Genomic DNA, 139,998 nt, shown 5'->3' with positions numbered 1-139,998 from the left:
GTATGTAATGGAGCGACTTCAACTTTCACTTAGTTTGGAAACAGGCGAGTTAAATTCACAGTTGAAGACTTGTACTCACTTTGGGTTGAAAACAGGAAAGAACGTGAAGTTTCTTCTTTGTCTTAAAAGGTTTCACAACAAAACAACTGACTTCTCACGCGCGGGGGACGCCCCGGCGTCATTAAACAAGCGCACCCAGTGCAGAGAAGCACTAGAGCGGAGGGGGGGGAGGGGAGGCTTTTCTGAGTCTGAACTGGGTGCGCTTGTTTAATGCCGCCGGCGCGTCCCCCACGCGTCACGGTAAGTGGACTTGGTATTTTTTATTATTAAAACGGCAACATTTTAATTCGAACAGATAATTAATTACGATGATCCGATGTAGAAGGCTCAGAGGTCGATGTGGGGTCGGCCCATCACGATGGTCGATGCCATCGTCCATCGTGCCAACCCTACGGCCAACACATTGACGTCATTTGACGCTCGCACCCCTCGCTCCTCCCCCGCGCCTGGCGCAGCACGGCAAGCATGGAACAAGCTTTATATAGCGCCCAATGTCTTCACTGAACACTGATGGACATTGGTTAGAAACCAGAGATCAATCACTAACATCAGCGTTTGTAATGATGTGTTCAGAAAAAGCAGACGCGGGTGTCTCTGAGCTCGTCGTCTCAGTATTTGGTGAGTGGAGGTCTGGATCACTGTGTTCACATCTGGGACCTGAAGACCAAGAGACTGCACCGCTCTCTCAAGGTAAGACCTCACACAGCACTACGGCATAGCATAGTACAGCACCACGGTTACATGTCTTCCATAATCTGTATTAGAACCCTTATTAAAATACTTAGAAAGTACTTTATAAAATGTCTGCAAAAATTGAATAGAACATTTTTTTTTTGTAATTTTGACAGAATAAAAACTTTTAATACATTTTTAATAATTACTATTAACACATTCACTGCCAGACGTTTAGTTTTTTTTACTGTAGTTAGCTTCTGCCAGAGGGGTTTTTTGAGGATTCTGGCTCATCTTTCAAGACCCGAGGATTCTTTTCTGCTAAGATTTTGTGAACACACAATATCTCAAAAGAACTAATAGAATGTGTGCTTTCTCTGTCTAAAAGAGTTAGTTTGTAGAGTTAGTAGTTATGTAAGCATTAGCAGTTGAATACAGCATGGTTTCAGCGTCAGAAAAATTATTCAGAGATAAACGGCTTTTTGTGAAATTCGATAGAACAGTCACTTTAACCATTCATTTTTGGCATCAGTAAGAGTCAGACATCTAAACAATAGTTTTGAACAGTAATTTCCTCCATAACAGCAGGAAACCCCCCTCTGCTTCCAACTCCTCCCTCCGTGTGTGTTCTCCTCCTGCCTCCCTGGCTCTCCAGCGGGCGTGTCACAACGAAGTTGCTGCTGCCTGGCTGCTGCCTGTTTGCGCGGCCGCTGTTTGAGGAAGTCTGGGTGGACTCGCTCGTTTCGTGGAGTTTTGGTTGAGAGCTTTGATGCGATTCTGGTCATATTTATGCTGCGTGTTTCAAAGTGTGTTCCACCTGTAATCTATTATGCAAATTTGCAATCCCGCATCGCCAGCAATCAGCGCGAAAACGAAAGCGTTTTCCCCCATCCATTTTCATGAGAATGGCTGCTGGATGGACAGTGGACACTATTACATTTTTGCTGTGAAGTGCTTGCCTTCCTCTAGTCAGGAGAGCACTGTCGCCACTTAGTGGCTCGGTGGAATGGGTTGTAAACGTTCGGTGGCTCCAATAATTATATAAGAGATGTAAAAGGGTTAGATGCACATCCCACGGTCAAAAAAAAAAATTCATTTTTTTGACGTATTAATACGTCATTGGCAGTCAACCGTTGGATTATTTTTGACGTATTAATACGTCATTGGCAGTGAACGTGTTAATAAAAACTGATTTGTTGTTAATTGCTCTGAATAAGATTGTCAGCTAAATGCCTTCCTTGACTGTCTATCTCTAGCCACTTTCACACACAGATCGCGCAATATTGCAGTTCAGAAGGCCCGCAACGCCAGCAGCCTTGCCACAGAAATTGCTTTCACACAAGATCAAGCAGCCCAGCCATATTTCCACCTCGGAGTGCGTTTTCAGATAGCATCCAGACATCCACCCCTCCCGGATTGAAACGAGGCTGAACGATGGGCGCTGAGTTTCATTATTATAATTAATCAAAGTCCGACAAATTAAAATGATGCTGGTCACCAACCAAACCAACCAGAACATCGCCATGTAGCCTAGCAGCAGCTCTCAACAGCTGCTCGTTAAGACATTAAAGAGAAAAGATGACAGTCGACAGCTCACCCAAATATGCCGACAATGCAGAAACTGGTAATCATTTAAAGTGTTCTCCAAGACAAGGTAGGCTACTGAAAAATCTTCATATTCCACCTGCATCATTATGAGAGGACGTACTGTGTGCAGATGCATGAATATATTCTGGGGAGTTGAAGATAATTTTGCAGCTGTGCATAAAGCAGGCTGCAGATGCATTTCTCTGTGCGCACCTATTGCGAGAGAGATTATTATAATAACCGAGGAGTCTTATTTAACGCACAACAGGCGACAGACTGCACATATGCTTTGCTTATCTTACTTCTGATAGTAGGCTGTTCCGTGTCGCGGCTCCTACGCTTTTAGGTGGAGGTGGAGTGGAGGGTGATACGGCGCTATGACACTACCTCCACTGGCGGAACGAAAGGCGTAACACAATTATTCACCACCCCGCTTTAACCACTTTCATATCGGAGGCCGCGGATCACATATTCCGTAAGATTTACAAGGCCGGTGTGAATGCGGCTTCTGTCTCCCTCTCTCTCTCGCTCTTCTCTCTCTTTATCAGGACCATAAAGAGGAAGTGACCTGTGTGTCGTTTAATGCCAATGACAACTTCATAGCATCAGGTTCTACCAGTGGAGATCTGGTTCTCCACAGTCTGACCACCAACCTGTCCACCAAGGCTTTCGGCCACGGCAGCAACCAGGTCAGACTGTACACTGTCACAACTGTTTATTATATACCATAAAACTCCAATCAAAAGCCCAGTCCCATACAAGCCACTTTTACACAGAGATCAGGCAATATTGCCGTTACGAAGGCCTGCAAATGAGTCAGCGTTGCCTTTTTAGTTTTTACACACCCTCGTGTTGGTAGGCAGGGAATCTAACGCTACACTACCCGGATGCCCCGCAGAGCACTTCAGTTGATTTGCCACTTTCCGGGCTCATTGGCTCACCCCTTTTTAGACAGACATTGATTCAGAGCTGTTGCTACCTCCACTGGCGGAAAACAAAAGGCTAAATTGATTGATTGATTGTATTTTATTTTTATTTTTAAAAGAACACATGAAACAGAGGACATGTATCTCAGAAATGCCATCAAGGATAAGTTTTGATCACAAGTGGTTTTCTTCAAGTGGTTTGCTGTTTACCTTTTGGCTGTCAATTTCTATTCCATAACAATTATCGTCAGGGATTTTACCACAGTTTATCTTCTTATCCCTAATTACAGCTGCTGTAGTGATTGGTTGGAGGTTATTTCCATGTGGACTTATGGCTAACACCTTCTGTGTCCCTTCAGCCCATCCATGACCTGAGGCTGTCCATGCTGAAGCGCTCCCTGCTGGGCAGCGTGTCGGACAGCGGCACGGTGGTCCTGTGGGACTCCAACAAGCAGAAGGAGCTGCACATGTTTGAGGGGGCCCACAAGGCCCCGGGCTCCGGCCTGGCCTTCTCCCCCACCAGCGAACTGCTGCTGGTCAGCGTCGGCCTGGACAAGAAGATACTCTGCTATGACACTTCCAGCAGGATGTAAGACTGAACTGTGCCCTTCACACTATCTTAAGCCCCTGGCACACCAATTAAACATTCTACAACAAACACAGACAAACACAGATGTTTGTTTGGTGTGCCATGACTGTCTGTCCTTGTTTGGAGATGTTTGTTCAGATTCCACATGCTCAATCCTCCAGTTGTTGGAGAATGTTTGATTGGTGTGATATGGGCTTTAACAGGGCTTAAAATTCACTTTGCAAACGGGGGGATTCCCCCCTTATGTTCTTCATAGGGGGGGTTATAGACTTTGGGGGGAATTGTTTCACCCAATACTTCTATATATCCGACAATATGCTATATGCTTCTCCTGTCCGATAAGCGATAATAATTTCACATTTTTGTATTTAAAAAAGGAAGTTCTTAACCTGTAGCTTATGCACATCTGAGTCTAAATTGCTATGGCTTTTTGTCATTGTGTTTTATCTGCAGACTAAGCAGTCATAAGCCGTTTTCACACATGCATACAGGAAAATTGCCTGTAAATCAATATTGGCCATTTCCCTTCACACCTGAGCGCTCACATGTGTGAATATAGCAGCAAAATTGCCTGTATTTGAGGGGGGGGGGGTACCACCGCAGAGCGGGTGGGGAGTGACGTGTGCACTTGGATGGGGAATCCTCCTTATTTTGGGGGTCGGCAAAACTCCGATGGTGAAATAAGTTTGCTTGTCACACAATAAATCACACTCGTTTGACTTAAGAGGGCATGTATGTTGTATCCTTCACATTCGCTAACCAGTCTTTTAACTGAAATCTTTGAAGAAGTAGGGATCCCTGTCTGAGAGAAATAGCCTGGCTGGTTCGATGTTTATCCGTTCACCTGCGTCGCGTTGAAGCACTTTTTACAGACTGGCTTCGTTTGATGTGTCCAGGGGGCTTGCCTTCGCTGTCAGCAACGTAAGCAAAATACTTCCACATTTCGGTTCGTGCATTTGCTTTCTCAACAAGCGTTGGGCGGCTTGCAAGACTCAAGCCGCTGCCATTTTCGTTGTCTGTGTCCCTGTCGGGCTGGACTGAAGGACTCAGGCCAGAGTGCGAGCAGAGAGGGGATGGGGGGGGGAGCACGCCCACACATGAAGCAGCCATACCGCTCTCATGACAACCTAGGAACTGGTGAAATGTCCACGATGACGGGGTCACGCTTATACCGGAAAACAACTTTCACACATGAAGGCATTAGACCGCTTTCCGGTCATTTACCGGTAAAAAGCGCATGTGAAAACGGCTATAGGCTTTCGGTTCTATCAAAGTTAATCAAATTTAATGTTAAGCGTCGTTGAGCATTAGGAAAAGCGCTATATAAATCCGATTATTATTATTATTATTATTATTATTATTATTATTATTATTATTATTATTATTAAAGCCTTTATTTTTTTGTATTGAGTGATACACTACTAAGACACTCATCTCATTATATCACGAGTGTTGTTTGTTTTGTGTTCACAATAGTGATGTCAGTTAGATTTGGTTACATCTGCCTTTCTTACTGTCACGTTACTGGCAAAGCTGTTCGAATTTAACATTGGGGAGAGTTCTTTTGAAGTGAATGGGCAGGCATGGGAAGTCTGTCCCACTATAAACCATTAGGCTATCTGTCTGTGTGTTTCCACCTGATTAAAGAAAAGACATTATGTCATGTTGACTAATGTTTTTATGCATTGCATAAAATATTACATGTTTTCTTTAATCAGGTGGAAGCATTTTTCAATCAAAGGTGAAACGACACAGATATTATGGTTTATATAGGGACTTACCCCACAAGCAATTTAACGTTAGCTCCGGTTAGTCACTGTAACATTAGCCGGCTGTTTTTGGAGCCACCGACCGACACAAAACGTGGACGTTTCATTTCGGGTAAAACATGAGGGGTTTTTGGAAATAGCGTGATCCTCCCATCTGCTACCTCCTGCGGGTGAAGCTCCCCGGCACTGTCAGGTGAAAAGAAGTGGGTGTCGGAGGAAGCATGGTGCTAGTCTACGGCTCTCTTCAGATGGGCAGAGGGTGGAGCAGCGACCGGGACAGCAGGGGGAAATTGGCCAAGTACAATTAAGGAGAAAATGGGGCGGGAATCATTAGAAAAAAAGCTGCTGGCCATGGATGACGGTAGAGGAAACTGGTACTGACGGGAAGCCGTTTTGACACTTGAGGGAACCGGGCATTTTCTATGGTGTCGCTGGAGGAGGCGAACGTTAGCGGCTACGTTATCCGTGTTTCATTTGATTTTGGTGCAGACCCTATGTTGTTGACTGGATGTGATTTTGGTGCAGGCTTAGGCCAGGGTATTTGATATAATACATGCTGACAGCATCCTTCTATCTGAACGTTATCCTTCACATCAACAAAAACTCTGTGAACTCAAAGTGGCTCTGCAAAAACATCAAAGCTTAATTATGTGTGTCTCGGACCTGAAGCACATCATTCTCCACACTTTTTTTCTTTCTATTATTATTCAAGACCTGGACATGAACAAATTAATCTTTACTACTTTTCCAGAACTTCCTGACCTGCATTAGGAACCCTGTTACATTGTGTTATTGCCATCTACAGTTATGTGTGTATGTGTGTGTGTGTGTGTGCGCGTGCGTAGCATCCTGCAAAACATCCGGGTGGACTGCCCTCTGACTTCGGTGGACTTCAGTCCGGAGGGGACCAGTCTGGTGGTTGGATCGACCCAGGGGAAGATTTACCACTATGACCTGAGGAACTCCAAGGCCCCCACCAGGGTCACTATGGCACACAAAACCTCTGTCACCTGCCTGCGCTTCCAGAGCAGCACCCACAGACACAGCAAGGTACCGACACACACAACTAGGTATCAACTAGGGTTGGGGCAATGGACGATGAATCACTAAATGTATATGGGGTGTCCCAAACGAAAGAAGATGAAACATGAATTGTCCAGTCCAAAACCCATTATCAGTGGTGAGAAGAATGTTGACAAATTCAATGTTATTGCAAAGAAAAGTCACTTGAGGAAAAGTGCTGCTCTATAATGCGAATATTAATATATTTATGATACATTTCATATATGGAAACAGATTCAATTGAATGGGGTTGAAATTGAACACCTTTATTAAAATATTTACATCTGCCTGCCTGCCTGCGGCCTCTCTATCTACCTGGTGTGGATCTACGGCAATTTCGGGATTTTTCGGTGCTATTACGGCCCATATACATTTTTGGGACCCTGTGTTACTGACCTAAGGGCATGTCGCCCTGTAAAGGATGTACTGGCCACCTTCAAAAAATTGCAATACTGGAAACTACCATCTTTTGTTTGAAAGACACTGGGATTATTTCTACACAGCCTCAGAGCCAAATTAGCTTGAGCTCTCTTTCCAATGGATTCACAGAAGCTACGACGCCGAATGCTAACTTAGCGTTAGCTGCTCCCTCATCGGGTAATGTTCCTACAAGCTCCACCATACCAGCGCCACCTCCAGACAATGCTAACGAAGTTAGGCGGCCCTCCGAAGCTGCGATAGCCTGCACTACTTCGGGTAAACAAACTGACACTGTCCGCTGGAATGTTAAGCCGAAAAGGAGATCCATCTCCCACAGAATATTGATCCCCGATGCCTCAGAGAGTGCCTATTATCGCCCGGAAATTAGCTAGCTACTGTCACAAGCTCTGAACAGCCGTGGACTACAGTGAGGGGAGGAAACAGGGGAACCAAGAGATTTTCCCCTCAACCACTGATGTCTCTACAGCTGGTAAACAGATTTCAACCGCTATTGGGTGTGCCTGTATTACCGAGTGCCGACACGGATGCTGGCCCGACCCATCGACGCTCTGAGAACCGGGATAGGCTCAAAGCCAGACCTCTTACGGATGCTTGGAGGCTAACAAGAGCTAGCAGGCCGCAGCCTCCAATAACATCCTTGCTGATTGGAGACTCGGATGTCAAATACATTGGCAATAAAAACAACACCGCTACTGTCTGTTTCCCTAATGAGTTGATCCGCGACTTAACAAGGAACATTCCTGAAATCTTGTCTACTCATAGCTCGGTAAACAAGATTACCCTACATGTCGGAGCCAATGACATTCCAAAAGAACAATCTGAAACATTAAAATGTGACTTCCTGGATCTACTGAAGCTCCTGGCCACACTGGATATTGAGGCATTTATTAGTGGCCCCCTGCCGACAAATGGATATAAAATCAACAAGTTCACCAGGTCCACGAGGCCATACAGCTTCCAGACGACACGTCTCTTCAACAACAGCTGCCACAACTCGAGGCCAACTGACTAGACGCAACATCCATCTCTGCTTCCTCAACTGATTCCCCTCCCGTCTTCGGGGCCTCTACACCCATCCCCCACCACCTTCAACAGCCATCGGAGACGCCTCCCTCCCAGGATGAAACGATGGATGAAAATGCCCCTTCCTCCACCTCTCTGCTCTCCCCACCTCCCTCCCCCATTCCATTCTCTAGCAGGATGAACGAATTGATAAGCGCTGGACTGTCAATGATCCCCCAGTCCCCCTGTCCATCTAGACCAGGGGTGGGCAACTATTTTTCATGGGGGGCCACATGAGAACCCAGATTGATGCCGGGGGCCGAACAAATATTGTCATGCCGTAACCCATGCATGGGCAACTTTGATGATAGAGAGGGCCACAAAAAAAATTCCTCGCTACCAGATTTTGCTGAGGGCTGAACGGCGCCAGCGTGAAAAATTTGGGGCATTTGAAGCCAGGTTTAGAGGAATAACTCATTTTAAATTAACAATTGTGATGTCATTATTCAGTCTTAACCACCAATATTTGATCCTTTTCCTCACTCACTCCTATGTCACCACCTGCTCTCCCTGCAGGGCTTGAAATTAACTTTTTTCACCACCTGCCAATATGGCTGCTAGATTTTAAAGTTACCAGCCAATTAGAATTTCCAGTAGCCGAAATGTTTTTCTTGAAATAAACCAGAATATGAGTGGGTTAATTTAAGCATAAGTATCAGTAAGTGGCCCGGGATTCTCAAAGCCTGTGTTGAGGGTCACACAAGAACAAAAATGCACTCTTGAAGCTAAATAAATCCAAAACCAACAAGTTAATTATTTAAATTTCTACTTCAATGTAGAACAGTCATTTCTTACACATGAGATTACTTTTAGCCTTTTAGTCATAAATATTCCATATTCCAGACTGAAATGCTATAACAGAAGAGTATTGCCCAGAATGACATGAACATTTGGACACTTATTCAGCGGGTATATTGCATGTTGCGTTCAAGTGCACTGTAAAAAAAAAAAAAAAAAAAAAAAATTTTTTTTTTTTTTTTTTTTTTGCAATTCCATCGCGGGCCACACAGGGGGCGCCGGCGGGCCGCATACGGCCCGCGGGCCGTATGTTGCCCATGTATGATCTAGACCCTAAGCCCCCTCGTTCTAGCCTCCCGCCTCCAAACCTGCCCTCTCGACAGTCCCCTCCCTCACATCCCCACCTGCCCTCTCCCATACTGCCATGTCCCCCCCCCCCCATCCCCTCCGTGGTCCAAGTCTGCTCTCAGCCGGTCCACAAGCGTCGACCAGCCCCCGACCACCCCGGCCTGTTCCGTTAGGAACAAGGTCCCACAGCAGTCTAGCATTGAGACTGTCTACGGCGTAAATACTGACTTCCATTCGATTCCTGTCTTGATTTCATACAGACATAATACATTACATTACATTACGTCATTTGGCAGACGCTTTTATCCAAAGCGACTTACAGTAACACATTTTTGTCAGCAATAGAGCAATCAACTATGGAGCACAGTCTATGACAACTACAACTTCTGAAGGAACAGTGGTACAAGTTTAGGTTAGTGGTACAAGTTTAGGTTAGTAATTTTTTTTTTTTTTTTTTTAATAAAGAAAGAGAGAGAACGAAGTTAGATCAAGAAGGGCCCAGATGGAGCCTGAAAAGGTGTCTTTAGTCTTTTCCGAAAGATCGGCAGTGATTCAGCCGTCCTGACCGAAGGTGGAAGCTCGTTCCACCATTGAGGTGCCAGGGACGAGAAGAGTCGAGATCGGGATGAGCGACTTTTGAGCCCCCGTAGCGAAGGAGGGGCGAGGCGACCTGCACTGGTGGAGGAGCGAAGGGAGCGCTGAGAGGTTTGGAACCTGACCATAGATTGCAGGTACAGGGGAGCTGACTGGTGTGCAGCCCTGTAGGCCAGTACCAGTGACTTGAATTTGATGCGGGCCGAGATGGGAAGCCAGTGGAGCTCCTGGAAGAGGGGAGTGACGTGAGAGAATTTGGGTTGGTTGAATACCAGACGGGCTGCAGCGTTCTGAATGAGCTGAAGCGGTCGGATGTCGGTGGCAGGTAGGCCGGCCAGGGGCACGTTGCAGTAGTCCAGGCGGGAGGTGACAAGAGACTGGACCAGGAGTTGAGTCGCTTCTCTTGTGAGAAAGGGATGGATTTTGCGGGTGTTGTTTTCCTGGGAGGAAGAGTAGCTCTGTCTTACCAAGGTTGAGCTTGAGGTGGTGGGCAGACATCCAGTCGCCAATGTCTTTGAGGCATGCAGAGATGAGAGCCTCGATTTGAGTGTCGGAGGGGGGGAAGGAAAGGAAAAGCTGGGTGTCATCAGCATAGCAGTGATAAAAAAAGCCATGAGAAGAGATCACATAGGCAAGATATCTGATATAGAGAAGGAAAAGTAAGGGGCCCAGGACTGAGCCCTGGGGGACACCGGTGGTAAGAGGACAGGATCTGGAGAGGGACCCTCTCCATGAGACCTGGTATGAGCGGTTCGAGAGGTAGGAAGCAAACCAGGAGAGTGCAGAACCTGAAATGCCGAGGTCAGACAGAGTGGAAAGAAGGATTTGGTGGTTGACTGTATCGAAGGCAGCAGACAGGTCAAGGAGGACAAGAACAGAGGAGAGGGATGAGGCCTTAGCAGTGTGAAGGGCCTCTGTGACAGCAAGAAGAGCTGTCTCAGTGGAGTGAGAAGCCTTGAAACCGGACTGCAGAGGATCCAGGAGGTCATTTTGGGAGAGATAGAGAGAAAGTTGTTCGGACGCTGCTCGTTCGAGGGTTTTGGAAAGGAATGAGAGAAGAGAGACAGGTCTGTAGTTGTGAATAGCAGTAGGGTCAAGGGAGGGTTTCCAAAGCAGAGGCTTGACTCTTGCAGTCTTTAGAGCAGGTGGAACAAGACCAGAGGACAGAGAGGAGTTAATGAAGGTAGTGAGGAAGGGAGATATGTTAGGTGAGATGGTTTGGAGGAGAGAGGAAGGGATAGGATCAAGGGGGCAGTAAGTGGCTCGGTTCGAGCTGATGAGTTTAAGCACTTCATCGGGAGAGAGGGGAGAGAAGGAAGGAAATCCAGGGACAGGGGGCCGATGAGCAGGATTGGAGTCGGGAGTGTTAGTGAGGGTGCCTGGAGGATGGAAGGAGCAGCTGATGTCATCCACCTTTTTAGTAAAGAAGGTTACAAAATCATCAGCAGAGAGGGAGGAGGGAGGGTTGAGGAGCGGGGAGAAGGTGGAGAACAGTTTACTGGGGTTGGATGCAGAGGACTGGATTTCAGAGATGAAGAAGGAGGTTTTTGCTTTGGAGACAGCAAAGGTGAAGTTGGAGTGGATAAGGTGGTAGGAAGAGAGATCTTCAGGGAGATGTGATTTTCTCCATTTTCTCTCAGCTACTTTCCCCTCAACACAATCTGTCTCTAAATCAGACTTAATCTCCATTCCCCTTGTAAAGCAAACGATACAAGTTCCAGGCTCTAAAAATATTAAAGCCCTTAATACTCCTTAATGTTAGATCGCTGTCAAATAAATCTCTCCTCATCAGTGATCTGATTACCAGTTATAATCTGGATTGAATGTTCCTCACCGAAACCTGGCTCGATATGAACAACAGAGTGGCTGTTCTGCCCGAATCAGCACCGCCTAATTATAGCTTCATTGACACTCCCAGAGCTGATAAGGGGGGGGGGGGGGGGGGGGTGAGTAGCGATTGTCTTTTCTGATATGTTTCAATGTAAGCAGGTAACATTTGGAGACTTCTCATCGTTCGAATACCTTGCTGCTATTCTGAAATGCTCAACCACTGTTTTATCAGAAAACAGTGGTTGAGCATTTCAGAATAGCAGCAAGGTATTCGAACGATGAGAAGTCTCCAAATGTTACCTGCTTACATTGAAACATATCAGAAAAGACAATCTACTGAATATCTATAGACCACCAAAATACTCAGCCAGCTTTCTCGTTGAATTTGCTGATCTACTCTCCTTAATTTTCATGGAACATGACTAGAGATGCACCGATTGCCATTTTCTTGGCCGATTCTGATTTCCGATCTTTGAATAGTCTGACTTGCCGATACCGATTTTGGCCGATTCCGATTTTCTTTCTAAGAACAATAATTGACGGGTTATTTTTTTATAGAAAATTAAGATTCATGTCACATTTCTTATCATTTGCATGAGGTAGGACGATCTCACTCAAAAAGATCTCAAAATAAAAGTTTTCCAGGTTACTGGACAGAGCTTTTCTTTTTTGTGGAAATACAATGAATATAAAACAACCAGTATATCCCACAGCTATCATGCATTTACTTTTGCAAAAGAAAAAAGGTGCAACAGAACAGGGGCTCCAGATGGAAAGTAGCCTATGGCTAAATCTGTTACAAAGCATCTCTTCCCCTATGGGGTTTAATGTTTTTTTGTATATGTCCGTGCCAAATAAACTAATAAAATAAACGTCAAAATGTTATCCATGGACAAGGAGTTTATAGCCTATAGGTCTGGAGCCCAGAGACCTTCGAAGCCATGCCCACTCTACAGTTGTGGATTTGGCTGTAGATGAGGAAATTAGTTTGAGTTGAGTTTACACACAGAGTCCGTTTCTTTTAATCCGCCATCCGGAAAAAAAAATCATCACGCACAGTAAACCTTGCACACTGGTCCGATGCGTTTTATTATTATGTTCGTCATTCTATTCGCAATACGAAACAAATAGTCCTCCTCTCCTGTATCCATGTTACAATGTGACTGACAGATAGCAGCAGCAGCTGATCTGCAGCAGGCAGCGGTGATGTGGACTGCAGCTGGTCGGGGAATGTAACATGGACACAGGGCTCGATAGTAGCCTACCTTCACTTCGCCAAGCACGCTGTGTTGCGCTGTGGCCGGGGAGAGAGAGGGGCCGGTGAGGTGAAGCGAGCCGCTCAGACTGGAGTGGACTCCAGCCGAGCGGGACTCGGCAACGTACCCTGCCCCGACGCGGCTTATTTTCAACTTGCATGTGTGACAAACTGTACAATTTCCACAATGAGGAGGACATGCTGGCGTGTGTTTCCTTTTGGCTGCTTGGGGTGCGCGCACGTCACGTGAATACATGCATCGTGCAGCTGCAGGTAATTGACCAAACAAAAAAAGGGGAAAGCCGACCGGCGCACAGAATCGGCTATGTGGATCATCCTCTGCATTTGACCCATCCTCTACTAGGAACCTTCCTAGAACTAGGAGCAGTGGGCAGCTGCAGTGCAGCGCCCAGGGACCAACTCCAGTTCTTTTGCCACTGCCTTGCTCAGGGGCACTGACAGGAGTATTAACCCTAACATACATGTCTTTAATGGTGGGAGGAAACCGGAGCACCCGGAGAAAACCCACACGAACACGGGGAGAACATGCATACTCCACACAGAAAGGACCTGGGACGGACCGGGGTTCGAACCCGGGACCTTCTTGCTGTGAGGCAACGGTGCTAACCACTGAGCCACCGTGCCGTCCCTGGCACAAGGGTTACTACTGTAGCATTATATAGGAATTAAAAGCTCCTGCCACTGCCAATAACAACATTCATTTAGAGCAGTGGTACTCAACCTTGCCCTACTCAGGAGCCACACTAACAAAAAAGCTTTGCAAGAGCCACAGTCCAAAGAAAAGTCAATTTCCTCCCATTATGTTATTAGATTTGTATTTATTTATATTAAAGGAGGACTTACCCCCTAGATATGTATTAGAACAGTGATTTGAAAATACCTATGGAAAAAACCAAGAAATGACATATGCTCTTGTCTATACTGGACTCTTTGGCTGTGTTCAAGTCAAGATTCTTTTTCGGAAATCGACGCCATTACAGTTTGCCTACTGCCTCAAAAATAATTTATTTGAGAGGGGCAATATCTTTATAAATATCAACAACTAGCCAACGCTGTTGGTCTGTATGGAAACAGAAAATCTGAAAATGGTTGAAAGTTATATCAATTTGGTAATTCAGTGGCGAACTAGAAATTTAATTATTTTTCTGCATGTATCTCTATGGCAGCGTCTCAAACTACGTTACGAGAGCAAAGTGACATGGGCTCGTTAACAGCAGCACACCCACAATAGGACAAACCTCTCGCTCTGGGGTAACACAATGCGAGATTTCTCCACGTAATTCCCTCGTCTAACTAGAGATAAACCGCGCAATGAAATCCGTTTTTAATTTGCGTTTTGGGGCTTTTCGTGATTCTTGTTGAAAGTTACAACACCTCTGATTTTTCCTCTCAGGGCGCAGGCAGAACAGGACAGAGCTCTTCTCCTCGGAGCACACACACACACAGACAGAGCCAGTTGCTCTGCTCTGCTGACTTTCATTTCCTGAGAAGTTGGCGTTGCTTGTACACAGTGATGATATTATATTAGCCGATATGTTTAGAGAAGCTTTGTCACGTTGTCACGTCGTAGTATAGCGTTATACCTTACATTCCCGCTAAACTGCGACGAGATTTGTTTGCTGAAATGTCAGACTGTTGAAAGCCCCCGCCTCTCACTGCTGCTGTGTGCTGCTGCTGCTGCGGGTGCATGAGCGAGCAGACTCTCCCGTTTGACTGGCCGAGAGAAAGTGCTTCCAAGTCGGACTGATAGCCGCGGAAATGTCAGACTGTGCACAGAGAGCCCAGCTGCTGCTGCGCGCGCATGAGGTTTTACAGTACGACTCTCTCCCGCCTGCCTGGGCTGGAGACAGTGCTTACAACTCGGACTGATAATATAAACATCATCATTCGAGCTTATCCAGGTAATATATTAATAAAGTAGTGACACATTCAGCGGGAAACTAACTATAATTAAGACATGTGCCAACTTTGACGACGTTTGGTTCAGTATTTTAAGAGCAAACTTCAATAGGAATAGGCTTGGAGTTCTGAGGAGCCGAAAGGGTACAGGGGGGGTAGGGGAGTAATTATCTTGAAATCCCATAGTCTTTGGGTCACCGTGACGTCACGACGTGTCAAATATCCCATTCATTTGAGAAAAACAAAAAAAGCAGTGTTCGACCCTAAGAGGGCGCTTATGCCAGGTATGCTGCTGAAAAATGATACAAATGGTAAAATGGCAACAGTTTGGTGTCAAATGTGGAAATTTTGACCAGAATTCTTCACACATCACCCCCAAAGTCATATATATTGGTTAAAAGCTGAAAAAAAGTGTTTTGGAGGTAAGTCCTCCTTTAAGTAGGACTTAAAAGAGCCACAACTACCCATGCTCTAGAGCCTCGGTTTGAGATTTAGAGCATTGGTTCCCAAACTTACAGGTTTTTCTACAATTGTTCACTTCTAAATTCATAATTGAACACAATCCAATTAAATGACAATGCCATCTACTGTAGACATAATAGGTCACACACTTACCGTAATTTAGGTTAGACTACCCCTACCTTTTGCTCTCTCTCTCTCTTTCACACACAAACACACACACTCTCTCTCTCTCTCTCTGTCCACACAAACACACTCTCTCTCTCTCCCCAGTCTGGTAAACTGAGTTCCTCCAAGGTTCCCAGCAGTAAGGGAGCCTCCACCAAGCTGTCCAGTGGCCAGACAGGCCCCGCCCTCCAAAGACAGACATCGGGTACAGGTCAGTCTGTCCCTGTGGAAAGCAGACATTATTACATTACATTACATTACATTACATTACTTTCAACAATAATATATCAAGATGGTGGATGGTGTGTGTCGAGGCTCGGCAGCTCCTGGGTTTGGTCGCCGATCTCAATTAAAACCTATGGTTTATGAGCCTGTTGATGGCCAATCTATCGTTGAGGATGCGTTTCTTAAAGGCAAATTCCTGTTTTTTAGACCCCGGACCTTATTTCCAGCTTAAAATATGATGTTTTACTCACCCAGAGAACTTTGGTTTCATTCTGATCGCCAAAAAAGATATTCAGGTCCGAGGAGAGTCCTGGAACTGGCCAAAACGGGCGAACGGTGCATACTTATTTCACACTGCAAATAAGTAAGTATTTTCTGCAACGTAGCGGTTCATATCCTCATAATATCCCGCCCATAAACGTCAACGTGAATCCGTCTAGTCTCCTCCATGCTCTTTAAAGTCCCTGGATCCAAACATAAATATGTGTTTTGAGTTTGTCACAGCCCAGGAGAATTTGTTATTAACCACCCAGTCAAATTTGAATGAAATTGAATGTCGCCGAGTATATAAAATGAATAGTTGCAATCTCTATGTTCTCAATGTGATTCAAGGCTCTACTCTCTGTGTGAGATTCTGTGGGCAGGATGCCGTGTGTGTGTTAGGGGTGTCACCGTCTACATGGGTAACCGGTAGGGGTGGGGGAAAAAATCGATTCACCTAAGTATTGCGATTTTTAATGTCACGATTTTTTGAATCGATCTTTTATTCCAGAATCGATAATCGCTGGGTGCTTGCAGTCAGGCCACTCACTGAACAGCAGGCCAGGCGCCGCCTACTGGTTTACTAGTGGTTTTATTACTTTATTAGTTAGTCTGAAGTGATAATTACACTTCAGGGTTAAAGTGGGTGCATCTCATTGTAAAATGAGAGCCCAAATTGGGCTTCAAACGGCCCAAATTTCATGCGCGTCGGCCCATATCGGCCTGGCCTGCTTGGTATCTAATGCCCGGCCTGAATTCTGATCCCAGTCCGCCCCTGTTTTTAACTATATCGCCCAGCCCTACTCATGATATATAATATACAGTCTCTAGTGTATGATTCAACTTTTCCCATGTTCTAATCTAGTGTAAAAAAGAAAAGAAAAGAAAAAATAAACAAAAATCTCAATAAATCGTAATATCGAATCGCAATAATCGTAGAATCGCAATACTTAAGAATCGCAATATAAATCGAATCGGCACCCAAGAATCGTGATAGTATCGAATCGGGAGATAAGTGAATCGCCACAGCCCTAGTAACCGGATATTAAGGCATATCAAAAATAAACTGTTTAGAGGTGATAATGCAACCTAATAGGTCACAAACCGTTAAAAGACGACACATTAATGCAGGCACCAGCACGCATGCGTGTTGCCAAAGTCGTGATTTCTTTCCTACTTTGTGTGAAGCAATGTTAAACACATAAATCCTTAAAAGCATCAGAGGTTGATGTCAGCCAGTCCCAGTTTAAGTCGGTCAGTATAATTTCACTATACTGTAGTTGTGCCAGCAACTGTGTCAATGAGGGGAGTGCTTCAGCAACAGCTGAAGGAGGTCTATAGCACCCGACAACAGTGATACAGAACCCTTTAGACAGGAACTCAAACTGCTTACTAATGGATTTAGATAGCAGGACACTTACAGGGAATTTGGTTTTAACAATAATGGCAACGCCTCCCCCCCTTTTTGGGAGGTCCGTTCTATAAACATTATAACCATCAATAGAAATCGCTTTATCCGAAATTGATTTACTAAGCCAGGTTTCACATAAGACAATGACATCGGCATTAGTTGAGTTGGCCCAGATACGCAGCATATCAATCTTGGGGAGTACACTGCGAATATTCAGATGAATAATACCCAGCCCAGCCCTGCATTTAAAATCAGCGGGAGTATTACAGATTGCAGTGCTGGGGCCAGGATTTGGTTGTACATTTCCTGAAATCAGTAACAAAAGAAACAACAAATATCTTTGTCTTGTAACATTGTGCACAAAACACAGCGCACGGAGCGTTTTTTTTGTGCTCCGTTTTGTTTTCCCCTGCAGTCGCGTGCAGATCGTGCAGATCAGAACACAACGACCACAAGGACGGTAGCCAGCTAGTTTTGTCTGTTTGATGTTGTTCACTGTAAACATGAAAGCCAGATTATTGCCAATTCTGGCAGCAGCGGGAGGAGAAAAGGTAAGACAAGTGGAAAAGACGAGCAGCGTGCTTTTCCTCTAATGTTCAACTCTTTTCAGCTTAAAAACGCCCATAGCGCTCCTCCAAAAACAAAAGACGCTACCAGCGCTAAACGCCAGGTGCGTTCATTAAAAGAGGAGCATGTTTAGCGCGTCCTTACATAGAGAATGAATTGCAGAAAGATGCTGGCAGCTCCAAAAGCGCTTTGGGTGTGAATGTCCCCTTAAAGTGCTAAACGAGTGTGGTGAAAACATCCCCCGATTCAAGATTTTTATTGTCACTCCGTGGTACAAGTACCGTAAATTCCGGACTATAAGGCGCACCGGAGTATAAGCCGCAGCAGCAAAATTGCCTGTTTGTTACATAATAAGCCGCACCGGACTATAAGCCGCGGGTGTTTTAATGTTTTTTTTTTTTTTTTAATTGTGTTTTAATGTTTAATTACCATATGTAAGGGTTCGTGCACAGAGGGGATTGTCGGGAAAGAGATGGCTGTTTGAGGAAGCTCCCATTTATTAACATTTCAACAAAACAACATAACACAACACCACCTGTGTTTTTTTTTTACAGTGCACACAGTGTCCGCGGTGTGGTGAAAAGAGGGCAAGAGAGGAAATTAAAACAGAAGTGGATTTATAGTTAGAGTGCTAAAGAAGAGAGAATTCCGTTTTTTTTTTTTTTTTTTGCTGAAAAAATCCATAGATAAGCCGCACCGTTATATAAGCCGCAGGGGCCAAAAAACGGGGGAAAAGCCGCGGCTTATAGTCCGGAATTTACGGTACACACGTGTGAAATTCTTATGCTGTGGGCTCCGTTACAGACAAGGTGCAGGAGGTAAAATAGGTGCAAAATCACAGCTAACACAATCACAACAACAATAGTGTAACATAGTTAACTAGGGCAAACAATGTAAACAGTGTATGGCAATAGAATAATAAGGTATTAAAATAAGGTATTGAAATAGAATAATAAGGTATTAAAATAGAATAAGATGGAATAGATATAAAAGTGTCCAGATGTGCAAAGATGTGCACATCTGCACCAGATGTGCAAATTCGTCACTACCTGAATGAGCTGCTGCCTCCTGCCTGTGACGTTTAACAGCGTGGATGTCTCACACTTGCTCTCTAAAATGGAGCACCTGCACAGTGAGGTTGGTGCGCTAATAACGCATTGAAGACAACTTACAGATAAGTTGGTCAACAAACATGCGCACATTCACGTGTGCGCACACACGCACACTTTGAGAAACCTCTTGAAATGAAGAGAGAATTTCCTCATTGGTGAGACTTTGGCACGCTATGGAGAGAGTGGCTCGAACCGCACGCACACAGTTTGTCAGAGGGGAGAGGGCGGTGGAGGAGAAGCGGCCGAGCTGCGTATGCGAGCTGCAGGGCCGGCTCAACGAGCTGCAGGGAGGGCAGCGGCCAAGCTAGCGAGCCCGCACAGCTGCCAAGCTAGCGAGCCCGCACAGCTGCCAAGCTAGCGAGCCCGCACAGCAGCCAAGCTAGCGAGCCCGCACAGCAGCCAAGCTAGCGAGCCCGCACAGCAGCCAAGCTAGCGAGCCCGCACAGCGGCCGAGGCTAGGAATCTATGCCTAGTTTAAAATAGTAGATTTCTTTCTCCCTGGTTTCTCCTGACAGCCTGAGCTCACCTCAACAGGCAGCCAGACTGGCTCCCCCCAGGGGAGGCGCACCTCACACTTTCGAAACCGCTGCTTTAGGGCATGCTGCACCCCTATTTATACTGCCCCCTTGTGGCCGAAGTTGAAAAAAGCTAGCCTTCCCAAACTTCACGTTGCTTATAATGACTGCATATGGATATTGTTGAAAAAACCCAGGTAGAGTAGTGCTAGTGACATGTTTTGTAATGCAGGAGTCGACACTTTTAAGGCGCTCTTTTTGATGTACAAGTTTATTTGTCGACTGAATGTTTCTCAGAATGCAATTATCATAATGCTGACTAATCCTGATTTTTGTGCTGTGAGAATTCTGGTATAAGTGCATTTTATAGTTTTTACTGTGCTTTTGAGTGTTTTCTTTTGTTATGTGTTTGTCTATTTTCTATGGACTATGTTGATTGATTTATAGACTGTCCGCCAATACAAGTTGATTGATTACATTACATTGACCTTACATTATATTACATCCTATTACATCTTAGTCATATTTGTATCTTTGTCCAGAGCGATTGCTGATGAAGACCACAGTAAAATAATCTTCAATTCCTGAATGACCAACAGTACAAGAAACCAGTAGTAACAGCAGGCAGACCATACAGCTGGCTAGTCAGTCAGGTGGTACTGTGGTTCAGCAGGCGAGTTTGTCCACTGACCACGGTGTCGTGTGCCCAGCAGGGGGTGCTGCAGTGGAGGTGCTGAGCAGGGAGGCTGAAGGCCAGCAGGGGGAAGGACAGCCTCCTGTTGTGGACAAGTTCAGCAGCGTTGGAAGAAACAGCCTGGACTTCTTCTCTCCTGCCAGAGAAGGTCACACCTCTGATCTGAGGTTACAGTTTGATGATAGTTGAGTTGGATTATTGCTGCTGTACCAGCTCTGATGTTGATGTCTTGTCTCCATAGTGACCAGTGTGGAGATGTTGTCCAGAAATGAGGAGGGTCAGACTCAGCAGACTCAGCAGGTCATCGGTCGGGCCAGTCTGGACATCTTCTCCCCGCTCCGAGACGGTCAGACTCCCTTCACTCTACTGGTTCTACTGGTTGACCAAAGCCTTGTTGGTTTAGCTGCAGGCCTAGCCTAAACATGTTTTAATCTGTATAAAAGATGGACGTCATGACAGCTCCTCAAAAGTGAAGACAAAACATCTCGATCGCCCCCCTGGTGGCTGGCTGTAGTATAGGTCATAAATCCCACCCCTTCCATGTTCCAAACTTTAAAAAAAAGAAAAAGGACACGTCAAATACATTTTTCCCAAAGATGGGGTCTATCATTTTAGGTAGTTATTATCATGATGATGTATGTTCAAATGCTTGTTTGATACTGTAAGATTATTTTTTACTTACCGTAGCTATTTAGCGATATAAAGGGGTTATGACATCATGATTGACAACTGTGACAGCCGCTCTCAAGCCTCCGACAGACAGCGGGACGTCTGAGGGGGTATGTGTGTCCCGCGGGCCATCATCCCGCCGGCCAACTCTAATGTGCAGCCTCCAAATGATGTCACACAAGCAAGATGGCCGCTCACGGAAACGAGATATTTTGCCTTCACTTTTGCATAGCGGTAGGAAGTGGGGACGCCTTTAGTCAATGGTTTTAATCCAGTGGTTTCTGTTGATTATTGAAGGCCTGGTTGCTAGTTAGATTCCCAGCTTTGTCACCATGTCACTGTTGTGATGGAGAGGGGACTCTGTTTCAGACTCTTATTCAGGTGCCCCCCCTCACCGTAAGACACCCCTGGGAACGCCCCTGGGAACCTCCCGGTGCTACAGCCCCCTGTCCATCTTCCAGACCCCCCCACCCATCCAAGAGGAGGAGCCAGTTCCCTCTGCAGCAAGCGAACAATGTGACTCCAGAAAGGTCCTGACCTCAGGCTCTGTTTAAAAGTTCAAATACCTCTGTATCACATACCACCCACATAGCAGAACACAACACAACACAATGTAAAGGAATGTGACTTCACAGCTGCCTGTCATTCATCAAATAATTTCTTGTTTTTGTTTTGATTTACAGTTCGACAAGGCCAGCGCTTCCAGCCTAGATAGGGAGGGTCAGACCACGCCCCCCACGTCCCAACAGACCAATCACAGCCAGCCAAACTTTCCCTTCTTCACCCCAGAGCCCAGCCTCAGAAGAACCAATGGCATTCAAGCTCAGGTTGGCTCACCTGTTCACGGAGCGCCGACTACCAGCACAGCAGGTACAGCAAGGCACTAATGCTGCTCCTCTCACTCTAACTACTCTTGGGGTGCGTTCAGGCGACGCCTTTTGAACATGTTTAAAAAAGCCTGCTGTGTATGTGTACTGAAGTGCTTTTTTATGGCAAGGATTAGATTCACATGAACAAGCTAGCTTAATTTAGCTAACATTAGCCTAGCTTGCAGACAGTGTTCAGTTACACTGTTTCGATATGCTAGCTCATCATTCAAATCATGAAACACCAGGCTTTTACATTCAGGTTGTGATTGTGAATGTAAAAGCCTGGTGCGGTTTCCACTAGGGGTGCACCGATCACGTTTACCGATCACGTTTTTTGCCACCGATTGCCAATCGCCTATGGAAAATATCTGCCCAACCGATCATCCACCGATCACCGATCACCGATATATAAACTCCTCAAAAAAAGTTTGGAAACGTTATTTCTGTCGATTATTTCTCCCCTTTAATAATACCAATTGGCATTGTATTTTATATCGTTGGAAAGCCTGATTAGTGATAGGGCTTTTTTTTTTATATATATAAAAAAAATTGAATATAAAATTGAATATAAAAAAATATCGGCAATCAGCCGAAATATCGGCAATCAGCCGATCGCATATTTGAGGTCAAAATCGGCCGATACAGATTGCTTGCCGATCGATCGGTGCACCCCTAGTTTCCACTGATGCCCTCGGCAAGCTGTTTTTGAAGCTCTGCGACAAACCCCCCGATCAGAGGCAAGTCATTGGCTCTTTCACACCGGCCTTGAAAGCCGAAAAATGCACGGAAAATAGGATTAGCGCCTCCGATGTGAAAGTCGTGAACGTGCTTTGGTGGACAATTGTTTTACGCCTTTTGTCCCGCGACGGGAGGTAGTAACAGCGCCGGGTTACCTGGCAACCCGCCTCCACTTGAAAGGTTGTTGCAGCGAGCCGGAAAAGGTGCGAATGGTCTGCTCATTCATAAAAAAAATTACAGGGGAAATCACCTCATGTATCAAGAAAGTGCACGAGTGAAAGTAAAAAAAGTAGTCTATACAATCATGACTGCAGGGACGCCAGGAGGAATGCTCCGTGCGGTTAGGCTTTATGCTCAAACGATGTTGACATTAGTAGGTAGGCTACAATTAACGGATATAATAATAAGCTTCAGAGGGCTATAGCTGTCTGTGGCGAGTTGGTCTGAGGTTATTCCCTCTCGAAATCAGCTCTGTGCATTCCCTTACAAAAACTACTAACGTGCATTTATAGCCTATACTATTCCCCCGACGAACGTTATGCAGACTGCAGCTGTTTGATATGCGGGCGGTCGTGTATCGTTCCAATTTTAGTAGGACACCATATCGATCTGCCCGCCCACCATGCGAGTGCACTATCCTCCCTGCTCAGCGGACTAGGAGGGAAGTCTTGTTGAATGAATTCGTTCATCATACAGTAGCCTAGGCTACACTAACCTATGAAAATATACATTTGGGCTAGGAGGAGCAGGAAATCCCTCCGCTCGCCTTTCAATCCGGGAGCAGGGGATTTCACCTGAAAGTACACAGCAGCACGGTAATGTGGCCGTGCTGCTTGGCTCTGTGTGAAAGCAATTTCTGTGGCGAGGCGGCTGGCTTTACGGGACTCCTAAATGGCAATTTTTGCGCGATCTGTGTGTGAAAGAGCCTATTGTATCGGTGCTTGCAAATCAGCGCTCGCTTGGTAAGTGTGAACTGTTCACACACGCAAGCAGCATTAGCGCCCCCCACACTCACTGCTCAAACTACCCAGACCTTCAGATTACTTATTTTTATTTTAATGAGGCATTACAGGTGGTATTTATGTAAAATATTGAGTGACAGCTTGGAATAGATATAAAATTGAAGTTTCTACATTTCACTCTGTGTGTGTGTGTGTGTGTGTGTGTGTGTGTGTGTGTGTGTGTGTGTGTGTGTGTGTGTGTGTGTGTGTGTGTGTGTGTGTGTGTCAGGGGTTCTGTTAGCTGGTAATTGCCGGCTTTTGTTGCCGTGGGCCGGCAAATTAAAAGGTCGCCGGCTCAAGTAGCTGGTTGGACATGTGAAAATAAATAAATTACTTATACAAAATAGCCTAATATTGTGTGACCTATAATGATGTTGCCATAAGCTACAACTTAAATATAGACTTAAATATATTATATAATCTTGCCCGGCTGTTATGGGAGTCAAGTCAAGTTTATTTGTATAGCCCTAATTCACAAGCATGTCCCAGAGGGCTTCACAGAAAATATGTCTAGCTAATTCTAGCTAACACAACAGTAGCAAATTACAGAATAAAGATAACACATTGAACAATTTATAAAGAAATATAGAAAATATAGAAATATAGGATAGAGCAGAGGAGAGAGAAGGGAGGAGAGCAGGGGGAATGTGAGAGAGTGATGGGGTGGGGAGGGAATGGGAAATGTTGGAGAGTATAGGAGGTGGGGAAGGAGCAGGGGAAAGAGGAGAGAGCAGGAGAGGAGAGGGAGAGCGGGGGGATGTGGGGGAGAAGAGAGCAGGGAGAGGGAGGAGGTGGGGAGAGAATGGGAAATGTGGGGGAGGAGAGAACAGAGAAGGAGAGGTGGGGAAAGTAGCAGGGGAAGGGGGAAAGAAAGATAATGGGTGCCATGCTTTAAAATGGAATGGATGCCATGCTTTAGAAAAGTGGAGGGGGGGGTTCGGGAACGGGAGGAGGTGGGGAGGTGGGGAGGGAGAGCAGGGGGAGTATGAGAGACTATATGGAGAGAACAGGGAAAGGAGGCCTAGCTGATACAACAGTAACAAATTACAGTAGTAATAATAACACATCGAACAATCATATGATAGAGAAATATAGACACACATTTTACAAACGGACATATGTCGATTTCTTTGCAACCAAACTATGCTTAACTTAATTTGCTGCAAGCCTTAGTAGTGGATCCCTTTGCCAAATAAACACATGTTCACATACAGTATAGAGCTTATGGGTGCCTCGCTTTAGGGTAGAATGGGTGCCATGCTTTAAAATAGTGGCGGAATAGTGGGAGGGGATAGAATGGGTGCCATGCTTTGGAGTAGAATGGGTACTATGCTTTAGAATAGATAGATAGATAGATAGATAGATAGATAGATAGATAGATAGATAGATAGATAGATAGATAGATAGATAGACAGAGTACTTTATTCATCCCCGTAGGGAAATTCTGGCATTACAGCAGCAGTAGCATCAATGACAGCAACAACTAATTAACACATTGAGTGCCAGCGACGCCATATGGCGTCAAGAGAAATTTACCGTAGGCTGCCAGCGACGCCAAATGGCGTCAATAACTCCAAATTCATATTTTGACGGGGGAATGTCGATCTAAGCCTCTTACATCGCCTCTTACAATATGGGAGCTATTGAATGTGTCTAACCTATTTTACAGAACCCTTAGGTGGCGACAGTGCCCTCCCGATTAGACAACGGCCAGGAGAAAAGAGAGAAGAAGTCATGAGGAAACGGAAATCGCCATTGATATGCTTGAAGCATAACGTCGTTAGCTGTGCCTGTGAACAGCAGTCATCTGCTGCCACAATTGAGCCCCATCCGTGTCCGCTGCGATAGTCCATCCATATGATTTAGTTGCCGATACGGCGACACCAGCGTCTTTATGAAAAGTTAAATTATTCTCAGCTGGGAGCCGAGGACACGCTGTAAAAAAGCGGGGGGTGCAGGCAGCGGACTTTTCAGTGCAGAGCAAACCGCAGCAGAGCAGAGACACTCGACTCCTCCCACCACGGAGGAGGAGGAGGAGGGGGGTGGGGCACGCAGGGCACTAACAGCATACAACCATTGACAGTACACACACACACAGGCAGCAGCAGGCTCGCATTTTGTTCAACTCAAAGCAGAATTCATTCTGTCGCCTTTCTAACATAAAGATGTGATTATCTCAGAAACTAATTTCAGCATGCTCTTTTCGGTCGAAAACACTCTTTTTCAGAGGGGTGTATTTCCAAAATGGAACGGTTTATAAACACAGTTTTTTTTTTTTTATGAAACAGAAGGGTTCAAAGTTTCATTGGTTGTCCATATAAGAGGAACACAAAAAATGATATGGCTATATTAAAATGCATTGCAGCCTATGTGGCACAGTACAGCACCTTTTGCCCAAGGGCCGTGGCACTCAAAGTGTTAATAGGGCTGTCAGCGTTAACGCGTTAATCGTGCGTTAATGCGGGCCGCCCATAACGTGTTTTTTTTTTTTAATCGCATGCCGCTATTTTGTCCCTTCGTCGCACCCGTACTTGTAGTCAAGCCGTTCGCAGCCGTTTCCTGTCTCCTGCCTGTGGAGGCATGGAAGACTTAAAGACAGCAATGCGCTTCTAAATGGCTCGTTTTACTTTAAATTACACCCAAATGGCACAGTGGACAAGTCAAGAGCAGTAGTTTGCACCTTGTGTAAAACGGAATTAAAATATCACCGAAGTACATCGAGTTTGAGCTATCACCTAAAAGCTAAGCATACCAGAGCAGCTAGCGGCCAGCTAGCAGCCAGCTAGCTAGCGCAAGACTCATTCATCACTCATTCTTCCTTCAGAGTCTCGGATGCGCGGGTCCTCTAACCACTGGGAGGTCGGCTCCAATGGCTTCACGCGATATACACGTTATCAATACACAGTTTCCAATACCGAGCCATTATTCACATGGAATTGCCAAAGTTTTTAGCTCAGATACAGCCTTCTTCGGCTGTGTCATTTTGGGTTTCGACTGCTCCACAGCACCGCCGCCGGAAGTATCGTTTCTGGAGCGTTCTGGAGTGTTTACAATTATTGTGCATTTATTTTCTATTCAAGATGCATTTTGTAGACATTTTGTGACCTCCTGTCTACATTGCACTTCTATTGAATTGAAAATAAATCTAAAATTCAAGATCACAAAGTACATTTATTTGCATTCATTTGATTCCCAATCACGACAGGGTAAGAATTATTAATATCTAATTAAAAATGCTTTGCAATGCAAAATAATGGCATTTTAAACATGCGATACAAAGATGCGATTAATCGCGATTAACTATAGTTAATCGCACGTTTAATCGCGACTAAGAAAATTAATCGTTTGACAGCCCTACTAATTAAACAATAAAAAGTTACACAAATTCCCGTAGGTAAGGTGCAGAGCAAAAACAGCAGTATCAACATATTGCTAGAAAGAAGCAAGAAACAATACAATACGTAAAATATGCAATATACAATATATACAACTTTACTTGCACCGCCGTTACATCTTTCGTTTCCCGGAAACTAAGTATATTAAATAATACTATTATTTCTATGACTAAAGCTGTACACTGTTTGATTATTTATATTATAATTGCAATGACTATGCCGTACCCTGTATGGCGTATTATATTACATGGTAATATAGCTATGACTATACATTGTGAGTGTGCAATGTGCAACGTGGGCATGAGTGTGCACTGTGCATGTGCAGTATGGATTCAACATTCAGGAGGGTCATTATAGGAGGGTGGGAGGGGAGAGGAGGGCCCTCCTCTCTCGGCATGTCCAGGAGTTATTGTATATTGTTATTGCGGTGGGCACGGGTGGGGGAAGGGGGAAAGAGGAGAGAGCAGGAGAGGGGAGGAGGGAGGGAGAGCGGGGGGATGTGGGGGAGGAGAGAGCAGGGAGAGGGAGGAGGTGGGGAGAGAATGGGAAATGTGGGGGAGGAGCGAACGGAGAAGGAGAGGTGGGAGGGTGCAGGGGAGGGAGAGCAGGGGGAATGTGAGAGAGGAGAGAGCAGGAAGTGGCAGGGAATGGGGAAAATTGGGGAGGAGAGGAGGAAGGGAAGGAGCAGGGGAGGGGAGAAAGAGGAGAGAGCAGGAGAAGGGAGGGGGAGAGCGGTGGGATGTGGGGGAGGAAAGAGCATGGAAAGAGAGGAGGTGGGGAGGGAATGGGAAATGTGGGAGAGGAGAGAACAGGAAGGGGGAAGTGGGGAAGGAGCAGGGGAAAGAGAAAGAGAGGGGGGGGAGAAGATCAGACAAACTGACTACTCTAGACATTAACCAGAACTAACTAGGACACAGGGGATCTAGCTAATCTACAGCCTAGTCTGGCCTGTCCTATTCTGCTCTAGTCTAGTCAGAGTGTTTGCTGAAAAAGGTAAAATCCTGCACCTGCAGCATCCCGCGGCTGACAGCGCTTTGGCCTGACACAAGAGACCAAAATGTTAATGCAGACATCCCTCGGCCAGTTCTTTTTATGTAACGATGGTCCAGAACAAGATCCATGAGAAGCCGCCACAGCGAGGAAAAGTTGGGTTGATAAGAATCGCAAGTTGGCTTCAGCTTTGCACATCCAGCGGAGGCGGAGCGCTTATTGGTGAAGAAACTGCTGCGGGTGTATTGTGAGAAAAGCAGCGACAGAGAGGTCCTCTGACAGGTTGTAAAGCTTATTATTATGTCTGTTAATTTAGCCACTAATGTCAACATTGTTTCAGCATAAATAACCTACTAGAACCTCAGGTCATTTGCCATTTAAGGAGGAGTATTTAGGGGGGCACGGTGGTGCAGTGGTAAGCGCTGTCGCCTCACAGCTAGAAGGTCCTGGGTTCGATTCCCACCTGGGACGCTGTGAGCGCTGAAGGAGTGCGTGCCCGCCGCCCGGGTGGGGTCGTCAAAAGGGCCTTTCTGTGTGGAGTTTGCATGTTCTCCCCGTGCCCCCTGGGGGCTTCCTTCATATAGGAACCCCACACCAAAACATGCAATATCCTGGTCGCTGATGTGGTGCCTCCTCTGGTCGTTAGGGGCACCTGTTCGGAGGGAGGGGAACTCGTTGGAATAGCGTGATCCTCCCACGTGCTATGTCCTACTGGTGAAGCTTCCCCTGTCAGGTGAAAAGAAGCGGCTGGCTACTGCCCATGTCTCGGAGGAAGCATGGAGCCAGTTTCGGCTCTCCCCAGATCAGCAGAGGGTGGAGCAGCAACCAGGATAAATAAATAAAAAGCACTAACGGGGGATACAAATGGGACAAAAAATCGGGGGGGGGAGGGTGAGTATTTAATGAGCAGCTTTCATTTATTTGTCTGAACACTTTATGGAGCATCATCACAAAGCTCACAACACGCAACAAGGGATTTCGTTCTCAGATGTAGGCTACAGGTAACAGGCTAATATTCTTACCTTTGCCCTTCAGTTTAAAGTAAAGCAAATATTCTCATGTTGTGAAGTAGGCTATAAGTCTGTTCTGAAAGCGAGTTGGATGCCCGCGTGTCAACCAGCTGCAGTCTGCTTTTAATAACCTTGTCACCGCTTCAGAAAATATAGGCTACTTTTAAAAGTTTGACTGACTGCACGTCTCATCTCTGACCTGTCGCAGGTAGGGAACTGGTTCTTAATTTAGATTATTTTTCAAGTTATTTGATTTCACGTTCTTGGATGCAAAGCGACATTTAATGTAGGCCCGCCAGTGTCTTTCTTTAGGCTTAATTAAATGGGAATATATGACAAACTCAGTTCACAAAGTTTGTGAAGTTCATTCACTATAATAATAAAGTAGGCTACATGTGTTGGACGATTGGATAATAGCTTTTGTTTTTTGTGTTTTATTGTTTAATCTTAACAGGCCTGCAAACCCGAACCGAATTAATTAATTAAATAAGGAGCGGTGTGCGGCTCGCTCCCTTTGCACTCGCAAGCGCAGACCACAGTCAGTGAATAGTTAGATAATTTTGAAATAAATGCCAACAAAAATGATTTAAAATAAAGATTTTGTTTGCTAAAAATATACAATAATATGTTATGTATTTAGGGAATGATTACATCCCTTTTTTCAATACATTTTGACTGGGCCGGTAAATATTCTATAAGGCCAGAATTCTGGAATGATGCCGGCTCCATTGGCAGTTTAGAAAAAAGCCTAACGGAATCCCTGGTGTGTGTGTGTGTGCATGTACAGTGTGTGTGCATGTACAGTATGTGTGCGCGCGGTGTGTGTATGTGTGCGTGCGTGGTATGTGTGATGCACCTGTGTTGAACCGATGAGCACACAGCTCGATGTGTTTCTCATCATCCTCTGAGCTGTGCAGTCAGGCGCTGCCGCTCCCCACCAACTGCAGCGCCTCGCTCTCACAGAGTCCCGTGGCTCACGCAGGCGGAGCAAGTCGGACAACTTTTTTAACCATCATGCAACAGGGCAAGCAAGGCGCTGGTCATCTCAAATGAGCCTAATAATTACTACAACACAGTGACAGACACACACGGCCACACATACACACACTCGCACGAGTCCCCCTGTGACCGAGTGACAGACGTACAAGCCAAATACACCCCTTGCTCCTACACTACTGTGACTAAAAATCAAGCATTTGTATTGTATCATTTCAGAGAACAGTCCCACAGTTGTTCCTTTTTCAAACTTGGGGTGCTGTAAAAACACATTGCTAACACATTGCAAAAAAGTGAGCCCACGCCTCATCGCATTAGCAGAGGAGAGGAGTGCCTGAACAAGTGAAAAAGGTGTCGTCTTAACACAGCCAGAGTCACCAAGTCCTCCATCTTTATGTCAGGTTACAGTTTGGGGAAACCTGACCTCGCAGCAGTTAGTGATGCAGAGGTTGGGTTGGTTTTCTGTAACTAAGTAGTACTGTGGTCACAGGGTTTGTTGTCTGGTGAGTAGGGTTAGTCGTTCTGGTTTTCTGTAACTAAGTAGTACTCTAAGTAGCTCTATAAATTAAATGTATTATTATTATTATTATTATTACTGTGGTCGCACACAGTGTTTGTGGTCTGGTCAGTAGGGTTAGTCATTCTGGTTTTCTGTAACTAAGTAGTACTGTGGTCACAGGGTTTGTGGTCTGGTGAACTGAGTAGGGTTAGTCATTCTGGTTTTCTGTAACTAAGTAGTACTCTTAACTAAGTAGCTCTATAAATTAAATGTATTATTATTATTATTATTACTGTGGTCACAGGGTTTGTGGTCTGGTCAGTAGGGTTAGTCATTCTGGTTACTGGGCTGAACTGTGTGTGCAGGTCTGGCGGCGGCCATGTCCTCCTCCCTCTCCCAGAACATCGTGGAGGTGGTGGGACCTCCTCTCGACCCCCTCCAGATCCACTTCATCCAGAACATGATCCACGAAACCCTGGAGGACTTCAGGTAGATCCCTGACCACTCATTATCTCACCAGTTTGGGAGTGAGGCTAAAATACACAGTGATAAATGTGAGAAGCTCCACATGCAGGCGAGTGTGAACCTCCTGGTTTCAACCTGATGTTCTTGTCTCCTGCTTAGGGACGCCTGTCACCGAGACATCGTCAACCTGCAGGTGGAGATGATCCGACAGTTTTACATCCAGCTGGTATGAACCAACACATCTGATTAGGAGGGCTGGTGATAATTCAGTGGACTCATATTGTGATGATCTGAAGATATTTTAATATCGTGACACATTTCTGCTGTCTAAATTGATGAGCAAATTTTATTTAAAAACTCGTAGGAATATTATTAATGTTTCTGTTTTGTTTGATATTACACCTAACATTACCATTCGGTTCAATGAAATGAACATTCATTTGATTATTTAATGTGATTTTTCATACATGAGCCAAGTTCACCTCTGTAGTCTGGCTTTAACTTGTCTCACTCACCTTTTCCTTCTAACGCCTGTTGTTAATTGTCCACTTCTTTCATCATTAATTGTGTTGCCTTTTAGTTCCTGTAACAACTTGGTAACTGTTTTGAAAAGTACAAAACAAAACATGACCATAACAGTAACCATTAGGTCATCTCCTCCTATCCTGCCCAGAAACTCTGAACACCTCAAGCATTTTATTGTAGGCGTTTAAAGTGTTACTTATGACAAACAGCCGATATTTGTGTTCAGGGTTCCTACACAGGTCTGAAAAGTGTTGAAAAGTATTCAAACTGAATTTGATAATTTCTTGACATTCGTTAATCAAAGCAGTGGATGTGTAGTCGGGACCCTCCGTCCCGAAACCCTCTTACCAATTCTGTAAGCGCCCTCATCCAATACCTTGTCTTGGGAGTCATTGACTACGTTTACATGCACACAATATTCCACTATTAATCGGAAAATGACAATATTCTGAATATGATAAGGGTCATGTAAACAGCATATTCCAGTTGCATTTTCCCAATTTATCATTTTCCGATTAAGACGTGGGTTATTCCAGTATTATTCGGGTTTTAGGAGGATTCTTTGATCATGTATACAGCGCATTCGGAATATGCGTCTCAATCAGGGTTTTTACTGCAGTTTGTGACGCCTGTTTGCGGTCAGTTGATATGTGCTAGAAAGCACTGGAAGAGGCGATATAATCATATAATCCATCATCTCTGGCATGCGAAAAGAAAAGCCCATATTTCTTAAACATCGATTTAAAGTGAGATATTTAAAGAGAGAGTGGTGCCCACGGAAGTCCAAAATGCTTGCGAGCCTGCGAGGTAATAACGTGGGCTACTAGCCTACTTTTTATGAAAGACTTGGATGTGCAAATATCGCAACGCCAAAATTTTCAGCAGCAAGCTCCTGAAATGGACCAAGTGATGCTGGTAAGAATAGCGCTGCTCTGTTCTCAACAGAAAAACTCGTCCTACCTGCATCTCTCTCTCTCTCCCCATCTCTCACGTGTCGGGGAGGGCCAGCTACGGCTGCATGCAAACGAGAATATTCATTTAGTCAGATTATTGTCCTTTTCCGAATATGGGCAAAAACCGGAATATTGTGTGCATGTAAATGTAGTCAATGGCGTCTCTGTCTATGCAAGACCGCTGTGTTTGAAACAGCTGGAGGCCTAACTTACTCTATGGATTTTTAAAGTCAATAACATTACTTTACTTTATATGTTCTGTATTCATGTAATACATATACAACTGTCAATTAGATGGTAATCTGCATGTTTGTTATAATGACCATCCGCTACCTTATAGTGATCAATTTGACCAGTCCCAAGGTGAACACTATAAGGAGTGCACTGTATGTGGTAATCTGGTAAGCCTTACTTGTTCTACAACACTGTATTGTCTGCTAGAAGTGCTAACATGATGTTAACCAGTTGGTTGGTTAACGATTAGTGCAGCTTGTAAGCTAGCAGCAGGTGATGTTATCCGCTTTTATTTCTCCTCACAAAAAGAGCTCCAGCCAGCGCTTTCTCCACAGCGAAAAGATGCTGACAAATGCTATGTGGACACACAGCCTTAGCATCAGGACCAGCCAGCTAACATGAAACGGTTAGCAGCATTGGATGATGTGCAACGTTTTGTTTTTCAGAATGAGATCCATGGTCTGATAGAGAAATACTCTGTGAACGAGTCTCTGGCGGAGGAATTGGAGAAGCTGAGGGAGGAGAACCGCAGGCTGAAGACCAACTACTGACCAGCCAAGTCTAGACCCAGTCCAGACCGACTACTACCTGGAGCCTTAAACTGGGTTAGGGTTTGACTGTACCAGGACGGAATAAAAACTGTTAAATTTTTTTTTATAAATAAAATAAACAAGCAAGCATCGTAGATAGATTGCTGTGAGTGATGTTTTTTGTTTTTCATTTTTGTAAAGAACACAAACAAAACAAAACAGACAGGCTCAGACACAAGAAAACAAAGCAAACATTCAACATTAGAGTGGTGGATCCATGTTTTTTTGGGGGGTGGGTGGGGTGAGGGCTGGGGGCTTTATGTAACAATATTTTCTTTATTATTATTTTCTCTGTTATTATTACTGCTATTACTAGTATTGTTGTATCGATCAATCCATATATCGTACACTGACGTTTTTTTTGTGTGTTTTTCAGTTGTCGTCGTTATTGTTGTTTTGTTTTTGTCCCCCTATCCATCACATGGTGTTGATGTTTGTCTTTTGTTCGTTATAGAAAAGAGATGGTGTCTGATGTAATACTGTAACCGTATTTGTAATAATACTGTAATGTACAGATATTCGCCATTCTCATTAAAAAATGTAAAAAATAAAAACATTACAGTGGTGCTACCAGCCACGTAAGGTGCTGATGAGATCTCATGCGAGGGCTCTATAGGAAACCAGTTGGCGAGTCACCCGTCACCCCTAACCTCATCGAGGTGGGCTAAAAACGGGTCCCATATATTTTGAAATTTTCTAAGTGAGTTGGTTCTCAGGAACCTGAGTCTCTCCATCCGTGTAACAGATCATGTCCGTCAACCGCAATTGGAAAGAGGGTGAAGAGGGGGACTTCCATTCCTTAAGAATTAGTTTTTTGGCAACAGTTGTCCCCAGTGTCAGAGATTGTTGCACAGCTGTAGTGAAGTTCAGAGAGGACTCCGAGCAGCCAAAGATGGCGAGTTCTGCCTCTGGCTGAAGGGTTATTTCATAGGCCTTAGAGTACCAGTCAAATATTTTGGCCCAGAATCCTCCCAGTGAAGGACAGAACCAGAAGGCATGAGACAGAGTGCCGTCTGATACCTGACATCTATCACATATAGGGCTTTCACACCGGCAGGGCTCCGTGCCGGTTCCGGTTCCAGAACCCTAATCTGAACTGGCCGGCGCGTTCAGACCGAAAAAATAATTGGTTCTCAGCGGAACCAAAAAATAGTTGGTTTTCCTTGGGAACCGTGACATCATCAGTGGGCGTGTCTCATTCTAGGCTGTGAAAACGAGCAGGAAGGAGAAGAAGGCAGTGACAACATGGAGAAAAATAATTTGCAGTGGTCTCCTGAGGAAACCAAATGTTTAGTGGCGATTTGAGCATCTACCGAATCTCAAGAAAAGCTAGAAAGCAGTACAAGAAAGAGCAAGTCATATGCCGAACTTGCAGAAGAGAGGGCCAAGGCTGGGTTCACTCGAACGCCAGACCAAATAATAAACTTAAAAAAATAAACTGAAGGAGGACTACCGAATAATGTCCTCCCACTTTGGTTCTGCTTAAACTGGTGTGAACACGGGCTGGTTCGCCAGAAAGCACCAAGGTTCTGAGACTCCAGAACGGAGCCAGAACCAGAACCGTGTCTGTCTGAAAGCACTAATAGTGGAGAGACAGAGGCAGGGCCGGTTCCAGAACAAGATGACTAGGGGTGCATCCTAGATAGGAAGGGGTGCAGATGCCCGGCCAAAGGCCGGGCCCACTCGGGTGTGCCCGGCCGAAAAATTTGACATGTTATTTTACTAAAAATAATGCATTTGACCATCATTTCAAGTAGAATGATACCACCCAAGCAAGAATATTTCAAGTGTTTCAAGTGCTTTACTGAAATATTTGGACCATATAATGATAATACAATTATCTCAACCTCAAAAGGTTACATATAGGTGCCAAAAAGCCATAAAATCACATCAAAGAACAAAGAAAAACAACAACTATAATTCAAGTTTAAACAGTAAGTGTGCAGCTGTAGCATTTATTTAAAAAATTTTTTTTTTTTTTTTTTTTTTTTTTCAACTGAGCATGCAGACAATTAAAATAAGGGTGCAATGCATGCTTTTGCACCCCCGTAGAACCGGGCCTGGACAGAGGGGTAGATCTTGTGCAACTTTTGCTTCGAATAGTGAAGACGATGGGTGACTTTAAATTGGATCCGCTGGTGTCTACTATTAACTAGGGGTGTCACGATACACTCAGTTCACGATACGATACGTATCACGATACTGGGTTCACGATAACGATACGATACGATTTTAACAATATTTTTTTTAACTTGAATAATGACAATATATGACTGGAAAAGTAGTATTTTATTTGAAATGCACAAATACAAAACATGCTGTTGTGGGAAATTGTTATTACAATAACAACTAGAAAAACATGAGATTGGAGATAAGGCTTATCTTGAAATAGAATGAGTTACACCGTCACTTAGATTTACTTTGAACTAAAAGGTTTCTCAGCAGTATAAATTCTCATTATGCATCTTCAGTTTTTCTTCAAACTCAAACAACAAGACTTTTCTTAGTCTATTTTTTATGCATCTTCAGTTTTTCCTGTCAAGTAAACAGTTTTGCCAGAAACTCAATTGAATGGTTTCTCTCCTGTATAACTTCTCATGTGTCTCTTCAGAGACTTGTTCAACTGAACTACTTTCCACACATTGAACTTCAACAAACAAAGACGTTTCTTTGTCTATTTTTGGGAAAAAAAAAAAAAAATGCGATATGAGATTTCATCTCAACGATACATATCGTGACGTTTTACTATCGCGAAATTTCGTGGGACGATATATTGTGACACCCCTACTATTAACTGAGCAGAGCTGCACCACAGACAAACTCCTATCCCATACAATATCAGATAACTCAATGCCAAGTTCCCCCTGCCATGCTTCTCTAATCCTCTCAGTAGAGGCCGTGATGCAGTTGTCAAACAAACATACAAACCTAGAAATTAGATGCTTGGAATGAGGAGGGCTCAGCAGAACATCGAAGAAAGCATGTTAATCTAGGAGTGTTTCAAAGGTATTGATCTTGGATCGAACATGATCCCTGATTTGCAAGTATCTGAGCCAGTGTGTGCCAGGCAATTCAAACTTCCTTTTCAGCTGATCAAAGGATGCAAATTGGCCATCTATATATAGGTCTTTGATGGAAACCAGCCCCTTCTCACTCCAAACATGGACGGTTCTGTCTAACCGTGTAGGCAAAAAGAGTAATCAAGACAAATCGGTGTATGGACAGACAAATCTGGTAGACTCAAAACACTCCTAATTTGATTTAGAATTCTGACTGAATTTTTTTACAACAAAACTTGAATTTTGTGAGGTCCGAGGTGTCTAGCTTAGAAAATAACATGGCTGGCAAAGAGGAGTTGGCAATAGAGCTGCAGGGACGTGCAGAGAACATTAGAGGGGCAGGGGCTCAAATTCATAAAAGGGCACTTGAGGCAATTTGAAGGCCAATTTAGGGGTATAACTCATTTTAAATATTCCGATTTTAACCAGATTTAGAGGAATATCTCATTTTACTTTTACTTTGACAAACATACATACCTGATTCACGTTGACTGACTGATATATCTGTCAGACTGTGTGTGCCTGTGCTGCTGCTGTCCATCTGCATGGTTGCTCTGGCTGAGTGGAGTGCGCACTGCTGGAGTGGGTGGGGACGGGCCACGTGCGTTTTTGGGTTGGTGCCTTCAGGGGCGGTTTAGAAAAACACTGCTCCATGCAGAGGCCTATTACAAATGGTGCATTCAAGGCCAAGAGAGCTCGGAAAAGGCATTTCTCTTTGAATGCTGCCTTCAGTGATGGCATGGAAAGGGCAATTTCCATACAAAGCATCATTAGAAATGCATTCATGGTCAGGAAAGGGCACTTTTTATTTTATTTTTTCATGTGTCTGAGCTGTTTGTTTTGTTCATGTGTTGTTGGAATGAAAATGAAAAATGTATTATAAAAAAAAAAAAATCACTTTTTACAGACTGAAAAAAAGGCAGGGGCTCAAGCCCCCTTTCATGTCTATGTGTGCACGTGCCTGGAGAGCTGCAGGAATGAGAACGGAAAACATCGATGCTAACACTCCCGGTTCTTAACTGTTTTCGCCTATGGGATTTTTGAATGGGTTTTTGGCACGATGCTTCAAATGAGGTCTGTGGTTAACGCAAGCTTATTCAAACGCGAACCAGTGTTCAGCAGGATAATCTTCACACATGAGGACCACTTTTATGAGTTTTGAAGCTTTTACGTGCCATTAAAAGGGCGGCTAGCTAGCAAACGGCTAAATGAGACTACACTGTTGAGTCGACGGGGATATTATACATCAAAGGACGAACACGGAAATTCTCTTTCCCTCACCTGGTTCAGCCCGGGGTAATCAGTGCACAGCAGCGCACACATCAACAACACTCCAGGTTAAGTGGTGTAACGTGACGTGGAAGCCTATGCGACACTGTGTAGTTCTGGATTAGTTTAGTTAGTTTTTACTTCTAGGGCTCGCATTTACGCTTCAAAACTCATGAAAGTGGTCCTCATGTGTGAAGATTATCCTGCTGAACACTGGTTCGCGTTTGATTATGCTTGCATTGCCCAGAGACCTTATTTGAAGCATCGCGCCCATTCAAAAATCCCATAGGCAGAAACAGTGAAGAACCATGAAGTCAGGGACTTCCGCGTTCCGAATATAAAAATATGTCATCCCTGCGGCTCTCTATAGAACTAGCCTCCATCTTCAGCCACAGGGGGGCCCCAAGAGCTAAATTATCAGGAGTTCCTTGCTGCCAGAACATCAGAGCCCTGACATTGGCGGCCCAGTAGTAGTGTCTAAACACTGGTAAGGCCAGCCCTCCTTCAGATTTGGGCTTTTGCAAGTGAATTTTAGAAATTCTATGGTTCTTATAATTCCAATTATAGGCTACAACAGGTAGTTCCGGCCGAGCAATTTGATTGGACAAGAGGGATCCTACCAGTGGCGATATTTCACGATAACCCACTGGCGCTTCACTGTGTGTAGATCACTCCGCTTCACAGCTGCTGTAATCAACAAAACGCTTCACAGCTGTAGAGTAGACAGTAGTAAAGTAGACAGCCTGCAGTTAATTAGGCTGATTAGGCTACATTTTCGGCAAAGCAGAAAGCTGAGGGGACTATTTTTGTTGGCGAAGGAATAAATAGAGAAATCATATTTTCTCAGCTTTTTGTAATTTTTTTAATCAGCTTTGTTTAATAGAACTGTTGTATAAAAGCAATATCACACTTGAGGTCGTGCTGTTGTCAGGGCCGCGGGAAGTAGACCCCCCCCCCCCCGTTGTCGGCATACAAACTAATACGCGTCTCAATACCTCCGACTTTCAGGCCTGCAAGACCTGGGTGACCGCGTATTTTTAAGGCAAGGGGCTCGAGTGCGATGGCAAAGAGGGCAACCCTGCTGGACCGAACGAAGTAATGGAAACCTGGTCGAATTGTCACCATTGGTTATAACTGAACACGTTGGACTAGCAGCTTTACCCAGGAAATGAATGAATTGACAAACCCAAGTCTGTGCAGTGACTCAAACATATAAGGCCACTCAACCTGATCGAACGCCTTCTGTGCATCGAGTGATAGAATTGCTGCTCCGCTAGTCTTACTGTGATCTGCGTATATGGTGTTGAGGAGATGTCTGACATTGAAGAAAGATAATCTATTTGGGATGAACCCTGTCTGGTCAGGATGAATGATGGATGACAAATGTTTATTTAGATGGGTAGCCAGCGTTTTAGTGATTACCTTTCTGTCAAAATTATGGAGCGCTATGGGTCTGTAGCTGTAGTCTACTTCCTCCTTCCCCTTTTTTAAGATAAGGGAGATGTTCGCTTCATAAAGTGTTTTAGGCAAGACTGTCCTTCCTGGAGCTAGACGTCATTCTGAGGAGGAGTGGGGTGAGAATATTACAGAATTTCTTGTAAAACTCAGCACCGAATCCATCCGGCCCAGCAGCTTTGCCTGATGGAAACGATTTAATGGCTTTAAAGGTTATTTCTTCCAATGTAAAATCAGAGTCTGAGTCCTCTCTGGCAGTGTCACTAAGTCTGGGTATTTCAAGAGGGTCAAAAAAGTCTTCCAAATCAGATTGGGCGGCCTCACACTTAGATGAATAGAGTTCACTGTAAAACTCCCTAAAACGCTCGTTTATCTCCTTAGGGTCAGTCAGCAGAGTGCCTGTCTTCGATTTGATGGAAAGGATTGACTTAGAGGCATGGGCGCCCTTAAGCTTGCTGAGTGATGTTGAGGCTTGCATTTTGTAGCTGGAGACCGGATGCCTCTGAATTTTTATACCAACAGATAAGGTAACAAAATGTCTCTATAAATGGAGATATAACATTTTCACCATTGATTGACAGTCAGCTGACAAGTGTAGCCTACCTAGGTAAGATGGAGGACGGTTGGTCCCACAGTCTCTGACAAAAGGGGCACTTGGACATCAAGGATCAAAGGGGCAGGTGCTTGAGCCCTCTCCGCCCCCCCTCTGCACATGCCTGATGTGCAATATTTAAAAAAGAAGGTGAAGTTACCAATCTGGGAACCCAGAGTCTAGTCGGACTAATAAGATTATTATTAGTTGTCGGACTGATAGACTCTGGCTGCCCAGATCGGCCCAATACCATGAGGACCCACTCAATTCACCACTGAGCCACTAACCCTAACCCTGTAAGATGATTTTCAATGTCATGTTTCATTTAAAAATGGAGAAGATCAAGTTCACTTTGAGAGGAAAAACTGAAAGGTTCTGGAAAACATCGTCTCCTTTTCTTACCCACTTTGAGTTTAAAGGTGTATATAGAGGTGAGAGGGTTGACTTTCTGAGTAGACTGAGTTGGTGAGGATTTTAGCACATGATTTCTTCTTCTTCCTTTTCTTTTTCCACTCTGGCATTAGTGGTATTATGAGTGTATTCTTATTCTTACTTGGGTTGGGTAATGGTAACCCTATTTTCAGAATTCAGTTGATCCTTTACTAATGTGTCTCATTTGGAATGTTTATTTTATTTGAATTTATTTATTTCTGCTTTTTCTTTAGTTTTTATATGAGGATCCTGAGGGTCATGTGTGTGAGGGGGGTGGGGTGGGTTAGTTATCTTGTCATGAATCCAATTGTTACTGTCAAGTGTCTATGTGAAAAATGACAAACATATATATATATATTTTTTTTCTGAAGGATCATTTAACTAAATATTTTAAGTGAATAGAGCTCAACAGTCATGTGACGTTTCTTGCCCCAGAGATGGATCTGATGGCATCTAAAACATCTGAAGCCCGAGTTTAATGTTTCAGAAAAGACTGAAAATACATACAGCTCATATCTAAAGACAACAAGTCATAAGTCTGGAGTTTTTAGTCAGACTATAAGATTTTGCCAAGAGCACACTAGAAGACTCTGATTTTTTTTTTTTTAAGTCTGACACCCTCATTTTTAACAGAACCGCACTATAAATGATCTCAAGGCACAGTGCAGTTCACATGTGTATCTGGTCAATCTTTTGTTATTTCCCATGAACAAAAGTGATTTTATTTTGAAAAGACAGTATGCATAGGGATGCAACTTGACGGGTGCAGTTGCAGTAACAGTAACGTCAACAGAACAAGGAGCATGAACGGGGAGAGTATGGGGAGTTTAGCTCCACTCGAGAGCTCAACATGGTACAACTGCACTTATTTGTGTGCTTTTTTGCTGCGTGTCATTGTCCACATCATTGAACTACACTATTTGATTCTGATCACAAACACATTTTATTTTATCGGAACGTCAAATATATATATATAAGAAAGCACAACAATATCACCACTGCCATATAATCTCCCGATATAAAATGTTAACTTTTCAAAAATGCAATTATGTACTCCAATATCCGTATGGTTTTTAAGATAATATATAATGCTGCTCCCCCACCCCTAAAGACCTTTGTACAACTCTGCTCTGAGACCAGCAGCAGAACTACAAGGTCAAACTCAAGGGGGTAGTGTAGAGTTCCAAAAAGAGGCTCTGCCTTTGCTCAATCCTGCTTCTCATTTAAAGCTATACAGGACTGGAACAAACTCCCCACTGACCTGAAAGTCTGTACAGATTTTAATACTTTCTCCTGTGAAGTTAAGAAATGGATTATAAATAACCAACAATGCCCACATTAGTCTGCTTTATTACTAAGTTGTCTTTCAGAACTGCATAATGTGATATTTATACCTTGTGTAGTGTATATAAATTGTGATTATGTGTGTATGATTTGTAGTGATATGTATAATCTGTATAACGAAGATGTGTTGATATCTGTTATGTACCGTGTAATATAATATATTGTATTGTTGTTTGTGCTGGCAACCCTGCCCTGGGACTGCAGATGGAAAATAGCAATTTGCTATAATCTGGTGCAAAGCATCTTTTCTCTCTGAGATCAATGTTATCTTTTGCACATGGTCCCTGACAAATAAACTTAATAAACTAAACTCAAGAAGAGAACACTGAGTTCAGACGCTGCGACTGAGTTTGATCACCACCTCACACCAAACCAATCGAGGTGACGGGAGCGCGCCACAACTCCAGCAAAACGCAGGATTTTATTCCGACATTGGCAATTTGTCTGCGACTGAAACTGCTTGAAAAGTCTTTTGGTGGAAGAGCGGCATAAAAAACTCATCAAGCAGACTCCGTTATCTTTCCTGCATAAGCAGTTTGCTGTGTCAGTGTAAAGACTGCAATTCATGTTCACCCAAAGAACAGTGCACTTAGTACATTCCTGTAAGCAATCTTCAGACAATCACGATCACAAACTTAATTTTTTCTTAATTTTTGGAAATAAAAACCATAACCCACAATGTTGTCTGATTGTTGTGTGTGTGCAGGGGTGGGGTTGATGGTTTGATCCCACTGATAGATGCATGTGGATGAGACAGTAGGACTCTTGTTTGGTGTCCTTCAAATGCTACCTTTTCATTCTAACCCAGAGGTTTTCAAAGTGGGAGGCGGGCCTCCGCAGGGGGGCTAAAAGCAGTTTCAGGGGAGGCTCATTGAATGGAAGTGAAACGTTAAGTTATTAAAAGGAGATCACACAGAATAGCCTAAATGTGTGTGATTTGGTTAAAGAGATATTTCAGAGATATAGTAGTTTTGGTGAATTTGAAAGTTTTACAAATAAATGCTTTCAGACAGACCTTTTCCATGCATTTGGTGTAGGCTGAATATGTCAAACAACAATATCAGGCCATCTTGGCTCAATTGTTGAGTGTCTATGGCAGTGATACTCAACTTGTGGCCCGTGGGCCGCAAGTTGGAGTTGCAAAAGTTTGGAATTGCAAAACAATATATATTTTATATATATATTTTTTTTTACAGTGCACCTGAACGCAACATGCAAGATACCCGCTGAATAAGTGTCCAAATGTCTATGTCATTCTGGCCAATACTCCACTTCGGTTATAGCATTTCAGTCTGGAATATGGAATATCTTTCAATAATCTATGATTTAGCTGCTAAATTATCAAATACCGCCGTCTGCTTGCTACCCAGGCACTGACTTAACCTAACTAACTATCCGGTGTGCACAACATTGTCAGACTAAACTTCGGCTGACACCCCAAAAACCTACAATCTGCTACAGAAAAAAGTATATTGATTGTTTATTAACTGGCCCCTGGCCTTCATTCATTTCACAAAAGTGGCCCCCGGGCAAAGCAAGTTGAGTATCCCTGGTCTATGGGATCAAATATCAATCAGAGGCATCCACGAATTGGCCAAGGGGGGGGCGCCTTTTTCAAAGCTTTGTCTGGAGGAGCCCCACAGTCTCAGATGTTCTATCCCATTAGCAAATGAATGCAAGTCATTTGACAGCACAAATAGAGAACATGCCATATATATTGTTGAAAAATATAAAAGTAAAATTTATTTACCAAATAAATAAAATACCTCTTAGTAGCAAGAAAGCAAAAGTATGTTCACAGTAAAAATGAAAAAGTAAAACAGCTGTGTTCTGCTCTCATGGGATTCGTTCGGCCTGCAGAGTTCTGGAGTTCTGGATGGAAATCTGAAAAACAAATGAGAAGAATAATAAACCAGCACAGAAACAATAGGTCTTCAGCCCCTTCGGGGTTTGAACCCCTAATCCTGCTGATTGCCAGATAAATAGTTCGCACTCGGTCAGGGTTTTCACACTAAATCAAACATCAAACTCAAGGACTTTTCAATGATTTAAAGGGATAGTTCGGATTATTTGAAGTTGGGTTGTATGAGGTAGTTATCGATAATCAGTGCAGATGGCAGTCAGCACGCCCGCAGTTTGGAGAAGCAGATTGCAGCCGCAGCACAGAAACACCAATGTACTGCTGTGAATAGTACCAGCAGCAAAACGCATTTTAGCCACCTTAAAGTCGAACTGAACCCGTTCGTCACGTGCATATGAGTCCGTTTCAGACTGAAAACATAGTTTGTCTAAGATGACAGGTTGAGAGGCGGGTCATAGTATCATGTCGATGATTTTATTTGACAATTCTGGGGACTGGATTGGGCTTTGGCCATTAATACCATGTGCGGCATGCCCAGGAACGTGCTGTTAATACGTGCAGAGTAATACCATGTGCGGCATGCCCAGGAACGTGCTGTTAATACGTGCAGAGTAATACCATGTGCGGCATGCCCAGGAACGTGCTGTTAATACGTGCAGAGTAATACCATGTGTGGCATGTCCAGGAACGTGCTGTTAATACGTGCAGAGTAATACCATGTGCGGCATGCCCAGGAACGTGCTGTTAAGTCATTGAGTGCCAGCCACTTTTGGAAAACGGATGCTCCCAGTGCCAGAGCTTCAGAGCGTTTTCAGTGATTTCTCAAGGCCCACAGAATATTGTGTGATATTACTATGTAAAGACCGAACACGCCCAAAGAACGATGAGACTCTCTTCTATCATCAGCAAAAAAAAGTTTATTGATATCATTTTCCGTTCTTTAGTTATGAGCCGGAGAATATAGGTTGATTTCAGCAAAAAGAGACGTTTCAAATTAGAAGCTGAGATAATTAGCCTTTTGTGAAATGAAGCATTTCAAGCACATGACTGACTCTGAAGCTAATATTTTCTGATGTAGTCACACCTCAAAAATAATTTCCTTCAATAAAACAGTGAAAACAAAGGAATTTTGTTTGGCAAAATAATATTTTTTAGCTGCAACCAGCAGCGCTGGCCCCTGCGTGCGCTGCTGGTTGCAGCTTCTTGCTGGTCTTGATTTACTGCTGGTGGGCATCAGATATTCTAGCTTGCGTTTGCCAATCCTGTCCTGCTGTCTGGGTCTGTCTGGGTCGGTGTTGTATGCTGCCCTGCGTGCCCCACCCCGCTCAACTGCAAACCCCACCTCCGTGGGAGTGTCTCTGGTGGCTCTCTGCTGCGTTTGCTCTGTACTGAAAAGTGCGCTACATCCAGCTTTTTTACAGCGTTCCGCGTGTATTTGTCACCGGCTCCCATGCTTCCAGTTGAGAATAATAACAACTCCACAACTAATCATGCGGATGGGCTATCGCAGCGGAGACGGAGGGGCTCAATTGTGGCAGCAGATTGGCTGCTGCAGGCACAGCTAACGTTATGCTTCATGCATATCGATGCATACGGATGCGATTTCCGTTTCCCCATGACTTCTTCTCTGTTTTTTCCTCGCCTTTCTGTAATCTGGAGAGCACTGTCGCCACCTAATGGGTCTGTAAAATAGCTTTTACACATTCAACATCCACCATACTTTCACAGGAGATGGATCAGGCTTTAATCCACGTCCCACCGTCAAAAAACGCAATTGACGACTTTAGTCGTCATTGGCACTGAACGTTACTATTTGAATTGACGACTATAGTCGTCATTGGCACTCAATGAGTTAATACGTGCAGAGTAATACCATGTGCGGCATGCCCAGGAACGTGCTGTTAATACGTGCAGAGTAATACCATGTGCGGCATGCCCAGGAACGTGCTGTTAATACGTGCAGAGTAATACCATGTGCGGCATGCCCAGGAACGTGCTGTTAATACGTGCAGAGTAATACCATGTGCGGCATGCCCAGGAACGTGCTGTTAATACGTGCAGAGTAATACCATGTGCGGCATGCCCAGGAACGTGCTGTTAATACGTGCAGAGTAATACCATGTGCGGCATGCCCAGGAACGTGCTGTTAACTCATTGAGTGCCAGCCACTTTTGGAGAACGGACGCTCCCAGTGCCAGCGTTTCAGAGCGTTTTCAGTGATTTCTCGAGGCCCACAGAATATTCTGTGATATTACTATGTAAACACCGAACACGCACAAAGAACGAGCTGACTCTATTGTATCATCAGCAAAAAAAAGTTTATTGATACCATTTTCCGTTCTTTAGTTATGAGCTGGAGAAGATAGGTTGTTTTGAGCAAATACAGGCGTTTCAAATTAGAAGCTGAGTTATTCCGCCTTTTGTGAAATGAAGCATTTCAAGCACATTCACTGACTCTGAAGATAATATTTTCTGATGTAGTGACGTGGTGTAGTTGTGTGGTGCCCTGCGTGCCCCACCCCCCTCTCCGCCCCTCAGCTGCAAACTCCTCCCCACACTAACACACAGCCTAACACGCACCCAGTCTATTTTCGGAGTGCTCCGTTTTTGTGCGCCGGCTCCCAGCGCGACACGGAAAAGCCAAACCGGACTGCTGAGAATGGTTTGGCCCTTCGGCGTCGGGTGCTGCTTTTCTGGCGGCTAATCGTGTGGAGAAACTATGCAGACAGACAGACAGAGGCAGAGGGGCTCAGTTGTGGGCGCGGATTGACTGCTGTTTGCAGCCAACGTCAGCTCCAGACAGAGCAATCTATATGGCTCTGGCTGCAGCATGAGCGGTTTCTCTTTCATCACGGGGCTTTTTCCTGCTGTTTTCCGGACCTTTCTCTAATCTGGAGAGCACTGTCGCCACCTAATGAGTCCGTAAAATAGGTTATACACCTTCAATAGCTACAATATTTGTACAGGAGATGCCTGAGGCTTTGATCCACGTCCCACCGTCAAAAAACGCAATTGACGAACATACTCGTCCTTGGCACTCTACGTTAGTATCTGAATTGACGAACATACTCGTCCTTGGCACTCAATGAGTTAATACGTGCAGAGTAATACCATGTGCGGCATGCTCAGGAACGTGCTGTTAATACGTGCAGAGTAATACCATGTGCGGCATCTCCAGGAACGTGCTGTTAATACGTGCAGAGTAATACCATGTGCGGCATGCCCAGGAACGTGCTGTTAATATGTGCAGAGTAATACCATGTGTGGCATGCCCAGGAACGTGCTGTTAATACGTGCAGAGTAATACCATGTGCGGCATGCCCAGGAACATGCTGTTAATATGTGCAGAGTAATACCATGTGCGGCATGCCCAGAAACGTGCGGTTAATACGTGCAGTCATACCATGTGCGGCATGCCCAGGAACGTGCTGTTAATACGTGCAGAGTAATACCATGTGCGGCATGCCCAGGAACGTGCTGTTAATACGTGCAGAGTAATACCATGTGCGGCATGCCCAGGAACGTGCTGTTAATACGTGCAGAGTAATACCATGTGCGGCATGCCCAGGAACGTGCTGTTAATACGTGCAGAGTAATACCATGTGCGGCATGCCCAGGAACGTGCTGTTAATACGTGCAGAGTAATACCATGTGCGGCATCCCCAGGAACGTGCTGTTAATACATGCAGAGTAATACCATGTGCGGCATGCCCAGGAACGTGCTGTTAATACGTGCAGAGTAATACCATGTGCGGCATGCCCAGGAACGTGCTGTTAACTCATTGAGTGCCAGCCACTTTTGGAGAACGGACGCTCCCAGTGCCAGAGTTTCAGAGCGTTTTCAGTGATTTCTCGAGGCCCACAGAATATTCTGTGATATTACTATGTAAACACCGAACACGCACAAAGAACGAGCTGACTCTATTGTATCATCAGCAAAAAAAAGTTTATTGATACCATTTTCCGTTCTTTAGTTATGAGCCGGAGAAGATAGGTTGTTTTGAGCAAATACAGGCGTTTCAAATTAGAAGCTGAATTATTCCGCCTTTTGTGAAATGAAGCATTTCAAGCACATTCACTGACTCTGAAGATAATATTTTCTGATGTAGTGACGTGGTGTAGTTGTGTGGTGCCCTGCGTGCCCCACCCCCCTCTCCCCCACTCAGCTGCAAACTCCTCCCCACACTAACACACAGCCTAACACGCACCCAGTCTATTTTCAAAGTGCTCCGTTTTTGTGCGCCGGCTCCCAGCGCGACACGGAAAAGCCAAACCGGACTGCTGACAATGGTTTGGCCCTTCGGCGTCGGGTGCTGCTTTTCTGGCGGCTAATCGTGTGGAGAAACTATGCAGACAGACAGGCAGAGGCAGAGGGGCTCAGTTGTGGGCGCGGATTGACTGCTGTTCGCAGCCAACGTCAGCTCCAGACAGAGCAATCTATATGGCTCTGGCTGCAGCATGAGCGGTTTCTCTTTCATCACGGGGCTTTTTCCTGCTGTTTTCCGGACCTTTCTCTAATCTGGAGAGCACTGTCGCCACCTAATGAGTCCGTAAAATAGGTTATACACCTTCAATAGCTACAATATTTGTACAGGAGATGCCTGAGGCTTTGATCCACGTCCCACCGTCAAAAAACGCAATTGACGAACATACTCGTCCTTGGCACTCTACGTTAGTATCTGAATTGACGAACATACTCGTCCTTGGCACTCAATGAGTTAATACGTGCAGAGTAATACCATGTGCGGCATGCCCAGGAATGTGCTGTTAATACGTGCAGAGTAATACCATGTGCGGCATGTCCAGGAACGTGCTGTTAATACGTGCAGAGTAATACCATGTGCGGCATGCCCAGGAACGTGCTGTTAATATGTGCAGAGTAATACCATGTGTGGCATGCCCAGGAACGTGCTGTTAATACGTGCCGAGTAATACCATGTGCGGCATGCCCAGGAACATGCTGTTAATATGTGCAGAGTAATACCATGTGCGGCATGCCCAGAAACGTGCTGTTAATACGTGCAGTCATACCATGTGCGGCATGCCCAGGAACGTGCTGTTAATATGTGCAGAGTAATACCATGTGCGGCATGCCCAGGAACGTGCTGTTAATATGTGCAGAGTAATACCATGTGCGGCATGCCCAGGAACGTGCTGTTAATATGTGCAGAGTAATACCATGTGCGGCATGCCCAGGAACGTGCTGTTAATACGTGCAGAGTAATACCATGTGCGGCATGCCCAGGAACGTGCTGTTAATACATGCAGAGTAATACCATGTGCGGCATGCCCAGGAACGTGCTGTTAATACGTGGAGAGTAATACCATGTGCGGCATGCCCAGGAACGTGCTGTTAATACGTGCAGAGTAATACCATGTGTGGCATACGTGCAGAGTAATACCATGTGAGGCATGCCCAGGAACGTGCTGTTAATACGTGCAGTCATACCATGTGCGGCATGCCCAGGAACGTGCTGTTAATACGTGCAGAGTAATACCATGTGCGGCATGCCCAGGAACGTGCTGTTAATACGTGCAGAGTAATACCATGTGTGGCATGCCCAGGAACATGCTGTTAATACGTGCAGAGTAATACCATGTGTGGCATGCCCAGGAACGTGCTGTTAATACGTGCAGAGTAATACCATGTGCGGCATGCCCAGGAACGTGCTGTTAATACGTGCAGAGTAATACCATGTGCGGCATGCCCAGGAACATGCTGTTAATACGTGCACAGTAATACCATGTGCGGCATGCCCAGGAATATAGAAGTTCTACAGTTGAGAAGAAGATGTAGTGCCAAAGGAAAGGACAGTTTGGTGGAAAGTTAAAGCAGTGAAAATGTTAATATATTGTTGTGTTATATATTGTTAATATAGTGTAGACTTAAACTGATATTGATTGGTTTAGGTGGGCCTTCTTTTAGGTGGCTAAAATACGTTTTGCTGCTCCCCTCACAGCAACACTGCTCTGCTTCTGTGCCACGGCTCGCTCTACTGTCTACTCCAACTTGGGAGCACCGATCACAATCTAGTGTAAAAAGTGACTCTCCATAAGTACTTCATACATGCACCAAATTATTGTGTTTGCTTTGACTCTGAATGGCTTCTGAATCCACCTGCCCAGGGACTCCAGATGGAAAGTAGCCTATGGCTAAATCTGTTACAATGCATCTCTTCCCCTATGGGGATTAATGTATTTTGTATATGTTCCCTGACAAATAAACTAAACTACAAGTTAACCCCACGTCAAGTCATCCTAACTATCCCTTTAAAGCAGTGGTTCTCAAACTTGCTTTCCCTGATTTCTGAATCCAAGTACCCCCTTTACCCGCCTACAACATGTTGCTTAGAAAACTGCAAGAGAAAACTATATATGATGCAATGAATGAATGATAACGTACCTTTTGAAGAAAGAAAGAGAGAAAGACAGAAAGAGTTGCAATTAGTGCCTCCTTAAAGCAGCTACGAGCAACTTTTTTATTGTTTTTTATTGTTATTAAACAGTATAATTATAATATTGATGCATCACATATTACCTATAATAGTAGCTGAGACCAAAGCCGTGTGAATTGGAGTTTGCTCTCTTGGTGCTTATAGAGTCTCTGTCTGCTTCATCAATGTTACACCCGGACCGTCTACAACCCGAAGTGAAACGAAACGGTTTACGGCAGCTCCCTGCTTCCGCCGGCTCTGCCTAGCAACGCACCATAAACAAGCGAACGCCAGCTAGCTACAACCAGGGGCTAGCTACTCTCGCGAACACCTCTCGTTGTTATATTCTAACAGTTTGTTTGGAAGTTATTTTGTGGTTATGGCCGAACTGCGAGATCATGATTACGTCGCCAGTGCAAATTACGTGGCCGGTGCAAAGAAAAAAAGGAAGATTATTCCCCGTACCGACCAATTATTAGATACTATAGATTATCACACTGCTGCTATTATTAGGGATGTTCGATATTGGCTTTTTTACCGATATCCGATATCCGATAATGTCCAACTCTTAATTTCCGATACCGATATCAACCGATATCAACCGATACCGATATAAGCGGGCTTTTTTTCCACCAAAATTTCACTTAACAAGTTACATAATGTAGCTTAATGTAGCTGAAGAGTTTAATATATAATATGCATGTTGTGTTAAAGTTGTAAGTGTCAGAGAAGCGAGCTTGTGACCAGAAGGTCGTCGGTTCAATCCCTGGGACCGGCAGGATAAATCTGGGTGGGGAAAGTGAAAAGGCAGCGCTTGCCCCTCCCTCATTACCACCACTGAGGTGCCCTTGAGCAAGGCCCTTAACCCCAACCGCTCCAGTGGAGCTGCTCAGTGGCCAACAGATCAGACTGTGGTTGTACTGGTCAGCTTCCAGGTATGAATGTGTGTGTGAATGTGAACAGGGCACTCCTGAAAAAGAGAGCATTGCTCTCAGTGAGACTCCCCCTGTATTAAAAAATATATATATATATCGGCATGAAAACCGATACCGATATTTTCCGATATCGATTTTTTTATGCTAATATCGGCCGATAATATCGGTAGGCCGATAATATCGGACATCCCTAGCTATTATCATGAACTATATTATTATATTATTACCATACCTCAAACTATTAAATAATTATTAAATAATTATGTATGCCATACTATAATTATTATACTATTGCCATTTATCACAGACTTTATTATTACTATATACTATTTATCATACTGCTGCTACTATTAATAGTCTGTGTCTATATACTGTGGCGCCTGGTGAATTGCTTTGGTGAATTGTTATTTAATTGGTGATTGTGATTGTATTGTATTGTACTGAATGGTTGCACGATGGGGAGCCTGGAATTTCGTTGTGTAAATTCTTATGCAATGACAAATAAACTACTACTACTACTACTACTACTACTACAACAAAGAGAACGCAAGAGGACGCATGATAAATCACGCGATAAAACACGCATCAACATAGGTCGCGCATTCAGCAGATGGGAGAGAATTTCAGGATATGAAGGGTTTCAAAACAGACGGTGAAGTGGCTGTTTTCCTCCTAGACAGGTATGTGATATGTATATTTTATTTCTGAAATACTGTAGAGGACGTGATTTTGCTATTTACGTTGTATGCTACCATGCGTCGGCTAACTGGAGCTCATTGTTACTGTATTTCAGCTATCGACCAATGCAATCAACACCATGTGTGTATGCTTTTGTTATAAATGAAGCCTACTGTATGTTCCATTGTATGCCTGGTAGATAGCACCACAGCATGATGGATGCAAAAGGCTAACGTGATGTAACGTTACCTGGGAGTTATACAGTTATGTCACGGTGTAGGCTGCATTTACTGTAATACAGATTTGGTTGATAACGCTACTTTTTCGTTTGCCATTTCAACCGTGCCAAAATACGTTACATGTTGCTGTTGGTAATCAATGAGTCTAGTGGTATATAACGTAACGTTACACGGTTGGGGAAGCCATTTACCCGCAGAAATATTTAGCCTACAGTTGATCTGAAATTGGAAGAAACTCTCAGCCTCTTCACAAAGAGCTTGGTAAACCTAGTTTACCCTCTTGTATCAACGTTTTTGAAGATACAATGGTGATGATAACGTTAGCTTTCTCGACAATATTACTATTACCGAGTGCCCTAAAGAGTTTCACTTGGTGCTAACGTTTGGCTATTACAGTAACTATGAACGCGACTGTAACAAAGTTTACTAGTTTTTCCAAATACTTTTCAATATCCTCGTCTGACATAATATATTACGTAGCCAAAAAATAGGTAGATTACCTCGTCGCTCTGCATCCTGAGAAACAGCAGGGTTTGGAAAAAATGAAAAATAAACTTGGAGCGTCTTTCATTCATTCACTGGTCAAAGGAGAGAATAAATGGAGGCGTGGAGTGTTGTGATGTTGTCGGGAGCCGGGCAGCCAGCAGTTTTACGACAGTAAACAGTACCACTTTTGTTCAGAGAGGGGCGCCAAAAACAACCCAATGAAACAGTGAAAAGTTGCTCGTAGCTGCTTTAACGTTTTATCAATTTTCATGATTTATTCTTCCATTTTCCATTTTCTCTCAAGTATCCCCTGTAGTAGCTCCACATACCCCTAGGGGTAGGCATACCCCAGTTTGGGAATCTCTGCTTTAAAGGATTTATACATGTTAATTCATGTTAATTCCCATATATTCCCATGGAAAGTTTCCCCCTTTGGATATTCCCGGAATTTTGCAACACTAGTAGCTCCTTCAAATACCTTTACAGGCCTCGATCTTTCTGCAAATTAGAAGTGAGCAGGGAAAACGCAAACACACCAACTAAGAGACACCACTTGCCTGTTTTTCCTCAGGAGACAACACGCCCTCTACTGCCACCACTTGGTACTGTTTGTGCTTCAAGTTGCCGGGGAACTTTCTGATGTGGCGGGTGTCCCCGCTAAGCAGCTTCCTGGCCTCCGGTGGTGAGCAGCCAGGATCCAGGATCAGAAGACACAGGCTCCCGTTCCTCTTCTGCTCCACCCCCACTATGGAGCGGCTATGACCTGGAGGCATGGAGAGGCACATGTTACTATGGAGCGGCTATGATCTGGAGGCATGGAGAGGCACATGTTACTATGGAGCGGCTATGATCTGGAGGCATGGAGAGGCACATGTTACTATGGAGCGGCTATGACCTGGAGGCATGGAGAGGCACATGTTACTATGGAGCGGCTATGATCTGGAGGCATGGAGAGGCACATGTTACTATGGAGCGGCTATGATCTGGAGGCATGGAGAGGCACATGTTACTATGGAGCGGCTATGACCTGGAGGCATGGAGAGGCACATGTTACTATGGAGCGGCTATGATCTGGAGGCATGGAGAGGCACATGTTACTATGGAGCGGCTATGATCTGGAGGCATGGAGAGGCACATGTTACAGTGACATGACAATCCTGTTTCTCAGTCTCACTGTATTTCTTAAAGGGCAACTTTGGCGATTTTCAACCAGCAAGTCATATATTCAAATGAACGGTTCGCTTCCTTCCAGCTTGCCTGGACTGAGAGCTCCCATTACTTCCTGGAAAGAAGTACTGCAAATGAAGGTAGATAGAGCAATAATGTTAGTGATAATGATAGTAATAGTGACAGTAGTAGTGACAACATGGCAAAACTTCTCCAAATGACATCATTGTGACATCATATGGACCAGGAAGTTCCCTGAATGAACGGGGAGCAATCGGTCCAGGCAAGATGGAGGGAAGTTGAACATTGTTCGTTTGCATACTTCTGATCTTGTAATGATACAAAGCTGGTTGGAAATCGGCCCTTTAACAAAGAGCATGTTAATGTAAAGGCACCAGAAAGTCTTTGAGAAACTGTCCCAACTTCAACTTCAACTTTATTGATATCCCGAAGGAAATGTGGTTTGCAGCAGGCATGTGGACATATAGTACAAAAACGTCAACATCAGCAGACATCGGGTGACACAGAGACACACACTCCAGGAGTGATCGAGTTCAAGTAAAAAATGAGGGCGAATCAAGATGAAATCCTATTAGATATCCAATCTACTTCCTAGTGTAATATTTCAATGAAAGCTGTGATTGGCTAACAGTATGCATAGATAATGAGCTGGCCAGCATGGCCAAGCAAGGAATCCAACCATGTCAACATATCTTGTGGGTCCCTTGACCTCTGGATGACCTCTGGATGACACAGTAGGGTTAGAGCCAAAGAACTTTTATGGAAAGAACTGACAGCTCCATATTGCCCCATTGCAACATCAGCGCCCAGCAGCCTCCGCCATTTTTTATTTTTGGAAGCGTGACAGCGCCAAAAGAACCTCGCACAGGCTCGCAGTGGTCAGCTGCGGTAGCGCGGGCCCCTATAATCAGCCTCTCTAAACAGTAACTCAATGGGAGAACACTCTAAATTTCGTGGATACACATCTTTTCTGGGCGTACTGCAAATCTTGATTGAAGTGGTGTAGTGCAGGGATGTAAAACAACAACCATATTGTGGAAACTAAGCAAAATTTTTCGTTTTCTTTGTTTAGTTTTTTCAAGATAAATAGCTAATGCGGCTGTCGTCCACTCCGTCAGAAGTGCGTTGCCGTGGTTTTAACCTCGGGTCCTTTGCATTTACTATTTATCTTGAAAAAACTAAAAGAAAAAAAAGAAAAGTTTTGCTTAGTTTCCACAATATGGTTGTTGTTTTACATCCCTGCACTACACCACTTCAATCAAGATTTACAGTACGCCCAGAAAAGATGTGAATCCACGAAATTTAGAGTGTTCTCCCGTTGAGTTACTGTTTAGAAAGGCTGATTATAGGGGCCCGCGCTACCGCAGCTGACCACTGCGAGGCGCATTCTGTTTCCAAAAATGGCCGGAGTGTCCTCTCCTTCCTTCCATGCTCTTTGTTAGAGCTACACACCTTGAGTTGCATTCACTTTGTCAGAAAGGTGTCTTTCCCTTTAAATGTTGATGGATTTTTTTTTTAATAAACTCTAAATCTAACTAATAAAATTACTGTTAAACAGATAAGAGTAGTGTTTTTAAGTTATTTTAGATTTCTATATATATACTGTATATATATGTCTATAAAATATAATACATTTTAATGTAATGTAATTCCACATAACATCAACATTAGGGGTGTCACGATACACTCAGTTCACGATACGATACGTATCACGATACTGGGTTCACGATAACGATACGATATTATATGATTTTAACAATATTTTTTTAAACTTGAATAATGACAATATATGACTGGAAAAGTAGTATTTTATTTGAAATGCACAAATACAAAACATGCTGTTGTGGGAAATTGTTATTACAATAACAACTAGAAAAAACATGAGATTGGAGATAAGGCTTATCTTGAAACTCAATTGAATGGTTTCTCTCCTGTATAACTTCTCATGAACTACTTTCCACACATTGAACTTCAACAAACAAAGACGTTTAGTCTATTTAAAAAAAAAAAAAAAAAAAAAAAAATCGCGATATGAGATTTCATCTCAACGATACATATCGTGACGTTTTACTATCGCGAAATTTTGTGGGACGATATATTGTGACACCCCTAATCAACATTAATTTTTGGCCCTTTATAGGAAAGAATTTGGGTACCTCTGGCATACAGCAGCATATGGTACATTTCTGTGTTTGACATCTCAACATGACATCAGAGATGAAGCAACACAAGACATTTCTGTGTTTGACATCTCAACATGACATCAGAGATGAAGCAATACAAGACGCATGTACCTTGATGTTGCAGGTACAGCGGGGGCTGGGAGGTCTGGATCACCCTGGGGGGCAGTCTGGTGCTCGTGGAAGCCTGGGAGAAGTACTGCTTCACCCACTCAAACAGCCTGGGATGGGTGTCTCCGGGGCCCGTGGGCCGGTGGAAGTCTCTGATGCGGGCCCTGTGAACACACGCCAATTCATTTCAGGCCTCTAGCTGGAGGATGCTCTTACCCAGTCTGGTCTGAGAGACATGAACCAAACTCACAACTAGGGTTTGACTAGGGCTGCTCCATTATGGCAAAAATCAGAATCACAGTTATTTTTGACTGATATTTACATCCTGACTATTTAACGCGATTATCATTGACACTCTTTGACTTTGGCAACATCATGCATTTATTGAACTTACAAAAACGTGTCTTTTTAATACTAGAATTCTTCGAACTTTCAATATAATTGAAAAACAAAGAAACAAATGGAAACTAGAACGACCGCACGGCAGATATGCCTCCACCAACAAGTGAGCAGTCGAAATCCATGTCTGTCCAGACTTTGACGTTTGAGCCAAATGTGAAGAAATTCCGTCAAGGTGTTACTGAGATATGGCGTTACCGAGCTTGAAAATGGCATTCGTGAGGTCACAATGACCTTGACCTTTGACCACCAAAATGTAATTAGTTCATGCTTGAGTCCAAGTCAACGTTTGAGCCAAATTGGAAGAAATTACGTCAAGGCGTTCCTGAGTTATCGCGTTAAAGAGCTTGGAATTGGGGTTCGTGAGGTCACAGTGACCTTGAACTTTGACTTTTAACCACCAAAATCTAATCAGTTCATCCTTGAGTCCCAGTGGAGGTTTGAGGCAAATGTGAAGAAATTCCGTCAAGGTGTTTCTGAGATATCACGTTAACAAGCTTGACCTTTGATCACCAACATCTAATCAGTTCATCTGTGCATCGACGTTTGAGCCAAATTGATATCGTGTTAACGGACAACCCAAATCCATAATGCCTCTGCCTGGCTATCGCCGGCGGAGGCATAAAAAGTAAAAAGAGATAAATAAATAAATAAATACGATAACTAGAATAAATAATATATAAAAAACAATTGTTTTTACTATAATAAACTGTAAACACTTCTTTGGCCACAGTGGTGATTATTCAGGTACAAGAGAGGCTAAAGTTTCACAAATACATGCCTTTGCTATAAAGTGCATAAGTCACGCCCTCTTCAGGGTTCTGCATGAGACCCAAGGGATCTCATCCCCCATTCACTTTTCCAGAGGTTTTGTAAAATCCTTATAAAAAGTGTTTTACTTGGTCAAACCAAGCGATTCAGCTATATTCAGAATCAGGAGGGACCCCAGAACATTTCACCCTGACCAAAACTTTCGAAGAAAGACAATTCTTTAGATTTTTCCCCAACAGTCTTTTTCTTAGTTTCTGTAGGGATCGTTAAGGAGATTTGTCCGTCACCCGAGCTGTTTGCATCGCTGAGCATAATCGGAGTATTGGGTTGTATTAAATGTGGCGATTACGGTCGATCAAGTTGGCAGAAGGCAGGACACAGGAAGCAAATGCGGACTAATTGATGTCAATGTTACATATTGGTCCTTTAATTTAGGTTAAATTATTTCCTGATTTTGTCAGGAATCAGATATCGCCTGCCTCTTGTCTTTCAATGCCTTAATGAAGCATTCTCTACCTCTACCTGGACGAGCTGAGACTGTCTGAGACTATTGGCACCTGATTCCCAGAGAGGTGAGGAGGACGTAGATCTCTGTAGCTCCGATCCAGGCTCGTGTTCCCTGCAGGCGGCGGCTGAAGTGGGAGGCACCTTGTGGATCCAGGCCTTCCTTCCAAGCCCCCTCAATCATGCTCTGCACCCGCGGGATACTGGGAACTGCTGCCCCCTCTGGAGGACAATGAGAAAGCAAGCAACAAGCGCAAACCTTTCAGATCATGGCACCACTCACCACAGCCCCTTTTCCATGTAAAAACAGGGTGTAAATGAAATCTTTCAAGTCAACTTGGCATCTCAGGGCTTCTGGAGACGTGGATTATGCAAGGTGAGGAATATGGAGATTTTTTTTTTTTTTACATTTGACAGATGGTCACCATCCACTTTAATTGTTTGGAATTCTGTAACAGTGTTTTCCTGTGAAACTCCACAAATGTTTTGTGGACTAAAAACCTTTACCCATCCTTCCATTGGCATGAGGGTGGCTAGAAAAATGATTATGAATCAAATTAATTTTGGGGTGAACTGTTACTTTAACACAGTGGTTGGTGGCTTCAGTACCCCATTTCTCAGATTTATAATAGAATATAACATAAAAAAAATAAAAAAATAAATGGAGTGGAAAAAGTTGCAATTAGTGCCTCCTCCTGAGCAGATTTATTTTCACGATTCTTACATTTTTCCATTTTCCCGTTTGTCTCAACTACCTGTAGTACCTCCACATACCCCTAGGCCTAGGGGTACACGTACCCCAGTTTGGGAACCACTGCAATCAGAAAATGTAGAAGATGACTTGGACTTGGACTCGACCGTTCATGCATTTGCACTCAGAAGTTAACTTGGAGACAAGGACTCAGACTTGTTCATTGATAAAGAAAGACAGGTTTTATTTCGTTGAAGCTCGGCTCCCACCTATTGCCATCTCTGCGTGGTACACGCTATCGAATGCTCTTACCTTTTATTACTTTAAAAGTGTCCTTTCCAACCATCCATTAGACCGTTGACAGGATGCAGACTGGACCCTTGGAAAATCCGGGGCGATCCTGACGGTCTCATGGTCTCCGATCCAATAGCAGGAGTAGAGGCGGGCACAAGCCCTCACGCCTGGAATTGGACCGGGAAAACACCACTCTTACCTGCATTCGGCCAAGGACAGACGTGTGAATTATTGCTCCAGATTAGCGTTAGCTTGCCCGACCACTTTCACTTCAACTGCTCCCCGTACATCGGCGTAGCGGACGGGAACCTCGGTCGTTGATTTTCCGGTCTGGAAGGTTACCTTCGCCTGGGCGGTGAAAGTTGAGGCGACAAAGCTAAGTGTTTTTTTTTCACGTGTCGGCGGCTTTTAAGAACAAGCCGGTCCGAGTGTCGTTGTATGCTTGCTAATTGAATTGCTCTGTCTAAGCTAACCTCACGTAGAGATAACTCTCCGCTACTAGCGTCACGTGTTTCGTAGCTTAGTCTCGTTCTTGTGTTGGTTACAGGTATTAGTCGGCACCACTGCCGACTAGCTTGCTAGAGTTAAGACCCGCTAAAATAGCCTGCCGCCTACGCGCGCTCGGTCTGCCACGTTCAGTGGTTTGTGTTAACTCGCTTGCTTCAGTGTTACCCACAAGGCGAAAAAGAAGAGGATACATTAACGTTAACGTTGTTCGCCTGTCACTACCGCGTGTTCTAACAGGATGGCTAGTGTTAACAAGGCGAAGCGCTGTGCGGACAAGTGTGGCGCGTGGCTATCAGCCAAGGACTCGCACACGCTGTGTGTTGAATGCCTGGGACAGGCCCACGCAGATAGCTGCCTCGGAGATCCGGAGTTTTGCCTCGCCTGTACTGAGATGCCTCGTAGCACTCAAAAATACAGGGCAGACTTCTTCAGAGGCCACGCTGGCGGCGTTGCTGCTGCAGCTGAGCCCAGCCAGAGTCAGACTACCTCTGGGCCTGCTACCTCCGACACCCCGCTGCCTCTTGGACAGCAGCAGGTTGACAACTCTAGGGAGGGCTCCCAGCACAGCTCCCAGGAGAGCTCCCCACGTGCTTCTCGTTTGGGTTCACAGCACGGCCACAAGGAGGGTTCCCAGCAGTGCTCCCAGGTGAGCTCCCCACGTGCGTCTCGTTGGGGTTCACAGCATGGCCACAAGGAGGGTTCCCAGCAGCGCTGCCCGCTGAAGCGCCCACGGCAAGATGCGCGGGGTTCCCGGTCGGGTTCGCAGCACAGCTACCAAAGAAAAAAGGTAGGTTCCCAACAGTGCTCCCCGCCGAAGCGCCCGCGGCATGACGCGCGAATTTCCCAACGCGGTTCTCGGTCGGGTTCACAGCACAGCTGCCAGGTAGGTTCCCAGCGTGACTTCCCGCCGGGATCACGGCAGTGCGAGCAGTATACCCGGCACAGTTTCCCAGCGGGTTCACAGCACAAGACGGGTTCCCAGCGCGGTCCCCACCTGCGTTCCCCACATGGTTCCCGCTGTTCCCTGCCCCCCTCCCCCAGGTCGGGTGAAGGTGCGGCTAACTCCCGTGTCTCGGAATGGGCTCGCCTTTCCGCCAAGATGGCCGGAGGCGGGGGACCCTGGGATGACTTCCTCGAGATCCACCCAAAACGGGATGATGAGGCCTCCCTGCTGGCCGGCCCGGGTAACCCAGAAAGGGCTCACCCCGGGGGGCTCCCCCCTCCTGACGACATCTCCTCTGAGATCTACCAGAGGGAGTTCAGGGAGGTCGTGGCCAGGGCTGTTTCCGCCCTCGACTGGGACTGGCCTACGCCCCCTACCGTCGAGAAGGACATGTTCACCGCCTCCCACTTCCGTGCCGTTGAGACGCCGCTACGGGGCAGCCTGCCCTTCTGCCCCGACGTGCAGCGTAGGGTTCAGCGATCCTGGACCAAAGCCTACTCCTCTGAGGCCCCCATCCGACGCTTTAAGTGCTGGTCTAGCGTCGTGGAAGGGGCCCAATCAGGCTATGAACATCCCCCCCCACTGGAGAAGGCGGTGGCGGACCACCTGCTCCCAGGCCAGAAGAAGGAAGGGAAGCCCTTGCTCCCCTCCCCAGCCTGCAGGGAGACTGCTTCGCTCCTGGAAAAGTCCTATCTGGCGGCAGGCCAGGCGGCCTCCATGGCCAACACCATGGCCTTCCTGCTGAAGTATCATTGCTTCCTGGTAGACCAGGTCCAAGCAGCCCCCGAGCCTGAAATGTTCACTGAGCTACGCCGGGTCTCCGACTACGTCTTCAAGATGCTGGAGTGTGTGTCGGAGGACTCAGGGAGGGTCATGGGATCTTCGGTGGCCGCCTTGCGTCACCTCTGGCTGCAGCTCACCAGCCTGCGTGGCCATGAGAGGACGGACCTCCTCAACGCGCCCGTTTGCCCTACCGGGCTCTTCGGTTCAATGGCGGACCTCGCCAGCAGGGCCCAGAGGCGGCATGAGGACACGGAGGCGGTCGGCAGAGTCCTGCCGCGCAAGACCGGGGCGACCCATCACACAGCGAGGCCACCCCCTGCCCGAGGTCGTTCGACGACGACCCGCGGCAGCCCTGCACGCCATCCACGGGACAGGCAACCCCAGGGGTGGTCCGGTCCCCCAGCCAACGCAGACAGGAACAGCTCGAATGCCCCAAGGAACGCGGGGCCAACACCTCCCCAGCCAGCCTGGACTGGCGCGGGTCGAGGAAGCCGTGCCCGCCGCAGCAGGGGCTCCCGCCGTAACCCTGACAAGTCGGCCACCGCGACCGGGCCCCGAGGCCCGGCGCGTACCTAGCGGTCCCCCGGGGGGGGGAGGGGCAGCCTCCACGCTGCCAGGACCTGGCGTCCCACAGTGTTGTCGAGCGCCGAAGAGAGCCTTGCTCAGTACGTGTCCCTTGCCAGCGAAAGCTGCGAGGTGCTCAGAGGGCACCTCACCATCTGCAGGCCCCCCTGCTATTCCCCCCCCACAGCTGTCGTCGCACCAGCCGGGCAACGACCTCCTGCGGCCTCCGGGATGCAGCCCCCCCGGGCTGGTCGTGCTGGGGCCGCACACCACGGGCGACGACTCGCCGCGGCCTCCGGGACGCAGCTCCTATGGGCTGGTCCTGCCGGGGCTGCACGCCATGCTGCCATGGCCTCCGGGACGCACCCCCCCTGGGGACGTCCTGCTGGGGCCGTGTGCCGTGGCGCCTCAGGATCATGTGCCAAGGGTAACCCCGACACAGGGCACCAGACCTGCCCTGGCAAACAGCCTCCCCCTGTGGAAGAGGCTGTGCAGACCCACACCGTGGGTGCTGCGAACGCTGGAGAAGGGCTACGCGCTGCAGTTCGCGGCCCCCCCGCCGGCTTTCACGGGCATCCCTGTCTCAGACCTGGCGGATGCGGACTCCATGGCTGTCCTCGGCGAGGAAGTCTCCTCGCTTCTGGCAAAGGGCGCGATACGGCCCGTGCCGGACAAGGACAGGCAGTCCGGGTTCTACCACAGGTACTTCCTGGTGCCCAAGAAGGACGGGTCCTTACGGCCCATCCTCGACCTCAGGCGGCTAAACCCCCTGCTCAGGAAGCTTCCCTTCCACATGTTGACGCTCCCCACACTGTTCAGAGCGATCAGACCCGGGGACTTCTTCACGTCAGTCGACCTAAAGGACGCCTTCTTCCACGTTTCCATCGTGGAAAGGCACAGGAGGTACCTCCGGTTCTCCTTTCAGGGAGTCTCCTACGAGTACTGCGTACTCCCCTTCGGCCTGTCTCTAATGGCCCAATTCCACAGCAGCTAGTAGCGCGGTCCCGCTCCGCTCGACTCGACTTTTGGTCTCATCCCACCATCAAAAACCGGCCCAGCTCGGTTTGTTTTGTGGCCGAGTCGTGCTACTTTTGGTCCCTGCCTCGTCGGGGTACTTCGGGCTGGCGAGTAGGTCCCAAATGGTGACGTAAAACTCTGATGGCTACTGATTGGTCAGAGAGAATCGTGTTTACTCTGTCTACTGACTGTCAATGCCATGCTGGCGGCTGCATACCAGTTTAGTGGTCTTACCTTATCTTCTGTTATGTATATTTCCATCAGTATTTTGTGTCGCTGCCTTCACCTCCGGTGAAATAAAATCGTGGCGGGTGTTCAATTGTCTGAGAAAAAAGTCCGCTGCTCGCTCAGGGAGCTCTGTAGCTGAGTGGAGGCTGCAGCGCTCCGCTAGGCCGCAGCGGGTGTTTGGAAGCCCCGGTCTTGCCTGGTGAGAGGCTGCGGGGTAGAGGCTTCACTCTGTTGCGCCTCTCCCGTCCCCGCACAGCGCAGCATGCCTGTGATATCATTCTCTTGGCCGATTGTCACATTTGCCCATGTACACTGTAGGTCATTTAGAGGCACCAGTATTTCATAAACAGTTTAAAAGCTCTGTGGATGGATTTAATTGTAACGTTATGTTATAGCCGAAGGACAGATATGCGGTCGCTATTTTTAGACGACCAGCTGTGGGCGGGGGTGGGTGGGGGCCGATCGAGCGCCGGTCGAAGCAAAACATCCCTCGAGTAGAGACGAGTGGAGCCGAGTGGGGACGAGCTGTGCAGGGCTGTTAAGTGTGGTGGGATTGAGCCATTAGTCCCAGGACTTTCACAGTCTGTGTCAACACAGCGCTGGCTCCCCTCCGAGAGATGGGGATCCGCGTTTACGTCTACCTCGACGACGCCCTGATAGCGGCGAGCTCGAGCGAGATGGTGTCCGCACACACCGAGGTGCTGACTTCCCACCTCCAGGCCTTGGGGTTCCTTATAAACTGGCGCAAGAGCGCCCTTGTGCCTCAACAGGTCACGACCTTCCTGGGTCTGGAGCTAGACTCCCTTTCAATGCGCGCCCGCCTCTCTCCGGAGAGGCTGGACAACCTTCGGAGGACAGCGGAGACTCGGCGTCACGCACGCACGATCTCCGTTCACCAGTGCTCCGTGCTACTGGGCCTTATGGCCGCGGCGACCGCGGCAATTCCTCTGGGGCTGCTGCACATGCGCCCCTTCCAAAGGTGGTTCCTCGGTCATCGCTTGGACCCAGCGATACATCGGTCCCGCGTCCTTACGCTGTCGGACCGCGCTCGCCAAGCCTTGGAAGTGTGGACGGACCGCTGTTGGCTCTCAGAGGGCGCCAGACTGGGTCCGGTCCCAGTCAGGCGAGTGATTCGGACCGACGCCTCCCTTTGGGGCTGGGGCGCGGTCTTCGAAGGCCAGGCTGCAAACGGGCGATGGCAAGCCCAACAGCTTCGCCACATAAACATACTAGAGCTGGAGGCAGTTCGCCTCGCTCTTTGGCACTTCCAACATCAGATCATGGGCCACCATGTACTGATACGGTCGGACAACACCGCGACAGTGGCGTACATCAACCGCCAGGGCGGTGTCCGGTCGCTGGCTCTGAACCAGCTGGCTACGGTCATCCACGAGTGGGCCCGTCTCCACCTGCTGTCCCTGTCGGCGGCACACATTCGGGGCCACCTCAACCTGGGAGCAGACCTGCTATCGCGGGGCAACCCGCGCAATTCAGAATGGGTTCTCCACCCACAGGTGGTGGAGCAGATCTGGGCCAGGTTCGGGCAAGCCAGCGTCGATCTCTTCGCCTCGCGGCTCGCACACCATTGCCCCCAGTGGTTTTCCATCCTCGCGGACGATCCACCGTTGGGCCACGACGCGCTGGCGCACGTCTGGCCGAGGACGGCCCTCTATGCGTTCCCCCCAATCGCACTGATTCCCCAGGTGCTGGCTAGGGTGAGACAGCAAGGGCTACAGCTCATTCTGGTAGCCCCGCACTGGCCGTCGCAGGTCTGGTTTGCGGATCTGATCACTCTGACGAGAGGTCCTCCGTGGCTGCTGCCGCGTCGGAAGGACCTGCTGTCGCAGGCGGGCGGAGAGATACTCCACCCATCCCCACACAAGTGGAAGCTGGCCGCTTGGTCCCTGAACGGGAACGGTTGCTAGCCCAGGGCCTGCCTGCGAACGTGGTGCAAATCATACAGAGTGCTAGAGCCACCTCGACTCGCACTCAGTACACCTACAAGTGGCGGTCCTTCTCACGCTGGTGCGCAGAAAGGAACCTGGACCCGGTGACCTGCGACGTTCGGCCCATTCTCTGCTTCCTCCAGGGTCTGTACGAAGCGGGCCAGTCGCCGCAGTCCCTTAAGGTTTATGTGGCCGCCATCTCGGCCTGCCACATGGACATCGAGGGCAAGACAGTGGGAGGCCTGTCTTTGGTCTCTCGTTTCATGACGGGTGTGCAAGCTTCGCCCCCAGACAAGGAACATCTTTCCCAAGTGGGACTTGGTCACGGTCTTGGATGGCCTCTCGAGGCCTCCGTTTGAACCACTCGACGCTGCCGACCTGAAACACCTCTCGCTGAAGACGGCATTGCTTCTCGCTTTGTCTTCCGGCAAGAGAGTGGGAGACTTGATTGCCCTGTCAGTGCAACAATCGTGCATGGTGTTCTCTAACGATGGGTGCAGGGCCACGCTCCGCCCGAACCCTGCTTATCAGCCTAAGTGTATTGGGGCTGGCTTCAGGTCCATGACCATAGACCTGGTCGCGTTTGAGCCTTCTGCCTCTTCTTCGGCGGAAGAGAGGAGACTTCGGTCGCTCTGCCCCGTGCAGGCGCTCCGTGCCTATGTGGCCAAGACGCGTACTTTGCGTACGTCTAACCAGCTTCTGGTGTGCCATGGGGCTAAGGCTCTGGGCAAGCCGTTGTCCAAACAGCGTCTATCGCACTGGATAGTGGAGGCCATTAACTTGGCCTATTCTGCCGCTGGGAAGGTTCCACCGGAAGGAATTAAGGCCCACTCTACTCGGGGCGTGGCTTCTTCCTGGGCGCTGTTGCGCGGTGTGACGGTGGAAGATATGTGCGCAGCCGCGTCATGGTCGACTCACCATACCTTTGTGAGGTTTTATAGTCTGGATGTGGGAGGCGCGACATTCGCTCATGCGGTTCTGTCTGCCTCCGCGGACTAGTTGCCTCGCTGACTGCTCCCCAATCCTTATCGGGTTCCCATGCGCTATAAGCCGTGACGGCCCATTTTTCGATCGAGAGTCGCAAGGTCGGGCACTTAGGTGCTCCTTTGCAGCAAGGTCGGTTGTAAGGTGGCAATAGGTGGGAGCCGAGCTTCAACGAAATAAAACTAAGGGGTTGTCCTACAACCCAGGTTTTATGAGTGAAGCGAGGCTCCCACCTCAGGTGCCTTGCTGCCAGTCTGTCTGGTTATGGCCGAATGCCGGGTGAGTGGTGTTTTCCCGGTCCAATTCCAGGCGTGAGGGCTTGTGCCCGCCTCTACTCCTGCTATTGGATCGGAGACCATGAGACCGTCAGGATCGCCCCGGATTTTCCAAGGGTCCAGTCTGCATCCTGTCAACGGTCTAATGGTTGGTTGGAAAGGACACTTTTAAAGTAATAAAAGGTAAGAGCATTCGATAGCGTGTACCACGCAGAGATGGCAATAGGTGGGAGCCTCGCTTCACTCATAAAACCTGGGTTGTAGGACAACCCCTTAGTTTTGTGTTTTGTTTTGTTTTGTTCGATTCGTAATAAAGTCCCTGCCAGTGCTTGCTGTGCAAGTGCACCCGAGCAATGAAGCATCAGATGGAAACGAGCGCTGATATTCGCCTCGTGTCACTGCTGCAAGATTCAACTGACTTTTCCTGTGATTATTTGACATGAACACATAACATATTTTTTATCATTCAATAATTCCAGTAGGCTAACTGTAGCACTTGGAACTGCTATAGCCTATATAATGGCATGATGATACAGGAGGCCTGATTTTATTCCCACATTAGTCTACTGCACGATATGAAAATATGCAAACATACTCCGGTTAAAAACCAGGCTGGAAGAAAAAGGACATTACGCATTACTCTCTGCATGTGTTTGTGTCTGCTCTATGTGTCTCTCTGCATGTGTTTGTGTCTGCTCTATGTGTCTCTCTGCATGTGTTTGTGTCTGCTCTATGTGTCTCTCTGCATGTGTTTGTGTCTGCTCTATGTGTCTCTATGCATGTGTTTGTGTCTGCTCTATGTGTCTCTCTGCATGTGTTTGTGTCTGCTCTATGTGTCTCTCTGCATGTGTTTGTGTCTGCTCTATGTGTCTCTCTGCATGTGTTTGTGTCTGCTCTATGTGTCTCTCTGCATGTGTTTGTGTCTGCTCTATGTGTCTCTCTGCATGTGTTTGTGTCTGCTCTATGTGTCTCTCTGCATGTGTTTGTGTCTGCTCTATGTGTCTCTCTGCATGTGTTTGTGTCTGTTCTATGTGTATCTCTGCATGTGTTTGTGTCTGCTCTATGTGTCTCTCTGCATGTGTTTGTGTCTGCTCTATGTGTCTCTCTGCATGTGTTTGTGTCTGCTCTATGTGTCTCTCTGCATGTGTTTGTGTCTGCTCTATGTGTCTCTCTGCATGTGTTTGTGTCTGCTCTATGTGTCTCTCTGCATGTGTTTGTGTCTGCTCTATGTTTCTCTCTGCATGTGTTTGTGTCTGCTCTATGTTTCTTTCTGCATGTGTTTGTGTCTGCTCTATGTGTCTCTCTGCATGTGTTTGTGTCTGCTCTATGTGTCTCTCTGCATGTGTTTGTGTCTGCTCTATGTTTCTCTCTGCATGTGTTTGTGTCTGCTCTATGTTTCTTTCTGCATGTGTTTGTGTCTGCTCTATGTTTCTCTCTGCATGTGTTTGTGTCTGCTCTATGTGTCTCTCTGCATGTGTTTGTGTCTGCTCTATGTGTCTCTCTCCCTGTGTTTTTAGACACAACTGACTGGACAGCCAACATCATCATTCAGCATAACATTAAGGAGGCAATGAGGCATATAATATTACTTCAAATGTTTGTTACAAAAGCTAATAATTGACGTTTTTCATGTACTTTTTTCTTATTGGAAAGTCAAGTTATTTATTTTTAGGCTCCAAATCATCTTATTTCACTCAATGGCCTTTGTGCCCTAAAAATATGTGTGACACTGAAAGCCAAATGGCCTTGCCCCTAAAATCATGAAATTCCAAGCCTGCAGACTCAACTTGGAGGACTTGGACTCGGGTCATGGGGACTGGACTTAAGACTCTTCTTTGGTGTCTCTTGGACTCTGACTCGACTACAACACTGCTTCCCACAATCTTCTTCTCATCAGGGATGCACATAAAGAAAACATCGTAAATATTTTGTACTTGCAGTAGTTAAAGTGATCATCGCTAAGATTTCAGTTTTCTTCTCTTGGGTGTTGCATTATGTGCCATTAGTCAGTTTGTTCGGCCATAGTAACCATCCGTAATGTTGCTAGCAGAGACTGGAAAAAGTAGCTTGTTATCCTACTTCACACAAGAGTTATCGGGAACCTACAGTAACTTGCAGTGAGTCTACCCTTCCCTCTGATGATGCGGAAGTGAATTGAAAAGCTGTAGTTGCTCGAATGGCCATTGGGCATCAAGGGCAGTAGGCATTCCCCCCCATGTTAAAATGCCCGACTTTGTAACAGGATTAAACATCTTTCCAGTGAGGGGCGAAACACGGTTTTGGTCTATATATCTAATTTCACCTTTTCATAACAACTGTAGGGGGGTCATTTTTTATATAACTCGCCTCGTTTGGAGTAAAATAGATGATAGAAAAGGGGGTGACTGACAGATCGCCTGTCCAGTGATCGCACAGCTTGCCGATCACGGACCAATAGCAGGCGGAGCTGCGGCTCAACCCATTCCCTCCCACTCTGCTGACGAAAAATCAAGATGGTGACGACCAACGTTTCAACTCCAAACGGGAGACCAAGATCAATGGGATAGCTCTGTCCATATTATGAAGGTGAGTGGTGACCAGTGTTGGACAAGTTACTTTCAAAATGTAATATACTACATATTACTAGTTACATTCGTTTGAAAGTAATAAGTTACTTTACAATATGACTTTCTGTGTAGAGTAACTCGCTACTTATTACACTACTTTTGCATTACTTTTTACCAAAACAACAGGAGCAGCAGAATGACATTGCCGCCCCGGAACCATCCCGAAAAATAATTTCAACCCGCCTTGAAATCAGTGTAAACAATCCAAAATCCTAAATGTTATTCTTTTCCTTTGTTATTGTCATCTATAGTGGTTAGTTGCATAAAAACACACAGTTTGATTAGGAAATGATTGTATCTTTTTTAAATATGTGCTTTGATTTAATCAAATGTAACTCAATTTGTAACTTGAGTTACTTGACAAAGTAACTGGTATAATATTACTGAAATCCTATAAGTAATAAGTTATATTACTGAGTTACTGCTAAAAGTAATATATTACATGTAATATGTTACTTTTGTAATGAGTTACCGCCAACACTGGTGGTGACAGGCTGTGTGCTTACGTACCTGGCAGGCATTGAGCAAAGGTCTCTATTGTGTGTAGAGAGGACAGAAGCATCTGGACGTTTCGGTAGCCACAGCCCCAGCCTTTATCCCCCTCTGAGGAGCAGTAGTGGTCGGTCTCAGCACTCAGCCACACGTGGACACAGTCTCTGGCTTCCCTCTGGTAGGATTCATACAAGGCTCCCAGCAAACCTAGACAGAGAGGGTACATGTGTGTACAGGGTACAAGACAGGGTGCATCAAATTCAGCAATATCATCCATTGCTCCATAAAGGAGACAAACGATACACTGGGTAGCAGAGGCGGCTGGCGCATTTTTATCCAGGGGGGACTATCTAATATAAAATTGGGCAAGTGGCGTCTGTCTGTGTGGTGTCTGTCTGGGCGGTGTCTGTCTGTGTGGTGTCTGTATTTTGTGATGGAAGTGATGTCACTCGGGCAGTTGTGTGTGTGTGTGTGTGTGTGTGTGTATATGTATGTGAATAGATAACAACTAGCAACTATTAGAATAGTCACTACTACTGTAGGCCCATAGGCGGCGCTATTAACACGTTCATTGCCAACGACGTATTGATACGTCAAGCAGAATCCAACCGTTGACTGCCAGCGACGTATTGATACGTCAAAAAAATCGTTTTTTTTTTTTTGACGGTGGATCGTTGATCTGGCCCTTTTGCATCTTCTATTATACTGTTAGAGCCGCCAGGCGTGTGCAATCCATTCCGCCGACCCACTGAGTAGCGACGGTGCTCAGACTATTGAGTAGGGGTGTCACAATATATCGTCCCACGAAATTTCGCGATAGTAAAACGTCACGATATGTATCGTTGAGATGAAATCTCATATCGCAAAAAAAAAAAAAAAAAAAAAAAAAAAAATAGACTAAGAAACGTCTTTGTTTGTTGAAGTTCAATGTGTGGAAAGTAGTTCAGTTGAACAAGTCTCTGAAGAGACACATGAGAAGTTATACAGGAGAGAAACCATTCAATTGAGTTTCTGGCAAAACTGTTTACTTGACAGGAAAAACTGAAGATGCATAAAAAATAGATTAAGAAAAGTCTTGTTGTTTGAGTTTGAAGAAAAACTGAAGATGCATAATGAGAATTTATACTGCTGAGAAACCTTTTAGTTCAAAGTAAATCTAAGTGACGGTGTAACTCATTCTATTTCAAGATAAGCCTTATCTCCATTCTCATGTTTTTTCTAGTTGTTATTGTAATAACAATTTCCCACAACAGCATGTTTTGTATTTGTGCATTTCAAATAAAATACTACTTTTCCAGTCATATATTGTCATTATTCAAGTTTAAAAAAATATTGTTAAAATCGTATCGTATCGTATCGTTATCGTGAACCCAGTATCGTGATACGTATCGTATCGTGAACTGAGTGTATCGTGACACCCCTACTATTGAGTGTTGTTTGGCCAGAAACGCACGCATTCCAGCTGAGCTCAACCGAGGACCCAGAAGCGAACGAGCCTCATTCTCATACTGTAGGCGAAAACCTTTCACACGGGCGCACGGCGGTGGGGGGTTCCAAAGGTGGACTGGGTGGAAAGCACACTTTGAAGCGCGCAGCATAAAGCCTAGAGTCACACAAGGCTTCGTCAAAGCTCTCAACCGAAAATCCAAGAACGGATTAAGCCACATCCACGCTCGCCGACGAGGGGCCGCCAGAGAGGGAGGCTGCTGCTCACTGCTCAGACAGGCAGGAGAGACTGGCTTGTGACTGACAAACGCTGCTGAAATCCACCAGACACGCCCACGGAGGGAGGAGTTGTAAGGAGAGGGGGTGCGGGTGCTGCTATGGAGGAAATTACTGTTCAGAACTATATTGTTTATGTCTGATGTCTCACTGATGCCAAAAATAAATGGTTAAAGTGACTGTTTGATATTGAATTTCACAAAACTGCGATTATCTCAGCTTTTTGTCTCAGACGCTGAAACCATGCTGTACTCAACGGCTAATATCTACATAACTACTAACTCTACAAACTAACTCTTTTAGACAGAGAAAGCACACATTCTATTAGTACTTTTGTGAACTTTGTGTTGACAAACTCCAAGCAGAAAATTATCCTTGGCTCTTGTAAAATGAGCCAGAATCCTCAAAAAAACCCTCTGGCAAAAGCTACCTACAGTAAAAAAAAAAGGCTGGCAGTGAATGTGTTAAGAGGCAAAATGATCACTGAAAAAAATCTTGATGATCTGTAGTGGAGGAGACTCTAGTTCCGGCTGGCAGCAGCACTATGCAGGCAGGAGTGTGTCTCTGACCTCCTGGTACAAATCTCACTCTCAATAAGCTGAATTTGGCAGCCCAGGGAAATCAATCTACATAGGCATATTACAAGATTAACTCATTGAGTGCCATGGACGAGTATGTTCGTCATTTCGTTTAGTAACGTAGAGTGCCAAGGACGAGTATGTTCGTCAATTGCGTTTTTTGACGGTGGGACGTGGATCAAAGCATCAGGCATCTCCTGTACAAATATGGGAGCTATTGAAGGTGTATAACCTATTTTACGGACTCATTAGGCGGCGACAGTGCTCTCCAGATTAAAGAAAGGTCCGGAAAACTGCAGGAAAAAGCCGTGATCAAAGAGAAACCGATGCATGCTGCAGCCAGAGCCATATAGATTGCTCTGTCTGCAGCTGACGTTGGCTGCGAACATAAGTCAATCCGCGCCCACAACTGAGCTCCTCTGCCTCTGTCTGTCTGTCTGCATATAGTTTCTCCACACGATTACCCGCCAGAAAGGCAGCACCCGACGCGGAAGGGCCAAACGTTTCCCTGCAGTCCCGTTTGGCATTTCCTTGTCGCGCTGGGAGCCGCCCGGGAGCCGCCCGGCGCAAAAACGGAGGCTCCGAAAATAGACTGGGTGCGTGTGGGGAGGAGTTTGCAGCTGAGGGGGGGAGAGGGGGGTGGGGCACGCAGGCTCCACAGAACTACACCACGTCACTACATCAGAAAATATTAGCTAGAGTCAGTGAATGTGCTTGAAATGCTTCATTTCACAAAAGGCTGAATATCTCAGCTTATAATTTTAAACCTGTCTTTTTGCTCAAAACAGCCTATTTTCTCCGGCTCATAACTAAAGAACGGAAAATGGTATCAATAAACTTTTTTTTGCAGATGATAGAATAGAGTCTCCTCCTCCTTGACCACCAAAATCTAATCAGATCATCCTTGAGCCTAAGTGAATGTTTAAGGTGAATCTGATGAAATTCCGTCCAGGCGTTCCTCAGATATCGCATTAACAAGCTTGAAAATGGCGTTCGAGAGGTCACAGTGACCTTGACCTTTGACCACCAAAATCTAATCAGATCATCCTTGAGCCTATGTGAATGTTTAAGGCGAATCTGATGAAATTCCGTCCAGGCGTTCCTCAGATATCGCGTTAACAAGCTTGAAAATGGCATTCGAGAGGTCACAGTGACCTTGACCTTTGACCTTTGACCACCAAAATCTAATCAGATCATCCTTGAGCCTAAGTGAATGTTTAAGGTGAATCTGATGAAATTCCGTCCAGGCGTTCCTCAGATATCGCGTTAACAAGCTTGAAAATGGCGTTGGAGAGGTCACAGTGACCTTGACCTTTGACCTTTGACCACCAAAATCTAATCAGATCATCCTTGAGCCTAAGTGAATGTTTAAGGCGAATCTGATGAAATTCAGTCCAGGCGTTCCTCAGATATCGCGTTAACAAGCTTGAAAATGGCGTTCGAGAGGTCACAGTGACCTTGACCTTTGACCTTTGACCACCAAAATCTAATCAGATCATCCTTGAGCCTAAGTGAATGTTTAAGGCGAATCTGATGAAATTCCATGCAGGCGTTCCTCAGATATCGCGTTAACAAGCTTGAAAATGGCGTTCGAGAGGTCACAGTGACCTTGACCTTTGACCTTTGACCACCAAAATCTAATCAGATCATCCTTGAGCCTAAGTGAATGTTTAAGGCGAATCTGATGAAATTCCGTCAAGGCGTTCCTCAGATATGGCGTTAACAAACATCCGTACGGACGGACATCCGTACGGATGGCCGTACGGACGGACAACCCGGATCCATAATGCCTTCGGCCTGGCTTCGCCGGCGGAGGCATAAAAAGGCTCAATCCAAGGATTCTCACTGCAGGAAACAGTCAAAACAGGCTTTTACCATGTGCGTAATTACGCAGCATGGGTCACAGGCAGACAGACGTTGGATGATTTGGATGTTTTTTACAAAGAATAATTTTGAATTATTTTAAAATTAATACTTATAATTGGACCATAATAGCGTACATTTCAAACAAAATGTTGTATGTAATATAGTCTAACTATACTCTTCTCCTCTGTAGTTCCCCGGTGGTGGAACGACTTATCAAACTCCATCTGATCTGCTGAGTCTCTCTCTATCTTTAAGAAGAGACTCCAGACCTGCAGCTCTTTCACCTCTGTTGTTGTCTTCTGACTAGATCATTGCTTGTGTTGTATAAAGGTCAGATGTGGATAAAAGCATCTGCTAACGGTGCAGCCACACTTGCCAATTGAGCTCGTCCTAGGTCCTACCCTACCCTTCCTGTCCTCTTCCGCTTCCTCTCTACCACCAATTTTCAAAGAAGCAAAGTAAATCTAGCAGCAGCTAGCTTGGGAGTTAGCTGCTGCTTCCGGGTTTCCACTCCCACCAAGCGACGAGCGTCCATACAGCCAGGCGTCAGCATGCGTCAAACGGCGCGCAAGTGTGGCTGCAGCGTAAAGGCTGAATTATACTCGACCAAGCTCGTTGGGGGTGGGGCCCCGCGAGTCTCCGTGCAGACCCCGCGCTGGGGTTGATGCCATTATACTCAGAAAGTGATCAGCATGTATTGTACAATGGTAAATAGTGAGAACAGCCCGTGGAAAAGTCGCAATGAAACGCTATTATGTGCAGTACTGAGTGCGCTTTCACTCTCAAACGACCCCACATCAGCACATAAAGGAATCACCAAACTTGTTTTTACTGAAAGCCGTTTTACTTCTCAGCCCTGATTGCCTACTCTGTGATGCTTTTAATCTCTCTCAATAATGCTCTCAACACAACACATTTACTTGGTGAAATGACTAAAAATGAACAGTTGCAAATCAAAGTTTAGCCTACCACATGGGTCAAGAAATGTGGTGAAAACACAGCTCAGTGTTCAGGGCTCAGTGGCTTGAAAGCGGCCATGTTTGGAGAGCAGCTCGCGCTGTTAGAAAAAAAATCATGCACAAGGCGAGCGCCCGACGGAGCTAGCGAATAACCACGGCCAACAAATTTACGTCATTTGACGCGCCCGGCCCGCGCTCCACCCACGCGCCCTTCACGGCAGGGTGAGCATAATTCAAGCTTAAGTGTGGCTGCAGCGTAAGTGTGGCTGCAGCGTAAGTGTGGCTGCAGCGTAACACCGGGATTGCACTGGTTGCATTTGCGTTGCGTTGCGGCTGTTCTCCGGTTTTGCTACGTGCTCTGTGCTCCGCCAACACTAACCGGCTGCATGCAGAGCACGTCACGGCGCCGCTCCGCCAGACAGCTGGAGTGACGAGACCGACAGGTTCTCACGGTAAAATCGCGCGAGACAATTTGTATGTTTCATTTTTTTCATTTATTTATTTATTTCACAGGGACAGTGCATATTAATAAACAGTGTGTGTTAACAAACACCATAAATATGCCAGAGTTAGCCCGGGGGCTAGTTTACATCTGTAGTCCCTGGCCAGGTGTAAAGATGGCATCCTAAAAACAAAAGACAAGTTTACAATAATAATAATAATAGACATGCAGTAAGGTAGATACAGTACAAACTGCAAGACAACGTTACAGCAGCACCGCAGACATAGTTACTGTAGCGACAGAAGACAGCAGCACCATATGAGGACATGCAGACATGTGCAGCACAACACAATGGGGCACACAGAATAGTTTCCTAAACTAATGCGGACAGATTTGGTGACTTAGTAACCATGTCCTTAATGCTCTGGAAAAAGACCTGTAGGTGGTAAGTTCTCTAATATGGACTGGTATAACATTCCATTCATGTGCGGCTATAGTTGAGAAGGCTGACTGACTGAAGGCGGATTTTCTTAGGGGGATGATGCAGTTTCCTTTAGTGACTCCTCTTGTAATATGGTTAGTGTTAGGTCGTTGGCTAACAAACACACTGAGTGGGGGAGGAGCCATGTCATGAATAATTTTGTAAATGAGACATATGTTTGCATGTTTGATCAGGTTTTCCCAGCTCAAAAGGTTGTGTTTCTCTAATATGCTGCAGTGATGAAAGCGGATTGGTTTCTTGTCAAGGGTTTTCATGGTTTGTTTGTATAGTGTTTCTACAAGTCTCAAGGTAGAACTACTTACCTGTGACCAGCTTGTTAGACAGTAGGTTATGTGCGATATGATCATGGCATTCATGTACAGTCTAGCAGCCTCAGTTGACATGCAGTTCCTTATGAAACGAAAGTTTGCTAGGCTGTACTTGACTCTGTTGCATACCTTCTTGACCTGAGTTTTAAAGGAGAGATTGGAGTCTATCACAATCCCGAGATATTTAAATTATTTTACAACTTCTAGTTTTTGTCCAAGTACAAGTATGTGTGGCTCAACGGTATTGCTAGTTTTCTTTGTGAAGTACATGCTAGTGGTCTTTGAAACATTTAATTTTAGACAGCAGTGGTTTAACCATTCAGTGACATGGGTCATTGCATTAGATAAGATGGAGGCAGCTAGGTCTTTTGTTTTGCTGTGAACAAATATGACATCAGCGTACATTTGGATTTCTATCCCATGGCATACTGATGGCAGATCGTTTATGTATAGACCAAAGAAAATAGGGCCCAATATGGATCCCTGTGGGACGCCAGTGGAGGAACTTAGAGCAGTAGACTGGTGGTTGTAGATTCTGACAGTTTGGGATCGATCAGAAAGATAAGAGTCTACCCACTTAAGGGTGTCTGGAGAGAAATTAAAGGTGGCTAACTTGGAGAGCAGGACAGCGTGGTTTACAGTGTCAAAAGCTTTCCTAAGATCTAAGAACACAGCCCCAACGACCCCTCCCTTGTCCAACATTGATTTGACCTTTTCTATAAAGAAGCAGTTTGCTGTCTCTGTAGAGTGTTTGGCTCTGAATCCAAATTGCATTGGATGTAGAGAAAATTTGCTGTTATTCAGATGGAAAGTTAATTGCTCTGCAACCCATTTCTCTGCTATCTTTGATACTGCTGGTAGGATACTGATAGGCCTGTAGTTGCAGGTGATGAGAGGATTGCCAGATTTAAAAATTGGTGTTACAATGGCTGTTTTCCAAGCACTTGGGAAAACTCCCTGAGAAAAGGACAAGTTTAGTATATTTGTGAGTGGAAAGACTAATGATGTGCTTAGATCTTTAAGCATGGCAGTGTCCATCTCATGCACGTCCTTAGCTTTTGATGTTTTAAGCTTGTTGATTATTCTTAGCACGTCTGTCTCAAGAATATTTCTTATGTGAAAAGGTGGCTCAGCGACATCTAGTGGGAGGGATAGTGGCTGCAATGGAGCAGGCCTAGTGTTTGTTTGAGTTACAAAGCTCTGTGCGATAGTGGCCACTGAGTCAATAAAATAGTGGTTAAAAACCTTTGCAATTGCGACTGGGTCCTTTGAGAGGTTACCATTGATTTCAAGTTCCATTTGTCTTTCTACTTTGTGATGTTGACCTGTCAGTTTCTTGATTTGCTCCCATATTAGTTTACTATTACCTCTTGCTTCACTAATTATGTTTATAAAAAAGTTGGCTTTGGCCTTTCTTAGCCCCTGTATTACTTTGTTCCTTAACATAGTAAATCTGAGTTTGTCATTTTGTAGTTTCGTTTTGAGAGCTGATTTCAGGGCAAGATCTCGCTCTTTCATCAGTTTTAGTATGTTCACATTGAGCCATGGTAGGCTACTTTTCTCCCTTCCTTTATGTTGGATGTCTCTAGTATGTTGTTTTATTGTGTTTTGAATTATGCCTAGTAGAGCCTGACTGTCTTCTTCTAGGTTTACCCCTGAGAGCAGATCATTCCATTTTAATGCCAGTATGGCATCTTTGAAGTTTTGAAGCTAATTTTGAGGGATTTTACTGGATACAGGCCTTCTGGCAGCATGAGACTTGAAACGTTTACTAGTTAGTTTTCTAGTTACCAGTGTTAGATTGTGATCGGATAGTCCAGTTATCATGTTAAATGATTTCATTATTCGTTCTGGTCTGCTACTGAAAACCAAATCTATCTGGGTTTTGGTAGAGTTTGTGATTCTGGTAGGACCCTCGATTAGCTGTGACAGGTCAAATCTGTCTGTGATCTGTTTGAGGTTTTTCCTCGTCAGTTTATCCTCCCAGTTGATATTAAAATCTCCCATAAGAATAATCTCTTTCTTGAAATTGCACATTTTTAACATATCACAAAACTTCTCATAAAAATCATTTTTTGATGATGGTGGGCGATATAGTACAATAAGCACAAAGGACATTTCTGGTGATAGTGTTACATTCAGACCAATACATTCCAAGTCATTGTCATCGGGCCATTTGATTTCGTTGCATTGAATAGACTCTTTAATGTGGATCAGGACCCCGCCTCCTTTTGTTTTCAGCCTATCTCTTCTAAAGAACTTGTAGCCTGGTATAATTAGTGCTGCTGGTGGCGAGTTTTGGTGAAGCCAAGTTTCAGTCAGACATAGAAAATCCAAATTCGAGTCTCTAAGAAGGTGATGAATTTGATCAACTTTGGATTTGATGCTGCGAATATTTAAATGTCCACCTAGGAGTCCCTTTGGTTTAGCTTGAGAGCACCAGATTACTTTGGAGTGGTTGACAGTTTGGAAAAAGTTCCACTTTCGGTTTTTTTTAATTGCTGGATTTATTTTAGGATTTATCCTCTCTGTTAGTGGAGGTCCTGAGTTACTGCACGGTCGCCTGCAGGGGGAGCTAGCTGGAGAAACAGTGGTTGCGACAGTGGTAGAAGGTTCCCGCAAGGAAGAGTGTTTAATTTTGTCTGTGCCATTGATATTATTTAAGTTGACACTAACAACACTGGGTTGTGATTTTGTTGGACAACACTCCAACAAAAATAATAGATTATTGTTATGGGGTCCATGTATAGGTGGTTGAATAGTAATATGGACCAGATTATTATATATAATTCCATTTGGTCTGGATCTATGACGGGACAGGCGTGTTAAGTGCGGACTGATAGCAGCAATACAATGCAGTTTATCCATACATTTACCTGGCCGCGAGGCGGAACTAATCTGAATTGACGGGACGGGGGAGGTAAACTGGTTGCAACCGGAAGTGACCAGTAACAGACATGCAGTGGTTGACAGTCAAGCTAAGGGGTATTTTCGGATTGTGTAGAGCAAATTATCTGATAAGTTGCGTGAACCTAGGTCACTGGGGTGAATGCCATCACGGCGGAAGAAAGCTGGGCGTTTCCAGAATAGATTGAAATTGTCAACAAAGGCTACTTTGCGGTCTGCACAGGTCATCTGCAGCCAGGAGTGGAGACTGAGTGTGCTGAAACGGCCCGCACCACGGTTGAGTGGGGGGAGGGGACCTGAGATGAACGTGCGTTTTCCATGGATTGAAAGGGAGTCAAGAAGGTCTTTGAAGTCCTTGTAAAGTATTTCGGAGGACTGCATGGGAATGTCATTGCAGCCGACATGCACGACAACATTTTGGGCGAGTGGGTGATCGGCCAGAATGCTGGGGATAAATACAATGCTGGGATAAATACAATGACAAACAGGCAGAAGATCATTGTTCCCAGCTGGAGAAGCAGAGGAGGGGTGGACTTGCTTGGTGTTGTCCTTGTAAAAAGGATGTGTCGTGTGTGGCACCCCAGTGCCTCTGATAGAGGGAAATAGACCACAGCAGCGACCCTTCCCCCGAACCAGGCCACTGGGGAAGGTAATGGAGGACAGGTACCTCCCTAATTACCTGCTCACATGCTGGAACAGGAACAGGTGAGCTGCATCAGCAATTAACCATTGGGCTTTTAAGCCGAGGGCAAACAGAAAGGAGAGGAGAGACTCAGGACGACGGTGCTGGTGAAGGAGCTCTCCACCTGCCCCCTGGATGAACAGCGAGCTAAACCCTCCGGGTCGTGAGTAGAGAGCAACATGCTGAAGATTGTTTCATGTACTAATTATTGAAGATTGTTTAAAGAGCTACATGCTGAAGATTGCTTAAAGAGCTACATGCTGAAGATTGTTTAAAGAGCTACACGCTGAAGATTGTTTAACGAGCTACAGGCTGAAGATTGTTTAAAGAGCTACACGCTGAAGATTGTTTAAAGAGCTAGAGGCTGAAGATTGTTTAAAGAGCTATGTGCTGAAGGCCCACAGCCAGTGCCTGGCCTAACCCCCCTATAACCAACCCTCTCTCTGTTCTGCTCTCTCTCTCTTCAGGCCGAGTGAAGCCAGTACCCCGGACGGGAAGAACCTATGTTGCCTTATGTCCCCACCCCCACTCCCCTGTTAATAAATATACGATTCTTTTTGGAACTTAAACTGGACTGTGGCTCTACTTATTGCTAATTGTTGCTTGAACTTAGCTCTCGCTAGGCCAGGCTCCCCACATATGGTGGAGAATGCAGGCAACCTGAGCCAGCGCCATTGAAGTTCAAACAAACAATTAGAAATAAGAAAAAAAAAAAAAAAAAAAAAATGGATGGAGCTGTTAATGCCCTCCTGCAGGGGCAGGCGGCGCTTCAGGAAGCCCTAACTGAGCTCTGTAAAGCCACTCAAGCTACGCCATCGACAGTAAACCCCAGGGGGTTGCTCACCAAATTAACGGGAGATGATGATGTCGAGGCCTATTTGGAAGTGTTTGAGAGGACGGCCCAGCGAGAGAAATGGCCCTTTCCAGACTGGGGAGGAATCCTGGCCCCGTTCCTGACGGGGGAAGCGCAGAAGGCCTGCCGGGACTTATCTGGGACAGAGGCCGCAGACTATAAACTCCTCAAAACGGCGATCCTGGCCCAGTATGGCTACAGTCTTCCAGCAAGGGCCCAGCGGTTTCACCAGTGGTCGTATGATGCAAGCCTGCCAGCACGGGCTCAAGTAGCCAGCCTGAAACGCCTAGCCCGGAGTTGGCTAGTAGAGGGAGACGGCCCCACCCTCATGGAGCGGCTAGTACTCGACCGGTGTGTGCGAGCCCTCCCCCAAGATGCTAAGAGGTATGTGGCACAACAAGGCCCGGGGAGCCTGGAGGTCTTGGTAGCCCTACTGGAGAATCATCAGGTCACGGGTGAGATGATGCGGTCTACCCGACGGGATTCCCCACGAGGGGCCATGGGGCCAACCGAGCACGAGAGGGAAGCTCCACGAGAACTGACACAACCCAGGCTGGCCCGGCTTCAACCTGAGCGGCGAAGACCAGGGAGTGACCGTGATACTCGGCGGTGCTTTTCCTGCGGAAAGGAGGGCCACCTCTCCTGGAGCTGCCCCGGCCGAGAGGAGAGTATGCCAACGGAGGGAACCTCAGGGGGCCCCACCCATGCCTGTCACTACCTCACCACCTGCTGGGCCCATGAAGATATCCAGCCACCCATGTTTCCAGTGAAAGTGGCTGGGAGGGACACTGAGGCGCTACTTGACTCCGGAAGCATGATCTCCCTGGTTCGGCCTGAGTTTGCAGGAACTCCAACGGGTGAGTCCATTGCGGTCTCTTGTATTCATGGGGATGTTAGGAACTATCCGACTGCTGACATCACCCTACATACCCCCCGGGGCCCGTGTAATATAACCGTGGGAGTGGTCGAAAAACTCCCGGTGCCAGTCCTGGTGGGGAGAGACTGCCCGGTGTTCCGCCAGTACTGGGAGGAAGGCCCAGCGCGTGGGGCAAAGAGTTCGGCTGGGCGTAGGAGAAGTCGCCGGAGAAGTGGGGCTCCTCAACCGGTCTGGGCAGCGGTCAGGGGCGAAACCAGCCCAGCTCCCCCAGAGACCTCTTCCGATGAGCATGACGAACCCCTGGGGGCTGAAACCACGGCTACGGCAGACGAGGCCCCAGCGGTACCAAGGCTAGAGGGGAGCGTAACCGGGTCGGAGGAAGTCTTCTCGGAGTTCCCCCAGGCCGAGTTGCCCACCCAGGGGAGTCCAGGGCGATATGGAACGGCCCAGCTGCTAGACCCCAACCTGGCGCAAGCATGGAGAGATGTCGTGGAAGTGGAGGGAGTCCCACAAGACACGGTGAGTGAAGTCACCCATCCACACTTCATGATAAGAGCCGGACTATTGTATCGTGTTGTCAAAGTACGGGAAGAAATATGCGAACAGCTGTTGGTCCCTAAACCCTATGTGTCCAAGGTGCTGTACCTCGCCCACTCCCATGTCCTGGGGGCACACCTGGGGGCGGAGAAGACTTACGACCGCATCGTGAGCCGTTTCTTCTGGCCCGGGGTAAAGCGAGCAGTTCAGGACTACTGCCGACACTGCGCAGAGTGTCAGAAGACCGGGCCGAAGGTGACGTATCGTAACCCGTTGATCCCTCTGCCAATAATCGAAACCCCTTTCAGCAGGATCGCCATGGACATCGTCGGACCCCTGCCGAAGTCCAGCCGAGGACACCGATACCTCCTGGTGATCCTGGACTATGCCACCCGCTACCCAGAGGCAATTCCTCTGCGGGCCGCCACTGGGAAGGCGATTGCCCGTGAACTGCTCATGCTCTTCAGCCGGGTAGGGATTGCCAATGAAATTTTGACGGACCAAGGGTCCTGTTTCATGTCGGGTTTAATGAAAGAGATGTGCAAGTTGCTGAAAGTAAAACAGCTGAGGACCTCCGTCTACCACCCTCAGACGGACGGCCTTGTAGAAAGATTTAACCGTACCCTAAAGCAGATGTTGCGCAAGGTCATTGAGGTGGATGGGAAAAATTGGGACCAATTATTACCATATGTCCTTTTTGCCGTCCGAGAGGTTCCTCAGAGCTCGACAGGGTTCTCACCCTTCGAGCTGCTGTATGGTCGGAGGCCACGAGGGCTGCTGGATCTGGCAAAGGAGACCTGGGAGCAGCAACCGTCCCCCCACCACTCTGTCATCGAACATGTGGAACAGATGCAGCAACGGATGTCTCAGGTATGGCCCCTGGTTCGGGAACACATGCAGAAGGCCCAGGTGGCCCAGGCCAGGGTGTACAACCGAGGCGCCCAGGTCAGAGAGTTCCAACCAGGAGACAAGGTGATGGTTTTGATACCCACCAACGAGTGTAAATTCTTGGCTAAGTGGCACGGACCCTATGAGGTGATGGAGCGCATCGGCCTCGTCAACTATAAGGTCCGACAGCCAGGCAGAAGAAAAACCCAGCAGAACTACCATATCAACCTGTTGAAACAGTGGTTTGAACCCCCGGGGCCTCCAATGCATGCCCTTTCTGTCCAGGTGGAGGTCCCAGCTGAACCAGAAATAAAAAGGGGAGAGAATCTCTCCTCCCGCCAGAATCAAGAGCTAACGGAGTTGCTGCACCGAAACCGAGAGGTGTTTTCGGACCTACCCGGGCGGACATCAGTTATCGCCCATGACATCGTGACAGAGCCAGGCAAGAAGGTGAGGCTACGGCCCTACCGTATTCCCGAGGCTCGGCGGGAAGCCGTCAAGGTGGAGGTGAGAAAGATGTTAGAGCTGGGGGTGATAGAGGAATCGAACAGTGCTTGGAGCAGCCCCATTGTGCTTGTCCCCAAGCCAGATACCTCCCTCAGGTTCTGCAATGATTTTCGTAAACTCAATGAGATTTCACTGTTTGATGCTTACCCCATGCCCAGAGTCGATGAGCTGCTCGAGAGGTTGGGACCAGCCCGGTTCATCAGCACGCTAGACCTGACCAAAGGGTACTGGCAGGTGCCCTTGACCCCACGGGCTAAGGAGAAAACGGCCTTCTCTACTCCGGAGGGCCTGTTCCAGTACACCGTCATGCCATTCGGAGTCCACGGAGCTCCGGCCACCTTCCAAAGGTTGATGGACAAGGTCCTGCGGCCTCATCAAGCCTATGCTGCGGCCTACTTGGATGATGTGGTGATCCACAGCAGTAACTGGAAGGACCACTTGACTCGGCTGGATGGGGTACTGAGGGCCCTCGGCGAGGCGGGCCTGAAGGCCAATGCTGCCAAATGTCGGTTGGCCTTGGAAGAAGCCGACTACCTGGGATACACAGTCGGTCGAGGGAATGTCAAACCTCAGGCAAGGAAGGTGGAGGCCATCACTACCTGGCCCCAACCCCAAACCAAAAGGCAAGTGAAAACCTTTTTGGGCTTGGTGGGGTATTATCGACAGTTCATTCCCAACTTTGCCACGATGGCAGCCCCTCTTCATGAACTGACCCGGAAGAACCTGTCAAACCAGGTAAAGTGGACAGCAGAGGCAGAGGCCGCCTTCCTGTCCCTTCGACAGACTCTCTGTGGGGAACCGATTTTGACAACCCCAGATTTTTCAAAACCATTTCTCTTACAGACCGATGCCTCGGAGGTGGGTGTTGGTGCCGTATTGTCCCAGATCCAGGATGGAGCGGAACACCCCCTCACCTACATTAGCCGTAAGCTTTTAAGCCATGAGAAGAACTACGCAACGGTGGAAAAAGAGTGTCTGGCAGTCAGGTGGGCAATGGAAAAACTGAAGTATTATTTATTGGGCAGAAAGTTCACCCTCGTCACAGATCATGCCCCGTTAAAATGGATGTCTGTGAACAAAGAGAAGAATGCTCGTGTAACCCGTTGGTTTTTGGAGCTGCAGAACTTCCACTTTCAGGTGGAGCATCGGGCCGGGAGACTCCATGGGAATGCGGATGCCTTGTCAAGGAGGGAGGACTGTCTATGGACCAGCGCTCCCTGCAGTGGCGTGGAGCTGGGGAGAGGGATATGTGGCACCCCAGTGCCTCTGATAGAGGGAAATAGACCACAGCAGCGACCCTTCCCCCGAACCAGGCCACTGGGGAAGGTAATGGAGGACAGGTACCTCCCTAATTACCTGCTCACATGCTGGAACAGGAACAGGTGAGCTGCATCAGCAATTAACCATTGGGCTTTTAAGCCGAGGGCAAACAGAAAGGAGAGGAGAGACTCAGGACGACGGTGCTGGTGAAGGAGCTCTCCACCTGCCCCCTGGATGAACAGCGAGCTAAACCCTCCGGGTCGTGAGTAGAGAGCAACATGCTGAAGATTGTTTCATGTACTAATTATTGAAGATTGTTTAAAGAGCTACATGCTGAAGATTGCTTAAAGAGCTACATGCTGAAGATTGTTTAAAGAGCTACACGCTGAAGATTGTTTAACGAGCTACAGGCTGAAGATTGTTTAAAGAGCTACACGCTGAAGATTGTTTAAAGAGCTAGAGGCTGAAGATTGTTTAAAGAGCTATGTGCTGAAGGCCCACAGCCAGTGCCTGGCCTAACCCCCCTATAACCAACCCTCTCTCTGTTCTGCTCTCTCTCTCTTCAGGCCGAGTGAAGCCAGTACCCCGGACGGGAAGAACCTATGTTGCCTTATGTCCCCACCCCCACTCCCCTGTTAATAAATATACGATTCTTTTTGGAACTTAAACTGGACTGTGGCTCTACTTATTGCTAATTGTTGCTTGAACTTAGCTCTCGCTAGGCCAGGCTCCCCACACGTGTCATATATTATTTTGTGGTTTTCCACTTCAATTATGAACTTTTCCTCATACATGTTTGTCCTCTGGCTTGATATTGAATGCTGTAAACACCTCTGCCCTGTTGATTTCATGCCTGGCTCCGCCCAACTTGCTGCAGCTTTGCTCCGTCATCCGTGAAAAATAGAAGCCTTGCGTATTTCTTTCGGAGAGCTCTGGATCGTCGGAGCTGGGACGGAGTAGACACGCAACGCAGCAGAGTAGGTGGGAGTTGACACAATGATTAGAGTGGAAACGTATCGGCTCCGATGCCGTACCGCAGCGCAGACGGACCGAACACGGACCTAGTGGAATGTAGGCGTAAGTGTGGCTGCACTGTAAGTGTGGCTGCAGCGTAAGTGTGGCTGCAGCGTAAGTGAAATTGTAACATTGTAACTAAAAATTCATTCTGCATCTTATTTCCTTTTGTTTGGGGTGTGCCAGCTGCCTCTTTGAGTGGCACAGGCACACACAACCGTGGCTACGCCAGAGGATTTGTGATGGAAGTGATGTCACTCGGGCAGGCAACTTCAGGTCGCCATTGTAAATAAGAATTTGTTCTTAATGACTTACCTGGTTAAATAAAGGTTAAATAAAAATAAAACTGATCTTTATACTACTAGTGGACCCGTGGGAGTCGGACCCCCCCACCTAATTTAAAAACCTGTCTCCGTCAGGAGGGTGGCAGGGGTCCTCTTTACACTCGCTCGCTCACACCTCGCTCACTCACTCTCTCACACACACACACACACACACACACACACACACACACACACACACACACACACACACACACACACACACACACGCACACACACAGAAACTTAAAACAAGCCACTCCATGCACTACTACTACGACTACCTTCTGAATCATAATATGGCCTACACATTAGCAGGCATATCAATCACAGCAGATTCTGAGGTAGAGACTGTCTTTACCAGTTATGTTTGAATATCACGCATCTGAGAGTGGCATAACACACATCAAACACACTTCGTTAGGTTTTGTTTTCTCATGGATTTGGGATTTGGGAAGGTGGTAAAAAAAAAACAATCAGCAATGGGCCTCATGTTACGAGAGGTTGAGAAGTCCTGGTGTATGCTAAAGTGTTAGCTTGGAGCAATGTGTCACATCAACATACCCTGTGTTCTGGTTCTGCCATCATCCAGCCCTGAGGACAGAGCTTCCATCATCTCTGCCCTCTTGTGGTGAAAGTCTGCGGGGGCCATGCGGCCTCGGGCCACCGCGCTCTCCATGGTCCTCTCCATCTGCCTGCGATAGCCGCCACCGCCGTCCAAACCAAACTGCTTCTGCACATACCACAAACAGTGTTAGCGAGGGTTACTTTTTAAACTACACTGAATACATGCCATCAAATGTCATTTGTAGCCTATTCTATTCCATCAGTGGTTCCCAGACTTCTCAGATCAAGTACCACTATGTCCCAAACCAAGTTTCCACAGCACCACTTCCCACTGCGGATACAAACATTTCCTCCCCATAAAATGCACTGATTTAACCATGATTTAACCAGGCAATATCATCAGCCAGCGCAAAATTGATTGGACACAACAGATAAAGATGCTTGCTGATAGAATGATGGCAGTCAGCAAGGCTCTTGAGTACCACTAGCTGGAGCCTTGCAGACCACCAGTGGTCCCCGGAACACAGTTTTGGAATCACTGCATTAGATTACTCAAGTTAAGTAACCGTCTTCTAAATAGGGCTGTGCAATAAAATCGATACGGCAATATATCGCAAAACTTTTTTCCGCAATACTGTATCGATATTTCAGAAAAATATCGTGATATATCGCCATATCGATTTCTTTGCGCATCCGTGTGTTCAGTGACACAATAAGAATACTTTTTATTTCAGTGCGTTCAGTAAGACACTCAACACTCTCAATTTGTCCACTAAGTTGCCAATATAAAGTGATGTACATATTATTACACTACCTGGGTGGTACACAGCGTGTTGTTTTTTTTAGCTCTATTTTAAAATGTTCAGTAAATTATGTACAGTATTGCAAAATATCACAATATGTATTGTATCGCAATGTATCGTGATACAATCATATCGTGAACCATGTATCGTGATATGTATCGTATCGTGAGGTCCTTGCCAAAAACCCAGCCCTACTTCTAAATACTTTTAATATTTATTTTTTCCCCCCGATTTTTTTATCCCATTTTTATCCCCCATTAGTGCTAATTTATATTTATCCTGGTTGCTGCTCCACCCTCTGCCGATCTGGGGAGAGCCGAAAACTGGCTCCATGCTTCCTCCGAGACATGGGCAGTTAGCCAGCCGCTTCTTTTCACCTGACAGGGGAAGCTTCACCGGTAGGACATAGCACGTGGGAGGATCACGCTATTCCATCGAGTTCCCCTCCCTCCGAACAGGCGCCCTTAACGACCAGAGGAGGCACCACATCAGCGACCACTTTGCATTTTTTGGTGAGGGGTTCCTATATGAAGGAAACCCCCGGGAGGCACGGGGAGAACATGCAAACTCCACACAGAAAGGCCCTTTTTGACAACCCCACCCGGGCGGTGGGCACTCGAGGACATGCGGACGGGCACGCATTCCTTCAGCGTTCACAGCGTCCCAGGTGGGAATCGAACCCAGGACCTATGAGCTGTGAGGCGACAGCGCTTACCACTGCACCACCATTCCCCCACTTCTAAATACTTTTGATTACGTTTGGAATACTTCAAAATCACCTTGCTGAGCCCATTTGCCTGAGTCACTCTGAAATGCATAACCCTCTGTGGACACAGCAGTGAGCAGTGAGCTCCACTGACCTGCAGCTTCTTGAACTCCTCCACCTCCTGCTTGGCCTCCTGCTCCCTCCTCCTCTGGTCCCCCTCCTGCTGAAGCCGTCTGGCCAGCCTCAGGTCTGAGCCAGGACTCTCTGGGCCACACAATCAAACCCATCATGTCTTACAAATATGCTTAATATGCGAATCAGTGGTTCTCACAGCTCTGGTTCTCATACCTGAGAGTAACGTTACACCATCAACTGAAAAACAGTTGACGGGGGGTGGGGGGGGGGGGGGGGGGGGGTCACGGCTCAAAAAGGTTGAGAACCACTACATCAGATCATAGTGTTGTATGTTGGCAATTGAGTGACTGTTGTGACTGTTGTGACTGTTGTGACTGTTGTGAGGGCGTGTGAAGGAATCCCTACCTGCACAGTTTGCAGCTGCACCATAGTCTAAGTGCAGCTCCACATGTTCCTGCAGTGACAAGCCATCGCCACAGACAACAGAGCACATGGGGCACTCATATCTCTCCCCTCCTGAGAAACAGTTGACAAACCTTTTGTAAGTAGAGTTATATAAAACTATCAATTAGTCTTACAGGGTTCCACACCTTAAACATCACATTCAAGGACTTTTCAAGGACATTCCAGGCCAGATTCCCTCAAATTCAAGGACCCAATACGGCCTAGTTAGAGAGACAGATCAAGGTTCATACTGTTCATACTGAAGATGTTCATAATGACAACTAGCAGCTTGACAGAAGCTCACAGAGAGGCTTGGATGTGTTAACTCCTATTCTTGCACAAAATATAGGAATTCAAGCACTTTCAATGGCCCATGTCTATTTTCGAAAACTCAAGGCATTGCTTTTTTTTCTTTTTCTCAAATTCACTGAATCCTCAGTTTCTAATCCATATGACCTTATTCCAGCTCAAATCAATACGGGCGTCCATCAAATTTAAATGCACGTCCATAATCTGGAAATCAGATAAATATTGTATCAGCGGGTTTAGCATGCTAGGCTACAGATCCACTGCTGTGCTCTGAGCGCTCAAGTCCCCGGATGTGCTTTCAACTCACCCTGTTGTGAGACCATATATATTATATTTTCGCAAGTCTCAGTCTAAGGAGTCTTCCTTAAATTACTATGCAGTGAGCGAGTCTATTCTGTCAGCTTTCCTTCATTTCCTCTGGACCACCGCACCTGCAGCCAAACCAGAACAAGGGACAAACAAAGGCGCAACAGTTTTCTCCAAAGTTTAGTGAGACCATAGACATAAATAATATGGACGTAGCTATCCCATTAAATTACGTTACGTCCCATTACATTTCTTCTCCCTGGCGGAGTTCAAACGTTGGCCGTCACATCTTGATTTTTCGTCAGCAGAGTGGGAGGGAATGGGTTGAGTCCTTCCGCATCTCACGTGAGATGGGAGTTTCCCAGAGCCCCAGCTCCACCTGCTGTTAGTCTGGGCACCTTTCACCCCGCTTTTTGTCATGGGGCGTAAACCACGGAACCAGAATGAACACCGGAAGGCAGTGCGCCAAAAAACGTCTTTGTTGCCGTTAGCTTGACGTCTCTTTCCTCGATTAGTTGTCTGATTCAAAGCTTCTGTATTGGCTTAAAAGATGTGAGATTGTGAATCCGCAATGTTTCTAAAATAACTTCTTCAAAAAGTTTGTTCGGTACGTCCATCTTTTGTTTTGTTGTTTGCCGTTCTGATACTTGTGTCAAATTGTCAAGTTAACGTAAAAGTTGACGAGCTAGAAACGCTGCCCTTCCTGTCTAGGGCGGGCTCTAGGCCGGAACCAGGTAGGGTGACAAAATCAATTGTGAACGGAAGCCAGGCTCTTTCTCGCCGAGAAGAGCCTGGTGACGCGAGGTTACCTGCTGTTGGTCCGTGATCGGCAAGCTGCGCGATCACTGGACAGGCGATCTGTCAATCACCCCCTTTTCTATCATCTGGGGCGGCTGTAGCTCAGGAGGTAGAGCGGGTCGTCCACTAATCGCTTTGGATAAAAGAGGTCGGTTCCCGCCTCCTCCAGTCTGCATGTCGAAGTGTCCTTGGGCAAGATACTGAACCCCAAATTGCTCCTGATGGTGTGCCAGCACCCTGCGTGGTAGCCTGCCGCCATCGGTGTATGAATGGGTGAATGTACCTACTGATTGTAAAGCGCTTTGGATAAAAGCGCTATATAAATGCAGACCATTTACCATTTATCATCTATTTTACTCCAAACGGGCGACTTATATAAAAAATTACCCCCCACAGTTGTTATGAAAAGGTTAAATTAGCTATATAGACCAAAACTGTGTTTCAGTCCAGGCTGTAAAGATGTTTAATTACTGTTACAAAGTGGGGCATTTTAACAGGAACGACGGGACTTCTGAGTCCTGCCTCAAGTGGCCAGTCGAGGAATTACAGCTTAAACAAAGACTTCCACATCTTCAGGGGGAAGGGGGTGGGCTTGCCCACTGTGTGAGACACATCAAGATGTCCATAGATTCCAATACCAATATATCACGATATGACTCAACGTGCGCATTCTGCGCAATATCACGTTCAATTATCAAATTGACGTTCATCGAATTGAACTGAATGGAAATGCTAGTGTTTGATGTCAGAGGTTTTGAATAAAATGTGCTTCTTGTCATCAGTTTAGACAGCAGAATTGCATCGCATAATCCCCAAATCACCATATCATCACGATACAAGATGATAAATGATCATATATATATATATATATATATATAATATATCCACGGGTGTTTTTAACTTGTTAATATAAGGGGGATTTTGAATATGGTGAGGGTGGGTGTTGTGACAGCTGAGGTTAGCCTGGTAAACCATCCGGTCATGTGAACTCACATTCTGTTTCGTTCTGCGTTTCCCTCTGGCCTCCAGTTGGCGTTTTCAGAAATTACAAAGTGCACTAGCCAATAACGGCCCTGCTTCGTTGTTGAAATCGTAACCGGCCAATCAGGAACGCTGCTGGCAAAACAGTAATGACTCCCTCCGTGGCTCTCCGGGTCGAGCAGTAACGTCAATGTTCATCAAGTTTAAACAGCCATAAGTGCAGTTATTGCATAGACTCAATAACAATAATTAATCAAGAACAAGTATGCAACAGCACAGTTTCTTTGTGGAAAAGACGCTATCTCACCGTTCCTCCGAGTGGATAAATATTGTTTTTTTTCCCCCATTTTCTCCAAAATTGTACTTGGCCAATTTCTCCCTGCTGCCCCGGTCGCTGCTCTACCTACCCTCTGCCGATCTGGGGAGAGCCGTAGACTAGCACCATGCTTCCTCCGACACATGCGCAGTTGCAAGCCGCTTCTTTACCCCTGACAGCGGGGAGCTTCACCGGCAGGACGTAGTACGTGGGAGGATCACGCTATTCCCACCAGTTCCCTTCCTCCCCAAACAGGCGCCCCGACCGACCAGAGGAGGTGCTAGTGCAGCGACCCCTGACACATACCCCCTTATCCGGCTTCCCACCCGCAGACACAGCCATACACAACCAGACACATATATATATATATAGTATAAATATATACATACACATGAAAACGTTCCAAAAAAACATTCCAACCATATATATATATATATATATATATATGTAAGGGATAATGTATATCCCGCCTCAATATACATTATCCCGCTTAGAACACGGCCTACAACTAAATCATTCAATAATCTGTCAAAAATAATTATTCAAATAGATTTTTTAATAGCGTTTTCAACGACAAAGCGGTTTCATTCGTAATTGGCACACAAGACACCACAGCTGCAACTGGTTGGCCTAATTAGTAGTGGCTTGCTGACAAAAGGCTCTTATCAACTGATTAATCCAGGTGTGGCAGAGCAGCGGTCGGTTGTCGAGAAATAATGACCGGTGAATATTGTTGATTGACCAATCAGAATCGAGTATTCAAGAGAGACGTGTTCTAAATATATACAGTCAATGGTTGGAACGTTTTCATGCGGCCACCGGATAGCAGTGTGCTGATATGTGGGCCTATGTGGCCTGTAGATGCAGGTCTCTGAGACAGACAGATACCTTCAGTCCCCGTCTGTTCTTGCAGATGCAGCTCGATGTGCTCCTGGAGGACCAAAGCATCGCTGCAGACCAGCGCACACATAGGGCAAGGGAACTGATTCTCTACAACACACACAATACAGAACAGTGCAAGACAGACGTTAATGAAGAAAGAAAGAAAGAAAACGCAAGAACACGATCATCAGGGCTCCCGCCCCTTCTTCAAGGATGGCTTTGCCGATTACCAACCCACTTTGTATCATTATGTCATTAATATAAGCAGATGGGCAGTGTTTACCTTTGCTATATGTTTTCCACACGGCAGATGGGCAGTGTTTACCTTCGCTATATGTTTTCCACACGGAGAGCTCCCATTTCATCCTCTCACAACTGAACTGTGGAAGATCTGCTTGAGAAGCGGGAGGGAATGAGGGCTGTCGATTCGGCTTCCAGGGCGGCCGGCTGTTATTGTTTATTTTGATTTTTGAAGTATGCGCACATCCACAGAGAATCCATTGAGAGCCTTAACGAACCTTAATGACTTGCAGCTGGCGGGGGTGGAGTTTCTGCAAGCGGGGACAAATGGAGGCTATTTTTCTGTGTGGAAAACATATAGCAAAGGTAAACACTGCCCATCTGCTTATATTAACACGTTCACTGCCATTGACGAGATATCTCGGCTTACAGAATCCAACGGTTCACTGCCAATGACGAGTTATCTCGGCTTAAATTTTTTTTTTTTTTTTTTGACGGTGGGATGTGGATCAACGCTCCCCACGTCTCCTATAAAAATATTGGAGTCAGCGAACGTGTACAACCCATTCCACGGACCCACTAAGTGGCGACAGTGCTCTCCACACTAGGAAAAGCAGAGCCAAAACTGTAGGGTAACGCGCGAGGAAACCATTCTCTACTGTAAAATGGATTGGCGAAAACGCTTTCACTTTTGCGCATTATCGCGCTGGGAGCTGGCGGTGGGGGATTCCAAAAATAGACTGGGTGGAAAACACACTTTGAAACACGCAGCATAAAGCCTAGAATCGCACAAAGCTTCATCAAAGCTCTCAAACCCAAGAAACAAGTGAGCCCTATCCACACTCGCTGCCAGGGAGGGAGGCTGCTCAAACTCGCAGCAGCAGCAGCAGCAGCAGAACACTCGCTTGTGACGAACGCTGCTGAAAGCCACCAGACACGCCCACGGAGGGAGGAGTTTGAAGGAGAGGGCGTTCAGAACTATATTGTTTAGATGTCTGATCTCTCACTGATGCCAAAAATAAATGGTTAAAGTGACTGTTCTGCCTGTTTGATTGAATTTCACAAAACTGCGATTATCTCAGCTTTCACTCTCAGACGCTGAAACCATGCTGTACTCAACGGCTAATATCTACATAACTACTAACTCTACAAACTAACTCTTTTAGACAGAGAAAGCACACATTCTATTAGTACTTTTGTGAACTTTGTGTTCACAAAGTCCAAGCAGAAAATAATCCTCGGCTCTTGTAAAATGAGCCAGAATCCTCAAAAAAACCCTCTGGCAGAACCTACCTACAGTAAAAAAAAAAAAGGCTGGCAGTGAATGTGTTAAAGTGTAACTTTACACTTTAACTTAAAACACTTTTTTTCAGCTTTTAACCAATATATATGACTTTGGGGGTGGTGTGTGAAGAATTCTGGTCAAAATTTCCACATTTGAGACCAAACTGTTGCCATTCTACCATTTGTATCATTTTTCAGCAGCATAACTGGCATAAGTGCCCTCTATGGGTGGAACACTGCTTTTTTTTTGGCCTCAAATGAATGGGAGATTTGATACGTCGTGACGTCACGTCACGACCAAAGACTATGGGATTTCAAGATAGTTACTCCCCTACTCCCCCTGTACCCTTTCCCGGCTCCTCACAACTCCAAGCCTATTCCCATGATGTCACAAGCATTTTCCTACCAATATGGTGCTACAATACACACAGCTCATTGGCTGTTTGTGTCACTTGACCTGTTAATCACCTGTTAATTGATTACAATCGCCTGTTATTTTCCTACCAACTCCTATGTAACACAATACTATCAATAAACACCACTATAATCATAAAAGGAAGGAAATGGCATTGTGTTGCTGTAAATCATTCCCAACCTTTTTCATACTAAGGAGCCCTAATTTAGTTCAGATTGTGGCAATGGACCCCCATATGATGATATTTGGTCTCTCAGATGCAAATCTTATTTTTTTTATTTTTTTTCTATGTAGCCTAGATATGATTTTGTCCAGAATTCCATATATATTAGGTTGAGAGACAACAGAGAATGCTGGAATCCTCTCAAGGACCACTGGTGGTCTTCTGTGCCCCACATTGAGAACTACTCAACCACTTGATTGTGCCGAGAGAGAGAGAGAGAGAGGAGGAGGGGTTATTGTGTGTTTGCAGCAGCTCCGAGCCCCCGCACCAAAGTGAGCCTCCCCTCACACAGCGACTTTCATCCCCGCAGTCAAGCTGCTCTAAACACATCGGCTACTATAATATATTTCCCTGCATCTCATACTGAGAGATTAGATCGGTATTAAGTTTGGACAGACTGGAATGTATTGAGCCGAGGAGGAGGAGGAGGGAGCTCTGCTGCTCTGCCCTGCGCTGCGCTCGAGAGGAAAAATCAGAGGTGCAGTACAACTTTCAACAAGAATCACGAAAAGCCCCCAAACGAAAATTAAAAACGGATTTCATGGTGCGGTATATGGCAAGTTGGACGAGGGAATGACGTGGAGAAATCTCGCATTGTGATTACATGAGCGTGAGAGCGGGGCGTTTGTCCTGACTATTGTGCTGTGCTGCGGTCTCGCGTCACTAGTCTCTTTTAATGATAGTTACAGAGCCCCACATACACACAAAGGGGAGCCAATAAAGTGAATTTCTAGTTCGCCACTGAATGACAAAATTGATATAACTTTCAACCATTTTGAGCAACGCTGTTTCCATACAGGCCACCACTGCCACCAGCGATGGCTAGTTATTATGGCTAGATATTTATAAAGATTTTGGAGCTCTCATAACTTTGTCTTGTGATGTTTTGGGGAAACTGCGGGGAAACTGTCATGGCATTTCCGGAAAAAAATCCTGAGCTGAGCACAGCCAAAGAGTATTAGTGAGACAAGAGGATACGTCATTTCTTGGTTTTTCCCATAGGTTTTTTCAAATCAAGCAGCATGCTGTTTTGTTACATATCTGGGTGGTAAGTCCCCCTTTAACAACATTATAATGATACAAAGTGGGTTGATAATCGGCAAAGCCATCCTTTAAACATCAAATTCAAGGACGTTACAGACCCAATTCCCTCAGATTCAAGGACCCAACACGGCAGTTTGAGACACAGATCAAGGTTCATTGCTTCCAACACTGAGAATTTTTACAATGAGAACTAGCAGGCTTTACAGAAACTCACAGACTATTAAAAACACAGAGGGCCCTATCTTCGCAAAAGCAGTAATTTAGCGTTTGCGCTTGTTTAACGCCGCGTGCAATGGAAATTGGGGGCGTGCACAAGCGCATGCCTGTTATAATTGTACTGGACATAGGCGTGCCACATGCCAAACCAGGCGTTTCGATGCAAAAATGTGGGAATAGATGGCATTCTCCTATCGTTAGCAGCGCGCAATTACTAAGAGCTTTTAAAAGCACCTCTTACGCGCTAAATACCCCGCTGCGCTTGAGCGTACCATAATCTCCGTGCTGCACAGCGCAGTGGACAGTAAAATTCCTTTTGGATATGTCATTACGCACAGCCTTGCCACGCCAGGACATCAAATTCTGCTGCTAAAATCGGGTATTAGCAGATAATTCAGTGAGGCAATCAACTAAGGTGTAACTCACTGAGAAACTTTTATCACATCGCAAAAGAGGGAAATGAATTGAGAAAACTTGTTGGACAATGGACGTAGGCTATTCACCTTCACCTATCCCATATACCACAGACGATCTGTCAACAAGCTCTCTCCATCTCTCTCTGTTCTCAACACGAGTGAGTCCACTCTATTACGCATGGAGAGAATTACAGCATGCCTCGCACAAACAGCGATTGCGCGACGGGAATCTGATTGGTTTTATTGATGTAACACCCAGGCATTGCCTGGTCACACCTGGGAATAATTCTGGTACTTAAGACCGCCCAAATCCCGTTTGCGCTGGCAATTTGGGGGCGCAGATGATTTGGCAGGGCTCTAATTTGCACCTGCGGCATGTGTCGTGAACGTTTCCGCATCCCCGCCGAGAATTGCATCCCCACCATATTCGGGGCTGTTTTAACTTAGAAAACAGGGAGGTCACATCTACCCAGACAATTATATCACTTTTAAACAGTTACGTTTCTGTATAAATCATTACAATAGTTCCCGTGAGGTGGGGATGCATTTAGCTGCTGCCGGGCGGGGGTGCAAAACTCGGCATAACACCTGGACACATGCGCAAGGCGGACCGCTATCTTCCCTGCCTTGAGGCACGTGCAAACAGGTGCACAAGCGCAAATAGGGGATATCACCTGTACTAAGATAGGGCCCAGATGCTTGAATGTGAACACTTCTCAACTGTACTGTGTTAAAGCTATTTACTAACATGATGTAATGTGGATGTGTGTGTGTGTATATATGTGTGTGTGTATATATATATGTGTGTGTATGTATATATATATATACATATATATATATATACACACTGTGTGTGTGTGTGTGTGTGTGTGTGTGTGTGTGTGTGTGTGTGTGTGTGTGTGTGTGTGTGTGTGTGTGTGTGTGTGTGTGTGTGATTTCCCCCCCTCAAATTCACACAGTTTCAAGGATGCGTGGGAACCCTGGGGGTGGAGAAAGATTCTTTTAGGGCTGCACAATTAATCAAATCACAATGGAAATCGTAATATGGACGAGTGCAATATCCAAATCGCAGGAGCCTGCAATGATTTGCTCAAGGTAAAATGTGTCACAGCATAGCATTAAATGAAGCATTGTGGGGCTACAGAGATGCCCGGCCTACAAGTTAGGCCCAGACATAAGGGAACATGCTTCTTTGGTACAGACCCCAGTAAAAATCACATCACATGTTATTTTGTTATACAGTGAAAATGAAATCGAAAAATTACCATTCCCACTAAAATCATATCGCCTATCGCAATATATGTCAGTATAATTGCAATATGATTTTTTTTGGCATATCATGCATACAGTGCATATCCACTGCCATCCCCACCTGGGATTCACCTTTTCTTGGAGAGGACAGTCGCTTCTGTTTGATTTGGCCCTGGTCTGATAGATCTTCACCACGGTGTCTGACAGAAGTTCTGGGACTCCTTCCAATCAAAGCCCAACAGGTGACCGGTGCTGCCCCCCTGGGCGATGAACCCCCACTGACAGGTGTGGTCCCTGTGGAGGGCAGTGGTGGGTAGAGTAAAGAAAAACGCTACTCAAGTAAAAGTACAGTTACTTTATAATATATTTACTCAAGTAGAAGTAAAAAGTACGCTATACTATAATGACAGGATTGTCTGTCTGTCTGTCTGTCTCTCTCTGTCCTTCACGTATCTCGAGAACTGTTGGTCGGATCGACTTCAAACTTCGGGAGTGCGCTGAGGCGGACCTGACGGAGTGCAGTGCCCTGTTTTCGTGCGATTCGGACACGAAACACGCTCAATATTTGAACAGTGTTCAATTCTGTGCTCCTTCAAGCTCCAGCTGATCTGGGCGTAGGGTCGTTGACAGTGAGAAAAGTAAACATAGGGTCGTTGAGAGTGAATGGCCCTCTCAATGACCCTATGTTTACTTTTCTCCCCCCCCCCCCCCCAATTCAGAATGAGTAAGTAAACATTGATGTGAGTAAATGAGGGGGGGGCAGCATCCCTCCTCAGGTTCCAATTAAAAAATGTCTTGCAATGCAGCGGTGAGGGCAGCATGAAAGGAGCAGAGAATAGTAGAACATGTATTTGTAAGCAGAATAAGCAGCATTAATATTCATGTGTCATCAAGTCTGTCATGAATAAAATCAAGGGGAAATAATCAGTAGAGCTCAGTGACCTTAGTTAAGTGAGATTTCTAAGAGATTTTTACGTGGCTATAATGGGAGGCTATAATGAGTCACACATTCAGAAATAATATCCAGGGCTCCAGACTAACTTTTGAAACTAGGTGCACCTTACTATTTAATTTAGGTGCACCAGCACATAATTTAGGTGCACCCACATTTTTCACCATGCCTTTTGGCACCGCAATAATACATTTTAAGCGTTACCTTCTTTGGCATTTTGTATACATATTGGCAAATTATTAAATGATACGCTCAAAGATTTTCATGTCAATAAATGTCTGTTAAAGTCACTATCACCAACTGAGTTAACACAGTGAGGATTGAGCCTATGGCCCATTGATGGAAGCCTTTGCATTTTAAGTATTGCTGCATTTATGAACTGGGTGTCTGATGTGATTATCACCTTACATTATATTACATTTAAGGACACAATGATTAATCTACCATTCTCATAGCTCATTGGCTATTGTCATTGAATTATCACTAACCATTTATTTAGTCATCTGTAGTTTGCCTAACATTATGTAATGGTGGTCATGATGATTGTAAATGTTCACGTTACTGTGCGATTAGTGACATATCCCACAGTGTGCTGTTTAATGTCTCACTGTGCACTGCAGACAGTGAAAAACCGTAGCAGATAGCTGATCTTAGATGGTCTAACAATAACAGACAGCCTAGTCGTACAGTATGTCAACAACACATTTTAGCGATCTTGAATTACATGTTGGATAACGTTAGTAATCCCAGAATTTGCTTGATCGTTAGCTAGCATCCTGCTAGCGATGCTAACATTAGACGCTAAGTCTAAGATGTCATTGTCATGCCAGCCAACAGAATGATAATAAAAAATTAAAATTAAAATTAAAATAAAAATAAAAATAAAAATTATCTGTTGGCTGTTTTATTATTCTGTGTTAGTCATAACTCGTCTGCTGAAGTTGTAGCTTTGTCTCCCGCGTACAAAACCACGCCATTGACCATCTGACACATTTTAATTCCATCTGTTTGTAACTCCGATTCCGGTACGAGTGACTCTGGCCGGCCGGTCACACCAGTAATCTGCATGGCTGACTGCAGACTGTCCTGTGTTGTACTAGCGACAAGGACGATACGACTTCCAGTCGGATTTTCAAAGTAAAACGATTCTGCCCAAGTCTAAAGCACTCAGAAGCAATTGAAAACATTGTATTTTTGTATTTCCCGTGTCTTTCTATGTGAGAGATTAGATTGACAGCGTGGCACAAGAGCAGGGTGAGAGAGAAAGAGAGAGAGAGAGAGAGAGAGACTACAAGACGCTACAAATTCCAAAGTGCACCAGTGCGTGTTATGAAAATATTTATACGCACTGGCAGATTTTAAGGTGGGAAAATGCATGTAAATACACGCACTCTGGAGCCCTGATATCCTCTAGGGCCACGCCACTTTCGGGAACCCCCATCCTGTGTGAGTAGGGTTCCCAGAGTAAAACCTGGCCATTTCCACCACTGCTTATGGATGAGCATCATCTGCTGCATGCGATCGAAAACCGTTGGTTGGATCGACTTCAAAGTTTGTGTGCCCTATTGTGCAGTGCAGTGCCCTATTTTCGTGCAATTTGGCATAGCGCACCTACTGGCAACACAAAAAGCGGTTTATCTCGATAGCCATTCGATCATCAAACTTGGGGAGTGTGCTGCTGGGAACCTGACATAGAGCACTGCTGAATTCTGTGCAATTCAGCAAAGCACCACCTACTGGCAACACAAAAAGTGGTTTATCTTGAGAACCGTTGATCCGATTGACTTCAAGCTTGGGGAGTGTGTTCCTGGGAACTCGAAGTAGTGCGGCGCTCAATTTCTTGCAAATCTTGCAATTTCTTTCAATTTCCCGCGCCACCTACTGGCAACACAAAAAGCAGTTTATCTTGAGAAACATTTGTCCGATTGACTTCAAACTTGGGGAGTGAGCTGCTCAGACCCCGATGGAGTGCGCTGCCGCATTTCATGCAATTTGGACTTATTCCAGGACTGTCTGTATGTCTGTCTTTCGCGTATTTCGAGAACCGTTTGTCGGATCGACTTCAAACTTGGGGAGTGCACTTAGGGGGACCTGACAGAGTGCAGTGTGTGTGTGAGGGGTGGCGCATGGGGGAACGGGCACTGCACTAGTACAAATAATTACTTGAGTAAGAGTAAAAAAGTATCTCATAAAAAAAAAGATACGTAAGTAGTGAGTAACTTCATGAGTAATGAGTTATGAGTTATGGTGCAAAGTAAACACACTGGAAGCGGAAGCGAGGCGAAGCATCTGGAAGCCCAGGCAGTTTCATTTCGACGCCCTTGTTAACAGATCAGGCCGGACGCACCCGCCGCGGCGCAGGTGGCTCGCGGCCTGTAGCGAGAGTTTTGCCGTCTGGTCTATTTTTTGCACAAGCAGCCACGTGCAATCAGGCAGGAAGTAAAGCAAGCAGCCACGTGCAATCAGGCAGGAAGTCGGTACAAGTTGTGCCCGGCGCTGAGCAAAACAGAGTACTTCTGGTGTGAATGGCCAAGGCTCCTGCTCGAGCTGAATTTACAAGCTGTTTCAAGCTGCTTCCGTTTCCAGTGTGTTTGCGCTGTTACGGTGAGTACACACTTCTCACTACTCTACCCTAGGAGCCCCTGCACAGACTGTGGAACATATAACCACCAGTTGCCCCAAACACCGGCCACCGCATGGAGAACGCGGCCTGATGGAACTGGACGATGAAACGTTGGCCTGGCTTGCCTCAACGGAGCTGCAGGTCTAAAGACACGCCAGAAGAACTACTCTACCCAATGGCCCAATGTAACAGAGTAAAAGAACATATATTTTATTGCAAATGTACTTGAGTACGAGTAAAAAGTATTCCGTGCAAAACTAGAACAGCCGCACTGCGGATATATGCCTCCGCAAACAAATGAACAGGCGACATCAATGTCTAGCTCACCAGCTCAGTGGCCTTGTGGTTTGAGTGTCCGCCCTGAGACTGGGAGGTTGTGAGTTCGATCCCTGGCCGAGTCATACCAAAGACTATAAAAATGGGACCCATTTGCCTCCCTGCTTGGCACTCAGCATCAAAGGGTTGGAATTGGGGGGTTAGATCACCATATGATTCCCGAGCGCGGCGCACGCTGCCGCTCACCGCTCCCCCAGGGGATGGGTCAAATGCGGAGAACAAATTTCGCACACTCAGGTGTGTGAGAATCAGTGGGACTTTACCTTTATCCAGACTTTGACGTTTGAGCCAAATGTGAAAAAATTACAAAAACTACAAAAGGCTAAGTTACTGAGATATTGCGTTAACGAGCTTAAAAATGGCGTCCGTGAGGTCACAGTGACCTTGACCTTTGACCACCAAAATCTAACCATCCTGACGTTTGAGCCAAATCGGAAGAAATTCTGTCAAGGCGTTCCTGAGATCTCGCATTAACAAGCTTCGAAATGGCATTCGTGAGGTCACAGTGACCTTGAACTTGGACCTTTGTCCACCAAAATGTATTCTGTTCATCCTTGAGTCTAAGTGGACATTTGAGCCAAATGTGACGAAATTCCATCAAGGCGTTCCTGAGATATCTCGTTAATTAGCTAGAAAACGGATGGACGGACAACCCGAAACCATAATGCCTCCTGCTCTGCTATCGGCGGCGGAGGCATAAAAAACTACTCTTAGAAGTACAATTTATTCAAACAAACAAACAAAAATGCAAGTACATGTAACTGAGTAAATGTACTTGAGTACTACCCACCTCTGGTGGAGGGTGGGATTAAGCCACTGCTCTGTTGAGGGTGCACCATGGTGGTGGTGGGCAGAAGGGAGGTGCTGTGAGGCTGAGACGAGCGGGAACAGGCTGCTTTGGGCTGACAGCTGGCAGACATATCACTGCTTGTTCCGGACGAGGAACACGGAGAACCAGCAGAGCCTCCACCATCTGGAGCCTGGGTTCTGTTGTGGTTCTCTGGATGTGCGCTGCTGATGTGGAAGCTCAGTTGGTCGTAGGACACGCCAGATAAGGAGCAGAGGGGGCAGCTCATCCCCTTCTCAATGTGGCTGAGTAGGAGATGCGTCCTCATATCTTCCTCGAGCAGTAACTCCTCACCACAGATCTCACAAGTCAGCATGGCTTCAGCCTAGGAGGAGACACATACCCAGCAGACCCTCACACCAAACTCTGACTCTCCTGACACAGTGGTGGGTAGAGTCGACAAAAACGGTACCAAAGTAAAAGTACACTTTATAAATACTATATTATTAGGCCACTAGCCGGCCTTCAGTTTAGACAACGTTCTGTTGTGAAATAATGTGTCTCCTACTTAACTCATTCATGGCCAGTTTAGGACTGCCAATATTTAGCACAGGCCAAAGATTTTCATAATTGTTGGTCATCTTTCAAGACCCACAGTAAATTATCTATTAGCACCAAAGTGATTTGCAATACCTCAAAATGAAGATGTACGTCTCTGGGTTCACCAGGAAAAAAAAAGTGAGCTTTTAGCATGTTCTGTACTCTACTTATAGCCATTTATATACACCCTGTTTTCACCAAAAAGGTCTCTCGGAGAAGAGAAACAGCAGAAAAGGCAATTTTTGTAAAAGACACAATCTCAGGCAGAACTCGCTCTCAATTCTTTTATTTTGAACTGTATTGACATCAGACATGTAAATATTATTCATTATGACACAAATGACAAAAAAAAATATATATATATATATATATATACATGAAGTGCTTTTTTTACATTCAACAATACAGTTTACTCAGTGTGAGTGAGTGTGCAGACAGACACACAGACACAGACAGACAGACAGACACACAGAGAGACACACAGACACAGACACAGACACAGACACACACACACACACACTAGGGCTGGGTCGGTTTGAAAATTTTAAAACCGGTTCGATATTGCCGTCTAAACCGGATCGAACCGGTATACCGATTTTTTTTGTAATTAAAAAAAAAAAAAAAAAAAAAAAAAAAAAAAATTTAAGCAGGGCTCCCGAGTGTGGCCCATAACTGTCTGTAGTGCAACTTCAGTCCACCTGATAGCGATAATACACCTCTAAGCTGGTATTGTCAACCAGCAATGATACTGAATAAAAGGAAGCAGGACACCTGTGTAACAAACACACCCTGTATTTATTTCTCATAACTATTCAGCTCAACTTTTCTTCTAAACATCAAAATAATAAATGAAATAAGACTTCTGCCTATAGTGCAACTTGAGAAAAGGCTAATAAAAACACAAGCAGTGCAATCAGAATGGATTGGCTTACAGCTGAGCTGCCTTATAAACTTCAAAACTCACAAATTCACACAATATAGGGCCTAGGCATGGGTCGGTTTGAACATTTTGAAACCGGTTCGATATTCCCCAAAAAAACGTATCAAAGCGGCTGCAGTTGGTGGCGATAATGCACCTCTAAGCTGGTATGCTGCCAACCAGCACGAACACTGAATACAAATAAGCAGAACCTTTTAACTGTAACAACACACAGTTTTTATTTCTCATAACTATTCAGCTTAACTTTTCTTCAAACATCAACATAATAAACAAAATAAGACTTTTGCCTACTAGTGCAACTTGAGAAGAGGCTAATACGAACAATAGTGCAATCAGAATGGACTGGCAAAAAAAAAAAAAAAAAAAAAAAAAATTTTTTTTTTTTTTAGGTTTTTTCGGTTCGCACGTGATCAAACCGGTTTGGGCTCGTATACCGAACCGAACCGGTAAAACCGGAAATCGACCCATGCCTAACACACACACACACACACACACAAACACACACACACACACACACACACACACACACAGAGAGTTCTGTCCACAGCTGCTGCTGGATCGCACCTCCTTCCCCCGCAAATTAGCATAGGAGGGGAACACCAAACTGGTTTGAGATCAGCGTCTAGCCTCCTCTGCCTCTGCTGCATCGTTTTCCTCCTCTCGTTCGGGCTGGGACGAATGCTGCGACATACAATCCATGGCTGCGACACAGGAACGGGTCCGGCTTGGCTTTGGGACCAGGCGCTGGAACCGGATCGATCATGTTCGTCACGGGTTTGACTACTGCGAACAACTCAATCCAGGTTCGCCCTGCAGCAAGGCGAGCAGTGCAGCGCGCCGAGGGGCGTTTCAATGGCGTTTCTCCTCTCTACAAGGAAGCGCGTTTCTCTGTTTTTCCTCCTGCTCATTTCAAAACAACAGCTGCGGTATGTGTTTGATCGCGTGTTGTCGGCTTGTCTTTGAGGCAGGGACCTGATAACATGTCACAGGCTGGGGAAGTGTTTGAACTACGCGCTGCACTAATAAAAACAAAAACACGTCAAACACGTCATTGGCTGGGAGGGCTATTCCTGATAACACGTCAAAGACGTCTTTGGCCATGAATGAGTTAATTGATTTGGTTAATTAGCAGTTATTTTACATGTGTCTATGGCAAACAATGCAGTTGGATTAAGTTTATGCTTGTGTGTAGACATAATTATCTTTCACTTCTATTTATATTTCGACCTATTAAACTTGTAATATGCCCATTCTATATTAGAGTTGGTAGCAGGGATTGCGCTAGAATTTTTTCTGGCCGGCCAATGGAGCCGGCATCATTCCAGAATTCCGGCCTTATAGAATATTTACCGGCCCAGTCAAAATGTATTGAAAAAAGATAGATGTAATCATTCCCTAAATACATAACATATTGTTGTATAATTTTTAGCAAACTAAATCTTAATTTTAAATAATTTTTGTTGGCTTTGATTTCAAAATAATTATCTAACTATTCACTGACTGTGGTCTGCGCTTAAGTTGCAAGTGCAAAGGGAGGGAGCTGCACACCACTCCTTATTTAATTAATTAATTCGGTTCGGGTTTGCAGACCCATTAAGATTAATCAATAAAACACAAAAAACAAAAGCTATTATCCAATCGTCCAACAAATGCATTTTATTATAGTGAATGAACTCTTCACAAACTTTGTGAACTGAACAGTTTGTCATATATTCCCGTTTAATTAAGCCTAAAGAAAGACACTGGCGGGCCTACATTAAATGTCTCTTTGCATCTAAGAACGTGCAAAGGTAAGAATATTAGCCTTGTGTTACCTGTAGCCTACATCTGAGAACGAAATCCCTTGTTGTGTGCTGTGAGCTTTGGGTTCAAAATGCTAAACACCTGCCATAGCGTTTTCCGCTTAGGTCACAAACCAGCAGGGGTATTTGAGAGAAAAGGGAACATGTAAACCTAAGAATAAATCATGAAAATAAATGAAACGTTAAAATAAATCTTTCTCTCCATTTCTTATTTTGTAGTTATATTCTTCAAAAGGTGGGTTATCATTCATTCATTGCATCATATATAGTTTTATTTAGCAGTTTTTTAAGCAAAATTTTGTAGTCGGGTAAAGGGTACTGAAGCCAAAAAAGTTTGAGAAGTAAAGAATCGTTGCACTGTTTAAAATAATATGTACAATGATGATCATTGTCAATCATTATCATTGAATGATATCACTTGTTATAGGACGAATCAGCGTGACGTCACTTGACACCCAGAAATGCGGAACCCCGTGGCAGTTAATAGTATGAGTTGTGCCAAACAAACGTTAATATCTCAAAAAGTATACATCACATCGCTTATATTTTGACATTCTGAGTGAGAACAGAATTGGCTCAAGAGTTTGATCTATAATATATACATGTCGTGCTAAAGTTGTGTGAACTGTCGCAGTTTTTAAAATGTAAACAGAGTCAAGCCGGCTAGAGCAGACACAAGCCTCGCACCACTTGGGCTCCATAGGGTTCCATTGCCGTTGCCACCCAGTGACGCGGTCTGTTTACCAAAATGCTGCTCGGCTGATCCCTCGTATACTGTGTTTGTTATGGCTATGTTGTAGGCAAGCATAGGCCACATTATAGTTGTTTCCCCAGCTCAGATGGTTGTGTGAGGTGGACATCAGTAGACAAGGCTACTCTGTGTTCAGTATTTCTGCGGCACCTCCACTGTCTTTTTCCTGCCTACGCTAGAGATTTAGACAATTTACTCACCGGTAACGCAACGAACTTAGTAGAGTATGTTCAACAACTACAAGGAGGAGAAAAATGTCTGTTATGCTTTCCTTAATTCCTTTCTTCCCTTCTCATTCAAACTGACAAGGTAGCATCTAGCAGCAGCTTCTTCTTCTCTTATTTTAATGGCGGATCGCAAACCAATGTGTATGCCGGTAGGTGCATACGCCACCTACTGCACCGGAGGGTGTAATATCAGCGCTTGCAGTCTATGCCCACTGGGCATAGACTGCTATGGTGTTGCCCTCGTGGGTGGCATGGTGTCTCAGGAAGGGTAGATTGTCCTAATATTGTCCTGAAAGACTGGAAACATTTTGAATGTGGCTGTTCATATAATGTAACACAAATAAAACTATTTTTGACTGAGAAACGTGTCAATTTACTCTGTTTTTGACTGAGAAATGTGCCACTTTAGTAGACAAGCATAGTATATCTAGTATAGTATAGTATAGTATAGTATGTACAATATCATAGGATAGTTTGCCTATATCTATGTAATATTAACAGTAGTCCAGACACACCCTAGGCAACGGATAATGAAAGAAAGATGATTTCCAGGGAGGGCACTTTCCTAGTTTTGAACGACAGCAGTCCATAATTTAAGAGGGGATAAGCACTAATAAGCTACCAGTCATCAAGGTCTATCATATAAAAACATAATCTAGGGATGTATATGAATTTAAAAAAATCACAAGTAAAATTTGCCCACCTGGCTGGTACCGATTTGTTAAATTTAGGGCTCTGGCTCATTTCCCTTGAGAAGTCATTCTTCTACCTTAAGGGCCACATTCACCCCTCATGATGGGATAGTATGGGCACATGATACCTTTTCTGAATCCTTATAGTCCTGTGAGTATTCCAGTGTTTGTTGTTTGTATCTCTGATGTTCCTAGATGCCACAGTGCTGAAATAAAACTATAGTTTAGACGAAAATTGTGGAAAAACGAATGTCACTGACAGTTTGAGGAGCTCCTGTGACCTCTGTATTTGTCAGAGAGACACACAACTGAGGTTAAATGAAAGCTAGGAAGCTACCCTTTAAAATTCTATCAAAGATATTCTCATCAAACATGAGTAAAGGTCCTAAAAAGAGCCTAGAATAGGATATGCATCAGCACCTAGAATCCAAAATCATGATTAGAATTTGCCCACTTGAGTGGTACCGATATGTGAAATTTTGGTGTTTGGCCCATGGACTACTGGACAATGGGGTTGAAATCAATATGATAATCATAAGGATTATTCTCAATATCAATATCATATGTTTCACATATGCAAAATCAGTGTTCATCTCATTGAACTGAATGGTGATGTCAAACAAACCTTACATTTTCAAATAATATTCCTGCCATACCTCATTTGATCAGTTTTTAAAGGAGAATTTCGGTTTTTTACACCACGGTCCTCATTTCCAGCTTAAAATATGATGTTTTCTACCCCCAAATACTTTTGGGTTCATTCGGATCCCCACAGAAGATTTGTCGCACCGAGTACACTCCTCAAACGGGCTAGAACGGGAGCCTGCGGGCCGCAGGCTCCCGTTCTAGCTGCGGGGCATGCTGCACGCGCTCTGTAAATGACACTTTTTCTGTCAGATCACGGCTCATAATGGTTGTAAATATAATTATTTAGCTAATAGCTAGAAGCTAAGCTAACAACAACACAGCAGTCGGCGTTGATCTGCCCCGGATGGGGTTACAGTGCTTATCTTCCCCCTTCTGTGGTTTCCCTGAAGAAGTGTGGTTTCACAGAGGGGGGAGATGGGCACTGTGACCCCATCCGGGGCAGATCAGAGTTGAGTCGCTCGGTGATGTTGTTAGCTTAGCTTTTAGCTTGGCATTATTATAGATATCTGATGTCAAGATTATGGACGTTTCAATTCCATTACCGCTCGTGTGGAATCATGCCACATATCGTCAACAACAAACAGCAGCGGGAGATGTGATCTATCTATGTGATGGACACCCGGACAGCAAACGGAGTGGGCTGTCGGGACTCCCAGCAGACGATGGTTAGTTAGATATCGATTTCATGTTCTCATAATTATATTTGCAACCATAATGAGCCGCGATGTGACAGAAAGTGACATTTACAGAGCGCAGGCACCTTGCCCCGTATGCTCTCGTTATAGCATGTTTGAGGAGACTACTCAGAGCTCAAAATCTTCCGTGGGCATCCAAATGGAGCCAAACATATTTTGGTGAGTAGAGCATCATATTTTAAGCTGGAAATGAGGACCGTGGTGTAAAAAACCGAAATTCTCCTTTAAGTAACATTTGCTTGTCATCGTCAATTTAGACAGCAGAAATGTCACTATTAAAATAACTTCATATCATCACGATGATTCTACTGAAAGACAACAAACAATAATAGGCTATTGAATTATCGTCCACTCCAGCCCTAAATTAAGCAAGTAGTAACGGACGTTAGCCTACTAGTAGCCTACCTTCTGAATCATATGGGCAACAGATTAGTAGGCATATCAATCACGGAGCAGATTACAGAAATATACACAGTAACCTGGTCAGCAGCCCTCTGATCTCTACATCAAACTTCCCTCATTATCTTTAGCATCCATATTTACTTGAAAAGCACATGGCATAAACACTTTGGAAGAAGGACTTCCCACAGCATGTGAATGAGTTACATTACATTACCTATGAGGAAAGCACGTTCGTGCATGCAAATAGTCCTTCAAGAATGCATTGCCTCGCTCTACCTGGCCCCACCTCCACCTGGTCGCTAGATACCAGCGCCCCGAATCCCTTTGTTTTGAGAGCGAACAGCGCATGTGCAATTTATACAGATCCTGGCTTAGCACTGGTGGAAGCCGGAAGACCCCGGACGGCGTCCATGGCAGAAAGTAGTTGACCCAAAACAGTACACATGTAGATCATTATGAATCTACATATTTATTGCAGATTATATAGCCTACTTACTATCTAATATTCACCTCGCTCATAAAAAAAATATATATATATACGTTTTATTTTCTCCCTGTGGGTAGGTGGGGCGGCGCCCTGGCGGCCTCTAGTGGCCGGCCGCCACTGGTTTTGACAGTAATTTGAATTGAGAGAGGACAAGGCACATATAGTCCAGGCAAAGTAACTCATTTTGGAACCAAAAAACAAACTAATTGTAAAATAATTTTTTGCAGCTTAGATCATTTCTATGAGGTGTCCAGAACAACATACTAAAAGTCCTAAGAAATCCTAGTTGAGGAAATATGTTTAATTCTCATCAATCCAAGATGTGTGCCAGTAAGGCCAGACAACAATACACCCCAATGGGGCTATTTTTTTCCTTTACTCCTATCAAAATAAAACTTTATACAATGAAAGTATCCATGAAAAGTAACATTTTTTGTATTACAAGTTTCTTTGAAAATGAATTTGAATATGCAAATGAGCTATACACTAATCGAATATAGGCTATACCCAAAATATACCCGCATAGGAGTAAACGAAAAAATGAAGCCTATCACAATCAAACCTCACACAGTGAAAGTGGTATACATGAAAAGGAACTTTTTTGTTTTACAAGTTTCTTGGAAAAATCTATTTTAAATATGCAAATGAGCTCAACACTAGGCCTAATTGACTTGTCCAATAAGCCATAAAGTCACAAGTAAAACAGGGGCCAAATAACTAACACATTCATGTCTATTCAGTAAGTTAACCTATGCATAAACAAGATACATTTGAAGTCACTTGCCACACTTACCTGGGTCACTTGCCACAAAAAGACTTATATTGACCTTAAGAATTGATTGCACAATCTTGCCTCCAGTTGCTTTCTAAATTATTATTTTTTATTTGCGAACAAGCCTAACCCAATGACATGACAGAAAGTCAGAATAGCCATCTTAGTCATTAGTAACGTGGTGAGATTACATTTTGGGCTGGTAGATTTACAAATAATTGGTATTGTTGGTAAGATTACGAGATAACAGGCAGAAGTCATTCTTTTTTTTTCTTTTCTTTTTTCCCCCCGATTTTTTTATCCCATTTTATTCCCCATTAGTGCTCACTTGATTTCTCAATCCTGGTTGCTACTCCATCCTCTGCCGATCTGGGGAGAGCCGAGACTGGCCCCATGCTTCCTACGAGACATGGGCAGTTAGCCAGCCGCTTCTTTTTACCTGACAGAGGAAGCTTCACCGGTAGGACATAGCACGTGGGAGGTTCACGCTATTCCAACCAGTTCCCCTCCCTCTGAACAGGCGCCCTTAACGACCAGAGGAGGAACCACATTAGCAACCAGGATATTGCATGTTTTTGTGAAGGGGGTTCCTATATGAAGGAAACCCCCAGGAGGCACGGGGAGAACATGCAAACTCCACACAGAAAGGCCCTTTTGCCGACCCCACTCGGGCGGTGGGCACTCGAGGACATGCGGACGGGCACGCATTCCTTCAGCGTTCACCTCGTCCCCAGGTGGGAATCGAACCCACGACCTTCGAGCTGTGAGGCGATAGTGCTTACCACTGCACCACCGTACCTCCCTAATGGCAGAAGTCATTCTTACCAACTAAACGATTCACTCTCACACAGAAGACAGATGAAAAACCAGATAGACACACTTTCCAGACATTCCAGCTCTTTAAATAATTTTGCCAGACACCAAAACTGCTTCTCTTTTTGTAGTAAGCAAGTATTTCAGACCAGGCGGGCCACACATCAGACTTCCACCGTTTGTAAAGTAGCTTTGCAGTGTTATGAGAAGCTAGCAACAGCAATATCTAGGCTAGAAACCCAATCGGAACATTTTAAGTTACCAACTCCTTTCTAACTAGACATTTTACTGTAGACACATTTTGCTTAAGGTCAAAACTACTTTTCATCTTGAAGTAGCATCGCATTGCCTTTTTGTGGCAAGTGACCCAGGTAAGTGTGGCAAGTGACTTCAAATTGATCTTTGTTATGCATAGGTTAACTTACTGAATAGACATGAATGTGTTAGTTATTTGGCCCCTGTTTTACTTGTGACTTTATGGCTTATTGGACAAGTCAATTAGGCCTAGTGTTGAGCTCATTTGCATATTTAAAATAGATTTTTCCAAGAAACTTGTAAAACAAAAAAGTTCCTTTTCATGTATACTTTCACTGTGTGAGGTTTGATTGTGATAGGCTTCATTTTTTCCTTTACTCCTGGGTAGCCTATATTCGATTAGTGTATAGCTCATTTGCATATTCAAATTCATTTTCAAAGAAACTTGTAATACAAAAAATGTTACTTTTCATGGATACTTTCATTGTATAAAGTTTTATTTTGATAGGAGTAAAGGAAAAAAATAGCCCCATTGGAGTGTATTGTTGTCTGGCCTTATTGGCACACATCTTGGATTGATGAGAATTAAACATATTTCCTCAACTAGGATTTCTTAGGACTTTTAGTATGTTGTTCTGGACACCTCATAGAAATGATCTAAGCTGCAAAAAATTCTTTTACAATTAGTTTGTCGTAAAACGCTACTTTGCCTGGACTAATAGTCTTAACGGGAATTTAGCATCCAATACTACAGTGAGATCAAATGTAAAAAGAAGAAAGACTTCGGTTAACAAATTAAAACTCAAACAACAAAGTATTATTAGCACAGTAGTAGCCACACAGAGAGGTGAACAGAGTGCAGTATGGCATCATGTTAGTCATACATAATTCACTGCTGCCCTCTGCTGGCCAAATAGTTTGTGCAACTGAATCAACATCTCGATACCAACCAAAGCCTATTTTTTAGCCTATTTCAGATAATTCAACACACTAGTGCTGACCAATTTGGGGCCCGCGGGTCAAGTTTGGCCCGCCCTCTGTTTGTTTTGGCCCGCCACGGATTTGGAAAAATATGACTAAATCATAATAATAAACACTAGTTACTGCAGTCTCGCCTGTTGTGCGTTCCCTTACGAAAAACAACTAGTATTCCTGTACATTTGAGATTAATAGGCTTACTAAAGAGCCTATATAACAAATCAGTGATATAGCTACTAGCCTACAGAACACAAAAACACCATATGTTCACTAAATCACTACAGTTCCACCATCGCATTATCACCACTACTATAGGAATATTATAGGACTAGATTTGTCATTACGGCCGTTATGTGGGGGGGATGTGGCAAATGAGCTTAACTCCCCCAAAAGTGGTGTATCCCTTCAAGTTATCCTTTATTTATCCCCATGGGGAAATTAATCCTCTACATTTGACCATCCTCTACTAGGAACCTTCCTAGAACTAGGAGCAGTGGGCAGCCGCTGTGCAGCGCCCGGGGAACAACTCCAGTTCTTTTGCCATTGCCTTGGTCAGGGGCACTGACAGGAGGATTAACCCTAACAGACATGTCTTTCTTGATGGTGGGAGGAAATCGGAGCACCCGGAGAAAACCCACACGGACACGGGAGAACATGCAAACTCCACACAGAAAGGACGTGAGACGGACTGGGGTTCGAACCTGGGACCTTCTTGCTGTGAGGCAACAGTGCTAACCACTGAGCCCTCTGTGATGATTGGTGGCTTGGGCTACAGGTGAGGATATTTCCTCTGTTCTGTCAGTCTCTCTGTCACCATCTACAATATTACAATACTAATCTACAATATACTACTTCTGTTTGCATTTCTCTCAGCAGCAGGTACAGCTGTTAACATCTCCATCACAGAACTCCCACTCGCTGTATAAAAGCACTTTCTGTGTAAAAAGGCAACGCGGTCTTATTTGCGGGCCTTCCTAAAGGCGATATTGCGTAAAGATGGTATCCAATTTCATGTCCTGCAACACATCAAATCAGCAATAGAGCCATGGTGAACAAAAATCTGTGGCATTTAATTTGCATTGGGGTAGAAATTAATAACCATTGGGTGTATACATTCCCTTAGACTGGGTTTCACGAAGATTCACACCCCAACCACTGTTTTAGAGTCTTTAAAAAATAAAGGCGACGGTTGGTTTTTCTTCCGTGTGGACCGGTCCAGTGGTCAGGTTCTGATCCAGAGGTGAGCGGGTACCGTCCCGTCCGTCCTGCTCCCGGCTTCAGTCCTCATCACTGCCCATCTCTAAAGGGTCAAAGTCTGGGTCGTCCTCGTCCAAGTCCAGGTCGTCGATGTCCTGGAACAGCGACTCGTCCACTTCAACGCTGTTTCCAGCTGCAGGGGGAACAGTGGCTTTCTATTAGAAGCACATCTGGGCACATCTCTAGATCAGAGGTGCCCAAATTCTTTCCTATGAAGGGCTAACAAGTCATCTGGATGGAGGGCCGTGGGCCAAAAATAAATGTTGAGGTTATGTGAAATTACATTACATTAAAGTTATAATCTCCAAGATTTCAGTTTTGTTCTCTTTGGCCACACCTATGGCGATGAATGGTAATTGCAGGTGAGATATAAACAGTGGTGCATAATAAATGCTGCAATACTGAAAATGCAAAGGCTTCCATCAATGGGCCATAGACTCAATCCCCACTGTGTTAACTCAGTTGGTGATAGATAGTGATTTAACAGACATTTATTTACATGAAAATCTTTGAGATTATCACTTTAACGTATTATTAGACAATTTACATTCTAAAATGTTTTTTCAATAAATACAATTTCAATACATGTTTAGAGTGGATTGTAAAAAATAAACAGGCAGTTTTCTAATAGAAAGTGCATGCAACTCAAGGTGCGTAGCCCTAACCCTACCCATAGAACCCATTCTCATTTAGATACTGTATCTTGAGGTGAGGTCAAGGAACCCCTTTGAAAATGGCCATGCCAGTTTTTCCATCGCCAAAATGTTGCCAAAATTTGGAGCAGTATTTAGCCCCCCCCCCACCCCCCGACAAGCTAGGTTGACGTGGTTGATAACAATGTATTCATTAGGTCTTCTAGTTTCATATGCTATAAGTATCATCATCTAGCTTTAAGAATGAGCCCGCCACAGCCTCTGAAAGACCGTAATATCGCAGCTGATTTTCTATTCATTTATTTATTATTATTATTATTATTATTATTATTATTGATTCAAGCCCCGAAGGGGCCTGTGTGGTGTGTGCTGCTCTGCACCCCCCCCCCCCCCATGTCTCTGTCCTGTCTGTGTGGTGTGTGTCGCTCTGCACACCCTGCCTGTCTCTGTCTTGTCTGTGTGGTGTGTGCTGCTCTGCACCCCCTGTCTGTCTCTGTCTTGTCTGTGTGGTGTGTGCTGCTCTGCACCCCCTGTCTGTCTCTGTCTTGTCTGTGTGGTGTGTGCTGCTCTGCACCCCCTGTCTGTCTCTGTCTTGTCTGTGTGGTGTGTGCTGCTCTGCACCCCCTGCCTCTCTCTGTCCTGTCTGTGTGGTGTGTGCTGCTCTGCACCTCCTGCCTCTCTCTGTCCTGTCTGTGTGGTGTGTGCTGCTCTGCACAGCCTGTCTGTCTCTGTCTTGTCTGTGTGGTGTGTGCTGCTCTGCACCTCCTGCCTGTCTCTGTCCTGTCTGTGTGGTGTGTGCTGCTCTGCACCCCCTGTCTGTCTCTGTCTTGTCTGTGTGGTGTGTGCTGCTCTGCACCCCCTGCCTCTCTCTGTCCTGTCTGTGTGGTGTGTGCTGCTCTGCACCTCCTGCCTCTCTCTGTCCTGTCTGTGTGGTGTGTGCTGCTCTGCACAGCCTGTCTGTCTCTGTCTTGTCTGTGTGGTGTGTGCTGCTCTGCATCCTGTCTGTCTCTGTCTTGTCTGTGTGGTGTGTGCTGCTCTGCATCCTGTCTGTCTCTGTCTTGCCTGTGTGTTGTGTGCTGCTCTGCATCCTGTCTGTCTCTATCTTGTCTGTGTGGTGTGTGCTGCTCTGCATCTTGTCTGTCTCTGTCTTGTCTGTGTGGTGTGTGCTGCTCTGCATCCTGTCTGTCTCTGTCTTGTCTGTGTGGTGTGTGCTGCTCTGCATCCTGTCTGTCTCTGTCTTGTCTGTGTGTTGTGTGCTGCTCTGCATCCTGTCTGTCTCTGTCTTGTCTGTGTGGTGTGTGCTGCTCTGCATCCTGTCTCTCTCTGTCTTGTCTGTGTGGTGTGTGCTGCTCTGCACAGCCTGCCTGTCTCTGTCTTGTCTGTGTGGTGTGTGCTGCTCTGCATCCTGCCTGTCTCTGTCTTGTCTGTGTGGTGTGTGCTGCTCTGCACAGCCTGCCTGTCTCTGTCTTGTCTGTGTGGTGTGTGCTGCTCTGCATCCTGCCTGTCTCTGTCTTGTCTGTGTGGTGTGTGCTGCTCTGCATCCTGCCTGTCTCTGTCTTGTCTGTGTGGTGTGTGCTGCTCTGCACCCTGCCTGTCTCTGTCTTGTCTGTGTGGTGTGTGCTGCTCTGCATCCTGTCTGTCTCTGTCTTGTCTGTTGTGTGCTGCTCTGCATCCTGCCTGTCTCTGTCTTGTCTGTGTGGTGTGTGCTGCTCTGCATCCTGCCTGTCTCTGTCTTGTCTGTGTGGTGTGTGCTGCTCTGCACAGCCTGCCTGTCTCTGTCTTGGGTGCTGCTGAACATGAATAAAGAATGTGATGATGTTGATTTAGGCCCTGTCTACACAGCGACGCTCCCCGCATAAAACGGACCTTTTACACGGTTGACGGCGTAATTGGGGGGTGAAAACGCAAAAAAATTTAAACGGTCCCAGAGTGGAATTCTTGATAACGCTGCCCCTTATTGTTGCCTTGTAAAGTGGAGAAACGCAATTCAGGTGATGACACAGCCCCCCTTCACCATGGAAGACAATGGTAGGCAATAGGAGCATTGAACTAGTCCAATACTATAGAGCCTTATGGCACAGGCACAATGAGTCGCATTGACATTCAACAAACGTGATAACGATTTGCTAAAAACACAATCTGCGTTAAGTGCCAGCTAACGTCGCACATAGCCTATTAATCAGTCTCCCGCATTGAATAATTGAAGACAACTCACTGTCTGCGATGCATTTCCTCAAGTGAAGTCCCAATTGTGCTCAGGTCTTTTTTATGTTGCTTTACTGGGTTTTTATTCGGTAATCCAATCTGGAGCAGTTTATTAGGCTACCATTGTGACTTCTGTGTCACTCTATCGCATGGAAAATTAATTTAAACTTTAATTACAAAGATAAATCAAGCCCGCTAGAAACAGACAGAATAGGGGAAGCTAGGCATTTTTACCTTCAAAATAAAAGCTGCATTTTATAACTGGGTAAATAAAAATCAGGGTCATCGACTCACTACCTGTTTAAAATTTACTTTAGTTGTCTGTGTCTTCTGTTTATTTCGGATCACACACAAAAAAACGTTGCAACATGCATCAATAAGACTATTAGTTTATTTAATTACCATTATTGTGAAGGTTTTAGCCAGAAGTTTCAATGTTATTCTGGCTCACTTGGCGCTTTTGCGGCTTCAGTCAGCCTGACAGTCTGCACGCAAATCGTTATCACAACAGCTGTGTATAAATGTGAAATAAAAGGTGAGCACGCAACGCTAGTTTGCCGTTTCATGCAGAGACGGTTGTCGTCTAAACATGGCCTTAGTCTAAACATGGCCTTAGACTAAACATGGCCTTAGACTTGCGGCAGGCAGGATGGCTTTTGGTTGTGGACTGGATGTTTGTTGTTCGCTATTGATTCATCTGTGCATTATGTGGAAATAAGCTTGATTCATCTGTGCATTATGTGGAAATAAGCTTGATTCATCTGTGCATTATGTGGAAATAAGCTTGATTCATCTGTGCATTATGTGGAAATAAGCTTGATTCATCTGTGCATTATGTGGAAATAAGCTTGGCCTGTTGTGTGAATCTTAGTGTGGGATGTGTATTGTATGTCATGCTTATGAGGTGGTGTTACTCTGCTCTTCATTTAAATGAGATCTAATGCTCTAAATCTGGCTTATAAAGGCCACACAGAAACAGACACACAGAAACAGACACACAGGGAGAACTTTACCGTCTTCAAGGAACTGAATGTCCGACGTGTCGAGGTTGTGGTCTGTCTCAAACAGCTGTTTACCTGCGAGAGAAAGAGGTTTCCTTCAGTTCCAACCTTCCACAGTTAAGGGATATGCCAATTTTTGGGGAGATTTGCCCATCTGCCATATCGCCCACACATAACCAAGATACACTATGCCTTTACCGTCACTCTCCACACATTATAATACACTATGGCTTTACCGTCACTCTCCATACAGTATAATACACTATGCCTTTACCGTCACTCTCCACACAGTATAATACACTATGCCTTTACCGTCACTCTCCATACAGTATAATACACTATGCCTTTACCGTCACTCTCCACACAGTATAATACACTATGCCTTTACCGTCACTCTCCACACAGTATAATACACTATGCCTTTACCGTCACTCTCCATACAGTATAATACACTATGCCTTTACCGTCACTCTCCATACAGTATAATACACTATGCCTTTACGTCACTCTCCATACAGTATAATACACTATGCCTTTACCGTCACTCTCCACACAGTATAATACACTATGCCTTTACCATCACTCTCCATACAGTATAATACACTATGCCTTTACCGTCACTCTCCATACAGTATAATACACTATGCCTTTACCGTCACTCTCCACACAGTATAATACACTATGCCTTTACCGTCACTCTCCACACAGTATAATACACTATGCCTTTACCGTCACTCTCCACACAGTATAATACACTATGCCTTTACCGTCACTCTCCATACAGTATAATACACTATGCCTTTACATCACTCTCCATACAGTATAATACACTATGCCTTTACCGTCACTCTCCACACAGTATAATACACTATGCCTTTACCGTCACTCTCCACACAGTATAATACACTATGCCTTTACCGTCACTCTCCACACAGTATAATACACTATGCCTTTACCGTCACTCTCCATACAGTATAATACACTATGCCTTTACCGTCACTCTCCACACAGTATAATACACTATGCCTTTACCGTCACTCTCCACACAGTATAATACACTATGCCTTTACCGTCACTCTCCACACAGTATAATACACTATGCCTTTACCGTCACTCTCCATACAGTATAATACACTATGCCTTTACCGTCACTCTCCACACAGTATAATACACTATGCCTTTACCGTCACTCTCCACACAGTATAATACACTATGCCTTTACCGTCACTCTCCATACAGTATAATACACTATGCCTTTACCGTCACTCTCCATACAGTATAATACACTATGCCTTTATGTCACTCTCCATACAGTATAATACACTATGCCTTTACATCACTCTCCATACAGTATAATACACTATGCCTTTACGTCACTCTCCACACAGTATAATACACTATGCCTTTACCGTCACTCTCCATACAGTATAATACACTATGCCTTTACCGTCACTCTCCATACAGTATAATACACTATGCCTTTATGTCACTCTCCATACAGTATAATACACTATGCCTTTACATCACTCTCCATACAGTATAATACACTATGCCTTTACCGTCACTCTCCACACAGTATAATACACTATGCCTTTACCGTCACTCTCCATACAGTATAATACACTATGCCTTTACCGTCACTCTCCATACAGTATAATACACTATGCCTTTATGTCACTCTCCATACAGTATAATACACTATGCCTTTACATCACTCTCCATACAGTATAATACACTATGCCTTTACGTCACTCTCCATACAGTATAATACACTATGCCTTTACCGTCACTCTCCATACAGTATAATACACTATGCCTTTACGTCACTCTCCATACAGTATAATACACTATGCCTTTACCGTCACTCTCCATACAGTATAATACACTATGCCTTTACGTCACTCTCCATACAGTATAATACACTATGCCTTTACCGTCACTCTCCATACAGTATAATACACTATGCCTTTACGTCACTCTCCATACAGTATAATACACTATGCCTTTACATCACTCTCCATACAGTATAATACACTATGCCTTTACGTCACTCTCCATACAGTATAATACACTATGCCTTTACGTCACTCTCCATACAGTATAATACACTATGACTTTACATCACTCTCCATACAGTATAATACACTATGCCTTTACGTCACTCTCCATACAGTATAATACACTATGCCTTTACCGTCACTCTCCATACAGTATAATACACTATGCCTTTACGTCACTCTCCATACAGTATAATACACTATGCCTTTACATCACTCTCCATACAGTATAATACACTATGCCTTTACGTCATTCTCCATACAGTATAATACACTATGACTTTACGTCACTCTCCATACAGTATAATACACTATGCCTTTACGTCACTCTACATACAGTATAATACACTATGCCTTTACCGTCACTCTCCATACAGTATAATACACTATGCCTTTACGTCACTCTCCATACAGTATAATACACAATGCCTTTACCGTCACTCTCCATACAGTATAATACACTATGCCTTTACGTCACTCTCCATACAGTATAATACACTATGCCTTTACCGTCACTCTCCATACAGTATAATACACTATGCCTTTATGTCACTCTCCATACAGTATAATACACAATGCCTTTACCGTCACTCTCCATACAGTATAATACACTATGCCTTTACATCACTCTCCATACAGTATAATACACTATGCCTTTACCGTCCCTCTCCATACAGTATAATACACTATGCCTTTACGTCACTCTCCATACAGTATAATACACTATGACTTTACGTCACTCTCCATACAGTATAATACACTATGCCTTTACGTCACTCTCCATACAGTATAATACACTATGCCTTTACGTCACTCTCCATACAGTATAATACACTATGCCTTTACCGTCACTCTCCATACAGTATAATACACTATGCCTTTACGTCACTCTCCATACAGTATAATACACTATGCCTTTACCGTCACTCTCCATACAGTATAATACACTATGCCTTTACATCACTCTCCATACAGTATAATACACTATGCCTTTACGTCACTCTCCATACAGTATAATACACTATGCCTTTACGTCACTCTCCATACAGTATAATACACTATGCCTTTACATCACTCTCCATACAGTATAATACACTATGCCTTTACCGTCACTCTCCATACAGTATAATACACTATGCCTTTACATCACTCTCCATACAGTATAATACACTATGCCTTTACCGTCACTCTCCATACAGTATAATACACTATGCCTTTACATCACTCTCCATACAGTATAATACACTATGCCTTTACGTCACTCTCCATACAGTATAATACACTATGCCTTTACGTCACTCTCCATACAGTATAATACACTATGCCTTTACGTCACTCTCCATACAGTATAATACACTATGCCTTTACGTCACTCTCCATACAGTATAATACACTATGCCTTTACCGTCACTCTCCATACAGTATAATACACTATGCCTTTACGTCACTCTCCATACAGTATAATACACTATGCCTTTACGTCACTCTCCATACAGTGTAATACACTATGCCTTTACGTCACTCTCCATACAGTATAATACACTATGCCTTTACGTCACTCTCCATCAGACAATTGGACTCGAGTCATAGGGACTCAGACTCGAGTCGACTCGAGTCGCAAATTTGACGACTTCCGACTCGACTCGGACTTGGAAGGTAAATACTTGTAACTCGACTCGGACTTGGAAGAAAATGACTCGAAACTCGACTCGGACTTGGAAGACAATGACTCGAAACTCGACTCAACTTGTGACAAGATCAGGAGCCGAGTGCACCAGCTGGGCATACGCCTAGGTGTAATACGTCCGACGTAGAACTCAAAGTTACGACTAACTTAATTTTATGACTAGTGCACCATGTAGTCTTAACCCCTGTATGCGCTGCGCCTGGGTGTAACTTTTACGTCTGGTATGGAGCAGGCGTAAAAGTTACACCCAAGGTTACTGACAGCTGTCTCATCTTGATCTGCGCTGTCGGGACTGACAGCACTGTGCTGTCAGTGCCGTTCAGTCCTGTGATGCGGCCGGAATCTTCTCCAAAAATATCGATTGATATGTGCTGTAAATAGACGTTTTGGGCGCAGGACCTCCGCTCGTCGGTGGGTTTTTAAAAGCTGATGCGTCGGAAGATCTTTCCATTTCTTCCTGACTTCGTCAACTGCCCGCAGTGCGCAGTCTGCCATCGCATTCATTCAGTACTGATTGCACTTGTGATCAAATTCCATGCATCTTGTTTCTGTGTGTTTGTGTTGGCGCTGTTAAATTGAGCTGTGAGAACGTTTCTAAGCTTTGAATACAACTCTATAAGTTTGAGCTGAGTTGGAGCTGTCTGTCAGCTGTCTCGAGCTCGTCTGAGAGAAGTGTGTTGCTTGGCAACAAGCACGTATTCACGTGAACGCGCACGTCCGCAGCCTAAAGACTGGGCGCAGCTATGGTTAAGTGATTAATCAGGTGTGAGGCACACATTGGGCACACCCAGCACACACGTGATTAGTAACCTTATAGGCTTTTTATATTTTACTGGAGGACGTGCCTTGTCATTTTTTCTAACCTGTGACTCGACTTGACATAAGCTGTGACTCGACTCGACTTGTGAGGGACTTGAATTGACAATCTTTGACTCGACTTGACTTGACATAACCTATGACTCGACTCGAGACTTGACTTGAAATAACATTGTGACTTGACTTGACTTGCCGACAAAAGGAAAGACTTGGGACTTGCTTGAGACTCGGGACCAATTGACTTGAGACTCGCTTGGGACTCGGATCAGAGGGACTTGGACAATTGTCTGCTCTCCATACAGTATTCACCTTATTCTTTGCCCACACATGGACGCTTCCGCATTACGTCATTCCGTAATAGTATTTCCGTTTTGACTTGCCAAAAACCCCGCAGGCAAAATGGCCGCGCACACTCCGCATCTAAACTGGCAGAATTACTCCGCCATAAACTAACATATCTTGGCCAATACGTATGTAACATACAAAATAAAACAACCCGTAATATCTTAATTTTATGTAGAATGCAGAGGATATGTAACTGTTTAGTTAAACTTGCATTCCAGGAATATTGTGCTCTTAAGATGACGTTAGTGGAGTCGAGGCTGTTGCGTCCTGAAACCCACTAGCGTAACCTATGTGCGATTCGAAATAACGCATCCGAGATAGAAACGTTATGAATATAGCCACGTTATAAACAACAAACTAACGCTGGTGATCCGTATGGAAACAGTGTTACTCGAAATGGTTAAAAGTTATTATCAATTTGGTCATTCAGTGGCATTTTACTGCCATATAACATAACTAACTAGTGGCTAATATTAGCCACAGAAGGCAACTAGCGCTGAACCGGAAGAACAAATACGTTTGCGTTGAACGCGGAAGAGAGAAAAAGTGGGCGTGGTGAATAAGGTGAATAATACACTATGACTTTACGTCACTCTCCATACAGTATAATACACTATGCCTTTACGTCACTTTCCATACAGTATAATACACTATGCCTTTACGTCACTCTCCATACAGTATAATACACTATGCCTTTACGTCACTCTCCATACAGTATAATACACTATGCCTTTACGTCACTCTCCATACAGTATAATACACTATGACTTTACGTCACTCTCCATACAGTATAATACACTATGCCTTTAACGTCACTCTCCATACAGTATAATACACTATGACTTTACGTCACTCTCCATACAGTATAATACACTATGCCTTTACCGTCACTCTCCATACAGTATAATACACTATGCCTTTACGGCACTCTCCATACAGTATAATACACTATGCCTTTACGTCACTCTCCATACAGTATAATACACTATGCCTTTACGTCACTCTCCATACAGTATAATACACTATGCCTTTACGTCACTCTCCATACAGTATAATACACTATGCCTTTACGTCACTCTCCATACAGTATAATACACTATGCCTTTACGTCACTCTCCATACAGTATAATACACTATGCCTTTACGTCACTCTCCATACAGTATAATACACTATGCCTTTACGTCACTCTCCATACAGTATAATACACTATGCCTTTACGTCACTCTCCATACAGTATAATACACTATGCCTTTACCGTCACTCTCCATACAGTATAATACACTATGCCTTTACGTCACTCTCCATACAGTATAATACACTATGCCTTTACATCACTCTCCATACAGTATAATACACTATGCCTTTACGTCACTCTCCATACAGTATAATACACTATGCCTTTACCGTCACTCTCCATACAGTATAATACACTATGCCTTTACGTCACTCTCCATACAGTATAATACACTATGCCTTTACCGTCACTGTCCATACAGTATAATACACTATGACTTTACGTCACTCTCCATACAGTATAATACACTATGCCTTTACCGTCACTCTCCATACAGTATAATACACTATGCCTTTACGTCACTCTCCATACAGTATAATACACTATGCCTTTACCGTCACTCTCCATACAGTATAATACACTATGCCTTTACGTCACTCTCCATACAGTATAATACACTATGCCTTTACGTCACTCTCCATACAGTATAATACACTATGCCTTTACGTCACTCTCCATACAGTATAATACACTATGCCTTTACGTCACTCTCCATACAGTATAATACACTATGCCTTTACGTCACTCTCCATACAGTATAATACACTATGCCTTTACGTCACTCTCCATACAGTATAATACACTATGCCTTTACGTCACTCTCCATACAGTATAATACACTATGCCTTTACGTCACTCTCCATACAGTATAATACACTATGCCTTTACGTCACTCTCCATACAGTATAATACACTATGCCTTTACGTCACTCTCCATACAGTATAATACACTATGCCTTTACGTCACTCTCCATACAGTATAATACACTATGCCTTTACGTCACTCTCCATACTAGGGATGTTCATCAATTATCGAAAATCGATAATCGATCGTTAAGGATTGGAATCGATCCTGTGGCATTTGGATCGATTTTTTTGGACTAGGTTTGGGTGGAATTCGTTCCTCCTCGCCCCACTCCATTGCACAGCCGACTAACGTGAGGTGGAGCTTCATATAGTCTCTAGTTTTCTGGCTGGGCACGGGCCTTTGTGCCAACAAAACTGTTTTAAACATGAGAAATTCACACCGGCATGCGCCGGGGACAGCAGTGTTGGAGAGGAGACACATTGAAATAAAGAGTTCATTGAGGAGAACACGTTGTCTTTCGTATTTTCTGCCATAGGCATTCATTTTGTTAAAAAAAAAAAAAAAAAAAAAATGAAAATATTGAAAATTTTCTAAGTATTAATAAAATCGATAATCGATAATTGATCGTTAATTCTCACCGATTATCGATTTTGGAAAATTTTCAAAATGAACATCCCTACTCCATACAGTATAATACAGTATGACTTTACGTCACTCTCCATACAGTATAATACACTATGCCTTTACGTCACTCTCCATACAGTATAATACACTATGACTTTACGTCACTCTCCATACAGTATAATACACTATGCCTTTACATCACCAAAAACTCACATTTCAAACAGCGCCAAAAAGCTCTATGTACATGTTGTGACTCGGGTACTCACCACGCGATTAAATAATAATCCATAGTTACGTGAAACGTCATTTTCGTAGTAAATCCCCACGCTGAGTTACTTCCTTGTTCGCCTGTACTAGGGATGGGCATTTTGAATAAATCTCCATAATCGAAATTCGTGAAAATTATCGATTATCGATAATAATAATAATAATACTTTTTTTTTTTTTACAAAATGCCTATGGCAGAAAATACTAAAGACACCAATGGATAGGGCTGGGTTCAAAAAATCGATTCTACGATTTTTAATCGATTTTCATTTTAATCCTCGATTATCGATTCATATGTCCAGAGATCGATTTTTTTTTCTTCTTTTTTTTTTTTACTAAACAGGCTAAAATATTGTGCTGTGTGTGGTAGTTGAAACATAGTTTCAAGTTGATGTTTAATTATGTTTGTAGTTGAAACAAAAACATAAATACTGTAGGCTACATGAATGGAAATGTTTGATCATTAATATCTACTTTTAGAAATTATATAGGCTGAAATCAAATCACTGTGCATAATTGTGAAAGTGTCTTTATTGACAGATGAAAAGGCTGTTATTTACCCTTTGTCACCACCTGGTGAGTAAATATATGTGTAACTAAAACCATTAAAATTGACAACAGGTCTGCAACTTTTTTTCCCCATGTATCTACTTGGCTGGTTGGAAACCCCTGTGTTACATAATGCCTGGTTCAGACTACACGAATTCAGCCCGATATTAGACCGATTTGGTCGTGCGCGACAGATTTTCAGCGTCGGGCCCGAATATGACCGTCGGGGACGACGATCGGCCGTCTTCACCTCTTGTAGTGTGACATAATCAAAGACCAGCGTCGGGACCAGTCGGGACGTCTAGGACGCCTCACGACGCCCTGACGAAAAGACTGGCATGTCAGTCTTTTGGACATGGTTTCGCCTAGTGTGACACCCCGGAAGACAGGTATCAGGTCCTGGGGAGACCGCTCCCCGCTCGATACAGATTTCACCCGCTCGCACTCACCGCTCCGCTCCGCTCAAAAGAATAAAATAGATAAAAAGGCCAGGGTGTTTTAATTTGCGTTTAAACGCCTGGGCAATGGGCATTGCTCACTACAAATAACATGAGCTCAGCAGAGTCGGCTGCATGTTCGTTTCTCTTCCTTCTCGTCTCGCAGCAGCTGGCAAGAAAATAGTGGGCGTGCACATGAAGTAAGTTGGAGGCTGGAGCGGACATCACAGTGCATCACAGTAGAGCCTGTCACTCATCCAAATAACGTTAATTCTGCAAGGGATATATATAGCACCTGGATTACATACATGTTTCACATAGGGTTGTGTTTGGATTTCAATGTTTTATTTTGCCCAATATTGAAATGTTCTACAATTGCATTTTGTGCTAACATAAACATTATTTCTATCTACCACTTTAGCCTATTTAGGCTGATTTGGTTGCTATTTCTTGTCAATGTAGTGGCCTCAATGCATGCTGGGAGATTTCGTTCACAGGTCCGCCTCCCCGACGACCTGTGAACTCGCTGACGACAGCAGACGACGTGATGACGGTGGCATACGATGCTCTGTCGGTGTTAAGTGAGAATACACTTGTAGTGTGGCCAGTCTCCCGACCAAGACATGTCATGAATTTATGGCAGTATGATGGCCTCGTCTGACATGGTGACATCGTGAACGACAAAAAATATCGTGTAGTCTGATCCTGGCATAACTGGACAGTCATGTAATTCAGGGTACAGCTCAAAAACCACGTTTTGGTATCACTAACCAAATCAATATTGAAAATTGATCGAATCGGAATCGAATCGAATCGAATCGAAATTAATCGATTCGCAACCTTGTGAATCGGAATCGAATCGATTCTTGAAATTTGAACCAATACCCAGCTCTACCAATGGACAGTGCTGCGGCTCTACACTACAGGATTGGGGATTCTAGAGCAGGTACATACATAGTAGGGGTCGACCGATATCATTTTTTCAGGGCCGATACCAATATCGATTATCGTAATCAAAATGACTGATAGCCGATATTTGGAACCGATATACATTTGCAGTAAAAATAAAAATCTTGGTGTCAAAATTTTAAACAACACAACTCGTTGTGGAAATGCATTTTCCTCAGTTTATCCAACTGCAATATTAATTGAAAATATTCACATTAAAGTGTTGATCTGTGTGTGTGTGTGTCACAACCTATAACCTGTTTCCATTTCCATGTGTATGCTCACTCTAGTGGAGACTTGGGAACATCAAGACACAGCTGTGGAGACAAGGGTGTATTCACACCTCTAGGTCGTTTGGCTTTGGTTGGATTCAGGGGCTTAATTTATACAATTGTTGCATTTGTGCCTTGGTTGGTTTGTGTTCACACAGCCACAAATCAAACCGGTAAATACAGTAAGAAAGCAACACATCTGACTACAGTGTGTAGGCTCCAATAAAACAGGACAGGTTGCTGATATGGGATGGGATTCATGGCTTCTGTTCAGATATGAAAGACGACATGTTTCCAACCATATAAAGTTAGACAGACTTTTCTAGTAGAACAATGTAGCCTACTATATAGCTTATACTGAAGTAGAACCATACTGTAACTGTAGTAGGCTACATTACAGGTTCATTTGAACAAAACATTAAGAAGAGCAGCTTATGGAATTTATAAATGTCCTTTGTAGCAGCAGTGTAGAGACTAAATATCTGCAAATGACATCTCAAAGACAGGATGCTGTTGAGAAATATTTGAGGCTGTCTTCAATAGTGCTAAAACAGCATTGGAGAGCTTTATGCTGTTGGTATCCTATTTTATGGTTAAGTAGCCTATATTTGCATGCCTACTCATGGCTGCAGACAGTAGTGTCAGAGCAGAGCCGTGTGCTCTCTCCCAGTCTCATCTCTCTCTCTCTCACAGCTGCAGATCGTTAAGTGACATTAAGAGCAGGCCACTTTGTGCAAGCCGTGTGCCCTGTGCTCTCTCGTCTCTCTCTCTCCCTCTCTTTATCTCTCTCTCCCTCTATATCTGCCTCGGTCTCGCGCAAATGCAGGACTCAATTTGCGGGACGCGTGAAAAGTGATGAAAATGCGGTGCAGTCCTGCACAAAGCGGGACAGATGGTCACTTATCACTGCAACAAAGTGCATTCGGCGGATTTCAACTCACGCTTCTATCAAACCTACCATATCTCCACGCTTACTTTGCACTGCATGCCATGCAGCCAGGGAGCGCTTCATACGAATCATCTACTAATAACAATGATAGATCAGAAGATTGTGGTGTTTATGCAATGTTAGCCTAGATAACTACCGTATGTTGTTTATTCACTTTATTGCAAGCTTGGCAGCCTGCTGCGGACTGTCAGTCAGTCCGCTGCACAGACCCACACAGCACAGACACTGGCTGTGCACTGCTGAATGAAGGCAGCTCGGATTTCATCTGAGAAGCCCTCTGATAGGCTATTACTCACCAATCAGATAGCGCTGTGGGCAGGACATTTGCTACAGCAGCAACACAGAGCAGCAACACAGAGAAACACACAGGCTGTTAGAGCTGCATTCTGAGCCAAAGTAGCGCATTTTTTAATTAATTTATTATATCGGCAAACAGCCAATGAAAATGCGGATACAGATAATCGGCAAAATGCTGAATATCGGCCAAACCGATAATCGGTCGACCCCTAGTACATAGACGTTTGTTCAGATGTGCGTTTACTGCGTGTGTTAAATCCATCATCGTGTCTGCTTGGGCTGGGCTAGCAGCTAAATGCTAACTGCTGAATGGGGACGGGAGGATTTCCCCCATGCCGACACATTGACCACGCGTCTAATATTGAAGAGACACCACCTGAATGTATGAATGTATGCCTATTGAACTTAGAGCCTCATGCCTATTGAACTTAGAGCCTCATAAAACAAATAACAGTGACTCACATATGAAGGCGGTGACTAGTGTGCACTCATAAACAAAGTGACCGATTGTTGTTCAGGGACGAGACGCGAATGTACGTTGTGGACATTAACTAGGCTTGGATGTACGCTGTTCAAGTGGTGGATCACTGGCGTCGTGGCCGTGTTGTACTACTACACGGCATCACAGTGCTTATGAACAGCATCATAGTGCTTATAAACAGCATCACAGTGCTTATCAGTGCTTATAAATGGCATCACAGTGCTTATAAACGGCATCACAGTGCTTATAAACGGCATCACAGTGCTTATCAGTGCTTATAAATGGCATCACAGTGCTTATAAATGGCATCAGTGCTTATAAACGGCATCACAGTGCTTATAAACGGCATCAGTGCTTATAAACGGCATCACTTCACAGTGCTTATAAAGGGCATCACAGTGCTTATAAACGGCATCAGTGCTTATAAACGGCATCACAGTGCTTATAAACGGCATCACAGTGCTTATAAACGGCATCACAGTGCTTGCAGTGAGCAAAGTCGTCTTTTAACTCGAAATGGTCCCAAACAAAACTCTGCTTTGCTGTCTTTCTGCATCAGTGGCTGCTGGGTGCTGACTGAGTGCTGATTCACCGTAGCCCCACCCACCTAAGTGTTGACTTTTCTGTCTCCTAAAACTAGTTAGATTGCGCCCTCACCTGGTTGCAACCACGTAGTGAAATCCATTCTTTCAGCACATTTAGGGCCTATTTGATTTTTTCTTAATCGATAAAGATTCCGCATGATCCAATTGATTCCTTAACGATCAATTATCGATTTTCGATTATTGATGCCCATCCCTAGCCTGTACACAGCGTTTCCGCTGTACCAGGGCATGCACTGTACGCCTGGCGGCCATGTTTAGAAAGTAGTTCCGGCTATCTATTTACCTTAAAAAAAAAAAAGTGTTTCTCTGCATTTTGGATTCATATTTTATCTGGTGGTGAGTACCCAAGTCACAACATGTACATAGAGCTTTTTGGCACCGTTAGAAATGTGTTTTTGGTGACTTTGAACGGCTGTACTGTTTCCTCCAATTCATGGTGATACTAACTAACTGGACAACTGCAGCTCACTGTATACTACAAGGGGAGTGATGGTAAAGGTATTGTGTATCTTGGTTATGTATGGGCGATACGGCAAATGGATGAACCTCACAAGAAGTTGCCGTATCCCTTTACCCCCCCCCCCCCCCCCCCCCCCGGTCACGAGGCTTACCGGTGAGCTTATTTTTTCCCGCCTGCTCCTCCTCTTTCTGTCTCTTGCTCCTTATCTCAGCCATGTCCAGCTCAAATATGGCTTTCCATGTCAGGAAGTTTTCAATGGTGACCACTGTGCCTTGAAAAGCCACCTGTCACACACTCACACACACACACACACACACACACACACACACACACACACAAATGTACTTGTGAGGAACTTCATTGACTATAGTAACCCCAGTGTTAATTTCGAGACGAGAGCAGTGGTGGACTATGGGACAGACACAACTTTCTTTATCTGTCCTTTGTTCATACTGAATCTGTCATCAGTTCTCAAACAAATAATAAAAAATAAACAGAGCCACACATGGCTACCAGCTGGCATCATCGGCACATGCAGCTTGCAGGCTGAACTGCAGCCAGGGAGTGTGTGTATAGACCACACATGGGCAAAATACAGCACCCCCTGTGTGGCCTGCGATAGAATTGCAAAAAAAAACAGTGCACCTGAACGCAACATGCCAGATACCCGCTGAATAAGTGTCCAAATGTTCCAGAAATGACTGTTCTACATAGGGATGCACGATATATCGGCAATCATATCGGTATCGGCCGATGTTAGTCATTTTCTAACATATCGGTCAGATGTTGCAATGTTAATATCGGTTATCATTATCAGCCAAATTCTTCACATTGATATGAAATAATGCAGTAAATCTATGATTTATGGGCTTTTCCAAAGGCTTTGCAAATAAAGAAATGCATAACTTTTTCAAATTCAGTGTTAACATGTCTTTTTCAGTACGTACAAAATGTGATGATCATAAAAATGTGGTTTTATACAGATCATATCGACATCGGTAAATATCGGTTATCGGCCATAACAGCAATGTTAATATCGGTTATTGGCATCGGCCAAAATTTTCATATCGGTGCATCCCTAGTTCTACAGTTATTTCTTGCGGCCCTGGGGCAAAATGTCGCCACAGGGTCGGACTAAAAGAAAAACAAAACGACCCCCCAAAACTCAATAAAAGGCACAATTATGTTCATAAATCTCATCTGCTACAGCCATTGGATTTTTATCACTATTATATCAGGAGATCAGAGTGTTGGCACTTGGCAGGTATAATCTCCAATGTGTGGCCCTTCACTTACTTGATGTAAGTCAGTATGGCCCTCAGCAAAAATAAATTGCCCACCCCTGGTATAGACCCTTTTCACGGTGGCCATGTTGTGTCTAAAAGGCAGGGTAAACACAGGTGCAAGCAAAACACTAATGAGGGTTTCAAACTTCCATGATTGGAATTTGGTGTCATTTATGTCAGGGGACCGCGGCGCTCAGAGAAGAGTCCCACATTTCTGACTAGGAATTACAAGTTAGAGGGCCCGTCAATTGGATTATTCCTATTGGGAAGTGGGAAGTTCCCCACTTGTTCTTGAATGCAGCATCACAGCATTTGTGGCCTTTCTGTTCGCTTGAAAGTCTGGCTTTTCACCTCTGACCTCTCTCATTAAAGGGATACGCCAAGTTTTTGGGAGTTTCGCCCATTTGCCATATCGCTCATATATAACCAAGATACACAATAGCTTTACCATCACTCTCTGCTCAGTATACAGTGAGCTACAGTCGTCCAGTTAGTTAGTACTGGAGGAAACAGTACAGCCGTTCAAAGTCACCAAAAACACACATTTCTAACAGCGCCAAAAAGCTCTATGTACATGTTGTGACTCGGGTACTCACCACGAGATGAAATATTAATCAAAAATACCAAGAAACGCTCTTTTCTTTTAAGGTAAATAGCCGGAACTACTTTCTAATCTACTTTCTAACCCTAACCCGCCACTGCGCCTCAAACAGACAAAGAGTAACAGAACTAACAGATTATGGCTGAAGTTACTTCCTTGTTTGCATGAAGCGCTGCATACAGTGCATGCGCCTGTGTATAGGCAAACAAGGAAGTAACTTGAGTTCATCTTTGTTTAGTTCTCGGTGTGTGAATTTACTACAAAAATGACGTTTCACGTAACTATGGATTTTTATTTCATTGCGCGGTGAGTATACGAGTAACCCAATGTACATTTGAGTTTATGTTGCTGTTTAATGTGTGTTTTTGGTGACTTTGAACGGCTGTACAGTTTCCTCCAATTCACTGTGGATACTGTAGCTCACTGTATACTGTACAGAGAGTGACGGTAAAGTTATTGTGTATCTTGCGATACTGTATGGGCGACATGGCAAATGGGCGAAACTCCCAAAAAGTTTGCGTATCCCTTTAACAAGCTGTTAAATGGTACACATGAGAACAGCTGGTGGACTGGTTCCTACCTATTCTATATAGAAAGAATGTTCAGATATGCAGTAGAGTGCTAACTAAACCTAGCTTCCCTGTTCATTACCTTCTCAGCTTCCTCAGCCTCCTCCTCTTTCCGCCGCTTCTCTTCTTCTCGTCTGTTTTTGATGTGGTCGACGATTTCGTTCAGTTTCTCCTGGACGGCTGTCACAAGGGTGAAAATCATCACCATACCCAGGTTCTCTTCTGCCTACAGATTGATTGATTACAGATTTATTGTACAATTAATCCATTATTATGCACTGTGTCTGTCAACTTTTTTGACTCATAAATGCTCAGATTGACAAATACTGAATATCCGCACAGAAGATTGGCTATTGACAGCTTCAATCCGAGATGATCCGTCTTCAAAAGAGGGCATAGAATAGACGATAGAGACTGGGGACTGACAAAGAAATTGACATAGTCCAGAGGGACAGACCTGTTGCTGCAGTAAGGTGAGGATGTCCCCTGAGTATGTGTCCTCCAGATTCTCTTGGGAGTAGATCTCCCACAGTGGAGGCTCGTCTGGGTATTTCTCCACGTAGGTGAACTTTAGTGTGGCTTCCACTGCTGCATGAAGAAAACAGAAGAAGCTGCAAACTTGCCACTTGTGCTGAGCAAAAAGATGTAATCCCAAGGTCCTTGAGGTCAGACACTGAACACTATGAGGCCATTTACACCTGGCGTTAACATGCCTTTTCTGCCATCACATTGTGTTTTATCACTTGAAAGTACAGGTGTAAACACCCCCAAAACGCATTGAAGAAGGATTGCAATCTGATCGGCCAAACCACCTCCAGAGGTGGTCAGGGTTGCATTGTGTACACACTGAACACAAGTGTAAATGCAATGTGTCCTCTTGTGGTAGAAAATATAAGTTCCATGCGCATTTCCTAATCAATAAGTTATAAGCTATAATTGCATACACATAATTAATGCTATGAGTTATTAGTCATAAGATATCTCACAAATGCATATTTGGACAGACAGACATAGGAGATTTCTTCCCTTTGCTCTGGCCTTCAGAAACTCAGCATGACAATGACCATGAGACAGGAACGCTTGCTGATAACAGTCTCCCAGTTACGCTGGGGACATACCGGACGCGAAACTTGCGCGCATGCGCCGTGCAAGGCACCTCCGCGCAGAAGTCTCTTAAAAGTGTCCACACAGAGAGTGCAGCTCACTTTGCGCGCTCTGCTCGTCCACTATATATTTTGCCCCAGATCTCCTGTCTTCGTTATCATGGCCAAGTAAATGACGACATGAATATCTAAAGTAATATGTTTGGGATAACAGTTAATGGCTACCTTCGTTATAAAATGCAATTGCATCATATTTGTCTGTTCTCCTCCCGTTTTCCCAGTGCGTGCTGGTGCTGTTGTAGAGAGAAGGCGAGTCCTAGCTCTCTACTTGTTGCTACGCAGGCAACGAGCCCCTAGAAGCCGCTCCCCCTCTCCCACTGCTCTTTCTCTCTTTTCACACTTCCAAAGGGGCAATCAACAACGTAAATAAACATTGTTTTACTTTGAAATTGGTTTTATTTGACGAATGTCCGGTTTCAGAGTTCCTGTCTGCCCTTATCTGATCTGTTCAGCTTGACAGAGTCGCTCACGGGCGCAGACGGCCGCGCAGGAAAATAGAACTCCAGGCTGAGCTGAGCTGCCCTGAGCTGAGCGGCGCGCTGTGCGCTGCGCGCAATTCGGTGTGGACTGACAGATCTGTTAACATGGTGTCCTAATGAAAACTGGCTGCGCACAAGGTCGCAAATGGTCGCGCCGCACAGTTTACGTGCAGGAGACGCGTGCGGTGTGTTTTCACTGTTAGACTGCAGCGATGCACACTCCAAACTATTCACACATTCCTCTCCCCCCTCTTTTCCTCCTCTCTCTCTAGAAGTAATCCATGTCAACTGTCAATCATCACTGAATATTTGGACTCTGTACATTGATCAGATGGTACATTGAGATTCAGTCACTCCTATAATGCAGTTTATAGGAGAATGTTATGGTTTTAAATATACTTTTATAAGACATCTTTCTGGCTTTTGGTTTCATTTGGTTCATATAAGCTGTTATAATTATCATATTGCGGATGAGGAATGGTGAAATTCCATTCTATAACACCTCTCAATCTGGATACAGCAACTTTATGCGGATTGAGAGGACACCCATTTCTGCCATCAGATTGCAATCTGATGGCAGAAAACGCATGTTAACGCCAGGTGTAAATGGAATCAGGCTAATGTGGTTAAGTACAATCTGATTGCAATCTGATGGCAGAAAACGTTAAAAAAAAATGTTAATGCATATATGGCCTCTTTCACAGCCAGCTATATTCCAATTCACCAACACTGGTATTTGTAGCAGGGACGGGAGGATTTTCCTTGAATTAAACATAGCTAAAAGCTGTTGTGTGGTGGGCTGCGCACACAACAAATGTAAAAAATTAAAGTTTTTTTGTACTCTCGAGCAAAACAAGGAAGCCGTTGAAAAGAAAAATGTGGATCTAGGCTCTAAGGAGGGAGGACTCAGCCAGTTCCTCTCTATAAAACAGATGAGATGTGTGATGGGTCTCAGGATATTTTTAAACCTTTTAAAATTAAATTAAACCTTCAGAATGCAGGGTAACCCTTAATTCTTAATACTAGGGTTGGCACGATGGACGATGGCATCAACCATCGTGGTGGGCCGACCCCCCATCGACCTCTGAGCCTTCTACATCATTGGAATTAAAATTGGGCCGTTTTAATAATAAAAAAGGCCAAGTCCACTTACCGTGACACGCGGGGGACGCGCCGGCGGCATTAAACAAGCGCGCCCAGTTCAGTTCAGGAAAGCCTCCACTCCCCCTCCTCCGCTCCACTGCTTCTCTGAACTGGGTGCGATTGTTTAATGTCGCCGGGGCGTCCCCAGCGTGTGGAGTCTTCAACTGTGAATTTAACTCGCCTGTTTCCAAAGTGAAAGTTGGAGTCGCTCCATACTAGATACAGCAGCTGCGTTTCTCTAGCCATTTCTCCTAAACTCTCTCTAGGTTCAAAAGCCCACGCGAATCTAACGTTATATCAGCCAGTAATTCAGTCCGTTTTCTGCCAGCTAGTTAAATACAACACACACACGTTGTTGGTGAGGTTCTGTAACGTTAACGTTATTTGTTTGGCGCCGTTCAAATTGCTGGTAGTGACAGCCACTGCCCACTTCAGTTGCCTGGCTCTGTGCTGTAGCACAGAGCAGAGGCTATCAAAGCCCGCTGGTATCATAGAGCTCAGCTGTCCTGTGTTGTTAATGTGAACGCATTGCAGCGGCTAGCCAAATGGAATTACAGCAACGCAGCGACCTAATAAATAATTAATTATTCCCCCCACCCACGACGATGCCATCGTCCAAAACGATGTTTCACTGTAAAACAATCACAATGGGTATTTTCATGACATCGCACAAACCCTACTTAATACCGATAGATATACAATAAAAAGTTTGCGTTCATATGTAGTTACTTGGTACCGGACCTGTAAATTGTAGGGAATCTATTCAACTGTAGTTCATATTGCCGACGCTGTCTTGGCTAGGTCTCACTTGCAAAAGAGGTTTCAACCTCAATGTGACTTCCCGGTTAAATAAAGGTTAAATTAAAATGAATAAAAAATATTTATTTACTTGGTACCGGACGCTATTCTGCCTCATTGCCTATTGCTGCTTAGTATTGCTTATTGATGCCTATTTCTTATTGCCTATTGCTCATTGCTTGTTGCCTATTTGTACTATGTCGTAAACGGAGTCCACAGCACAAGAATTTCACACGTGATACTTGTACCATGGAGTGACAATAAAAATCTTGAATCTTGAATCTTGTAAACTGAAGTGAATCTATTCAACTGTAGTTCATATGTATTTGCATGGTACCAGACCTGACGTCAAAGCTGCGGCCTGGGACATAGATTGCTAAAACCCTGAGGTGGATTCAAACCACAGAACTTCTGATTGCAAAGCACACAGCTTAACCACTCTGCCAGCAGCAACACTGAGTTTCATAGAGGAGTTTGGGAGGAGATCCTTATGTCAGCTAGTACTGCATTACAGCAGCAAACTGAAACGCAGATATTATACACACAGACGTTTCAGTAAATTGTCTCTGGTATACAGTCTGTTACAATAACAGCGTGAAGCGATATCACTTTGCCCGGGATGACCACGCCACAAACTCATTTGATTGGTCGCCATAACTGCTTCTTCCTGAAAGTGTGCGGCAAGAAAAAAAAATGTGGTTAAGATTATGGTTAGAGGTGAAAAAAGTTCTGTTCTGTTTGTGCTTGGGCTTGATGGCTTAATGGGTAATGTGCTTTCCTTCCTATCTGACGACTGGGGTTCGATTCGAGAATTTTTCTTATTTTAAAACATTAGGGTTAGGCAAGTACAACAATTTGGTTTGGGTATGGTCGTGGTTAAATAAGAAAACCCTGACTAACCCTACCACATCTTTTTTACTTGCTGCAAAAGAAGCAGTTGCAGCGACCAATCAAATGAGTTTGTGGCATGGTCATCCCGGCCCCTAGCCTCAACGCGAGACTCTTCAGTCATTCTTCCTTCAGAGTCTCGGATGCGTGGTCCCCTCAGCCACTGCACCGCCTGCTAAGTGGCTGCACGTGATATACATGGTATCAATCACAATAAAACTGTACCTACCTCCGAGCCAATGTTGTTATCCAAGATGCCGGTGCCCTGGCACTCCCAAATAGTGCGTAGTTTCCAATACCGAGCCCTTTTTCACATGCCAGTGCCAAAGTTTTTAGGTGCTCCACAGCCCCGGATGTATCGGTTCGGTGCTCAGTGGTTGGGAGGGTGTAGTGCAGCTTACAATTTTGAGCATTGGCTCTGCCATGTGAAAAAGTGCTCTGTATTGGAAACTACGCACTATTTGGGAGTGTCAGGGCAGTGGCTGAGGGGACCACGCATCCGAGACTCTGAAGGAAGAATGAGTCTCGCGTTGATGCTCCCAGGCCCCATACTTTAATTGCATCTGAGTCTATGCAATTGGTATGATTTTCAATTACGCACATCAATACTTACTTTCATCGTTTTCTCCTGCATCTGATGTTACAGTGATAGTGAAGCTGGTGGGCTCCTCTGAGAGCACTGGGGGGGGAACACACATGGCTTAGTAACATGATCTGACGCAGGGGTTCCCAACCTTTTTTGTCTCGTGACCCTACTTTGACGTCAGAAAAATCTAGGGACCCGAGACATTAACATTCTGGTACACCATCAATAATATCATCAGTGACATCGTCACTTTTTACTTGAATATGAGAATTCTGACTTTAATCTCAAAACTCTAACTTTCCCCCCGCAAAATGCTGACAGAATGAAGAGTAGTCCCACTTCTCCAGGGACCACTACAGGATTTTTGGTGGAATAACGTTAAAATTGTGGGAATAAAAAGATAGCAAATCAAAAGTTGAAATGTCACTGAAATAATTCTGTTTATTGTGCTAGTGGTTATTATTGTATAATTGCCGCAGCTGACTACAGATGTTGATCTATCATGAATAGCGTTAACGTGTTAGCTGCCTGACCAAGCAGGCAGACAAGCTTGATCCTGGAGTTAGCGTTAGCATAGCTAGCTAGCCATTCAGCAAACATTAGCCAGCTAGCAGCTAACGTTAAAACGCATCAGATTCGGACCTGTGAAAGAGTCTGGGTAGATAGACTCTATAGCCTCCAGTTCGTTTCTCTGTTCCTCCGCGTAGTCTGTCATGTCGCTGTAGGTTCCAGTTATCTGGAGGTTGGTAAAATCATCCCCGCTAATGCTACACTGGACGTGCTGCGTGTTCTTCTCCCACCGGTGATCGATTATATCGTCAATCTGATTTTAAGGTCTGATCAAATACATAATTTTAATTTGTAGATTCGGTGTAGCTACCACATTCTGAAGTCTAGTGTGATTTTACATTATTCAAATATAATCACGTTTTTCACTATACTTGTAGATCATATTCATGTATTTAGCGTTAGGTAAGGTGACAGCGTTTTTCTGAAATCCATTATTTGGTTCTGGAAGAAAACTAGTACTGGTGCCTTCATGTACCGTCGGAATATTGTCGAACTTCAGCTTCAGCGGCAGCGCACATGAACATGAACAGCCCACCAAAGTGGTCTAAATGGGTGGGCTCTGTGTTTCAATTTTTGTCCCACATTGTGTGATGTCACTGATGATGTCACAATGTCTATGACATCATCAGTGATGTAAATCAAGCAATTGTGATGCCATCATGTCTACATCGTAGTCTCGCCGGCCAGCCTCCTCTCCCTTCTGTCCGAGGAGTCTGTCTCCATAGTGGGATTGCGATGGGCGGCGCTTAGCGGCAGTGTCCTTGGAAAATAGTTTCCAACAATCCAAGCGTGTAGCAACGAGCTAGCCTGTAGGTTTCTGCCGTTAGCTTGCTAGCTAGCGTTGTTGTTTTCACTGCGGCGGCAGGGCACTATTTACAGCGACACACAGGGAGGACGGAGCGGAAGCCGCTCTGATTGACATGGTCAGAGTCAGAGTTTGTAATAAGCCAGGAGCGGACATCCGGCTGCCACCGAAACAGTCGCTCCAATGGGAGAGCAGAGTAGAGCAGGGGAGGGTTTATCACGCTTATGGAGACCTGCAGCGCCAGACTCCTCGGATGGAAGGGAGAGGAGGCTGAAGAGAGAGGAGTCTGGCCAGCGAGATTAATGACATCGAGACCCAAGTGGGAGAATTGTGCGCTGAGTGACGTCACTCGAGCATTCCATGATGTGAGCTGCGTATGCGAGCCTGCGTAGCGTGTGTGTGTGTGTGTGTGTGTGTGTGTGTGTGTGTGTGTGTATATAGGTATATAGGGGTGATTAATACTTCAATTGATGTTGATGTTGAAAATATCCCACTGATACCTGAGTTAGCAAGATACTCTTTAATATCTTTTAATATAGGCCAAATGCTCTGAAGACAGTTCTGATGCTTAAAGTGAGGCAACATTTGGCCTCTTCAGCCTGTCACTGCTCTGTCATAGACTAGGCTACTATTATCAACATCACTCAAATCTACCTTTGTGACCGAGTCCTTAATTCATTGCGATATGATAAAGCCCATGAAGCCAGCATTGTGATGGTACAGAATGCATAGCCCTTTTCAGACAGTCCCAGCAAATTACTGGAAAAACCGCCCAATCTGGCAACACTGGATATATGGTGCAAGGGACAGACGAGGAGGGCTCTGAGGTGGGCAGCTGTGGACAGGTGGCAACCGTCCCATAGTCTTTCAATTTGACTCATTCAAGCCCTTGGTGGTGAAATTGGTGTTACAGAATTTCCTTCTCGATCTCTGTACACATTCATACATGCCCCCGTGCAGGGACAGTCACAGGACAGTGCACCTCTGAAAGTGGCTTTTATTAGCCTCAAACTTTGGAAGTCAGAAGTAGGAGCTGAGGGCAGCATACAGTATTGTCAGCCGACACTAACACTATTAAGGGACATTGACATTATTTCCAGTCTAAATAATGACACCAACAACAATTCAGCTCATAAAAGTTAATTGAATTGCTGCCGGTAAGCACCTAGCAAGCCTTGTTTTTGGTCTTGACTCATTAGGCTATGGAGCTGCTATCTTGCTTTGTGACTTGGAGAAAATCCTGACCAATCAAAAAAATAAGTGAATTTTACAAAATCCTTCCAAAAGCAGTAGCCTAGTAACCAGTAGCCTAGAACATACATGTACAAAGACACATTATTTCACGGTCGTATGAGATCAAAAGCCTAGAGGTGCGATATGAACAAGTTCATGCAAGTGAGCGTTTAAGACCAGTCACATGCATACAGTATCTGGCAACAAGCTTGTGTGCCTGAGTGGAATGCTGCAGGACTGCGCATCTTTCAGGAATGGACGTAGACATCATACTTTTTGAGCCAGGATAGACTATAGGTCTACCTACAGTATAGGCAGGATGTCCAGCATGGACCTAGACATCATGCTTCTTGAGCCAGGATAGACTATTAGTAGGGCTGCGTTCCAATACCCATACTTGTACTTCTTTCTTGTAGTATGTACTGCCGCTGCCCTCACAAAGTATGGATTGTAGTGTGTAGCATGCATGCAAAATGCATACTATTGGGACACACTACATCTGTCGTCACATGAGCTTCCTGAACTCCGACCTCTTGCTCACTTCCGCCGACGTCCGCAGCGCCACATTTTTTTTTATTTTTTTTTATTCAATAAACAAAGTCTGGCAATAACAAACAGTACATTATACAAAAAATTCAGACTAAGCATTTACAAAATTGGAACAGACAATCAAATAAACAAATTGCTGTTATATTGTAATGTATGTTGTTGTTTCTAATAAACTGATGTGATGATACTTACATGCAGTCTCATTCTTAACAGTATAATAACGTGCATATTTCTGTCAGTGTTTTTATCATAATTATTGACGTGTTCACGGCGTCATGGAGGTGAGCGTGGATTATACACGCAGCTCAGTCAGTGTGACGTAACTCCAGTAGGTGGCGGTAATGCACAAAAAGTTGTTTGCCAACCGCCATAAAACATTAGAAGAAGAAGAACTTCCGCTGCACAAAGGATTGTGGGGAAGTTTGGCTGGCGCAGCATGCATCGATGCATACTCCGAAATAGGAGCTGATGTAGTACAACATCCTGGTACTCTTGGCATACTGCATCTGACATACTATGTATTGGGACATACTAATTCTTTTTTTGCCTACTAAATAGTATGGAAGTATGGGTATTGGAACGGGGCCCTGGGCCCCGTTCCAATCCCCACAATCCTTTGCGCAGCAGGAAGTTATGTCTTCTTCTTCTTCTTCTAATGTTTTATGGCGGTTGGCAAACAACTTTTTGTGCATTACCGCCACCTACTGGAGTTACGTCGCACTGACTGAGCTGCGTGTTCATGAATGAGAT

The 139,998-nt window shown here is 45.0% G+C and overlaps 3 protein-coding genes across 4 annotated transcripts in view; 1 reads left to right on the top strand and 2 right to left on the bottom strand.

Moving 5' to 3' along the window:
- The window catches only part of nedd1 (NEDD1 gamma-tubulin ring complex targeting factor), a 36,012-nt gene extending 2,718 nt beyond the window's left edge, over positions 1 to 33,294 (top strand). The window contains exons 4-15 of one of the 2 annotated variants that reach the window (XM_083648599.1): positions 634 to 750; positions 2,868 to 3,008; positions 3,605 to 3,834; positions 6,449 to 6,653; positions 15,586 to 15,691; positions 20,285 to 20,413; positions 20,507 to 20,611; positions 21,304 to 21,464; positions 21,618 to 21,804; positions 30,798 to 30,921; positions 31,057 to 31,123; positions 33,056 to 33,294. In XM_083648599.1, coding sequence (XP_083504725.1) covers positions 634 to 750; positions 2,868 to 3,008; positions 3,605 to 3,834; positions 6,449 to 6,653; positions 15,586 to 15,691; positions 20,285 to 20,413; positions 20,507 to 20,611; positions 21,304 to 21,464; positions 21,618 to 21,804; positions 30,798 to 30,921; positions 31,057 to 31,123; positions 33,056 to 33,160 — 1,677 coding nt within the window. In that variant the 3' untranslated portion in view covers positions 33,161 to 33,294. Of the gene's footprint in view, positions 1 to 633; positions 751 to 2,867; positions 3,009 to 3,604; positions 3,835 to 6,448; positions 6,654 to 15,585; positions 15,692 to 20,281; positions 20,414 to 20,506; positions 20,612 to 21,303; positions 21,465 to 21,617; positions 21,805 to 30,797; positions 30,922 to 31,056; positions 31,124 to 33,055 lie in introns of both variants that reach the window. The other variant, XM_083648598.1, reaches the window with a different exon arrangement.
- Positions 33,295 to 43,115: 9,821 nt separating this feature from the next.
- zufsp (zinc finger containing ubiquitin peptidase 1) lies at positions 43,116 to 101,098 on the bottom strand (the record flags this gene model as incomplete). The annotated part of the gene is made up of 11 exons (XM_083647214.1): positions 43,116 to 43,234; positions 52,541 to 52,746; positions 55,466 to 55,626; positions 57,190 to 57,358; positions 68,485 to 68,673; positions 85,253 to 85,421; positions 86,919 to 87,028; positions 87,305 to 87,415; positions 90,942 to 91,043; positions 96,157 to 96,318; positions 100,726 to 101,098. 11 exons carry the CDS (start codon positions 101,096 to 101,098, stop codon positions 43,187 to 43,189), a joined length of 1,800 nt encoding a protein of 599 aa, XP_083503340.1. The 3' UTR covers positions 43,116 to 43,186.
- A 10,730-nt stretch (positions 101,099 to 111,828) lies between these two features.
- On the bottom strand, positions 111,829 to 136,888 carry rwdd1 (RWD domain containing 1). The gene is made up of 7 exons (XM_083636662.1): positions 136,734 to 136,888; positions 136,119 to 136,184; positions 131,492 to 131,622; positions 131,117 to 131,260; positions 128,730 to 128,862; positions 115,913 to 115,975; positions 111,829 to 112,174 (listed from the first exon to the last, which is right to left on the bottom strand). Exons 1-7 carry the CDS (start codon positions 136,804 to 136,806, stop codon positions 112,062 to 112,064), a joined length of 723 nt encoding a protein of 240 aa, XP_083492788.1. The 5' UTR covers positions 136,807 to 136,888; the 3' UTR covers positions 111,829 to 112,061.
- Between the last annotated feature and the right edge of the window lie 3,110 nt (positions 136,889 to 139,998).

This window comes from Poromitra crassiceps (assembly GCF_964638095.1).
Source record: "Poromitra crassiceps genome assembly, chromosome: 1".
NCBI classification, from domain to species: Eukaryota; Metazoa; Chordata; class Actinopteri; order Beryciformes; family Melamphaidae; genus Poromitra; species Poromitra crassiceps.
The sequence above is the reverse complement of the archived record's forward strand: the minus strand, read 5'-3'. Positions and strand labels throughout refer to the sequence as shown.

Coding starts and splice junctions, on each gene's coding strand:
- rwdd1 (XM_083636662.1), bottom strand. CDS start 136,806: ATGACAGACTACGCGGAGGAACAGAGAAACGAACTGGAGGCTATAGAG. Junction 115,976..128,729: donor GGGAAAAAATAAGCTCACCG/GTAAGCCTCGTG, acceptor TTTCTCTCGCAG/GTAAACAGCTGTTTGAGACA. Junction 112,175..115,912: donor CATTCAGTTCCTTGAAGACG/GTAAAGTTCTCC, acceptor TTCCCCCTGCAG/CTGGAAACAGCGTTGAAGTG.